The sequence below is a fragment of the Callospermophilus lateralis genome, chromosome 11, assembly GCF_048772815.1.
Source record: "Callospermophilus lateralis isolate mCalLat2 chromosome 11, mCalLat2.hap1, whole genome shotgun sequence".
Lineage (NCBI taxonomy): Eukaryota > Metazoa > Chordata > Mammalia > Rodentia > Sciuridae > Callospermophilus > Callospermophilus lateralis.
The window spans coordinates 26,110,491-26,242,519 of NC_135315.1; the positions used below are offsets into that span (position 1 = coordinate 26,110,491).

Genomic DNA, 132,029 nt, shown 5'->3' on the forward strand with positions numbered 1-132,029 from the left:
AGGTGCTGGCTGGCCTAAACCAACAGAAAAGCAGATTCATTCAGCATCATTCTCAGCTAAAGATCTAAAGGTGTAAGGCTTTATTTCCTCTCCTGTCCTGAGAGTTTGCATCTGAGCTCACTGAGGCCCTGACAGGTGTTGACAGCCCAAAGGAGAGGCTCAGTTGTGTCAAGTAAATAGGATAATCAAAAAATGTGGTTAATAGAGGATGACCTCTATCTAGCTGGCTCAGCTCCTCCAGGGAAGTGAAGCCAGCTGCTGTGAACTGGGAGGAAAGACGCCACACAAAATATCTGCGTGCAGGTGCCACTGATGGCATGATGCTACAAGACGGGAGGCTCAGGTGGGGAGTGAGCCCTTCTATTTTTCCTCCAGAGTGCCAGGACACAGGGACTGTCCAGAAATTTGAACTCCTGTGATTAGAAATACAGTGCTACTTAGGAGGCCAAAATGAAAGAAAATAGGTATGGTCAGTTAATATTTAATTTTAATAATACCTGTTATGTTTGAAGAGTAGCAATGCACAAAGAAAAGAATCCTCTGTGAATGTTTACACACAGTGTGAACACATGCTTTAAATACGCAGTGGGGGAGGAGAGAATTCACAGTTAACAAAGCTAAAAAAAAACTCTTGTTATAAATTACACAAAGCATATAAAAATATTTCTCTGAATGCATAGATTAAGACTTTAAACTCACCTACCAGCAACTGTGCAGTCTAATCCCACTGCCAGAGTCACTGACCACAGAGGATTCTATGGAGAGAGAGATCAGGGTAGGGCAGAGCCGCAAGGGATCTACCTTTTGCCTGGGACACCAAGACCCTTGCTCCCTCTGCTTCTGAGCCTGGAGAACAACTCTGTAGGCCACCTCCTAGCCAAGGGCCTCCACTGCTTCTGAGAATCTCTAATTAATCTAGGTGGCTAAAAGAGTTTTAACCCCAGTAATTTAGACATGAATTAATACTGAACCATTTCTTGAAGGATAGAACCATAGTTAATTGTATCAGTAAGTTGTAACTTTTCAAAGTGAAGGAAGAGGTTAGTACATCTAGATAATGTAGTTTCTGATTGGTTGAAACACAAGGGAGGTTTCTTTAAAGCACTTGAGAGAAAGTAGGTAATAAGCAACCTTCACTCTGCTATGCACTCTCCACAAGGGTAAGTCACCAGCAGTAAGGGGGGAGGGGATACGAGGAAGTCATTAAACAGAGTGACTCCATGAAGTCGGCCTTGAAGAATATCTCAGCCTCATTTCAGTACTTAAGCAGCAGCAGGAGGCCATTATCTTAGTACAACATTCTCTTCCATTGACATCTTCTGCACCTTCTTACTCAATTATAGTGTTCTAATAAAATTAAGTTAACACAGTCAGGAAGTTAAGTTTCTTTGGAAACTATAGGCACTATGGGGAGAAAGCTTCTTAAGACAGCGGGGATGCTCTCCAACAGCTGGCTTCAACCCCTGCTCTCCTGTCTACCTGGGCAGCTCTGATTTCTAAAGCTAAGCTGTTTGTTTCAACGAGACAGTAGCTTTTCTTTCACCTTAATGATGCTGAAGAAAATGAAAAGAATCCTCAAATACATTCTTGAACAAAATTCTTATGCCATGCTCAAGAGTTTAATCAGGTAAGTTTTGTTTTTGTTTTTAAGTCTGGTAGACTCACAACTGATTTTGTTGAGTGGATTGGTGGTGGCAGTAGGGGGATCCCTAAGATCAAACGATTTGTTTAAAAAAGCAACAGATTTCAGAGTTGTGTAAAAATCCTAATAATTTCAAAATAACCTTTATCTTTGTTACAAAAATAAAGATGCTAACTCCTTTAGTTCAATTTCCCACAATAACCTGTAAAATAGCAACAGATTCAGGCTCAAAAACTGCTTTTCATTTCTAGTGGAAAATGAGAAGGTAGAACACGGACTGGCAATGCTTGTGCTCTTCTCAAACAGTGCAATTAAATACATTGATGACAGGAATCGCCTCAGTAAAAATGCAGTGGCTCTTTTAGAAAGCCTCAGAGAGCCCTCTAGTGACCGTGAAGGGGAGGTAAAGCAGAGATGATAGTGGAGACAGAAGCAGTAGTGAGTGTTCGCAAAGGAAAAGTGGGGGAGGGGAAGCTTTTGGTTAACAGCCTATTTACAATTAGGTAACTGTATACTTAAATACTTTTCACCTGAGTAACATTTATAAATATATTCTAAGAAACCTCACAGCCACAAGTCACACCAAAATTCCTTTGTCCAGTACCTGTGCTTTCCCCAGTCTTCCTCTCTAGTCAGTTTGCAATTTCAGGAGAGTCATGAGCATGCAACACCAAGAAAAGCGCGCCCGGCCCTTCAGGTGCACTGTCAACAGGAGTGGCCAGAAATAGGTTCTGCGCTCTCTCAGCTTCTGCTTAGACAACTCTCTTACATTCTGCACATAAAACACACTGGATATAGAACCTCCGGCTTCTGCCTCTCCAGAGCACTTCTCAGCTGTTCAGAGCTTCAAGCAATAGGTTTATTGTGCACCAAGAGGCTTGGAAGAGTGGCACCGCTGCTGGGGGACAGGGGCTTCCTGCCTTGGCAGAACAACGATGTTAGTGTACACTACACAGTGGCACCAGGGGACCTCGTGGGCATCTGAGGCTTTTGGATTAATGGCTTGTCCTTGGCCCAGAGGTGACATACATTGTCACAATACTCAGCGATAAAAGTCCCTGCTGCATTAGTACGTCAGTTTTGAAGCTCTCCTGTTGTAGCAAGGCCTTTCAGTCAGTGTGGACGCAGCATTTCTGAACAGAAAATTGTTTTCACTTATCATCAGAACCAGTTCCAGCTCCTGGAAATCTTGGAGTCGAGCCACATCTTTGTCCTAAAACAAAACAGGTTAACAGATTAAGAGGAACCACCATATGTTTGGTGGGCTGAACTGACACCAGTATCTTGGTTCACTTCAAAATCTGGAAGGAAAATAAAATCCATGGCAGAAAAGTCTGTGATTAAATCCCAGGGCATAAGTTGGATTGGAATCATGGAAGAAGCCCTTAGTAGCCATTACTACAGGGTGGGCACATAGCCTGCAGGGTCAGGCAATGCATGGGCCGGTTTTCCTTCTGAGAAAACTCAGAAGCCTGATGTTCAAGAACCCAGTGTGGGGCTGTGGCTGTGGCTCAGTGTTAGAGTGCTCTCATAGCATGTGTGAGGCCCTGGGTTTGATCCTCAGCACCACATAAAAATAAATGAAAAATAAAGGCATTGTGTCCAACTACAAAAAAAAAAAAAAAAAAAACAGTGGGTTTGCCCTATAATTTAACATGGGTCTTTCTTGTAAAACACAAAGCATATCTAATGATGCACTAAGGTGATCCTTACAGGTCACTGCAGAAACAACTGGAAATAGGTACGTGTGACCGGCACCTCCAAACATTCTCTCTAATATCTTAAAACTTTTGAAAATGCTAGCGTCTCTAAAGACACAGCATAGGGAAAGAAAGCTTATTGATTACATTTGGAAAACTACTCTCCACTCCTTTTGCATTCTCTTTTCATTTCTTTAACTATGACTCACATAATCAAAGAGGAAGTTGGTTATTTTCCAAGTGCAAAAAGCTACCATTTGTGCTTGGCAGACTTTTCTTACCTTTCTTAGCAGTGTATTTGGTAACTTTCTGATCTTCTCCACTTGATCTGGATTAACACCCAGTTCACAGCAACTCACTCTGAGCAGTTCTTGGTATGTAAGCTCTTGTCGGTCCAGTTCAATTTCAATGAAATCATTTTCTCTAAGAGATGGGTTCTGAATCCTTACTTTGAGTACAAGCTCTAGAAAAAGAGGGGAAAATGGTAATGAATAGATGGTTGTGGCACAGATCATTAACTTAAAATCTTAAAAATGGTTACATTTAGTCTGTGCCGCCCAATGGGAAAATCATGGTTGGCCATCAGGTTTTGCTCTGACCTAATCCTGGCTCATTGGGGCAGTTTCCTGCATGATCTTCCCTACGTCTAAGACTGTTTCACCAAGTAAAAGGGGGCAGGAACAAGCAACCCAACTATGTAGAAGGATCACTTTCTTCCACCATTAGAGCTAAGGAAGTAAAGACTTCAGATGGATTTGAGTACCAAAATACACAAGAGAAGGGATGTAGCTCAGTTGTGGAGCACTTGCCTCGCATGTGTAAGGCACTGGGTTTGATCCTCAGCACCCCATAAAAATAAATAAATAAACAAAGGTATTGTGTCCATCTACAACTAAAAATATTTTTTAAAAAATACACATGAGGGGCTGGGGTTGTAGCTCAGCGGTAGAGCACTCGCCTGGCTGGTGTGAGGCCCTGGGTTTGATCTTCAGCACCATATGAAAATAAATAAATAAAAACAAAGGTATTGTGTACAACTAAAAGAAAGAAATAAAAAAAAATACATATGAGCAGGGAAAGGAAAAAAAAGGTTGGAAAGAAGGCAAAAGCAAGACATGATACATGAGATACTTTCAAAAAATTTACAATGCCAGGTGTAATGGCACACGCCTATAATCCCGGTGATTAGGAAGGCTGAGGCAGGAGAATCGTGAGTTAAAACCAGCCTCAGCAACTTAGTGAGACCCTGTCTCAAAATAAAATAAAAAAGGGAGGGGCTTACAAGCTTAGTGGAAGAGTGCTCCTGGGCTCAATTCCGCACTACAAAAAAAACAAAATAAAATCACAACAACCAAAACCCTGTCTCAATAAAAATAAAAAAGGTTGGGGATGTGACTCAGTATTAAGAGTACCCCTGGGCTGGGCACAGTGACACACATCTGTAATCCCAGCAGCACAGGAGGCTGAGGCAAGAGGAACGCCATTTCAAAGCCAGCCTCAGCAAAAGTGAGGTGCTAAGTAACTCAGTGAGACCCTGTCTAAATAAAATGCAAAATAGGGCTGGGGATGTGGCTCAGTGGTTGAGTGCCCCTGAGTTCAATCCCTGGTACCCCCATCCACAAAAAAGAGTGCCCCTGGGTTCAATCTCTAGTACCATTCAAAACAAAACACACAGATCTAACAATTATGGATCTAAAGGTATTCATGAAATATGAAATTCCTTGCAATAAAAACTGGAGAGCAAAAAAATACTCACTAAACAAAGTTAAAGTATACATTTGACTTAAAAAAAAAAAAATGGCATAACTTGATAAGGGTGCGTTCCTGGCTTTAGGAGTAACGACTGTTATTCATGGGTCAGCAAGCAAAGCAATCTGACTCCACATTCTGTGCCTGGCTGCCAAAATGGCTCCAGCCAAGCACTTATGTACATTTGGCAGTTCTGCTTTTCTCCTTATATATGGATCCCTGGCAGCATCCCGGGGCAACTGTTATCTGCACCAGGTCCTCAAAATTGGGAAGTAGGAGAGTTACTTATAGGGAAAAAGGAAAGGTAAGACTAGACTATACCCTAGTAAGTGTGGCTAGAAGCGGAGCTATAAAGATGAACTTGAATTTCTAATGTTCTTAAGAAGATGTAAACAGATACAGAAACATAGATGTACATGCATATATAAATAAATGTGTTTGCTTGCTTTTTTCTCTCTTTCCTAGCTTCTAAATTCTATTCTCTACCAAAAAGAACGAGGGCTCCTTGGAGAAGGGCTGATTCTGGGGTTAGGGCAGGGAAGTTACACTATAAACCTGGAACATCTTGCTACATTAGAAAGAAAGGAAGTTTTCCAAGAATGATGGAGACATATCTAATGGGTACGATAAGTAGCTTGAAGGTCCCATTGGTCAAATCAGAAAAAATCTGAATATCAAAATAATGACAGTAATAGATTATAACTGATTGAACACAATAAGAATCCACGAGTCCATACTGATATAAATGAGGGAGAAGAGAAAGCCCTTCTTTATAGTGGAATAACAACAAATAAATAATGATAGAAAATCATATTCTGTAAAATAATTGACCTGGTCCCTTCAAAGTTATCAATTTCAAAAAGCCAGGTGCAGGCACATGCCTGAAATTCTAGTGACTCAGGAGGCTGAGGCAGGAGGATCCCAAAGTTGAGGCCAGCCTGGGCAACTTGGTGAGACTCTGTCTCAAAAAAAAGAGCCAAGGATGTAGTTCAGTGCACCCCTGGGTTCCATCCACAGTACAGCAAAAGTAAAAGAAACAAACAACAAAAAAAAAAACCTACAAGGGCTGTATAACTAAATGTAATGGGTAGTCCTGGGCAGAGGGGAGGGAGCAAGAATAGGGGAGAAAAGATATCTACTAAGGGCATTATTGACAGAACTGACAAAACTTAAATATGGACTACCAATTACAGAGCAATGTTATATCAAATTTACATTTCTGAAATTTGATAATTGTACTGAAGTTATATAAAAGAATATCCTGGGGCTGGGGATATGGCTCAAGTGGTAACGCGCTCGCCTGGCATGCATTCGGCCCAGGTTCAATTCTCAGCACCACATACAAACAAAGATGTTGTGTCTGCCAATAACTAAAAAAGTAAATAAATAAATAAATATTAAAAAAAAAAGAATATCCTATTCTTAGAAAAGATACAATGAGAACAATACTTAAGAATTTTAGGGTAAAAGGGCAGAAGGTAAATAATTTGTGAATCTGAGTAAAGGGAATTCCTTATACAGGTCTTGAAACTTTTCTCTAAGTTTGTAATTATATCCCAAATATATTAAATAAATCTCACTTCCCCACAACTCCCCAGTTACAGAGGCTGTTTGTTGTAAGTGCTTACCTTGCATATTAAACGGAAATGTTCCAGTGAAAAAAAATGGCTGGAATGCTGGCGCCGGTCCTGTATAAGTCCCATTTTGAGGCTCCAGAGTCACTGGTGGCTTGGATGGGACAGAAGAGAAAAGGGAGCGGGTCTGACTCACTGGTGGCTGACAAACAGGACCCGGTTTTGTGCTTTCTGGTGTTCTGAGTATGGCAGGGGGGGCAGTCACATCACCGTTCTGAACCAGTGCCAAAGAGGGGTGGTCCCGGGGAAAGGCTCCTAGCAGGGTGGGTTCCCCAGGGGGCAGCAATGGAGGTGAGCCATCTGTAGGGGGTGATGCTGGGGGTGTGGAAGAGCCCCCATTCTGCAGCTGGGCTGAATCCTCTGCTCTGGGAGTATAGATAAAAGGGAAGGCTGGGTTGGCCAAATAGTTGGGAACAAAGGGCAGTTCTGACTCCTTCTTCAGCTGGGGAAGGGTGTCGTCATCATTATCATCTTCTTCCACTTAAAAAGAAGAAAACACAGAACATTTACACAGTCCTTTAAAAATTATCAAGAAGCCACACGCAGTGGTGCACATCTCTAATCCCAACAACTAGGGAAGCTGAGGCAGGAGGATCATTAAGTTTAAGGCTAGTCTCAACAACTTAATGAGACTCTGCCTCAAAATAAAACTTAAAAAGCACTAGGGGGGGCCAGAGCTGGGGCTTAGTAGTAGAGCACTTTCCTAACTAATTAATTAAATGTTACATTTAAAAAAAAAGCAAAGCACTGGGGATATGGCTCAGTAATAAAGTACCCCTGCATTTGAGCCCTACTACTACAAAAAAATAAAAATAAAAATAAAAAAAATCTAAGAAAAAAAACATCTTTGAGAAGCATTAGTATCCTTTGGTAGTGACAAATATTTTGTTCAATGATTATAACTACCTGTTTAGTTCAGAAAGGACTATTAGGTTTATGATTACTTATGATCACTATTTTTAACAATGACTAAATTTTACAAAAAAAAAAAAAGAATCTTGTAATGCTGACCTCCCCAGAAACATAGAATTACTTCAGTAATTAGCTTTGAGAAATAAACAATTTATTGAGTTATTTGGCATTAAGAATGTGACAAATAGAAGCTGGGGTTGTAACTCAGTGATAGAGCACTTGCTTGCCTAGAAAGTGTGAGGCACTGGGTTTGATCCTCAGTACTACATAAAAATAAATAAAGATATTATATGGCCATCTACAACTAAAAAAATAAAAGAATGTGACAAATAATAATCCCAAGTTTTAAATTAGTTGTACAAAGTCAAAATGTTCCCCTCAAACACAGACTCACCTCCCATGATCTTCCTGATTTCTCTCCTTGATGTTAACTGCACTGGCATCTCCCCTTTTGTGGTAAGAATCTCTTTGTCAGCACCTGACTGTAACAGGTATGAGACCACCTGACCATGGTTGCGTTTACATGCCCAGTGTAAACAAGTCCTGTCCCAAAGGAGGGGAAAAAAAGAATAATTTAAAAAAGGAAAGAGATTTGGAATTTCAACTTTAAATAATGAGTAAATAAATATACATAAGCCTGTTAAGAGTTCAGCTAGGGGGACTGGGGATATAGCTCAGTTGGTAGAGTGTTTGCCTCATATGCACAAAGTCCTGGGTTCAAGCCCCAGCAACACACAAACAAACACACACACACACACACACACACACACACACACAAAAAAAAAAAGTTCAGCTAAAGCCCAGATACTAGACTGCTACTTGTAAAGCTAAGGCAGGAAAATCAATTTCAAGGACAGCCTGGGCAACTTAGCAAGATTCAGTATCAAAAAGAAAAGAAGGGGACTAGGAGTATAACTCAGTGGTTGAGCACCCCTGGCTTCAATCCCCAGTACCACAAGAAAAAAAAAAAAAAAGAGGGCTAGAGATGTAGGCCAGAGGAGAGTACTACAAGGCCCTGGGTTCAATCCCCAGCACTTTGGGAAAAAAAAACACAACAAAAACAAAATAAAAAATCAGACTGATAACCTCCACTTTTTCCTTTCACAAAGCAGATGATTAATCCCTAGCCCCTAAAATTTATTTTTAAATTATAAGGTTGGGCTTGGGGGTAGAGCTCAATGGTAGAATGTTTACCTAGCATCTATGATCAAACTCTGGGTTTGCTTCCCCAGCACTAAAAGGAAGAAAAAAAAAATCATTCCTTGCCCCTGGGAAAAATGTATTTATCATAGAGTTTTCGTTTCAGTGGCTTCCAGAAGGCAGGTTGGTTGGCTGGCCAGCTGGTTAACTCCATTGATACTTAAGGGTGATTTTCTATCATTATTGTTATAATCATGTGATCCTCTTAGTCTCTTTAAAACATTTTTCTATATTGCCTCATTCCTTTTCAGGGAGATTCACTTCATATGCATCAAATGTTACCTGAAGATTAACTATTATCAGGCTCATAACCAACTCCTACCTGCAGCTTGCTCTGTCACTTCAATTATTACTACAGTAGACAGGCCTGTCTCAATCTCAGTTACTTACTCCCTTCTCTTTACTTATATTTTCTTCATACCTTCACTAAAAGGATTTCCAAATTTACATTTTTAAAAAGTGGCCATGGCACATGCCTATAATCCTAGAGGGTCAGGAGATTGAGGCAGGAGGATCACCAAGTTCAAAGCCAGCCTCAGCAACTTAGCAAAACCCTAAGTGACTTAACAAGATGCTGTCTCAAAATAAACAATAAAATGGGCTGGGGATATGGTTCAGTGCTTAAGCACCTCTGGGTTCAATTCCTGTTACCAAAAAAAAAAAAAAAAAGTTCGCTTCTCCGATCTTTACAGAAAGTTACAAACATACCCTCATCTGCTTAAATGAAAGGAACTACACACAAACTTTAACTCCCAAGGCATTTAAAACATGTACATCAATGACCAAAATTTTTCAAGAACAGATTCTTCTAACATAGCAGATTAATTTACTTATTTAATATTGGGCACATAGAAGGTGATTCTGCATACTCTAATAAAGGGCTATTATTTTAATACTGTACAGTAATTTAATTAACACATTGGCAAAAACTCCATGTTAACAGAAGTTTAAAGAATTTGGAGTTACTAAATTCATCCCGAGTGCCAAAGCTGAATGCATTTTGCAGAAAGAAAATATTTTTTCCCTTCTGTTTTGAAATGGCTTCATTCACCAACTGCATAATGAATTAAGATAAATATCTTCAGAGCTTATAGCCAAAAACAGTTAAGATGAAGAACAGAACATATGTTCAATAGTGAGGATTAGGTCGCTATCCTGGGAAGCATAATTATCTGGAAAGTTTATTTGGTTCCAGGAAAAAGCTGATTTGCCATGGGTACCTTAACAACTTACAGAAAGCTAGTTTGGCTAGGTGGGAGCAAATCAATTAATGCTTCAGGGTGACATTGTATACTATTATTCATTAGAATTAGATTATCCAGTCTCACATTCGAGGTCAGTTACACCAACTTAGCAAGATCCTAAGCAACTTAGTGAGACCCTGTCTTAAAATAAAAATTAAAAAGGTTTGGGTTTGGGAATGTAGTTTAGTGGTAAAGCACCCCTGGGTTCAAGCTCAAGTCCCAGTACCCGACCCCCCCACATAAAAAAAGAAAAAACTAGATTATCCAGGTGCCTATATGGTGTTCTCGATGACAAAATGACTGTAAATCTGGGGTAAATAAAAGACCTTTTTTTTTTTTTTTCTTCTTTTTGCAGTACTGGGGACTAAACCCAGAGCTAGGCAAGCCTTCTACCACTGAATTACGTTTCCAGGGGAACAGTCTTGATCTAGACTTCTAAATCATAAGTAAACTCCATGAAGATAACAAAGTATCTGGTGGGCATATACTGGGCTTAATTCTTATTAAGTAAACCAAGGATATGGTGGACACTGCTTAGAGTAGGCTAACTGCAGATCCTAGGCAAAATGCAGCCTGAGTTTGTGTTTGTGTGTGGATGTCTGTGGCACAGGGCTTGAAAAGTGAATTATAATAAGTGAGCATTCAAAAATGAATAGAGCATGATTAGAAAAAATGTGCTCCCTTCTGGAAATAAAGTGTTTGCTTGCTAATAGTAAATCACTTGTTCGTGGCAAGCTGGTGTGTGAAGGAGGTAATTTACTGAGAGTGGGTCTGAGAAACTCAAAGATACCAATTAGCTAGAGTATCACTATATAAAGTGGGGTTAAGTCAACACAGTATGTCCCCCAGGGCCCTGCACCCTTAGTGACCATCATTTTTAGTGATCATCATTTATGAGTCCAGAGCTGTGTGGCTCTGGACAGTCATAACTCACAACCACTACAGCCAGGCAATATTTTCAACCTCCTCATGAACCTGTATATTTCTTCCTCAAAGTCTAAGAGTATGCATGACACTTGAATTACATTTGATGTGGAAACTCTATCTTTGAACTTCAACTCTTTAAACTTTACATTTGTAGTCAGAAATCCTATTAGTGATGGGAAGTATTTCAGACTAGTGGCACTGGGCATCATTCAACAACTGGGCATTATTCATCCCTGCTGAAATTATAGTTACTGAGCAACCAAGAACTCAAAGCAGTCATAATTCTGCTTTTCCATGCTAAGAGTAAGTTTGGTTCTTTTGTTTGTTTTTTTTGTGGTACTGGTGATCAAACTCAGGGGTGCTTTATCACTGAGCTATATTATCCCTAACCCTTTTTATTTTTTGAGACAGGGTCTAAGTTGCTGAGGCTGGCCCCAAACTTGTAATCCTCCTGCCTCAGCCTCCTGAGTTGCTGGGATTGCCAGGCATAGCTAGTAGTAAGTCTTTTAAGGATAATTTTATGTTATTATCCACCATCTTGCTTACTAATAAAATAATAACAATAGTTAACACAGATATAATGCTTTACTTGCTGGACATTGTTCTAAAAGCTCCACGGGCATTGTGGCACACACCTATAATCCCAGGGGCTCAAGAGGCTTAGGCAGGAGGATCATGAGTTTAAAGCCAGCCTCAGCAAAAGTGAGGTGCTAAGCAACTCAGTGAGACCCTGTTCTAAATAAAATCAAAATAGGGCTGGGGATGTAGCTCAGTGGTTGAGTGCACCCGAGTTCAATTCCCAGTACCCCACCCCAAAATAAAATTAAAATTAAATGCTCTATATATGTTAATTCATTTAATCTTCAAAGTATTCCATGAGGACCTAGGTACATGGCATGGCAACATGCCTATAGTTCCAGGTACTTGGGAAGCTGAGGTGGGAGGATCACTTGAGGAGTTTGAGGCCAACCTAGATAACATAACAAGACCCTCTCTCAAAAAAAAAAAAAAAAAAGAGAGAGAGAGAAAGAAAAAGAAAAGTTGGGCCAGTGGCACTTATAGTCCTTCCAGTGACTCGGAGGCAGAGGCAGGAAGATTGCAAGTTCAAGGACAGCTTTCATCAACTTAGCAAAGCCCTGTCCCTAATAAAATATAAAAAAGTAACGGGGATATGGCTCACAGGTAAAGTACCTCTGAATTCAACCCTCAGTACAAAATTAATAATAAATTTAAAAATATCTAAAATCCCATAAGGTGCCAGGTGCAGTGGCTCACGCCTGCAATCCCAGCAACTCCTGAGGATCACATGTTGGAAGTCAGCCTCAGCAACTTAATGAGGTCCTAAGCAACTTAGTGAAATCCCATCTCTAAAAGAATAATACTAAAAAGAGCTGGGGAAACTACGTAATGTTTTGAACAACCAACAATAAAAATTAATTAAAAAAAAAAAAAAAGAGCTGGGGATGTAGTTCAGAGGTGAAACACCCCTAGGTACAATCCCTGGTCCAAAAAAAAAAAAAAAAAAAAATTCCACAAGGTAAATACTATTATTAACATTCCCCCAATTTTACAGGAAATTGAGGCAGTCAGCAAATAAATAAGCAAAGCATGAAGCACACTAGGTGGTGATCAAGTGTTATAGGGACAATAAAGCAGGGTAAGGGATTAGGGAATGACAGGTTAGAGAGGGACTTTGTGCAATTTTAAGTTGAGGGCCAAAAAGAGGCCTCACCATGAAGGCAACATCCAAGCTGACATCTAAGCTAAGATTTTTTTAAATTCATTTTTTAATTATAGGTGGACACAATATCTTTATTTAATTTTTATGTGGTGCTGAGGATCGAACCCAGTGCCTCATGCATGGTAGATGAGTGCTATTCCTCAGAGCCACAATCCCAGCCCTAAGCTTTGAAGAACAAAAAAGCAAAATTCAAGGACAGCTTTCATCAACTTAGCAAAGGTGCTATCTGTAGGAGAATTATTTTAGGAAGAAGGAAGACAAAATGCAGTTTTTTTTTTTTCTTTTTGCTACCTGGGATTGAACATGGAGCACTTAACCACACTGATTCATATCCCCAGGACTTTTTATTTTGAGATAGGGTCTCGCTAAGTTCCTTAGGGCTTCACTATATTGCTGAGGCTAGCCTCAAACTTGTGATTCTCCTACTTTAGTCTCCCGAAACACTGGGATTACAGGCAGTACCACCCCGTGCCCAGCCAAAACGCAAAGGTCTTTTGATTCAGGACTGTGTCTGATATTCTAGAAAAGCAAGGAGGCAAGGAGAACAGAAAAAAAAATGTGAGCAAGGAGACACGTCTCAAAAGATAAGGTAAGGCTGGGGATGTGGCTCAAGCGGTAGCGCGCTCGCCTGGCATGTGTGCGGCCGGGGTTCGATCCTCAACACCACATACAAACAAAGATGTTGTGTCCGCCGAGAACTGAAAAATAAATGTCAAAAAAAAAAAAATTCTCTCTCTCTCCCTCTCTCAATCTCTCTCTAAAAAAAAAAAAAAAAAAAAAAAAAATCTTTTTATTTCTAATAAATAGCCCAATTAAAAAAAAAAAAAAAAAGATAAGGTAAAAGGGGGACAAGGAATAAAAATTTTTAGGACCTATTGGCTTCTACTCAGAGTAAGAAGGGAACAATTGGAAGGTTTTGAGAAGAGTGAAATGAATGCTCTAACTAGTTTTAAATAAAGAACCCTGTGTTGAGAAGACTGCAGAAATAAGCAAGGAGCCTAGTTAGGAGGCTACTGCTATAATTCAGTGAGATAAATGATGGTGGCTTTGAACAGAGTTACAGTGGTAGAGCTAGTGAGAAGTGGTCAAATTCTGACTACCTCTGAAGGTGGAGCTGGCAGAACTGGCTATGTGTGGGACATGTGGGAAAGACAGGAGGCAAGGAGGGCATCAAGCATTCTGACCCAGACACCTGGGAGGCTGAATGAGGAAGCAGAGAGCAGCACAGGCCATGGGAGAACTAGGAATTCAGTCTTAGCCAAGAGAAGCCTCTTCAAGTTACTTCAGGTTCACCTTACATTTCCTGAACACCAATCATGTGGGCATCGTGCTGAGGAGGGGAAGGTCTGGAGTTAGAAGCCAGGTTCATTTTCCAGCTCTACTAGATACTCATTTTCTGCACCTCCCTCCTCAGGGGATATTTTGAACAATAACACAGCATTACTAAATTCTAAATTTAGGGGCATTTTGTAAATTGGGAAAATTATTTAGTCTTTCTGGGCCTCAGTTTCTTCATCTGTAAAATGGAGAAAATAATAACTATGTCCCCGGGTAGTTGTGAATAAGATGATATATGTAAAGTGCTCAGAACCACATCTGTGCCACAGAGCAAGTTCAATAAATGTTATTTATATTATGCTTCTCTCATAACACTCTTCTGAAATAATTGGAAAATGAAGTGACTTAGACAAGGTCACATACTTAGGTAGGAATGAAAAAGAACCTTCAGTGAAGACCAGGCTCATTCTTCCACATAACACTTCCTCCCAGTGCCATAAAGGCACAGCTTTGAATCACAGAGCAAAGCTCAGAAAAGCTACACAGACCACAGCAAATTTCTTTGCAAACAAACAAAACAAGAAGGCAGTATCCATGGTTTATTGGCTATCCTGTCAGCTATCCAAGCTGTTTTCTTTCAGAAAAGAAGGTACACAGATTTTTGAAAGAAGTGATGAAACTGCGGGGTGCAGTTTTATAATCTCAGCGACTCAGGAGGCTAATGCAGGAGGATAGGCAAGTTCCAGGCCAGCGTGGGCAATTTATGAAGATGTGTCTCAGTATTTAAAAAAAAAAAAAAAAAAAAAAGCTAGAGATGTAACTCAGTGGTAAAGTCCCCCTGGGTTAAACCCCCAAACCAAACCAAAACAAAAAGGAAGTGAGGAAACCTCAGTTGTGGTACTATCATTAACAGTTGTGTGACCTGGAGCAAGTTACTCTCTGGGGTTGAAACTGTTTCGATTGATTCCACTCTATCAAACAAAAACAAACATCTGCAAACTCACTTTAAACCAGCTAAATAGGCTGGTTAAACATTACATGAATCAAAAACAAAGAGGGCAGAAGTACCACATTCAGTACCTTGAACCTAAAGATTTGGCTATCAGAAACATCTTCAAATGAGACTCCTTTAGTTGGAAAGGACCCATTCTACAGGCATAAATCTAAAGCCTCACGTGCAGTTCTCTATGGGAAATTGTAATAAGAAAATAAAGCAAAACACTCTCTAGGATACACAAATGAGTCTTCTTCCCCGGGCGGGCAGCTGTAGGCAGCTGCAGATCACTATAAGAGTGAGACAACAGAGGCAGAATAGTGATGCAAGCGGTGGGTTTTTGTTTGTTTTTATCCTGGACTAAAGAAATCATGTTAGTAAGATTCGTATTTGTTCGGTTGTTTATGCTTTTAGCTCTGCACAGATGTTCTTCAGAGGCACCTCAGGCAAAATAATTCAATTGGGGTGAGTTCCAGCGCAGAATCGCTGAGAATCACTGCCTCCAGCAACATTCCGGGCAAATCAGCCCGCGAGCGCTGGGGCTCTCAGGGTGGACCACGTAGGCCGGCATTTGAGCACGTCGCACTCCGGCCTGCACGAAGTAGGGGGGACGAAGCTGGCCTCCAGAGGGCACAACCTGGGAAGCCCGAGGCACCAGGCCTCACCTTAGCCCGGTGTCGGGGACAGGGCTGGGCCCAGGTCGCCGACGACTGTCCCAAGCCCGAGGCCGGCTGCCCTGACCTTAGGCCGCCCCCGCTACTCACTTACCAGCCGTTGACCTCATTTTGGGAATTCACATCAACCCCGCTCTCCACCAGTTTCTGCACCTCCCGAATGTCCCCCAAGGCCGCGGCCTCCCGCAGCCTCTCCTGCTGCTCCTTCTGCTCTAGGAGGGCGCTCATCTTCCACTCGGCCGCAGGCCCCCGGCCGCCCCGCCCTGGCCTCTCAGCGCCGTCGCCGCCTACGCGGCCGGCTCCCGGCCATGGGGAGGGAGCGCTGGGCTCGGCCGCCCTGCTCGCGCCGCCGCCCGCGCCCGGCCCGGGCCCGTGCTCCCTCCCGCCCGCCGCCCGCGGTTCCCCAGGTGCTCCCGGCCAGCAGGCCCAGGCCTCCTCCCCCCGCCGCGCCTCCGAAGGCCGGCTCCGGGGGATCCTATTCAGTGTGACAACCCTGACCCAGATATTTTTCGTTCCGACCCAGGGCCCCGCCGCCCCGGCTGGCTGTTTATGTAACTGCTGCACAATATTATCCGCGGTGATTCACTGGCTATTTTTAGACCTTCTACCCCGCAGCTTCGAAGGAGGAGGACAGACACATGAAAGGAGAAAAAAGCATATTTCAGAGCCAGAAAAGCCTTATCCTCTGCTGCAAGCTGTTTACCAGGCATCAAAAATAATGGGTGGGTTGTTTTTCTTTTCCAGTTTGGTTAGCTATTTTTCCTTATCTGAGCCAATTCTTGCCCAGCAGGATGGGGAAATGGGCTGAAAATGATCCCACTAGAATATGCCCATTATTGCAGAGATAGATTACACTGTTATTTCTTATTTTTAACAGTGCTTGGGACCATGCAGTTAGAATATTTATTTGCATGTTGTTGTTGTTTTACCTGTCATTTTAGGTAGAATTTCTCCTAACTTGGCTCTGGGGGCGGTGGAGGGGATGTTAATATTGTACTTACAGTTTATAAGCTGTAATTTCTTATTGTTTATAAATAATTACTTTTCATGAAGGCCATTAAGGAAAAAAGAAGAAGAAAAAAATAAAAAACACTAAAGAGGTTTTGAAGTCATCCTGGTCCGGGTTACAGGCACTCGGGGTAGTCTATGCTGTGTTTATAAACAGCAATTTGCAGGACTCCTTATCTAATTTATCTAATGAGGCTCAGAGCCTCCCTCAGTTGGCACCGTTTTACTGCCCAGGCAGAGAAAAAGAAAATATTACTTTTGCTGAACCCAGGTGCCTTGGAGAGAACCTCCAATGTGGCACAGGATGGAATTTTGCAGATGGGGTAAAGGGATTAAGGAAATAACCCCCAGGAGGCAGAAAGGAAGACCTGAACAAAGGAGATGAAATAGGAAGGGACAAATTTAGGCATGGAGTCATCTCTTGGGGCAGCCAAAGTCTGCACAGCAAGCATTTTTCTTGCTACCACTTAGGAAGAACCAATGTCTGTTTATTATGATACAGTAATTCACACAGTACACACTGCACACCAGGTGGTGCTGAATATAAACTGACAAACACTTCAATTGACCCCCATGGCAAATTGGAACGCTGCTTGAGCTTACATTTTTATTGTTCCTCCAATTTAAATTTAATTCTCAGATTCAGCATGATACTCCATCTGAAGCTGACATGCATGGCTCTGAAATTAGATCCTTTATCCTTTAACACAATTTGAGTGACATGGGAAGAGGTAGTAGCCTCTAAAAAAAAAGTTTAAAAACTGGTAGTGTTGCCAGACAGGATGGCTCATGCCTGTAATACCAGTCACTCAGAAGACTGAGGCAGGAGGATCCCATATTCATGGCTATCCTGAACAATTTAGCAAGACACAAGAAGATCCTGTCTTGGAATAAAAAAAAAAAAAAAAAATTAAAGGGCTGGGGATAGAGCCCAATGTTAGCATTGCTGGAAAGCAGCAAGCAGCACTCGGGGAGGAGAGGAGAACTCCCAACTTTATTTTATGCCTGTGGGCCCAGAGTAAGCAAACTCCAAATTCTGAGCCCTGATCCACAGTTTCTCGAAACATTTATAGGTTATTTGGTGTTCTCTTAGAGCCATTTTATCATCGAGGCTTTTTTCCCTCTTTTTTTTTTTTTTTTTAATATTTATTTATTAGTTCTCAGCGGACACAACATCTTTGTTTGTATATGGTGCTGAGGATCGAACCTGGGCCGCACACATGCCAGGCGAGCACGCTACCACTTGAGCCACATCCCCAGCCCTTTTTTCCTCTTTTAAAAATATTCCTAATTCTACTTTGCTGAAGGCCTTGTGCAGGGTCCCTAACATAAAATTTACAGTAATAGATAAGAAGAAACGGCTCTTTTCATAGACTTAATATTCTAGCCTTGAACGCCAGGCACAGGCTGGGTGCGGTGGCCCATGCCTGTGATCCCAGAGGCTTGGGAGATTGAGACAGGAGAATCACAAGTTCAAAGCCAGCTTCAGCAAAGGCGAGGCGCTAAGCAACTCAGTGAGACCCTGTCTCTAAATAAAATACAAAATAGGAAAATAGGACTGGGGATGTGGCTCAGTGGTTGAGATCCCCAGTACAGGAAGGAAGGAAGGAAGGAAGGAAGGAAGGATTCCATCCTCAGCACCACATAAAAATAAACTATAACTAAAAAATAAATGTGTGTGTGTGAGAGAGAGAGAGAGAGAGAGAGAGAGAGAGAAGGGCTGGGGATATGGTTCAGTTGGTAGAGTGCTTCCCTTGAATACCCAAGGCCCTAGGTTCAATCCCCAGCAACACACACACACAAAAACAAAAAACAAAAAACAAAAAAAAAAAAAAAAGAGAGAGAGAGAGAGAAAGAAAGAAAAGAAAAGAAAGCCTGGTACAGGGGTGTTTACATTTCAAGAGGGAGTAGTCAGACTCCTAGGGCTGTTATTTACAATCCAAAAGGTAGAGACTCATGGTTATAATTAGGCTTCCTGAAGAAAGGCAGAGAAAGTGGAGGGAAATTGACCCTATTTTCTAGCATTGGGGTTTTGTTTTTGTTTTTTGTCTTCTTTCTTTCTTTCTTTTTGGTACTGGGGATTGAACTCTGGGACTCTCAACCACTGAGACACATCTCCAGCCCTATTTCGTATTTTATTTAGTGATAGGGTCTCACTGAGTTGCTTAGCACCTCACTGTTGCTGAGTCTGGCTTTGAACCCAAGAGCCTCCTAAACTGCTGGGATTATAGGTGTGCTCCACCGCGCCTGGCTCAGACATTGGATTCTTATAATTTCATTTTACAACCAGGTCTGGCTTTGCCATCACAGTAGAACATTACCTAGTATGTGTGAGGCTGAGTTCAATTCCCAGCACTGCAAGAAAATAAAATTAATAGTGTCTATACCCCAAAATCTCTGAGTGCTTTCTTTTTGAGAAGGGAGGCACTGGGGTTTGAGCCCAGGGACACTCTACCACTGAGCTACATCCTCAGTTCTTTGAGACAGGATCTCAGTACGTTGCTCACAGCCTCTGCTAAATTGCTGAGGTTGGCTTTGAACCTTTGATCATCCTGCTCAACCTCCCAAGCTGCTGGAATTACAGGTAGGCACGACCACAGCCAGCCTAACCCTTCTTACTTTGAAACAGGGTCTCCCTAAATTGCTGAGGCTAGCCTTGAATTTGTGATCTTCCTGCCCCAGCCTCTCCCATGTCTCTAGGCTTACAGGCATGGGCCATTATGCTGAGCCTATGAGGTCTTTGTTTTTTTAGTTGTAGATGGGCAACTTTATTTTATTTATTTATTTGTATGTGGTGCCTCACATGTGCCAGGCAAGCCTCTACACTGAGCCACAAACCCAGCCCGATAAGTTCTTTTAGAAGTTTTATATTCCCAAATCCCTAGTCCTTTTCATTTTTTATTTTGAAACAGGCTATTATTGCTAAATTGCTGAGGGTCTCTGTTGAATTGCTAAGGCTGAGCTGGGTATGGTGGCACACACCTGTAATCCCAGTGACTGGGGAGGTTGATGCAGGAGGATTGCAAGTTGGGGACCAGCCTCAACAACTTAGTGGAGATCTTGGCTCAAAATAAAAAATAAAAAAGGGACTGGGGATGTAGTTCACATGAAGCATGCTGGGTTAAATCCCCAGGACCAAAAAAAAAAGAAAAAAGAAAAAGAAAAAACAAGCAACTTTCAGTGCTGGGGATATAATTCAGTGGCAGCGTACTTGCCTAGATTGTGCTATGCCCTGGGCTTGATCCCAGTACCACAAAAAATTCCCAAAACAAAAACAAACCCATAATCATAGTTATAAGTGAATGTTACTGGTATCTATTAGTTCCATATATCTGTATTTTTGCTTTGTCTCCTGGTAATTACCTAACTCACTGGGTGTATCACCCTGCACTGTTCTAGTTACTGAAGATGCCACTGTGAACACATCAGAATTCCTGATTTCAAAGAACACATAGCCTAGTGGCTGGGGACAGGACAAGGGAAAACAAGAATGCAATAGCACTTACTATAGAAGTGGCATGGCCTAGGCAGAGGTCGTGTGTATGGACACTCACGTGTTTTGTGTGCTCATACTGCATTCAGAAAGGAGAGCTGCTTTGGTGATTTGAATTTGGCAGTTGTCAGCAAAAGGTGGCAGCAGAGGTCATGGGAACAGAAGAGACAGCTCCAAGAGAGTTGGTAAGTGCTGAGAGAAGGTAGTCAGACTGAACCCTGAAGAACACTCAACGTTTTAATGATGAACAGAAGGAAAATTCTCAAATGAGCCTAAAGAGGAATAACTTGAATCACAGGAGGAACATCAGAGGAACAGGAGGTATTGGCAATAATGAAGCAACTCACAGGGTCAAATGCTGCAGGAAAAACAAGAAAGAAAGGACTGAAGAATACACAATGGGTTTACTCATAAGGAGATCACTGGTGAACTCGAGGGGAAAGCTGCAGTAGAGCGTTAGGGGTGGCGGTCAGACTGCCTTAGTCCATTTAGACCCTATAGCAAAATGTCATAACCTGTGTGATTTATAAACAACTGAGCCAGGCATAGTCATGCATGCCTGCAATCCCAGTGGCATGGGAGACTGAAGCAGGAGGATCACAAGTTCAAGGCCAGCCTCAGCAACTAAATAAGATCCTCTCAAAATAAAATATTAAAAGGCTGGGTATGTTACTCAATGGTAGAGCACCTCTGGGCTCACTTCTTAGTACATTAAAGGACAGAAGGAAGGAAGGAAAGAAGGAAGGAAGGAAAGAAGGAAGGAAGGAGCGAGCAAGGATGTTTAAGATAAAATGGTGGCACAAAGAAGGATCTGATCTGTTCTCTGTGGCACATAGAGAATTCACGTCCAGATTGGCTTCCTGGAGCTGGTGGGGCTTGTGTGGTGAGCTGGAAGATAGGTAGAAGGTGTGTTATTGGGGTGGGGAAACAGCATTTGGAGACTGGCACCAATAAATGGTGTAACATGGAAACAAAGGTGTTTGGGGCTGGGGATGTGGCTCAAGTGATAGCCCGCTCGCCTGGCATGCGAGTGGCCCACGTTCGATTCTCAGCACCACCTATAAACAAAGATGTTGTGTACGCCGATAACTAAAAAATAAATATTAAAAAAATTCTCTCTCTCTCTGTGTCTCCTCTCTCACTCTCTCTTAAAAAAAAAAAAAAGAAAGAAAGAAACAAAGGTGTTTGGGGAACAGAGCAGATGAAGTTGGAGAAGCAGGTCAGATCCAGGCCATAGAGCTGATGGGGAACCACTGAAAGGTTCTGAGCAGGGAAAAGGCATGATCAGATTGATATGTAGAAAGATGGCTGAGGCAGCTCGACAGACGGACGATAGAGTCATGGGGCCATGCTAGAGGCTGGGAAGAAGCAGTCAGAAGACCTGTAGTACTAACTGTGTCTTCCTTTCAATAACAGTTCACTAGGGTTTGGGATGTGGCTCAGTGGCAAGAGTGCTTATGCACAAGGTCCTGGGTTTCGTCCCCAGCACTGCCAAAAAAAGAAAAAAGGGTCATTGGACCTTCCATAAGAAGATACCACAGGCTAGGTGATTTCAACAGAGAGATTTATTTTCTGAAGTTCTGGAGGCCACCTTCTTTGTCCTCACATGGCCTTCCCTCTGTGCGAACATATCCCTGGTGTGTCTTTGTGTGTCTAATTTTCCTCTTATAAGGATACCAGTCAGACACTCTAATGGTCTCATTTCAATGTGATCACCTCTTCAAAGGCCCTATCTCCAAGTATAGTTACATTCTGAAGTACTGAATGAGGTCTACGACATATGAACTCAGGGGTGTGGCACACAATTCAGCGTTTAATGTTTTCTTTTCTTTCTTTTTTGTGGCCCTAGAGATTGAATCCAGGACCACACTACCACTGAGCTACATCCCCAGTCCTTTTTGGTTTGAGACAGGGTCTCACTAGGTTGCTTAGGCTCTTGCTGATTTGCTGAGGCTGGCTTTGAACTCATAATCCTCCTGCCTCAGCCTCCCCAGTTGCTTGGATTACAGCTATGTGCCACCTCACCTGGGCTTTTATTTATTCTCATGAGATAGGTTCTCCTAAATTACCCAGACTGGCTTGAACTTGGAATCCTCCCACCTCAGCCTCCCTAGTCACTAGGATTACAAGTGTGTACCACTGGGTGGATGTGATGGCACACACCTGTGATCACAGTCGTTTGGGAGGCTGAGGCAGGAAGATCATGATTTCAAAGTCAGCCTCTGCAATTTAATGAGGCCCTAAGCAACTGAGACCCTGTTTCTAAATAAAATATAAAACAGGGCTGGGGTTGTGGCTCAGCAGTACAGCACTCTCACCTAGTACATTTGAGGCCTGGGGTTCAATCCTTAGCACCACCTAAAAATAAAGGTATTGTGTCCAACTACAAATAAAAAATAAATATTTTTTTAAAAAAGGGCTGGAGATGCAGCTCAGTGGGGGATGCGGCTCAGTGGTAAACTCTCCCTGGGGTTCAATCCCTGGTACTAAAAAAAAAAAAGGAAAAAAAAAAAAAACCAACCAAGTGTGTGCCATCACACCCAGCAACATTTTTTGTTAATAACAATGGCAAATATGGAATGGGATCTGGAGACCACTGGTTAATACGATTAAGTTGCCTATTCCATTATTAGGAAACAATTAACTCATATAACCTATAAAAATTGTCTATAGTCTGGGTATTGTGATCTATTATTAATAATGATTACATTTACTTTGGATCCTTGAGGCCCAGCAGAGATTCGGACACAAGTGATGCTGGAGCTGGGTGAATTAATAAAGGATTGAAGAAGGAATTTGCTCTCTACAGTGGTAATACACACTGGAGTGTGCTGCTTAGAATCTAGCAAAAAGAGAGTTGTAGAATAAGATTTGTCTAGTGTGACTGGGTCAGGAGGTCTTGCCTTTATGATCCAAATGTATTTGGTATTCTTATTTCAAGGCTGAATTGTCATTATTGTTACAATTTTGTCTCCTACAGGTCAGGAACTCCCTGAGAACCAGGTCTTACTATTTTCCAGGTGGGGAGGGTACTAGGGATTGAATCCAGAGGTGCTAAACCTCTGAGCCACATCTCCAGCCTCTTTTAATATTTTATTTAGAGCCAACGTCTCGCTAAATTGCTTAGAGCCTTGCTAAACTGCTGAGGCTGGCTTTAAACTCATGATCTTCCTGCCTCTGCTTCCCTAGTCACTGGGATTAAAGATGAGTTCCACCATGCCCAGTGAGAACCAGGTTTTATACATCTGTTTGTAATCCCAACTAGTACCCTAGTTCCCAGCACAGAACACATGTACCAATTAACTTTGTGTTCTAAATGAGAACATTAGATTAAAATTTTTTAGCTGGGTATGGTGGTACCTACCTGTAATCCCAGCTACTCAGGAGGTTGAGACAGAATTGAAAGATCTACAGATTAGCCTTGGCAATTTAGTGATACTATTCCAAAATAAAAAATAAAAAGGGTTGAACGCAAATAAATATATACAAATAAAAATCAAGTGAAAATAAAAGCAGTTCAACCACAGATAAAACATTTAAAGATGTTAATAAATGGGGGAAACTGGATGTGGGGCATATGGCAACCCTCCCTCCCTCCCTTCCTTCCTTCCTTCCTTCCTTCCTTCCTTCCTTCCTTCCTTCCATCAAACTCAGGGTCTTGGGCATGCAAGGCAAACACTCTACCAACTGAGCTATATCCCCAGCCCCTGTCTTCACTTTTTTTCTGTAAATCTTAAACTATTGTAAAAAAAATAAAATCTCTTTAAAGAAGAAAAATGAAAGGGGCTGGGGATGTGGCTCAAGTGGTAGTGTGTTCGCCTGGCATGCGTGTGGCCTGGGTTCAGTCCTCAGCATCACATATAAACAAAGATGTTGTGTCCGCCAATAACTAAAAAAAATAAATATTAAAATTCTCTCTCTCTCTCAAAAAAAAAAAAAAAGAAAAAGAAGAAAAATGAAAGACTAGACTATAATGCACAGCCTACATTAACTATAGTACAGTGACCTTAATGAACATCAAAGGGGTGGGGCAAAGGCACTGTGCTTGAAGCCAAACTCAGAACCATTCAGACCCAATCCCTGCTTCAGCGGACATTGTGCATTAGTGAGGGAGAGAATCCCTAAAAGAATACACACAAAGATACCAATATAATTGGGATAATAGGGGGGTGGGGTGAATCACATAACTGTAATCCCAGCAACTCAGGAGTCTTAGGCAGAAGGACGGCAAATTCTAGGCCAGCCTCAGCAACTCAGTAAGACCCTGTCTCAATAAATAAATAGGACTGGGAATGTAGTTCAATGGTAAAGCACCCCAGGTTTAACCCCCATAGCCCCAAAAAAGAAAAAAAAAAAAAAAAACTCCCCAGGATCAACCCCCATAACACCCTTCCAAAAACAAACAAACAAACAAACAACAACAAAAAAAACTCTGAAAGGTGATAAAGAGCCAAGCAAAGTGGGCAGAAAAGAACTCAGAGAGAGAGATTAGAATATACTAAAACCATCTCATTTTATGAAACAATATTCATCATTATTGAAAACATAGCTAAACCTGATGTCCTGATTATGAGGACTCATTCAGTGGCCTGAGAGTGCCAAACATTTGAGAGGTGCAGAAGGTAGAGAAGGAACTTGCAAAGGATCCTATGATGAAGCTACAGAGATAAAAGGAAAATCTGGAGTTTACTAGACAAGGAAGCAGAAAAGGAAGTGTTTCAAGAAGATAAAAGTGATTAACATTGTAGAAAACTACTTGCAGGTCTGTAGGAGAAGCCTAAGGAGTGTCTATTGAACACTGTGGTTGGGAGCCAGTGGAATATGTTGAAATAGAGGGGAAATGAAAAAGTAAAATGGTATTGGAAATTCTAAGAAGGAAAACAGGATGGGAAGTAATGGCACACACCTGTAATCCCAGCTACTTAGGAGGCTGAGGCAGGAGGATGTCAAGTTCAAGGCCAGCCTGAGAATTTAACAAAACTTTTTATTTTGGTGTCAAAAAATTAAAAGTGGGAGGATGTAAGACTGTGATTCAGTTCCAGTACCCGCCCCCTCCAAAAAAAAAGTAAAACGGTATCATTTCCTGAGACTCAAAGGCTTTTTTTTTTTCCTTTCCCTCACAGAACTGGGGATTGAACCCCATGACACTCTACCACTAAACTACATTACTGGTCCTTTTTTATTTCTTATTTTGAGACAGGTCTCATTAAATTGCCCAGGCTTTCCTCAAACTGTGATCCTCCTTCCTTAACCTCCTGAGTAGCAAATAGCTGGGATTAGAGGTGCGTGCCACCATGCTCCCCACTCCCCTTTTTTGTACGAGGAATTGAACCTAGGGGCATTTAACCACTGAGCTTTATCCTCAGCCCTTTTTGGTATTTTGTTTAGAGACATGGTCTCTCCAACTTCTTGAGGGCCTCACTAAATTGCTGAGGCTGGCTTTGGAATTGTGATCCTCCTGCCTCAGCCTATGGAGCTGCTGGAATTACAGGCAAGCGAAACAGTGCCCAGCTCACCATATCCACCTAAAAAGGCTTTTTAGATGCAGAATTAGACTTTTAATGTTTGGAATAAGCCAATGAAAAGGAGGAAGAGTCTGGTGTCATGGCCTGCCGCAGTCTGGCTGGGCACAAATAACCGAGCTGCCACAAAGCACTTGTATGTTCAAACAGGAAACTTTATTGCCCGAACTCCACCAGCACTCCACGCACACTTTCCGGGAACTCTCTCAGCTCTCCACTGGGCTCCCTGCCAACTCTCTTGGAACCCCACAAGAGGACTCCACGGGAACTCCAAAGTAGCAGGTGCCGGAGGCAGCAAGAGCCGCCCTATGGCCGGAGAGCAAAGGTCTATATACAACTGAATACACAGCTTAACTTAACCATTATCATCTCAATGGCTGCTGGCATCACCTCTCAACCACTCCCTTCTGGCAAAATGCCATGTGTCATCCCAACTCCGCTATGGCCCTCAACAATGGCCCATGCCTGTAATCCCTGTGATTTGGGAGGCTGAGGCAGAAGATTGCAAGTTTGAGGCCAGCCTCAGCAATTTAGTAAGACCTTTAGCAATTTAGCAAGACCCTGTCTCAAAAATTAAGAAGGGTTGGGGATGTAGATCAGTGGTTGAGTACCCAGGTTCAATCCTCAATACCAAAAAAAAAAAAAAAAAAAAGAAAGAAAAAAGAAAATCCATATCCTTAACTGTGCTGGAGTACTGACCCAATTTTTTTCTTCTTCTTGTAGTGCTAGGATCAAACATAGGACCTTGTGAATGCTAGGCAAGTGCTCTACTACTGAGCTACACCACCGCCGCCTATTATCCCAATATATTGGTAGCTTTGTGTCCATTCTTTCAGGAATTCTCTCCCTCAGTATTGCACAATGTCCGCTGAAGCAGGGATTGTGTCTGAAAGGTTTTGAGTTTAGCTTCAAGTACAGTGCCTGGTCCATGCTAAATACTCATCTGTTGAACAAATGAGTCAAAATAATTTTTGTTTTGGGCAATCCCAGAGTTTGAACCCAGGGCCTCCCACATGCTAGGCTAAGCACCACACTGAGCCTATTGTCAAAATTCTGAGACAGAGTTAGGTTTCCTAAAGAAGCCTCGAAATTGAAGCTGGCCTTGAGCTTGCGATCCTCTGGCTCCAGCCCCGGGAAGGGCTGGGGGTTTACAGGCCTGCGCCACCGGCCACCCGGCTGAGTCCACATTAAAAAAATTCCAGACAGGTGTCACGACTGAACGTCATACTCTACACGTCTTTGTCCCTTGATTTCCCACTTTATGAATCAGGAGAAATCGGGACAAGCCAGGCAGAGGAAGCAGGGAGCACTAGGACTAGGAGAATGGAACAAGAAATCGGAGGGCTTCCCTCGCTGAAAGATGGCACCATGGGCACCACGTGGACAAAGGAAAACACTCCTTCTTCTCCATTTCGGGGCGGTGTCCACGCTTCCAGAAGCAGGCCAGAGTTCCTCACTGTGAAAAAGCCCGGGAAGGCCCAGCGCGCGGGCAGTCGGCGGCTAGGCGCAGCCCGAAGGCAGGGGCGGAGTCCGGACTGAGCTCGCGGGGCTGGCCCCCGCACCGCGGAAGTCGCGCCTCCCTGGCCGCCGGGCCTGGGCGTGTCCCGCGGGCGCACGGCACGCTGGGAAGGCGCCCGCGCGGCGGCCATTTTGTGTGATCGGCTCCTCTGTGGAGGAGGCTGTTCGGCCTGAGAGCGGGCCGAAGGGGCTGGCGACCGTGTCGCCGGTGTTTTCCTTGGTGGGTGCCCGGGCTGGTGGGAGCAGCCGCCCGAAGGAAGCACCATGATTTCGGCCGCGCAATTGTTGGATGAGTTAATGGGCCGGGACCGAAACCTCGCCCCGGACGAGAAGCGCAGCAACGTGCGGTGGGACCACGAGAGCGTAAGTCCCGCGGGTCTTGGGCCTGTGCCCGGGCCGTGGGGGAGGGGAGCGGCGCGGGCCTGGGCAGGGGCTGCGGCGCGATTTGGGACCTGGGCCGCAAGTCGGGTAGCGCGTCTGACTCGGTGGCCCTGGGCGCCGAGAGGGTGGTTCGGGAGGGAAGGTTGCGCCCGGCGCCCGGCCCCCGGCAAGGGGGTGATTTGTTGTTGTTTTACTCTCGAGGAAGTCCGGGACAGCCATTGGCAAGGTTGAACAGCACCTTGATGAGGCGGGGAAACGCGGGAAAGGAAGGGCGCATTTTATTACGTCCAGAGGGTTCGAGCGTTCACCTCATGAAATCGGGAGAAGAGCAGATTCTTCCGTTATGTGGGTTCAGCGTCGTATTTGGCTGAGATTTCAGACCAAGAATAGTAGCAAAAAAAAAAAAAATTCTGGCAGTGTCTTGTTTATGAATGGTTCAATTTCGAAGCTTCTTTGGGAAAGTAGAAAGTAGAATTTCAAAGGCGGTAATAACTTGGTAGGGTTTGCCTTGATGATTTACAAATATTGTTGGGTAGCAGTTCCTGTGAAATCTCTCCGGTACGCGGTTGTCAGGGCTTTTTCTTTATCCTACCACTCATTCGATCCTCTTATCCCTGTGAGTGAGGGTAGACGGGATAACCCCAGGTTCACGGGTGAGGCTTGAGTCTTATCCAGGGTCTCTTGTCAAATATGATCTTTGTCGTTGTTTCCACTTTCCACTGGCTCCCTGCGAGTGCTGTCATGTGCTTTGATCTAGTTTTGAACATGCAATGTAACTTTTATTTTAGATATGTGAAGAATACAGGTAGAACTTAATTTTACTTCGTGATGATAACCAACCCTAGTAACTTTAAAGCAGTTTGTTATCTAGCCCGGCGCGGTGGCGCACGCCCATAATCCCAGAGGCTGAGGAGACTGAGGCAGGAGGATCAGCCTCAGCAGTTTAGCGAGACTCTGTCTCAAAAATTAAAAGGTTTGGGCATTTGACTCAGTGGTTCCCCGAGCCCCGTCCCCTCCCCCCGCCCCCGCAGTTGCTGTCAAGATATAAGGAAACAGTTAAACAAATGGACTTTTTATTGTTTTTATTATTATTATTTTTTAATTAGAATTTTATAGTTACCCATAGTAGTTCGGTTCATCCCTGCAAACTCATACATGCATGCATGGAAATCGATTTCAGTTCATGATCCACACTCCTGCTCCTCTCTCTAACAGACTTTTAAAGAAAATTAGTTTCTTTTTTAAAAAACATATATTTATTTGTTTTTTGTAGTTAGATGGACAGCACGACTTTATTTTATTTATTTTTTATGTGGTGCTAAAGATTGAACCCAGTGCCTCACATGCTAGGCAAGCACTCTGCCACTGAGCTACAGCCCCAGCCGCTTGCTTTTTTTTAAATAAAATTTCCCTTTTGCGGCGCAAGAAAACAAGTTGGTGTTGGATGAGTCCTTATAACTTTTTAAAAAGGTGTATTTGTCTGAAATTGTTCTTAATAGAACTCATCCTGTAAGATTTGGGATTCCTGCATTTGTCATTGATTTCTATGGGACTGAATCCTGCAGATTTTTTTTTTTTTAAACATATGGTCTCCTCCCCTCTTGTCCCATAGGTGTATAAGAGTAACTTTTTGTTATTTGAGTCTATTTACTCCTCTTTGTCACAGTGAAGTAACTTTCACTTAAAAATAAATAACTACCTGATCCCTCCCCCAATGAATTCAGGGCCTTGAGTATGGGAGGCAAGAACTCTACTATGGAGCTGCATCCCCAGCCCCTTAAATTTTTCTTTATTTATTTTTACATTTTTGGTACCTGGGATTGATTTGGTACTGAGGGACACTTAACCACTGAGCCAATCCCTAGCTTTTTTTTATATCGAGACAGGGTATTGCTAAGTTGCTTAGGGCTTGCTAAGTTACCTAGACTGGTCTTGAATTTAGCAATCCTGCCTACAACCTCCCAAGTCATTGGGATTACAGGTGTGGGCACTACACCTTGCTCAAAAAAAATTTTAACCACCTAACTGAACCTTTTTATTTGCTGTGCCAAGTATTGAACCCAGGGCCTCCTGCCTTCAAGGCAGGCCCTCTACCACATCCCCAGCCCTAACTCAGCTTTTCAGTCTAAATTTTACAAAGGGTAGAAAAAAAGAATATTAATGATTCAGCTGGGATACAAAAAGGGCATTTACATATTTAAATAGGAAAAAGGTGTTTTTGATTACATTACTCATGAACTGGACCAACATTATCTTTCTATTTTCAGTTTTGAATGCATGTTGTGAAGAAATTTTCAAGTGGTAGTTTATGACTTTGCAATGGTGAGACTTAAGAACAGCGATTTAGGTTTTATGTCATCTCAGCAATAATCTGCTTCTCAGTTTTAGTGTCTTTCATTGATTTTAACTTCACGCCTTTAATGACAGGTTGCAATTTATTCTAGATTTAAGAATTCAAGTCAGTCACTTGCATTTCAGATTCGTGTCTGTAGGGAAAAGGGTGGTGGTGACAACCAAGCACAAAAGCACATGGCCTTTTCTAAATAGTGGAATTATTGTAGTGTATAATCAACCAAGGGAAGTGCTTAATTTCACTTCAGGGTCATTTACATATTCTTATGCTGCTGGCTGTTAATGTTAGTTTTGGAACCATGGACAAACCATGTGCCATAAAGGATTCACCATCACTGTAGCTTCATGTTTTAGAATATTTTTGCATTTCTATTCTATCTGAGAAATTTTCTTTGCCACACTTGCACTAGATGGGAAAAGATACTTCAGTTGGGTGGGATCCTAGAGTTAAATAAATGCCAAAAGAAGGAAGCAACAGTATATTAAAAGTTCATTTGCTGTGACGCTTAACAGTCAACATGGAAACTTTACTTTTAAAAGTAATCCCTATAAGGGCCAGGGATGTGTGTCAGTAGTAGAGAGATTGCCTAGCATTCCCAGGGCACTGGGTTCCATCCTCAGCACTGCACAAAGAAAAAAAAAACTAGTAGTCCCTAGAACCCTGACAGCTCAGGAGGTTGAAGCAGGCAGGAGAATTTCAAGTTCCAGGCCTGCCTCAGTGACTGAGACCCTGTCTCCAAAAAATAGGAGCGGAGGTAACTGAGGATATAGCTCAATGGTAGAGCACCACTGGGTTCGATCCCCAGTACAACAAAATTAATATATAATCTAGTTCATAGACTGTTGTATTTGACTGGCCTGTGTAATTCATTTTAAATGCAGATTTCTGTCCCTCAGCTCCCAGAGAGTTGATTGTGTAGGACTGAGGGGAAGATGTGTACAATTAGATTTTATTCTATTTTATTTATTTGGTACTTGGGATGAACACAGGGACCCAAACTCTGAGATAACATCCCCAGCCCTTTTTATTTTTTATTTTGAGATAGGTACTCCCTAAGTTGTTCAAAGCCTTGCTGAGTTTCTGAGGCTGGCTTTGAACTTGTGATCTTCATGCCTCAGCCTCCTGAGGCCCTGCAAATTACAAGCATGCGTCATTGCACCCAGCATTTTACTTGTTATTTTGAGATGGGGGACAAGGTCTTTCTGAGTTGCTGAGGATGGTCTCCAACTTTCCATTTTCCTGCCTCAGCTGGGATCCCTCACTGGGATTACAAGTGTGCATCACTGTGCCCAACTTCTTATTGGTATTTTTGCATTAAGCAATTTGTCTCTGCTATGGTTAGTATTCCCAAATGACCACAGTAATGAAGAAAACATGATTTTGACTGTCTAGAATGAGCAACTTTCACTTAGGTTCCACGTGGAAAGAATTTCAGTATTTGTCAAAGAAAGCATTTAAAGTCTGGTGTGGAAACCAGGTGCATTGGTGCACACCTGTAATCCTGATGACTAGGAGGCTAAGGCAGGAGGATAGAAAGTTTGAAACTAACTTGGGCAATTTAGTGAGACTGTCTCAAAAGAAAAAAAAAGGCATGGGGATCTAGCTCATTGGTACAGTGCCCTGGGTTCAATCCCCAGAACAGGGGAAAGGGACAGTCTTGTTGGTAGCTTTTAGTAGTTTGTATGTAATATACTAACAGAGATTTTATAGGGATTGAGGTTTTTACATTCTAAATCTTAACCTGAAAGTGAAATTACTTTACTGACTTATCTCTGATTCTAATCATACCTGAAATGAGATTTTCTTTGTCACTTATCAATTTCAAGCATAATCTATCTTCAGTGAAGGTTTAGTAATATATGAAGGTAATTGAACTAAAAATGTTTTTTTCCTAAGATCTCTGACTGGGTGCAGTAGTATGTGCCGGAATCCTGGCTACTCAGGAGGCTGAAGCAGAAAGATTGCAAGTTCTGGCCAGCCTGGGCAATTTATTTAGTAAGATGCTGACTCAAAATTAAAAATGAAATTAAGGGGACTGGGGATATAGCTCAGTTGGCAAACTGTTTGCCTCACATGCACAAGGCCTTGGGTTCAATCCCCAGCACCACTTAAAAAAAAAAGATAGATAGATAGAAAGAAAGAAAGAAATTAAAAGGGCAGAGGATGTATGTAGCTCAATGATAGAGGTGGTAGAGCTTCCCTGGGTTCAACCCCCAGTTACTTGCTATCCCAAAAAATCTTGAAATGTTATCAGATACTGTTAACACTGAAAAGCTTAGAAAACTTCTCATTTTCACTTGTGACCCTTTTTTTCCTAGTTCATCTTAAAAAGGGGTTCAGAATTTGGGAGGGATACTTGGAAGTACAAAATAAGTAATTACAGTGTATGACATCTACTATAAGCATTTTACTAGATAATTTTGATTCAGAGAATCATCAGAATGTTCTGTTAGAAATGTAGGTAATGCCTTATTCTATAGTACATGGTAGGTACTTCTGAGCTTGCTAGTAGTTCATGTGTTACATAACTGTTGATTACTTTTCACCCCTAAGAAATGGAGAATCAGAGAGAATATTGTAATGAATTCTCCATGTACTTTGAACCAGTTTAACAATATCAATCAATACATGGCTAAATTATTTCCTCTATATATTTGATGCCCTCCATTATTTTGAAGCAATTCTGTCACTTCAACCTATGTCTATTTCTAAAACATAAGGACTTTTAAAAATATTAAGATCTTTGGCTGGGTGTGGTGGCGCATGCCTGGGAGGCACGAGGCAGGACAATCAAAAGTTTAAAGCCAGCCTCAGCAATGGCCAGGCACTAAGCAACTCAGTGAGACCCTGTCTCAAAAAAAAAAAAAAAGGCAAGGGATGTGGCTCAGTGATTGAGTGCCTCTGAGTTCAATTCCTGGTACCAAAAAAAAAAAAGTATATGTGTGAGAAAAAACCACAATACTAGTATTGAAAGGAAAGTATTAAAATATTTCCATAGTATTTGTTTTGTGGCTTTAGGAAAAATGTTTTTTTTTTCTATGTAGCTCATCACTAGTCTTGATTTCCACACAAATACTGAAAGCAACTTGAATTGTGGAAATTTCTATATTTGTTCATTCAACAAAAAAATGTATTACTCTTAGGGTAGATAATAGACTAGTATAAATACAGCACTTCACCCTAGAAAGCCATTAGTGTGGCCATAGATATGAAGGAGTAAATATGCATTCATATCAGTATCCCAGTGTGTGGCTGGGGGTGTAGCTAATTGGTAGAGCATTTTAGTGAGGCTTTGGTTTTGATTCCCTACATGGCAAAATAATGATAGTAGTAAGTACCAGAATAGGGAAAAGAAAGCCCGCAGGAAACACAGACTCTGGTGAATACTCAGGAGGGGCCTCTCTACATTTAGTGAATCTTGTACACCAGGACCAGAAGGATTAGTGGGAATTAGCCTGATCGAGTGAGAAAGAAGGCAGATGTTAATAGCCTCAAGAAAGGGATGAGGAAGGTCAGTGAATTTGGGTAATTATGGATAATGCAGATAACTGGAGCCTCTATTTTAGTTGGCTGGGTAAGTATGGATTCAGACAGGAATCTATGAATGGTGGGTTTTAGTTTTTTTTTTGGTGCTGGGGATTGAACTGAGGGAGGTGTGCATGCAAGGCAAGCACTCTATATCCCCAGCCTTTGTTTTGTTTTTGTACCAGGAATTGAACCCCAGAGTTGCTTAACCATTGACCCTATCCAGCCCTTTTTGTTTATTTTGTGACAGGGTCTCACTAACTTGCTTAGGGCCTTACTAAGTTGCTGAGGCTAATCTTCAACTTGTGATCCTCCTGTCTCGGCCTCTGGAGTTGCTAGTATTACAGGCTTTCGCTGCTATTCACAGCACAAATCTGGTTTTCAATGATTTTTTATATAAGCCTTGTTAAAAGTTTGAACTTTTACTTTGGGAAGCAATGCTTCTAAGCAACAAGAGATGTTTACTGTCTAGCTGCTGTAGAAAATTGAAATTTTAACCAAAATTTCTCAGGCAATAAGGAGAGAGTGAACCATGACTACAAAGTAATATGTAAAAAAACCTGAAAATAAATAGCTACAAAGCATGATCATGGTATAGCAGAAACAAAACTACATGCCATTGGGAACTTGTCACAGATTCATTTATTAAAACCTTCTCTTTGGTGTTTCTTTTTGAAGGGGGGCAGGTAACTGGGGATTAAACTCAGGGGCAGTCACCCACTGAGCCACATCCCAGCCCTATTTTGTATTTAGAGACAGGGTCTCACTGAATGCTAAGTGCCTCACCAATGCTGAGGCTGGTTTTGAACTCACGATTCTCCTGTCTCAACCTCCCCAGCCACTGGAATTAGAGACATGCACCACCGCCCCCAGCTGGTGCTTCTTTTGTGGGGGGGGACCTTCAACTCCTTTAGCTATAAAGAAAATACCTGCTTCTAAAGAGTTGTTGTCAGAATTAAATCATTCATTAATGGTAAATGAAAGGCTACAGGTAAAAGGTGTTCATTTTTATTTTACCAGTAAAATTTCTGTTTATTTTAAATTAAACATAACAGTTGAGGATTACAATAATGCTTTGTAACTGTCCTAAAATATATAGTAATTAAGGTTGGCTACTTAGAATTTGTTTCTTTATTTGGGGTACTAGGGATTGAACCCAGGGGCATATTACCACTAAGCTACAGCCCCAACCCTTATTTTTTTTTTATTTTGAGACAAGGTCTCTCGGTTGCTGAAGCTGGCCTTGAACTTGAGATACTCTTGCCTCAATCTCATGTCTCCGGGATTATGAGTACCATCAAGCACAGTCGCTTAAAATTTTTTAAATTAAGGTCCCTGTTACAAATATCAGATTTGATTGTTGCCAACATGAATTATTTTCCCAGTATTTAGATGTTGAATAAATTCATCATCTTTATTATTTTAAAAATTAAACTTGAGGAAGGGTAGAGCCCATGGGGAGGTTGGAACTTGATATTTGATGGATTCATACCTATCTAAAGTCACTAGTACTTAAAATACCGAAAGAAGTTCTTTGAGGCTTCCCACAGAATTTGAAAGACCTAAATTTGAAGATGTCTGTAAGGACATTTACATATGATTTAATTGTTTGAAGCATTTATTGGTATGTAACATAGATGACCTGGTTATTAGGGTTTGAAACAGCACTGATGTCAAGCAATTTTGGCTGGAGGTGCTGGGGTTTGAATGAAGAGACACTTTACCACTTAACCATATATCCCCAGGTCATTTTTTTTTTTTAAATAGTTTTTAGTTGTTTATAGACCTTTATTTTATTTGCTTATTTATATGAATTTATATGTGATTCTAGGAATCGAACCCAAGTGCCTCACACGTATGAGGCAAGCTCTCTACCGCTGAGGTACAACTCCAGTCAGGTCATTTTATTTTTTATTTTGGACAAGATCTTGCTAAGTTAAGCCCAGGCTGGCCTCAAACTTTTGATTCTCCTGCCTGAACTTCTCAGGTTACTGAGAGATTAGAGGTGTCCAAACCCAGCAACTGATGTTTTTTTCCAATTGATTTTGGGAAAGCAGTTTAACAAGAATAATGCCAATAGCGTTAAATATTTGATTAGCTCAAGGGAGAATATATGTTGCTTACTGTTGAATTCAAGTAGGTACTGAAAGACAACAATCATTAAGATGTTCTTAGTATACTTTGGTGATTAGAAGAAAGTGATGTGGGATTAATTAATGAAACCTTAGTTTGAAGTAAATACTGAGGGGGAGATTGAGAAAAGGACTCTTTTGTTTAGGTATAAGTCTTAGCCAGTATTTTCCCAGTTAATATTTATACTTAAACCTCCCAAAACATTCTTATGTTAAATGATGTTCTTTCATTTAAATATTGATTCCATGGCCAGTTGCACAGGTCTATGATCCCATCTGCTCAGAAGGCTGAGGTAGGAGGATTGCAGGTTCAAGTCCAGCCTGGGCAACTCAAAGACCCTGTCTCAAAAATAAAATAAAAAAGGTGGTGATGTAGCTCGGTTATTAGAGTGCCCCTGGGTTCAATTTCCAGTACTGGGGGTGGTGTTGGGAGACTGATTTATTAGGTTGATTCTATGAATGTATTAAGGAATCATTTTCACCTTTTTTTTTGGTATTATAAATGAACCAAGGGGCGTTCTACCACTAAGCTACACCCCTAGCTCTTATTATTTTTTGGAAACCTGGTCTGGCTAAGCTGCCTAGACTGGTCTGGAACTTGGGGTTCTTTTGCCTCACCCTCTAGAGTTGCTAAGTGTGTGCTGTACCCAGCACCCAGCTTACTTAATTATTTTTATGTTTTCCTTATGAGTTTTTACAAAAATATATGTGCTTACTGTATTCAAACATAACAAAGAAGATAGTAAATAGTGCTCAGCACAGTGACACATTCCTAATAATCCTAGCTGCTACAGAGGTTGGCTTAGGAGGATTGCAAATTAGAGGAACAGCCAGACCCTGTTTCAAAATCAAAAAATAAAAGGGCTGGGGATGGGGGGGATGTAGCTCAATGCTAGAGTGCCCTTGGGTTTGATACCCATTACACCCCCCCCAACAAAAAAAAAGGAAACAGTGAAGTATATTTTTATCCTCTCCCCGTTGCCAATTTTTCACCCATAATAGCTTAAAAAATATTATGTATACTTCCAGGCTTTCCCTAATAATTTGGACAGTGTTGTTGGCACATAGGAATCTAACTTGAACTATTTGTTTCCTGTTGGGTAGATAATGTCTAATATTTTGGCATTACCAATCAAGCTGCAGTGAACATTCTACTATGTTTTACTATGTATGCATGTATATGAGCTACTGTAGGATAAGTTTCTAGAAAGATAATGACTAAGTTAGAAATGCACATTTTATATTTTGGTGGATGCTGTCCCCACAGCTCTCTGATATTGTTTGAAACTCTTTTTATTTTAGTTGTAGATGAACACAATACCTTTATTTATCTTTATGTGGTGCTGAGGATCGAACCCAGGGTCTCATACATGCTAGGCAAGTGCTCTACCACTGAGCTACAACCCCAGCCCTAGACTCTTTTTTCAATTTTTATTTTGGACAGGGTCTCTCCAAGTTTCCTTGGGCCTCACTAAGTTGCCAAGACTGGCAGTCTTCTTGCCTCAGCCTTCTTAGTTGCTGGGACAGCTCTGCTTCCTTACCTGACTGGACTATCATTTTCTTATCTTTGTAATGCCAGATACTCTGTCATTTTGCATTACTAGAGATTGAACTCAGAAGTGCTGTATCACTGAGCTACATCTCCAGATCATTGTATATTTTATTTAGAGACAGGGTCTAACTAAGGCACTTAAGGTGCTGAAGCTGGCCTTTAATTTGCAATCTTTCTATTTCAAGTTCCCAAGAACCTGAGATTACAGGTTGTAGGCTTCTGCAACCTTTTCAGATACTGTTTTAATTTTTTAAAAAACACTTTTACTTTGTTTAAATGACAAAATGTTGCCATTAAAATTTTCTAGTCAGTTTCCAAGATTGGTTGTATTTCTGCCTTCTCTTAACTATTAGTTAAAACTGTGTTGATGAGATGGAACTTTTCAGGTCACTGGTGTTGCCTTACATTTATGAAGAGGATCAATCAGAATTTGTGTTAAGATCCAGGCATCTGGTGTTGTACACGCCTGTAATTTTGTAGGCTGAGACCAGAGGATCGCAGCAAGTTCAAGACCTTAGCTTTAGAGAGGCCTTAAGCAAGTTAGTGAGACTAATATAAGAAAAAAGGGCCGTCGATAATGGCTCAGTGGTTAAGTGTCCCTGGGTTCAATCCCTGGTACCAAAAAAATTTGTGTGTTATTTGTGTCCCATCTATGGTCTGTCCTTATGCCTCCTACCTTCGGTTATCAGGTTGCTGGGTCCATGATAGACATTAATAAAGACTTGCTGGATAAAAAACTAAGCGAATTAGTTTGTACTTAAAGAGCTTGCAGGAGTATTAATTGTAAAATATTTTTAGTTAAAATATCTCCAATTCCTGGGGAGATTTTATTGGATAGAGTAATGAATAATATTGATGTACCATTGAATGGTAAAGCAATATCTTAAGGAGAGTTGAAGAATGGAAAGAGCATGTGGAACCAGACTGGGACAACGGGAGTCTAGTCAGGATTTCTAAGTAGCTGATGCCTTCAGGGCAGGTCCTGTGGTTGATCTCTGCTTCTTACTTCCAAATGGAATAATTGGATTCAACTAGGTAGTTACTGGTTGGCTGACAGTCCTGTCTTATTTGGTCTACATAGCAATTAAAGACACTTTGAAAATTAACCAGTAAAGCAGGCGAATATTCCCCTTCATCTTAGTGTAACAAACATATACTATTTAATTTTTAAAAATTTTTCTACTTAGTTTTCTATTCATTTATTATAATACTGGGGTTTGAACCCAAGGGACCTTGCACCTGTGAGGCAGGAACTCCACCTATGTTTTTTTTTGTTTTGTTTTGTTTTTTGTATGTGTGTGTGTTTGGTTTTTTAGGATTGGAGATTGAACCCAGGAAATGTGCTACCTCACCAGCTTGCCCCAGGCTGGTCTTGAATTTAAGATTTTCCTGCCTGAGGCTCCCAAGTAGCTGAGATTGCATGTTGCTACCACCCCTGGTATTAATAGTTGTACACAGATGTTAAGACGTGAGGCTTGGGCTGGGTATGTGGCTCAGTGCCGATATGCTTGCCTAACATGCGTGAGGCAATGGGTTCAGTCCTTAGAAATACATACATACATACATACACCCCCCCACACACAATACCAGTATAATATCGGTATAAAAGTATATCCATTGTTTAAACATGACATATCAATCTTTTGATGTGTTTATGGATTTAATTCTTCTGAACATAGATTATGGAACCACACTGCTGTGAATGAATGTAAAAAAAAAAAAAATCTGTTTCAGATTTAGCACTCAGTCCTCAGTGTTCACAGATAACTCACTCCAGTTTGTTTTTGTGGCACCAGGAAGGAATTAAACCCAGGGCCTTATGCATGCTAGACTAGTGCCTCATCACTGAATATCGCTGAACTATGTCCCACTCTCAGTTAAGCAGTCAAGTTTAATTTTTTTCCTCGAACACCCCTCCTCTTCCCTCCAGCCAAGGACTAAACTCAGGGCTTTATGCATGCTAGGCAAGCATTCTGCTCCTGAGCTAAGTTCCCAGCCCTTCAAGCTTAAATTTAACACCACCTTTTCTTTCACATGTCATAGTTCATTGATAACCCACCTAGTAACAAGTTTTATGTGAAGGAAAGGTGATATTCTGGAATTTTGATTAAGTGGTTTGTGTGCAATGTTACAAAATTATGAAAGTTAGAAATACCAATGAGAGAATTTAAAGTTGGTTTCATGTTAATAGTTTTCCCCATAATATAAGAACCCACCAAGAATAATTTAGTGGGGGTTGATATGTGTAAAAATGTCTAATACATTTTTGTTGTTGTTGTTACTAGGGATTAAACCCAGGTGTGCTTTACCACTGAGCCACATCCCCAGCCTTTTTTTATTATTTTGAGACAGGGTCTCACTAATTGCTTAGGGCCTTACTAAGTTGCTGAGGCTGCCCTAATACTTGGTGATCCTCCTGCCTCAACCTCCAAAGTCACTGGGATTATAGACGTGTGCCACCATGCCTGGCCTCTAATGTATTTTATAGAAAATTAGAGGATCTTCTAAGCAAAAAGATGGAGCCAAATTGCTTTTTAAAATTTTTTTTTAAAAGTTGTTGATAGATCTTTATTTTTTATTCATTTATATAGGGTGCTGAAAATCAAACCCAATGCCTCTTAAGTGCTAGGCAAGCGCTCTACCACTGAGCCACAACCCTAGCCCCCATATTGCTTTAAATGAGAGTTCTCTCTCATTTAGACATAATTCCCAAATCCTAATCTGATTTAGGTAGCCAGGCATGAAGGTGTATACCTGTAATTTCAGTGAGTTGGGAGGCTGAGGCAAGAAGATTGCAAGTTCCAGACCACCCTCAGCAATTTTATTTATTTATTTATTTATTTATTTTTATTATTTACACATGACAGCACAATGATCTTGACATTTCATACATTTGAATCAAATGGGGTATCATTTCTCACTTTTCTGATTGTACAGGTTGCAGAATCGCATTGGTCATACAGTCACATATATACATACAGCAATAATGATGTCTATTTTATTCTGTTGCCCTTCCTGTCCCCCCTTCCCCTCCCCTCCCCTCCCTTCCCATCACTCCTCTGTACCCAATCTAATGTGACACACTGCTTTTTTTCCCTTTTCTCCTCACAACATACATGTATTCTGTATAACGATGAGGGTCTCCTTCCATCTTCCGTGCAATTCCCTCCTTTTCCCTCCCACCTCTCTTCCCTATTTAGTGGTAATCTTCTTCTCATGCTCTTCCTCCCTTTCCCATTTTGAGTTACCCCCCTTATATCAGAGAAGACATTTGTTTTTTAGGGATTGGCTAACTTCACTTAGCATAATCTGCTCTAATGCCCACCCTCAGCAATTTAGAAAGATCCCTGTCTTAAAATTTAAAAGTCTGGGAATGTCACTTAAAGCATCCTGGGTTCCATCTCCCATACAAAAAAGAAAGGTAGAGTGAGATTTTTACATGTTATATGTGTATTGAAATGTCACACTGTACTACCCAATAAGTATGTACAATTACCAAAAAGTTAGAATGATTAAAAACAGTAAGGTTTTATTGAAATTTTTTTTCTTTATTCTAGCTTGTCTTTCATGTACTTGTTTTTGGGGGCCCTGGAGTCAATGATTCAAAGTGGAAAATACTGATAATTCTGTCATTCCTGAACATTTTTTCTTTCATTGAAATTTAGAAGTATGGGCTGGGGATGTGTCTCAAGTGTAGCGTGCTCGCCTGGCATGGGTGCGGCCCGGGTTCGATCCTCAGCACCACATACAAACAAAGATGTTGTGTCCGCCAAATACTAAAAATAAATATTAAAATTCTCTCTCTCTCTTCCTCTCTCTCACTCTTTCTTTAAAAAAAAAAAAGAAATTTAGAAGTATGAAAATAACTATTTAAACTAATAGTTTAACAAATTAAATTAGTCTTAAAAGATGAATGACATATGAAGAAATGAGAAAATATTGTTTGGTACCCATCTGTAATATAATTTTAAAACTAAGCAATTTTAAATAGTTAAGTGCCTTTGGTTTTTTCCCCATTAGGTTTGTAAATACTATCTCTGTGGTTTTTGTCCTGCGGAGTTATTCACAAATACCCGTTCTGATCTTGGTAAGTTAATTTTCAGTGTAACTTTTATCAAATGTATGATTTTATAAATACTTTCTTTGTAATTCTTGAAAATTACTGATAAGTAATTGCTTACTTGGCTAAATTTTTGAATATGTTCATAAACGCCTATGTGATTATATATGACTTAGCTGGATAGAGTGGCACAAGCCTTTAAATCCTAGCTACCAAGGAGGCCAAGGCAGGAGGACATAAATTTTGAGGCTAATCCAGGCAATTAGTGAGACCCTGTCTCAAAATTTTAAAAATGGGCTGGGTGTGTGTCTCCATTATAGAGTGCCACATCCCTACTACAGGGTGTGGCAGGGAGATGGCTTACTTAAACATAATGTCTATTTCTGTTCCCTTCTAAAATTCTACTAAAATGAAAATTAAAAAAAAAACAATGACAGTGAAAAGAGATAACATTAGAGATGTCAGCACATTTATAGAAGATAGCAAATATTAACAGAGCAGAGAAACTTCTATCCCTAAAAGCCTATAGAAGAGAGTACTAAGTGGAAGTGCGTGAGTACAGCCTACCCCTAGGCAGGTTCAGGGTATGGTTACCACAGAAGGGAGGACTGAGTCATGGGGCTAAAATTGAGCGATAAGTGTAAGTTAAGGGTTTTTCATCTGTGACATTATAAAATTTTTGAGCCAGTTTTTGGGAGCTGTCCCATGCATTGTAGGATATTTAGCAACATACCTGTCCTATACCCTTTATATGTCAGTAGCACTCTCCAGCTGTGACAGCCAGAATTGTTTTTATACATTGCCAAATGTTTCCTGAGAGGACAAATTGCTCTTGGTGGAGAGCCATTAGTTTAGGTGGTCATGTGCATCTGTTGACTTTACCTCTCTCACCCCAGTGCCCCAGGAGGATAAAGGGTTACATTCTGCATTGGACTAGAGAGATTAGTTCATCTGAACTACAAAATGCAAAAATTTTTGTTAGTTGACAAAAGTCAATTATTTCAAGTATGGTACATAATTAATATTCTAGATCCTTAAAAGAAAAGTTAATTAATCAACATCTTTGCTTTTGTGTGTTAGGAACATATTGGGGCTGGAAGAATCTAGATCTTGAAATTCTAGATAGAACAGGACAGTGATGAGTGATAAATGAGACTACAGTAGATATTAAATGAGACTGTATTCTTTTTTAGTACTGAGGTTTGAACTTGGGTGCTTATCACTGAACCACATCTCAAACCATTTTATTTTATTTTATTTTTTTGTACTGGCGATTAAACCATTGAGCCGCATCCCCAGCCCTTTTTATTTTTCATTTGGAGACAGAGTCTCATTAAGTTGCTGAGGCTGGCCTCAAACTTGTGATTTTCCTACCTTAGCCTCCTGAGTCTGTATTCTTAATAGTGGGGTCTTATTCTTCTCTCTTTGCAGAAGAATAAAGCTAGATTTTTTTTTTTTTTTTTTTTTTTTTACTGAACAGAAGAGAATTCTTCTCCAGAGACAGTGCAGTTTCAGAGATGTGATGTCTTTGAATACTGACCCTTGGGGGATCTCCTAAAAGAAAATCTCATTACCTGATTTTTCTTTGGTAAAAAGCCCTTAGTGACAAATTGCCTATCCATTACCAGCTTCTAGACAGATTTTGGAAAAACCTTTTAAAAATCAGTTGTTGCCAAGGAACACCAGCCAGGTACTTGAAGAAAGTCTTCAACATGAGAGACTGACAGAACCAATAGCAGGGTGGGATTCTTAGTGGAATTAGGTAATGGGGAAACTGTTTGAAATTAGAAAAATACTGTTTCAAAAGATTGATTGATTGACTATAATGAGGAATTGAACCCAGGGTCTCATTGCATATTAGGCAAACAGCACTCTACCACTGAGCTATATCTCCCAACACTTTTTTTTTTTTTTTTTTTTTTTGAGACAGGGTCTTGTTATGTTGCTCAGGCTGGTTTTGAACTTGGGATCCTCCTGCTTCAGCCTCCTGATTAGTTGGGATCACAGGTGTGTGCCATCATGCTCAGCAAAGTCTTTAGTATTACACACTTATCAGAAAGAACAGAACAGTATACACAGGAACCTTTGAAAAATTAGAGCTGTTAGAAATTAGAACTGAGGAAATCTGAAGTAAAAATCACTAGAAAGATTTAAAAATAAAATTAAGAAAATCGGCTGAAATGTTGGGCAATAGATCAGTAAAAGATTAACGTTTTTAAGATAAATTAGATTGGTCCAGTAACACTAATACTGGATTAGTAGTTCCATACAGAGAATACAGACATGGGAGGAAATTATCAGATATGTAAGAAAAAAAATTTGCAGTACGTAGTGATATCAGTCTTTAGATTGCATAGTTATTCAACCTGACTTCGCAATGAATGGAAAGATTTCTGTTGAGTTATATCATATTTTAGAACATCAAGGATGGATGTGTGTGTAGGTCATAGAATTATGAATCAGAATGGCCTAAGACTTGTCAGTAGCAACACAGGAATCTTGAACACTGTAACAGAAACACCCTTAGGGTTCTGAGTGAATATACATTTTTATTAAGGTTTGCAATATAGCTGAACATCAAAGTAGGAAGGTGAGAGACATATTTAGACATGCAAGTTTTTTTGGGGGAGGGGTATTGGGAATTGAACCCAGAGGGACTTTACCACCAAGCTATATCCCTAAACCTTTTTGAGATGGGGTTAAGTTGCTGAGGCTGGTCTTGAACTTGTAATCCTCCGGTGGTCTCAGCCTCCCCAGTTGCTAGGATTATAAATGTGCCTTTGTGCCGGACCAGACATCCAAGGTTTTAACATAAATCTCTTTTTGACTTTTCCGAGAGCAGAAAGGGAATTCCTCAGGGTGACAGCTCAATAATAAGCTTAGAAAATAAGCATCCCAGATTGAAGCAAGACAGAAGGCTCATGGAATAAAGCCCAGCTGTTTATCTGATGTATTTTGAGCCCTAAAGGAAATTAGTGTTAGTAAACTATCTAGTTTCTATAGCTGAGTTCACATGTTTGAGAAGGATCTAGAAATTGGCATGTAGAAAACAAATGAAAAAAATTCCAAGAGAAATACATCAGAGAGTTCATCATGATGTTCCTTTTATTTAGCTCAGAAGGGAATATTGGTCAAAATATAAACATCAAATCTTTTTTTTCCTAAAATTTTGGTGTTTAAGATCAGTACACCAAGAAAAAGCAAAATAAGAATAACATTTAGAAATATGGAGGTAAATTCCAGAAGAGATAACTTTAAATGTTGAAATTGGTTGGTTTTTTTGGAGACTAGAGTGCTTGTTTGGTGCTATTTGCAGGTAACGTGAAAATCGTAAATGTCAGTGGTGGTTCAGATCAGTGCTAAGTTTAAGTTTCCTTTGGTGGTAATAAGGAACAATTTCCTTTCCCTTCCATCCCTCCTGTCTTTTCTTCCCATATAGTTGCTTTTCATTATGTTCTCCTTGAAGAATGAAGACTAATTTGCATATGCTGTTGGGCATAATGCTTCATGGTTTGTCAGGATCAGTTTGGGTGCCTACAGACTACTAAGTGATTAAATGGATTTATTGGTTATTTTATTTTTTAATATATATTTTTTTACTACAGTACCAGGATTTAAACACAGAGCTTCACGCTTGTTAATAATCAAGTGCTCCACCACTGAACTACATTCTCAGCTCTTTTATTTTGTGATAATATTTAACTTAGTTGCCCAGGCTGATCTCCCAACATTTTTTTTTTAATTATTCTTTTTAGATATACATGACAGTAGAATGTATTTTGACATATTATACAAACATGGAGTATGGATATACATGATATGAAGTTAATCTGGCCATGTATTTATGTATGAATGTAGGAAAGTTATGTCTGATTTATTCAGCTGTCTTTCCTAGCCCCATCCGCTGTCCCTTCTCTTCATTCCCCTTTGTCTAATCCAGTGAACTTCTATTCCCCCCACTCTTACTATGTGTTAGTATCCGCATATCAGAGAACATTCAGCTTTTGGTTTTGGGGGATTGACTTACTTCACTTAGCATGATAGTCTATTTACTCACAAATGCCGTAATTTCTTCTTCCTTTTTAAAAATATTTTTATTAGTTATTGATGGACCCTTATTTATTTATTTGCTTATATGTGGTGCTGAGAAGCAAACCCAGCGCTTCACACATGCTAGGCAAGCCACAACCCCAGCCCCACGATGTCTTCTTTATGGCTGAGTAATGTTCCATTGTGGTCTTCCAACTTTTGGTCTTCCTGCCTCAGTTTTCTGAGTAGCTTGGATTATAGGTATAGGTATGGTTCACAACACCCAGCTTTTTTTTCTCTTTTAAAAAAGGAAAAAATGGGCTGGGGATGTGGCTCAAGCGGTAGCGCGCTTGCCTGGCATGCGTGCGGCCCGGGTTCGATCCTCAGCATCACATACAAAGAAAGATGTCGTGTCTGCCGAAAACAAGAAAATAAATATTAAAGAATTCTCTCTCTCTCTCTCTCTAAATAAATGAATGAATGAATGAATAAATAAATAAATAAATAAATAAATAAGGAAAAAATAACTTTTGGTAAGAGGAAAGGTTAACTGTTACAAAATAATTTACACATTCCTATTATTCCTTTTTTTCCCCCAGGTCCATGTGAAAAAATTCATGATGAAAATCTACGAAAACAGTAAGTTGGACTTTTGTTCTTTTTCTCCTAGTCATTATTTGATTTAAAGGGACAAATATTATAGAAGTAATTGGAATTGCTATAAAATAATTAACTACTAGAGATTCATTCACTGTCTTGGTGTGATAAGAAAGTTATATAACTTTAATAATGGTATTGTTAGCTGCCAGGAGTTATGTGTTCTATGCCAAACTTTTGTATATCACAGTTACTTCTGAACAGCCCCAGTTTTTGTTTGTTTTGTTTTGTACTAGTGGGGATGAATCTAGGGGTGCTTTACCACTGAGCTATATCCTCAGGCTTTAATTTTTTTTTTTTTTTTTTTTTTTGAAATTTTGAGACATGGTTTCTCTAAGTTCAACTTGCAGTCCTCCTGCCTCAGCCTCCCAAGTCACTGGGGTTATAACATGTGCCACCATACCCTGCAAGTCCCAGTTTTATAGATGAGACCTAATCTAGGTCCAGGGTCACTGACACATCTGGTATAGTGGTAGAGCTGGGGAGTCAAATTCCTTTGTTAAACCTGTTGCAGCATATTGTCTTCTCTTCAGGATGAGAGACACAAGAAATTCACTTCATATACATTACTTACAGTTCAGCTTAAGTGCTGTAGTCCTTGAGACTAGTTAATATAGAATGTATGAATTGAAATGGATAAAGGTGTGTTCATTTTCATTTTACCAGGTATGAGAAGAGTTCTCGTTTTATGAAAGTTGGCTATGAGAGAGATTTTTTACGATACTTACAGAGCTTACTTGCAGAAGTAGAACGTAGAATCAGACGAGGCCATGCTCGACTGGCATTATCTCAAAACCAACAGTCATCTGGGGTAAGTGTAAAGTGGATTTACAGCCTATTTCTTATTCTTCTTCTTTTTTTTTCTTCTTTTTTTCTTTCTTTTTTTTCTTCCTGTGGTTCCAGTCATCAAACCCAGGGCCATCCTAGGCAAGTGCTCTTCCACTGAATTGCATCCCTAGCCAAATTACAGTCTGAATAAAAGTTCTTTGTTCTCTGGAGACTCCTACCTAACATTTTGTCTTCTATTCCCTACTTTGTACTTTTAGAATGATATGAAACTTGAAAGGCATTTTTTCAGTCTTAACATTGTTTTGTTAATCGTAACATTTTTCTGAGTGTCACTAACTGACAAGATTGTGATTTAGTTAGTTAAATTACTATTCTTGTGATTAAACATTTTAATTATTAAATAAAAATAATATGTGAAAGTTTGAATGTTTGCTTTTTACTTGTTGATGACACATGTTGTTTTTAACAGGCAGCTGGCCCAACAGGTAAAAATGAAGAAAAAATTCAGGTTCTAACAGACAAAATTGATGTGCTCCTACAGCAGGTGAGAATTATATTCAGTAATGTCAGTTAATATTTAAGTCAAACACTTAACTAATGTGAGAATGACACATATGAAAAGATATTAAACATTATTAGTCCTTTAGGAAAATACACATTACAACCACAATGAGATTACTTTTGTTTTAAATGGCCCAACCGGGCGCTGTGGTGCAGGCTCGTAATCCCAGCATCTTAGGAGGCTTAGGCAGGAGACTTCAAAGCCAGCCTCAGCAAAAGTGAGGTGCTAAGCAACTCGGTGAGACCCTGTCTCTAAATAAAATACAAAATAAGGCTGGGGATGTGGCTCAGTGCTCCAGTGCCCCTGAGTTCAATCTCCAGTATCAAACCAACAAATAAATAAGGTCCATACCAAGTGTCAGTGAGAATTTGGGCTAATTGGAAAAATAAACCTTGATGATAAATGTAAAATGTATAGCCACCTTGGAATAGAGTTTATGTGTTTCTTAAAAAAGTAAAAAATAAAACGAGCTATCCTCTTCTAAGAAGTATTTACCCTAGATAATTGAAAACATGTCTACCCAATGACTTGTACAACAGTAATCTTAAGAGATTTGTTCGTAATGGACAGAAAATAAAAACCCTAAGCTAGCAATAATTCAAATGTCCACCAACAGGTAAGTGGATAATTAATTGTGATATAACCATACAGTGGAAATTGAATATTGGATAATAGAAAGAAATTAACTACATGTAAAGTATAATGAATCTTAATTAGAGCGAAAGAACCCAGTCCATTAAAGGAATACAAACTGTATTCAATTTGTGTAAAGTTTAGAAAATGCAAAATAATCTTAGTGACAGCAAAATCATTGTTTGCCTGGGCATATGAGTGAAGTGAGATTGAGGTTGGAAGAACACTAAAAAGAGGGAGAAACCTTACAGGGTGGTGGGATATATTCATTATCTAGATGCTGGTGATGATTTTCATGGGTTTGTGCCTATGCCCATACATCAAATTCTGTAACTTAAAAATATTCATTTTATTTAATGTCATTAAGGTTGTTAAAAAAAATCAAAAGGGTAAATTAAACCCAAAGAGATTTCAGTAAACAAACAAAATTAAAAACCCCACAATACTACTAGATACTAATGAAGCATGGGAGGAATACAAAAATATTTAGTTTGATTAGAAAGGATTTTGATTTTGGTTTTTATCCCTATCCTTTTTAGATTGAAGAATTAGGATCTGAAGGAAAGGTAGAAGAAGCCCAGGGAATGATGAAATTAGTTGAACAGCTAAAAGAAGAGAGAGAGTTGCTTAGATCTACAACTTCGGTGAGTAAACCTACTTTCTTTTAAATTACCTAGCCTGTTAAAATTTCTATAAATTTCTTGGGATGAGTTCCTAATTGAGAACCTTTGAAGATATTTTCCCTAATACCCTAAATAATGAGTCATCAAACATTTTCTTCAATATATGATATAAGTTTGCACGTCACAGCTTCTAAGCTCTGCTTCATATTGTGAAAGTAGCCTTAGACAACCTGAAAATACAGGAAAAAGAAAAGAAAATTAAAAACCTCAAAACTCATTTTCTTCTATAATATACTGACAACTCAGATAATTTTTTGTTTGTTTATAGTTTAGCACTGGGGATTAAGTCAAGGATATCAGGCAAACGATCTGTCACTTAGCTACACCTCTAGCCCAGATTATTATTGTGATCCCTAGATGTGCGGGGTTTTCATCCCACCAGCAAGTGATCAGTTCTGCAGCAGCAGGCACCAACTGGAAGTCTTATAATTTAATTCAGTTCTGACACTGTCTATCTAGCCAGGAGATAGTGTTAGATCTCATAGGTCTCATAGATTAAGGACTCAGTTTCTAAGACTGCTCCCACATGGACACACCATTTGCCAGTCACATGCCCCAGGTTTGGTTTTATCTTTAACCTGTGCTTCTGATCTACTGGCCATAAATACATTGTTCCCACAAACCTTTACCTCAGGTTCAGTTAATTTGCTTGGGTTCCATCCCCAGCTCCACAGGAAATAAAAGTAAAATGGGGGGAAAAAAAGGATATTACAAAGGATGCAAATGAAGTATTGCATAGGTGAGGTATGGGAGAAGGAGTACAGAACATCCATGCCCTCTTTGTGTGCACCATCTTTCATGAATTTCAAGGTGTTCAGTATCTGGAAGCTCTCTAGACCTTGTTCTTTTGGAGGTTTATGAAGACTTCATTGCATGAGCATGATGGAAATGTGGACAATCATAGAGAAATGTGATTAAAAAATATGATGTAATGCAATAAACTAAGTAGGGAATCCTAGTACTGGCTTTGTAGCATTCTTCCTGGGTATTGGGTAGAATCCCTTCTGAATTAGGGGTCCTGTGACCTATTGTTAGATAAGGTAGGTCAGAGAATTTCTTTATGGCTAACTCCAAAATAGAAAGATGGGAAAAGGTTTGTTTCTATAACCTACACAGGTGAAGAGAGTATTTAATTTGTATGCCCTGCCGCAGGGAAGGAGTTAAGAGCCAGGAACCATGGGTGAAAACAAAACAAAAAAATACATGTGTTTCTCACTGTAGAAATGTATAAACAATTGGATATGATATGGTTATGTTCTATCAATAAAACATTATTTTCAATAGTAGTTCTTGGGCTGCCGGCTTGCTGACTTCTGCCTTAAATCATAAATATGCATTTACATCTGGGTTTTATTTTCATTTTTGTTGCAGTATGTTACACAGTACATGTTTATCTTAATTAAAAATTAGCAGACTCTTAAAATACCTCCTACTTTGTTAACTTTTTTGGTACTGGAAATTGAATCCAGGGGCACTTTACCACTGAGTCACATACTCAGCCTTTTATCTTTTTTTTTTAATTTTAAGACAGGGTCTCACTAAGTTGCTCAGGCTCACTTCAAACTTGTGATTTTCCACCTTCAACCTCCTGAGTCACTGGGATTATAGGCATGTTGCCACCACCCTTTTTTATTTCAAGACAGAATCTTACTAAGTTTTTCAGTGTAGTGTTGAACATGTAATCCTCGAGCCTCAGCCTCCTGTGTATCTGGGATTACAGGTGTGTGCCACGACACCCATCTTCTTAATGCTTTTTGAATATGCACAGATGCCTATTGAACCTACAGAAGAAATGTGAATTCAGACTAAAATAGATAATTTCCTGAAAGGTAGTTTAAATTTCTCAAGGCGATGTGGATATTAAACATTTAAAAGTTGAGCTGTCATCTCAGCACCTTTCTTAGATGATAGACAAGTTGATTGCTTTTGCCATGTGACCAGCCACTCTTAAAAAGTAGACCAATTGTTGTTCAAATGGAAAAATAGTAATTCATATATATTAGAAATGTGTTTTAAATGGTAAGTTCTTTTTGAGATTTTTTTATTGGTTTCTCAGCTATTCTTTATTTTTATGTGGTGCTGAGGATGGAACCCAGTGCCTCACACATTCAAGGCAAGCGCTCTACCACTGAACTACAACTCCAGCCCCCAGCCCTTTTATGCTTTGAGACAGGGTCTCATTAAGTTTCTTGGGACCTCACTAAATTGCTGAGGCTGGCTTTGAACTTTCAATCCTCCTGCCTCAGCTTTCCCAGTTACTAGGATTACAGATATGTGCCGCAGTCTCTGGCTGGGCACAAATCACGAGTCTCCACACAGCTTGTAGATTCAAACAGCAATTCTTTATTCCCGAACTCACACCGGCCGTCTACAAACACGCTCTGGGGGAATCCACGTTCTCTGCCCAAATCCACTCCGCATGGGCTTCTGTCTCCCAAAATATACTGTCTGACCCTAAGCACTCAAGAGGAACTCAGCAGCAGGATACGCCCTATCCTAAAGGGGGAACACCCTAATCTCCTATTGTGCTAAACTGCCCTATTCTAAAGGGGGAACACCCTAATCTCCTATTATGCTAAACTGCCCTATTCTAAAGGGGGAACACCCTAAACACGATCCTGCCCTGGTCCTTGAGCAAGGTCACCTTTCAGAAGTCCTTCCACTAGACAGCATGGGAGTAAGCTGGCAAGGAATTTGTCATACCTACTTGGCTGATGGCTCCCAGCAGATATGCACCACTATGCCTGGCCCTCAGTCTGCAGTTTTTTTTTTTGTTGTTGTTGCTGTTTTATTTTTTTATTTTTGTAGTTGTAAACAGGCAGTATGCCTTTATTTCTGTATGTGGTGCTAAGGATTGAACCCAGTGCCTCACACATGGTAGGAAAGTGCTCTGCCACCTTGGAGCCACAGCCCCTCTTTTTGGGTCTCGATGAGTTGGTGAGGCTGACCTTGAATATGGGTTTCTCCTGCCTCAGCCTCCTGAGTTGTGGGGATTACAGGGCCTGCAACACTGTGCCCGACTTAGATGTTCACTGTAATAACTGATATTTATCATTTCAGACGATTGAAAGTTTTGCTGCCCAGGAAAAACAAATGGAAGTTTGTGAAGTATGTGGAGCCTTTTTGATAGTAGGAGATGCCCAGTCCCGGGTAGATGATCATTTGATGGGAAAACAACATATGGGGTATGCCAAAATTAAAGCTACAGTAGAAGAATTAAAAGTAAGTTTCTTTTTTTTTTTTTAAATTAATTTTTATTGTAGGTTGTTCAAAACATTACATAGTTCTTGATATATCATATTTCACACTTTGATTCAAGTGGGCTATGAGCTCCCATTTTTACCCCATATACAGATTGCAGAATCACATCAGTTGCAGAACCATTGATTTACATATTGCCATTCTGGTGTCTGTTGTATTCTGCTGCCTTTCCTATCCTCTACTATCCCCCCTCCCCCCTCCCCTCCCCTCTTCTCTCTCTACCCCCTCTACTGTAGTTCATTTCTCCCCCTTATATTTTTCCTCCTTTCCCCTCACTTCCTCTAAAAGTAAGTTTCTTGTAAGCATGTATATTTAACTTTAGTTAACATTGAATTATAACTTTTGGCTATAACTAGCTGTCACTAAAAATAACTATTTTAACATAGCTAAAAATGGTCACGTGGAGATATAAACCACTCATTAATATTTTATTGATGTTTGTATTTGTTTAAAGACATGATAATCCCTGTGAAGTTTTGGTATTCATCAAACTAATGTACTGTTGTCACTTTAAAGTATTAAAAATTTGGGGAGAATTACCTGAAGAATTGGTAAAGTAATGATATCTTGTGTACATATGTATGCATATTGGAATAGATACATTTCCCCTGAGGGCATTGAATTCTGTAAATTGGCCTACAGATTGCTTTGCATTATGTATTATATTTTTACTGTTTTTAAGATTTTAGTTGTGTAAAAATGCAATCTGAGGGATTGGGGACCCAGCTCAATGGTAGAGTGTTTGTGTAACATTTGTGAGCCCCACAAAACAAAAATCAGAAATTCAACTTGATTTTCCTAGGAAAAATTAAGAAAAAGAACTGAAGAACCTGATCGGGATGAGCGTCTTAAAAAAGAGAAACAGGAAAGAGAAGAAAGAGAAAAAGAGCGGGAGAGAGAAAGGGAAGAAAGGGAAAGGAAAAGACGTAGAGAAGAGGAAGAAAGAGAAAAAGAAAGAGCTCGAGATAGAGAAAGAAGAAAGAGAAGCCGTTCACGAAGTAGACATTCAAGCCGAACTTCTGACCGAAGATGCAGCAGGTCTCGGGACCATAAAAGATCACGAAGTAGGGAAAGAAGGCGAAGCAGGTATACAAAACTGTACAGCAAGGTCTCACTCATAATGACCCCATAATAAGCGTAGTAATTACCGATATTATTTATTAGGATGATGCTTGAAAATGTGGATGCTCCTCAGCTTAACAGTTGAATTATCAGTTAAGCCTATTGTAAGTTGAAAATATTGTAAGTGAAAATGCATTTTATACATCTGTAGAACATCAGAGTTATTTACCCTTACGATTGTGTGACTGATTAAGAGCTATAGCCAGTGTCCAGTATCAAAAGAGATACATCAAGATATTGTATCACATATTACGGGGGTATAACAAAATTCTAAATTTGAAGTGCTGGATTTTGCTCTTAACATTACTTTTGCACTGTCGTTAAGTTGAAAAAATAAAAGTTGAGGACTGGTTGTATTCTTAAGTACCGTGATAGAAAATGAATTTTCAATCAGTGAATGGTCCCATCTTTCTTTATTTATTTTTGGTACTGGGGAATGAACTCAGGGGCTCTTAGCCACTGAGCCACATCCCCAGCTCTATTTTATATTTAATTTAGGGAAAGGTCTCACTGAGTTGCTTAGTGCCTCGCTTTGGCTGAGGCTGGCTTTGAACTGGCAATCCTCTTTTCTCAACTTCCCAAGCCACTGAGATTACCGGTGTGCACCACCATGCCCGGCTAAAATGGTTCCATCTTTAGGGCAACTTCTTCACTATTTCCCATCTGTCTAGTAGATTTGTTAAAAATCTGTTTAGAAAGTTACTATACAGATGGTTTGTCTCTTACATGCCTTCTCTTTTCACTAATTCTAGGAAGAAACAAAATATGAAATCACCTTTGCTGTTTTAATTAGAATTATAGTTGGAAATAAGTCTTAAAAGAGCAGTGATTACTGTCTTGATTCATAACTGTGATAAATTGAGTTTAGAACGATTTTTTTTTTTTGTCATTTTTAATTAAGATTTCCAGAGTGAAATGTTTTAGTAGTAAGCTCTGTTTGCTCTTTAAGGGAAAGTTTTATCTTGTTAATTATTCAACAGTTTGTATTTCATGGCCCTTTTTTATTGTAATACTAGTTAAAGTTGGCTTTCTTTTCTGTTTTAAATTATTAAGAAGTAGAGAGCGACGAAGAAGCAGAAGCCATGACAGATCAGAAAGAAAACACAGGTCTCGCAGTCGAGATCGAAGAAGGTCAAAAAGCCGAGATCGAAAGTCATATAAGCACAGGAGCAAAAGTCGGGACAGAGAACAAGACAGAAAATCCAAGGAGAAAGGTTAGTCTATATGAGAATTCAGTTCATTGAGTGGCTTACCATAACTTAGTATCTTTTTTTTTTTTTTAATCTAACAGGTAGATTCATTTTCAAGGTGTATTTATTCATTTTAGGAACACTATTTAGTAGAAGACAGGTGTTCTTCCCCCACTTTCCTGCTCAGACTTGAGAGTGACAGTTGACCTGAATTTTCTTATACCATATTAAACTACACCCTTCAGTTGGTAACCTGAGTTTTTTCATCTAGAAACTTACAGGGTTATTCAGAGTTATTAGGCTGTAGAATTTGTTATGTAATTCACTTTAAGATAGTATTCCATAATGTCTTGGAACATAAATGTATATTGTCACATAACATTCATAATTCAGTTAATTTGGTAATTTATAAGTTCTCAGAAGGCGGATACCTTATGTGTTAATCATGTTTTATATTGAATTACCATGCTCTTTCCCTTCCATGTTCTGTAACTTCCCCATATCTGAAACACTATGCTATTAGCACTATTATTGGGCTTTTAAATTTTGTTATGGCTGTAGTGGTACACGCGTGTGATCCCAGCTACCTGGGAGGCTGAGGCAGGAGGATCCCAAGTTTGAGGCAGACTGGGTAACTTTTTGAGACCCTTTCTTAAGAAAAAAGAGCTGGGGTTGTAGCTCAGTGGCAGAGTGTCACGCGATCCCCAACACCCAAATTGTCTTTGGCGTGTTTTCACAAAAATAGTCTCTTTCCTGACATGTTAGTGCATGAGTAATCCTGTGACTTTGGAGGCCTAGGAAGGAGGATCAAAGTTCAAGGATAGCCTTACAATTTAGCTTGACTCTTTCAATATAAAAAATAAAATGGGTTGGGGATGTGGCTTAGTGTTGTTAGGTGGGTTTAATCCTCAGTAATCCAAAAAAAAAAAAAAAGTCTCATTTTTTTAACTTAGTCTTTATAAAAAGATAATTCTCTTAATCATTAAGGGCTCCTTTCTACATTTTATTTTCACATTCTTTCAGCATCTTCTAAGTTTATTATGCTCATCTTTATGTGGTACTCATGTAGAACCTGTCTTCTTTTGTCAGACTTAAATTTTTTGCTAAATTGAGTTAGAAAGGTATCAACACAAACAGTGGGCTTTTGGGAGGGGACTCCTAATTTTGTTTCTAATAAGTGTGCCCTATGTATCTTACATATGTTAGCCTTTTCTGTAAAGATGAATAGATACTGAAAAGTAAGAACAAGGATGGGTTTTTCAACTTTATACTGTAAAGAGCTTTAATATTTGCCAGTTAAGTTCAGAATTACCTTTATCCTTAAAGGCAGTTGCTGTAAAGGGTTACTGATTTCTATTAGTTTTGAGAAAATTTCACCCAACCTTTTTGAAAAACACTCAATGTAATTTTGGGGTGAGGTGTTCACTGTTAAGAGCCCCGTGTAGATGTCAGAGATCAAATTAATCACCACAACAACCCCTGCTTTTAGCAGTTTTTTAATTCTGTATACCTGTTACTTGAGTTGCTCTATTCCATTTGTGCTACTTAAAATAAATTGGGTCAGTTTGTATGAACAAAAAGCTAGCATTTATAAGAATTGAACTGTAAGTGGCACTGGTCTGACTAAATGAAAATAGGCAGGCATGTTTGTATCATTTCTGGATGGAGCAAAAAGATGTCCTAAATTGCCTATCTATAATCCCAGTTGTAATGATGGCATGGAATTTAGTGAAATTCTTATATAAACAAAATAAGCCAAGTTGTTTAGATCATGAACAGACAAGGATATTCCTAGTGACACTAGGAGAAAGGATGAAAGACTGGATACTAGGGGTGGGGAGGTGGAATATGTATGTATGTCAGGCTGTTTGAATTAGCTGGGCATGCCAGTATAGATATAAATTTTCATATCCCTTTTAGAAATGATGAGTTCTTTGGCTTTCAAAAATGTCATGTAGCTGTTTAGGTACTCCTAAATATATAAATGACTAAAGGTATGGACTTTGGGGACAGGTTGAGCAGTAGCAAGCATTTGATAATGACAGATGAGTTTAGGTAAGTTTGCTAGTCCAGATGCTATAATGGAGGCAGTTTAACCCCTCAGATGAGAAGTGATTTCTCACACAAAGCTATTTTATGGTCAGTTAGTTTAGGGTGCTCTCTTTGTTAAGAGCTTCCTTTTAATTCATAGCCCTAAAATCCACACACTTTGTGGATGTCCTTGGGACTATTAAGATCTACCATATTTACATAGGGCAGAAGATAAGATTATTGGACTGACTACTAGTCCTCTTCGGGGCAACAAGACGACTCTTCCTCATTGAAGCTACCTGTGCACCGGAGACGCCCCTAAGGCACAAAGGGAGGACTTTCCCACCAGGTCAGTTAGAGCACAGTTCCCACAAGTGGACAGACAGACATGAAGCAAGTCTTGCAGTTAACAAGATGGACATTGCTTTGTGTATTTTGCAAGTGTTGGACTGAATGTGCTCCTTTAAATAGGTGTCCTTTCCATACCACATTTTTATTTCCATCCCTCTCACCCAGTTACATGGTGTTATGTTTAATAATTGTTCAGAATTGGTATAGAGTTCTGCTTCTCTTCCAACATCTTTCTTGTGATCTGTGCTAGATCACCTTTTAGTTTTAAGGGGAAAAACAATTTTTCTAGAAAGTTTATAGTTTGCTCTAGCATTTTCTGTAGAAATCTTTTGGGAGGTGGTATTTAGAACTGAAAAAACTAGAATGTACTTGTTCTGTGTACCACTTTTGCCTGTAACCTGAAGTTTCACCCTTCCAAAGAAAATAGAGGAAAAAGCTGAAATTTAATTATTTTCACTCTTTTTTTGTGGCTGGAAAAAAGTTTTAATTTCTCCTTTTGTTAAAGCAACTCTCAATGGCATATATTTCCTTATTAGCAAAGCACAGAAGTTGAGTTGACTTGGATTGGGATTTGATATCAGTTTTCTTACCTTAGGCTTGTTCCTCTTGAATATTTATGTGTGATCTTTTGCATTTATAAATACTTGATGGGTGAACATGCCAATTAAACATGGAATTTGTGCCTTTTGTGATTAATATTTTTACCCTTTTAATGTAATAATTTAACTTCATTATGAACACAGTTTTGAATGCTTTTATACCCTTGCTTTCTGATATTTCTTATTCAAAATTTGCAATATCTTGATTTCCCCTTCTTACTCCCTCCTCCATAAATACAAATTGTATCCCTTTGGTTAATTCTGTTACTTGCAGTGTGTGGGAAATGATTGTCTTTCATATCTCTGTTGTTTCACTTTTAAAGAGTAATGTATTTACTGCACTTTAAAATCTATGGTTAATGTCTTCTTTTATGGCAGAAAAGAGGGGATCTGATGATAAAAAAAGTAGCGTGAAGTCCAGTAGTCGAGAAAAACAGAGTGAAGATCCAAACACTGAATCGAAGGAAAGTGATACTAAGAATGAGGTCAATGGGACCAGTGAAGACATTAAATCTGAAGGTGACACTCAGTCCAATTAAAACTGATCTGATAAGACCTCAGATCAGACAGAGGTAAGTGTATTGTTTCTCACTTTGATTAGGGCTTTTTGTTACTGTTTGACAGTGCAGCGTAAGTATGCACAGATGAAGATGGAACTAAGCCGAGTAAGAAGACATACAAAAGCATCTTCTGAAGGAAAAGACAGTGTAGTCCTGCAAAACATTTTGAGGTACATTGTTTTGTCTCAGCTATTTTGTAGCAGACTCGTGTCCCCATTAGTGTGCCTCTTTGGAAATTATTGCCCACCTTTGTAATGTAGTCGCCATTAAAAAGTTAATTATCCTTTTTTTTAGGGATTTTGCTGTCATTTCTTTTTTTTTTTTTTTAAATAAAAAGGTTGAACTGTTTTTTTATTATTATTATTATTTTTTGGTATTAAGTCCATCTTGTGTTGGTACATTGGCAGAAACATATGCTTTAAAAACTTAAATATTTCTGAGGCACATGTTGGACTACTTTGTTTTAATTAAACTGCTAGTATTTCTTTGTCAAGGATGTTTCTAGTTTTTTTGCTTTATTGCCTTGCATTCTAATGCAGTTTGTTCTGTAACTCGAGAGCCAGTAGCATTGGATTGATGGAAGTGTAGGGTTTATGAATTATTGCAGCTGACTACCATACCTCACACAGCGTTGGTGTTGTGAGCGGCCCATGAAAAGCCAAATTAAAAATCAAGGATTCAGTCAAACTAAGCAGGTACTCATGCCAGGTACTCCTTTCTCTACCCACATCCATGTTTGAATGCTATTGCCTGTGATCTTTACGCTTAACTGTTGTGTATCTTTTTTGTTCTTTATAAGAAGCACAGAGGGGTTTTTGTGTAACGCGTGAAAAGTTATAAATCAAATGTTAACAGAATGGAATTTTTTTTCAACTGTGTGTAGGGATGCAGTGGTGCCCAGAATTAGATATCTTTAAAGAAATTTAAATACAATAAACACTTCATATTATTCGCCTTGTTACATTCAATGCAATTCTCAAGTCTTTAAGAGGTATGTGCTTAATATTTCCTACTTTGTAGGAGCATTTGCAGTCAGCCATAGGTGAATAGGAATAGTTACTGGCTGATATGTTAAACAGCAGCAGTGAATAGGGAGGACAGACAACTTCAATCTGTGACATGCGAAGAATTGTTGAACTGTATAGAATGAATTTGGGTTTTTAAAGAACTATTAAGTTAGGTTTTGTAAGTGTTCTTAAAACCTCTGTAAACTATTCATTCTTTGGGCTAGTGGTGTGGGATGAAATATTCCTAATAAAAGGAAGTACCAATTAGTGATTTGTTGATGGCATTCCTTTTCTAGGAAAGCAGTTTAGAGTTTCTGTGTGAGCTATTCACACATAGGCACGCATACACAGGCACATGGCTTTAAGAACCACACTGATGCCTTAACTGTTAAAAAGATACAAACATTTCATATACACGTTTATTATAATTAGCAGTTAGTGACTGGGCCAACACTTAGACATAAAAATTTGCCTTTTATATGCTGTCTAATTATCATTTTTCCCCAAATTTTGCATTGTAGGACTACTGTTCGAAGATTTTTTGAAGAATACTGAAAACGGCATAAAGTGAAGATCGTCATTAAAATGAGGTGAAAGAAAGCTATAGTGGCATAGAAAAAGTATAAAAAGCTCAGTTAGTGTTTTTTTTTATTTTATTTTAATTAAAAATTAATTCAGGACTGATGTGACCTTCCAGATTTCAGAACATGTGTTAATAGTATATATGCCACTGAAAATTTAGGTCCTGTATCATAATTTTTCTTTAAGACTTTTTAAGATATTACCTAAACATGTGGCTTGCTCAGTGTTTAATTGCAAGTTTTCATTCTTGGACTTTGAAAACAGGATTAAACGTTAGTATTCGTGTGAATCAGACTAAGTGGGATTCCATTTTTACAACTCTGCTATACTTAGCCTTTGGATATAGAAGTAAAAATAAAGTATCTCTGACTTTCTGTTACAAAGTTGACTGTCTGTGTCATTGAAGTTTTAGTATTAATCCTTTTCTAATAAAGTTATTTACTCTGAACTAGTCCCTTGTTTTAAATATGAGGTATACTATTACTAAAGGTATTGGTGTACAGTTTTATCTCTTGTTCTGTTTAAGACTTAACTTTCATAGAATTTCCAGTTTGTTTTAAATAATGGTGCTCCAATTTTTTGGGTGGTTATTAATGAATTTGAACTTTGCTTTTAATAGCGAAGATGTATAGTAAACTAGAATATATTTTTACATCCCTGAGAGACTTCTTTTAGAAGACAATTCCAGATATACTGACAGACATTATCTTCCTCTCTCTAGCTGTGATATGTTATAGAAGAGCATTTGAGAACTTTTAACTAATTTTTGGTCTTATTTTAAATCCTGTACCAAGAGTTCTTTTAACTTGGTCCTATCAATTTCTGTGTATGGGGTGTATATTATAAGAATAATAAGAATTCTTTAAAAACAACAGGTGATTTTATGTCACAAACAGGAGAATTGGCATGTTTTTATCTTTATCTAGCTTTATCAACTGTATAAAAATATTTCTAGCTACATACATATATTACATATATGATAGCAATTCTGTGGCTTAATGTTTTTAAATATTTCCATCATTTTATAGGATAAAGAAACTGAGTGGGTTAGACAACTTATCCAAGAGCTTCATGTTGATGAAATGTTAGGATGTGGAGTCTAGGCCTCCACATCTTGGTTCAGTATTCACAACTTTTGTGCAGTCGTGTTTGTTCTGATGGACATAATGAATCATTATTGAATTTACTAAAGAAGATACTTCCCATCAGCCTTTTCTCCCTTTTTCTTTTTCCCCATTCCCTCTGTTTTGTGTGGTACTGGGGATTAAACCCAGAGCCACTCTACCACTGAGCTGTAGCCCCAGCCCTTTTTATTTTGTATTTTGCGACAGGATCTTGCTAAGTTTCCTAGGCTGACCTGGAACTTGCCATCCTCCTGCTTCGGCCTCCTGAGTCTCTGGGATTACAGGCGTGTATTACCACACCTGGCTCCAAACTTAAAAATAATGACATATCATTTTTAGAGGCTTTGTATGAAAAAATCCTATGGGACAAAGTCCTATGGGGACAAAGCCCTTTGGGCAACTCCAGCTGATCTGGAGATGCAATGATACATGAATTTATCTTTGAATTTTTAAGAGATTCTTCATATGAGGATTAAGATAAGGTGTGAAATAAAGTGTAAGAAAATGAGTCAGTCCTCTCCTAAGCTGTTTTGTGTTTGACAAGATTATAGCATTAAGAGGTAATGTAATTAGTATACTAAAGTATTCAAATGCCAGATTTTTCTTCCTCATCTAGAATCCACAGCTAACTTAAAAGAAGTGAAATAAGTGGTCCCGTGAAAAGCTTACTCTGGGGACACTTTTGAAGCTACCCTAGGATTTTAGGGAGAGACCTAGCCACTTAAGGTGTTCGTGACTTATGGAGATAGAAAAGCTGGCTTTTATACTTTATACCCCAGGTTGATCTGACTATAGAGGGACTGATTTTTGCTAGCCAAAATCACATCTAGTGTAGATGCCAAGGACTAATTTTCTATACACATTTTTGCTGTGCTGACCAAAAAGTTACCAGCTGGCTAATGGTTCTGTGTCTGTTCTCTTTGGAGAACTGATTTTAATCAAGAAGATGACTTAATAAGAACTGAAATTAGAACAGTGGTTGATATTTTCAAAATCTTTTTATTTTGGAAATTTTAAGACACAGAAGTTGAACAGTATAATTAAGATGAACAGTATAATTAGCAGTATAATTAATCACTGTCAACTGATGACTATTAAGACTCATTGGCCAGTGTTTTTGTGTATGTATCCTGTCCTCATTTAAAAAAAAAAAAATCTCTTATTCCATTTAATCTGTAAATAATTCAGCATGTATGTATAAAAGAAACTCTTAAACATATAGTTCATTAATATCAAATTGAATAAGCTTTTATTAGCTTAAGGTATCAATGGTTCAGTAATTTGTTTTGCTCCCCTCCAGAGGGCCAGGTAATGGAGTCTGCTGGTCAAGCCTTCCTTCTCTGTAATACAGAGACAGAATCCATGAAGACAATTTTGTTAAAATGGTTTTTTATTTTGTTTTTTAATAAGATAAAGGTCCATTTATGTTTGGTCTGAAAACACCTTTCTTGCATTTTTTATTTAAGTTGTTAATAACCTAGTCATGTTATTCAGTTTACATAAATATTTATCTCCTAGCCTTCGAGTAGGCATTCTGGTTCCTTAAATAGGTTCAGTGTCACAGAAGACAACCAACCGTATCTCTCCAGGGTCTAAGAACACTGAATCACATATGTTTTGAGCTCTGCACTCTGATTAAAGATTTTAGAAATATAAAAACTAAAAAATTCATGTGGAAGTTGGGTTTGTTTTTGTTTTTTCCCTTTCTTTTGGTACCAGGGATTGAACCCAGGGGCTCTTAACCACTGAGTCATATACAATTTTTATTTTTTATTTTGAGACAAGGTCTCCTGAAGCTGCTGCAGCTGGCATTGAACTTGTGATCCTCCTGCCTCAACCCCCTAGTCACTGGGATTATGGGCAAGCTCCACCACACCTAGTGGAAGTATTTAGAGCTCAGGTTCATTCTATTTTTTAAAATGGATTGTAGATGAGCTATGTATGATCAATGTTATTTTATTTTTTGGTGTTAGGGATTGAACTCATGGCCTCATGCATATTAGAAAAACACTACCACTGACTGAGCTATGTCCCCAGCCCCACTGCTATGTATATGTTTTCTGTTATATGCATGAAACAAAACATTTGAAGTTCTATATGCATTCTATGGGATGGGACTTCATTCAGGGTTTATTTTCAAAGTTTGAATTCCTGATTAATTTTTAGTTGTTAGTGAAAGGACCCCAAATGACAACTGTTTTCTTTTTTTTTTAATTTTGTATTACAGTTGAAATGCTTGCAGGTGATTTAAAAACAACAGAATTGTTTGGTGATGTATGATTTCCTTCTGTCCCTCTGTTCTTGTAGGAACACTTGTTACCACCATACTTTTTTTCCCCTTTAGAATAGGAGGTGAGGGGTTTGAGCAAAATACGTTTAGATGTCTTTTTATATATGTTTACCCATATGTTCTGAATCTATCTTCACTAGCCTAATTAGAAACATTTATTTTGAGACATAGAAGACAGCACTTTTAAGTTGAACATTTGGCTTTTAAAAATATATTTCAAGGAAGCCAAAGCAGAGAAGTAAATGTATTTTTCATTGTTGTATCAGAATTTTTAATTTTCTGTTTTAAAAATGCACTTTGAGAGTTTCATAGATGTGTTTCTTAACCTCAGCCATCCCATGTAGACCAGTTGTCAATAGCTGTAAGAACATTTAGGAACAACAACTTCAGAAATGGTGTGTCATAACTGGGTGTGCCATAACTCATCCATAGGTACATACCCTTGAGAAACTCTTACACATGTGTCAGGAGATGGATATAAAATTGTCATAATGGCAGCATTTGTAACAGGAAGAAAAGGAAAAAAAATGCTGGGAAGACCCCAAGTCAACACCTTTGTTGGATATATAGTGTGATGTATTCCTACCATGGAATTCCATAGAAGTGAAACTGAACTACAGCTCCACGTGTGAACTTGGATGACTCAACAGTATAATAATGGTCAAAAGAGCAAGTTACAGAAGGATTTATCCACTATGGTTCCATTACTGTGCTGGTTAAAAACAGGCTGTTATGTACATGGTAAATGAAAGAAAAATAAGGAAACGATTGACACAATTCAATGTCAGCTGGTGCTTTGGAAGTTTGGAAGGAAATGTGATCATGGAAGGCAAAGGGGTCTTCAGAGCAATTGGTGACACTCTTTGAAGCTGGATGGGCATTTTCTTTTTAAAATTATGTTTATGTGCTTTGATTTTGTATGTATGATATTTCTTAATAAAAATTAAATTTAAAAAGTGTGGGAAAGGTCTTGGTGTAGGTAGTGACTGATAACATGTAAACATAATGTACTTCATAGAATTAATCCTCCTTAAATGCCTGGCAGATTGAAAAGGTACTGTTTCTGGACTGCCAAATTCAGAGGCATAGTCAATAGTTACTAAAAGCCAGAAACAAGACCTAGTTATGTTTCTTTGTGGTATCTTCTTACCCCCTTTTAATCTTTAAAACAATTTTAGTTTTGGTGCTCCCCTTTTAATCTTTAAAACAATTTTAGTTTTGGTGCTAACCCGGGAGTGGATCTTTTCTTTTTATGCTAGTTGGAAGGGAAGCTTTTTTCTCGGACATAAGCCAGTCCAGAGGGGGAATCTGCTGAGCCATGCCCTACTCCTTCCCCTTTTACCAGAGTTAATCTCTTTGGTTCTTGCTCTGATTTTAGTAGGGGTATAAGAAATAGTTAATACAGCTGTTTCTCTTTAAAAAGGAAGAAAGTGATTGAAACTTGAAAAGCACCTGCAGATGCATTAGGTTCATATAGCTAAGGCCTCTATCAGTTACTAGTTGCCTTCTTCCCCCCAGTCCTGCTCTCCAGATGAGACCTTTTTTGGGGGGGGGTATGGGGATTGAACCCAGAGGTACTTAACCACTGAGTTAATGTCCCCCACCCATTTTTACATTTTATTTAGAGTTGCTTAGGGCTTCACTAAGTTACTGAGGCTGTTTTTTTTTTTTTAAATTTTTCAAAACATTACAAAGCTCTTGACATATATTTCATAACATTTGATTCAAGTGGGTTATGAACTCCCATTTTTACCCCGTATACAGATTGCAGAATCACATCGGTTACACATCCACGTTTGAGGCTGCTTTTGAACTCAAGATCTCTGGCCTTGGCTTCCTGAGTCACTAGAATTGCAAGCATGCCTCACCGTGTGTAGCCACAGAGGAAACATGGAGTGAGGTCTCAACATCCTTCCAAGTGCCATATATTGTAAAACAGATGTAGCTCCCTACCCTAGTAAAACAATTTAAAAGTCATAAAGTGAAATTGTACCTTGTATACAATTTTACAATCTGACTTAGGTTAAAAAACTGTCAACTTATACTTGAAACTATTTTGCTGTGTGATTCTTTCCCTCCCTTTTGGGGTGTAGACTGTTTATTAATTTGGGTTTTGAGTTTGCTCAGGACCTTGTGATTAAATGGATTCTCTCGTGGATCATAGGAGGCACCTGTGTAAGTTCTGCATATTAGAGTAGTAGAAGCTTTCATCCTGACAGTGATTTTGTTTCAAGTAATAGGCTTATCAGATGCATTTAAAAACAACCTAAAAATCTTGTTTTTCCACAAATGATGAATTCAGGCTGTTTATCAACCCTTGGGCCCCTGCCTAAATTTGAGGAATAATAAATTGAAAATACTTCAGGAAGGTGTCACTTGGGTATTGTCCTGTCACCACCACAATCTCTTGACATTGGAACACTGGGCATTCAAGTTGGTTTGTATTATAGGTCATGCTTTTTTGGTACCAGGGATTGGACCAACGAGAAACATTTTCTGCCCTTTTTTCGTTTTATTTCGAGACAGGGTCCTGCTAAGCCTTTAGGTGTTCCTGAGGCTTGTCTCAAACTAGCAATCCTCCTTCCTCTGGAGCATCTAGGATTATAGGTGTGCCACAACACCCAACGTAGGTCATTACTATGTTTTTTTTTTTTTTTCATTACTATGCTTTTTAAAACATGCATAAGATGGACATGGTGGTGCACACCTATAATCCCAGTGACCCAGGAGTGGGAGGCAAATTTGAGACCAGCTTGAGAAATTTAGCAAGATCCTATCAAAAATAAAATAAAGAATATGTGGCATAGGTGCTTAGTTACATTCATTGATGTAGCCATGGATGCCAGTTGAATTGTATTAATGTGTTACAGTCCATGAATGAAATGGTGGGATGGAATTCCCAGGCCTATACCATTAACCATTTCCTCTTGAACAGTTGGGTAGAAGTGTTTGCATAATGCTTATGGGTCTTTTCCTCACTCTTGATCAGCACTGAGCTTTTTTTTTTTTTTTTTTTTTTTAAGAGAGAGGTGAGAGAGAGAGACTGACAGAACTGACAGAATTTTTAATATTTATTTTCCAGTTTTTGGCGGACACAACATCTTTGTACGTGGTGCTGAGGATCGAACCCGGGCCGCACGCATGCCAGGCGAGCGTGCTACCTCTTGAGCCACATCCCCAGCCCAAGCACTGAGCTTTTGAGAAGTAAAAAAGAAACAGTGACCTGTTTCACATGCTGAAGATACAATTAAAGCATTGAATTTGCCCACAGGGAGCTTTGGTATTTATGTATACCTCTTCTATAATGATCAGAGATGACATCATAGTCTGTAGAAGTTATGGATACGTAAAGAAGTGGTAGTGTAGTGTGTGAGAGTAAAAGTGGGTAAGCGAGCAGCTAATGAGTGCTTAACAAAATACAAGTAGTTGTACTAGAAGTCAACTGGAAGAGTTGACTCAGATTCTAGGCAGTGTAGGGAGGAACTTAGCATATATTTGATGACAACTGACCTTGGAAATAGATGTTAGTGAGGTTAACAGCTGTGCTATCTCCTTCTCACTTGACTGAATTCAGTGGTTTGGGCTATGCTTGACTGTTGTGTAAGTTTTCTTTTAAAAAGTCTTAAAGGTAGTTACTTGGGTTATATAAATCATGCCATTTTATGGGTAAGTTTAAAAGTATGCAGATAGGACTGGGAATGTAGCTCATTGTAATTGCCTAGCATACACAAGGCTCTGCATTGGATCCCTAGTATCACCCAAAAAGAAAGTCGAGTGTTTTAAAAAATAGGGATTGTTGCTCTGCCCTTAATGGGGTTCACATGAAGGATACCCCTGTCATTTGCTCTGGCTGAATCTCATCAAAGCATACTGATTCCTAATCAGGATTGGGGTGCAACACTAGAAAATAATTTGCTTTGGTATGGATGTGATAGCTGTGTTTGTCAAAGGGCCACATCCCCAGTCCTCTTTATTTTGAGACAGGATGTATTTAAGTTGCCCAGGTTGGCCTCCAACTTATTCTTCTTGCCTTACTTTAGCCTCCCAAGAAACTGAGATTACAGTCAAAGCCCTTTTGAATTTACTCTTCTCCCAGCTCAGAATTTGGAGATAAGGAAATATATTTTCCTAAGTTCAAACATGAAGTCAAACTTCATGTGCATCCAGCATTATCATTATAAAATAATGATTCCTGTTTAATTTGGGGGGTTAATAAGTCATTTTTGCGGCATTACTATTGTAGCAGGACTTTTCTGTTAGAGATGGTGTGTATTGTATCCATTCAGAGCTTCCATTTTTCATTAAAAGGAGTTCTATTTCCTCAAAGTCCTGTAGTCTTCGAATGTCTTTGTCCTAAATGTGGAAAAGAAATTATGTAATGGTTTATAAATACTCGATGAAGTCATGTCATCATGGGTTCTTGCCTACACTCCTATTTCTCATTGTTTTGTCTTTATCCACTGTAAACCATTAGCACTTGAGAGTTGTGGTGTTTGTTGTTGTTGGTGGTGGTGATGGTGGTGTTTTCCTTCTGCACTGGGGGTTGAACCCAGAGGTGTTCATCTATATTCCTCATCCCCAGCCCTTTATTTTCTATTTTTTGAGACAAAGTCTTGCTAAATTGCTCAGACTGGCCTGCAACTTGGAATCCTTCTGCCTCAGCCTCCTGAGTATTTGTGGTTGGATTGCAGGTGTGCAGCACTGCACCGGCTCCTATTGGAGGTTTCTAAGGGGATGATAGTCCCACTTGATGCTGCTGAAGACAATGGGTAGGGCAAACATGTTTTAAAGCTAACTGCCAAGGGCTGGGGATGTGGCTCAAGCGGTAGTGCACTCGCCTGGCATGCGTGCGGCCCGGGTTCGATCCTCAGCACCACATACAAACAAAGATGTTGTGTCTGCCAAATACTAAAAAATAAATATTAAAATTCTCTCTCTCTCTCTCTCAAAAAAAAAGAAAAAAAAAAAAAAAGCTAACTGCCAAGAATATGCCATAGCTGAGACACCAATAAAAATTGCCAAGGCACTTTGAAAAAAAAATACTATGTGAAGAAATGAAATTTTCTGACCTGGGGATATAACAACACTTGCCTAGCATGTGTGAGGCACTGGATTTTATCCCCAACACTGCCAAAAAAGAATAGTTATTCCTTCTGAAATTAAAATTTGAGATCTGTGTTTCTTATTTTTTCATAAAATTTTTGGATCTTTATTTCTATGCAGTGCTGAGAAGCTAACTCAGTGCCTCACATGTGCTAGGTAAGTGCTCTACCACTGAGTTACAACCCTAGCCCAGAGGTCTGCATTTTCAATCTGGAAAATAAATGAATTGGTTTTCTGCAATTACAGAGGCAGACCTTTGCTAAACAAACAGAGTGGGCATGTGTTTTCTGTCCTGAGGACTATGCCACCTTTTGTCAGCCAGGCAGGTTTGCAGAGATTGCAGTGCCAAAAATACTGAACTGCAACTCCTAAGTTGGGAAATCACTTGTCATTCAGAGGTTTTTTAAGAGGTCATGGATTAGTAGTTATTCAACGTTATCTGCTACCTTGCTTGATCATTCTATAGGCTGAATTTCTAATATCTTTAATTTCATTTTCATATTAGAAACGCAACAGTTGACTCACAGAACATTCCCACCTCATTTAGAAACTTGTAAACCTTACCTTTCTGAGCAGAGTGTTAGGTAGCTTTCTGATCTTCTCCACTTGCTCTGGGTTAATTCCCAGTTCACAGCAACTCACTTTTAGTAGGTTTTGATAACTCAGCTCTTGTCTGTGCAGTTCAATTTCAATGAAGTCATTTTCTTTGGGGCTCTGAATTCTTACTTTAAGCACCAACTCTAGATCGCCCATAAATTAAAATTTCAGTTAAAAAATATGTATTTTAGAGACTTTGGACATTATCATTTATTACAGCATAGATGATCCTAAGTATTGAATACTAAGTAGACATGGAGCTTCCATAGACTAAACGTTTTTCATTCATAAGCTGAATTTTTTTTTCTTTTTTCTAGCATGCTGAGCAAACTTCAGGATGTATTCCAAACAGAAAGCGTACAGTTTGAAAGCAGCCAACAATTTAGATATCAATTTTGTTTCAGGGCTGGGGATCAAACCCAGGGCCTCACACATGTGGGCACTGTCCATTGAGCTACACCTCCAGCTCACAGCCAAGGACTTAAAATATGCAGTGGGTATTTATATGCCTCACCCCTGGGCAATGCATAGCAGTTGTTTTTACCCTGGTTATTTGGAAAACTTCAGGGACATGTCTCACTGAGCAGAGTGCAAACTTTGTGATTCCTACTACACCCCCTGAGAGGAGGAGTCTGCCCTCTTTTGGAATAGTGGTACTAAGTGTATGTCTTCAATCTACTGTCCTGAGGAGGATTACATGGCCTAATGGTGCACTGTAAGCCACCTGGTGAATCTGGCTTTGCAACATGGTGGAGGGCTTGAGTCCTCACCTAGGCAGGTGTTGTCAGGTTTGGCATTAACACTTGGGGCAGTTGTCGAGTGTGGACTGGTGCCTTCTTGCTTATGTTCACCTGGAAGAGAATTGAAAGAAGGAAAAGTTGAGAAACAGCAGCACCTCAGCATGTGGCTAGTGGCTAGATCTGCAGGTCAGATGAGGGACAATGACACTCTCCAGTCCTGCCCTGCAGCCTATCCTCCCCTTCTTAGGCGGAAAGCCAGGTCAGGAAAAGGGCAGTAATTACTTTCAATCTTGAACAGTAATTTTCCTTAATCACCACCCAGATCATGAAAGGGAGCTGAGATGGTATTTTTAATGGTGTATAATGTGGGAAAGAAATATTTATAATGTGTGTGCTTAGGATTCCACTTAAATATTTTCAACCCTGAGTGTTTTATGTTTAGATCGCTAGCAGAGTTACACAGCTAAAAAAGGTCGCTTTATAAGGAGAAACGTTTTCACCCAGAGGGAAGAGAAAGAAGTATTTGCATAGTGTTTTGCATGAGTCAGTCCTTTCACATACTTCTTTCTTTCTCCCCTATCCACCTGACACCGAAAGCCTGACCTATACCAGACACCAGGCCAAGCCCTTGGGGAAATGATTAAGAAACAACTCCAAGAGATCTCTTCTAGAGTTTATAGGCCGGCAGCAGAAACACATCAGTAAAGGGGAAATCATGAGGGCGCCTGGTGTGGTGTGCTGAAGGCAGCCCCGCAGTACTGTGGAAGTATATAAGGGGTCAAGAAAGGTTTCCCTGAAGGTGGGGCCTCCGACCTCCATCTAAAGGATGAAGAGTTCTAACCAGTTCCAAAGGGCAGAGGGTGGGAGGAGCTTCCGGGCCCTGTGGGAGAGGAAAACAGCCCAAATGTGGCTGCAGGGCAGAGAGGCGGTAGCAGCTTGATTATGGGATTAGCCTTGTGCTGTCCAGTTTAAGTAGCCACTTGTCACATGAAATTAGATACACACTGGATTTTGAAGACAGTGTGGAAAAAAAATTTTCGTTCATTTTTGCTACTGATTACATATTGAAATGATGACGGTTTGGATATATTGTATGAAATAAAGCATTAAAATTTTTTTTTTTTAGGGCTGGGGATGTGGCTCAAGCAGTAGCACACTCGCCTGGCATGCGTGCACCCGAGTTCGATCCTCAGCACCACATACAAACAAAGATGTTGTGTCCGCCAATAAATAAATATTTTTAAAAAATTTTTTTTAGTTGGACACAATATCTTTAGTTTTGTTTATTTTAATGTGATGCTGAGGATCGAACCCAGGGCCTTGCATGAACTGAGCGCTCTACCGCTGAGCCACAACCCCAGCCCCCCTGAAATAAAGCATATTATCAAAATTACTTCCACCTGGGGCTGGGGATGTGGCTCAAGCGGTGGCGCGCTCTCCTGGCATGCATGCGGCCTGGGTTCGATCCTCAGCACCACAGTCAAAAATGTTGTGTCTGCCAAATACTGAAAAATAAATATTAAAAATTCTCTCTCTCCCTCTTTCTCACTCTCTCTCACTCTTTCTTTAAAAAAAAAAAAATACTTCCACTTGTTTCTACTTTATAAAATGTGGCTACTAGAGAACTTTAAATACAAACGTGGCTTGAATTGTATGTATGTTGCCCAGCACTGGTCTAGTGAAAGGTTTTGGTCTCTTCTCAGTTTTCAGCAGGAATTGTCATAATCAGACTTGCATTTAGGTTGTGGCAGAGAGGAAGGGGACGCTCACTGCTCTCAAAAGAATCCTGTGAAGAGTAGACATAATTTCCATTTCAGACTAAAACATTGGAGCAAAACGGTGAAGATCTTGCTCCAAGTTAGTAAATGGCAAGACCTGTGTGCAGCTGGGCCTGGCTACATTATCTGTGAAGCAAGTTACAAAAGAAAAGTGAGGAAGGCCCCTTTCCACAGATGGATGACCTTTGAGGGACTGTAGCCTCACCCCCTAGACATCCTGGCTGCCTGGTGGGGGAGCTGAGAGGCCAGCTCTTCCTGCGGCCACCCTTGCAGCATACCATGGAGCTGCCTGCCCCTTCCTTGACTCCTGATCCTTCTTATGTCTGAGCCCCATCAAGGATGCAGATGACAGCAGAATGAGGGACTCTGGCAGATGGTTACAGCTGGGGCTGGCCCAGGTGTGAAGGCCACAACGCCCCCATGCTCCATTGTTCTATCTGATTCCACTTTTTAAAATACAAATTCAAAGCTAAAATTAGAAAAAAATTCAAGTCAATGACCAGAACATGACATTCCAAGACTGTGGCCTTTCTGAATGCAACCGTTGTGCCACAGGGGCCAAAGCCCCTCCAGCAAAGAGGCATCTTGCCTGGCTTATTAGTCTTTCTTTGCACAGCAATAAAGTCCCTCTCCCAATACATGGGGCTCTGCACAGTCTCGTCCTTGCCCTTCCACCCTGAGCCATGGAGGTGGCTCGGCACACAGTGAGACCCCTCTCCCAGGCAGTGACTCAGGCACCAGTCCAAGACAGGAAAGATACCTTCCTGTCACTTCAACTTACCCGACACATGATGCAAGAACTTTCCACCCGAGTCCACCATGCTTAAAAATGTCTTATTGTCTGCTGGGCGCACTGGGGTAAGCCTGTCATCCCAGCGGCTTGAGAGGCTGAGGCAGGATGATCACAAGTTTGAGGCCAGTCTCAGCAATTTAGCGAGGACCTAAGCAACTTAATGAGACACTGTCTCAAAAAATAAAAATGGGGGCTGGAGATGTAGCTCAATGGTAAAGTACCCTGTGTTCAGTCTCCAGGACCCAAAATAAAAGTGTTTTGGGGGTCCAATTAGCACATCAGATCATCTGTGGATAAGTAGGCTCTCACAGAGATCCGAGAGCACTTTTTGAAGTCAGAGAGATTTGGGTCTGTTCTTCCTCAGCTACTTAGTAGCAGTGACAGCGTAGACAAGTTTATATAACCTCTTTAAGCCTCAGTTTTTTTTAAAGAGAGAGATGAGATGAGAAAGAGAGAATTTTAATATTTTTTAGTTTTTGGCGGACACAACATCTTTGTATGTGGTGCTGAGGATCGAACTCGGGCCACATGCATGCCAGGCGAACGTGCTACCACTTGAGCCACATTCCCAGCCTGAGCCTCAGTTTTCTGATCTGAAAATGAGGTTCATCATGTCTGGCTCACAGTAAGAAGGCAAGGAGGAAGTCCACAGAAGGTGGGCACTCCTGGCACAAGTGAGCACCAGGAATTGCTGGCTGCTACCAGTATTTGTCATAGCTGTTGCTACCTGCGTCCCCCAGAAGGGACACTTGGTCCAATTGTTCTATTCTGACAGACTGTCAGAGTGCGAGAGGTCATGGGCGCTGCTGGGCACAGGATCACCCTGGACCAGACTTCCCCACTCCCCTCCACATGTTCATTGAGGGCTGGGATGGAGGCAGAACTCCAGACTCACCTGCTGACTTCTCTCCGATATCCAGTTCCGCCTCAGCCATGGGTCACCTCTGTGGTCCACAGACCAGCAGCCCCTCTTACCTTTATGCACAAACTTTCAACCAAATAAAAAAGTGCTTTCTTGGGCTGTAGATGTGGCTCAAGTGGTAGCACGCTCGCCTGGCATGCGTGCAGCCCGGGTTCGATCCTCAGCACCACATACAAAACAAAGATGTTGTGTCCGCCAAATACTAAAAAATAAATATTAAAAAAAAATTTAAAAAAAATTTAAAAAAAGTGCTTTCTAAAGCCTCGGCACATCTGCCTGCAATAAAAACAGTATGTTCATGTCATCAGCCCCATAAGATGGGGCAAGGTCATTTTTATTTTACGGCTCAGCAAACTGAGACATGGGTGTGTTGTATGATTTGCACTGGGTGACGCAAATGAAGAAAGAGACTGAAGTTCAAGGCTCCCCACTCCTTCCCCAGACTGTCCACTGGGAATGGTACAGACCAGGCCAACAGTACTTATGTAAAGGAATGGCACCCTTCAGGGGGGAGACCTGAGGGGCACAGCCAGGAACCCAGCCAGACCCTAGCCTGGAGTCTAGCCCACCTTGGGAAAAAGTTAGAAGCTACTACATTAAGGGTAAAAAATAAATCCAATACTTAGTTTCTGGATTGAACAGACTCTGCCTCCTCCCCTGTTGTCTCTTCCTTTTCTCTCAGCCCCTTCCTCAGCAGCTGTGCGTGACAAAAAAGAAGTAGGAAGCTCCCAATTCATACCTGGGCAGACAGCCTTGTGGATGATCCTGGATCCCTTGATTCTAAGCATTGAAGTGGAAAAGGCAGGCTGGAGCAGGAGGTTCCGTGATGGGTGGGTGGGGCAGCACAAAGTCCTGTCTCAAAGGCCAGATGAAGACCGGAGGCATTGTAGCAATGGGAACCTTGTGTCTGGGTGACCCACTGAGACAGAGGATGGTCGAATCGATGAGACAGCCATTGGGCTTCAGCATCGAAAAGCTGGAGGGGGGTCCAGGTTGTGGCTCAGTGATAGAGCGCTTGCCTAGCACGTGTGAGGCACCACTGAGTTTGATCTCAGGCACCACATAAACAAACAAACAAACAAACAAATAAAATAAAGGTATTGTGTTCATCTACAACTAAAAAAGAAAAAAGAAAAAGAGCTGGGGCTGGGGTTGTGGCTCAGTGGTAGCACTCGCCTGGCACGTGCAAGGCCCTGGGTTCGACCCTCAGCACCACATAAAAATAAACAAAATAAAGATATTGTGTCCAACTACAACTAAATTTTTTTTTCTTTTAAAGAAAAAGCTGGAGGGAGGCAGGCCTGGAGGTGCATGACTCTAATCCCAGGGACTTGGGAGGCTGAGGAAGGAGGATCTCAATTTCTAGCCCAGCTTGGGAAATGTAGCAAGATCCTGTCTCAAAATTTTTATCTCAAAAATAAAAATGGCCCCAGAGATATAGCTTAGTGGTAGAGCACCCCTGGGTTAAATCCCCAGCACCACAAACAAAACAAAAGGAAAGGAAAAAACAAAGAATAACTATTAGTGGCTTGAGAGGCTGAGGCAGGAGGATCACAAGTTCAAAGTTAGCCTCAGCAACTTACCCTTAACCAGTTTACCTGTCTCCAAAAGAAAAAAAAATGAAGGATTAATCTTCATCTGGGGCTGGGCTCAGTGGTTAAGCATCCTGGGTTTAATCTCCAGTACAAAAATACAACAAAAATTAAAATACCCCAGCTGTGACTGCCCACTTTGCCACTCTACAGGGAGTTTGAGTTAGTTGGTCTGGGTTGCCTTGTGGGTCCTGGAATTTTTAAAGCTCCCCAGCTGATGGTAAGGTGCAGCTAAGGCTTGATTTGGCCAACCTGCTTAAGAAGCAACTGGGGAAACTGAGGCCTTGCGAAGTGAAATGCTGAGAGTCACGTGGCCAGCCACGCACAAGCTGACCTCCCCAGCCGGGCGCTGGTTTCTTCCTGCCAGGAATGGAGGAAGGTGGGGGCTGTGGGAGGAGGAAGTAGAAGGGATCTGAGAATGGGGAAGAAAATGTACTTTGGCTAACCCGGCTGCCAGGGTGTGGGGAGCCATAAAAAGGGCACCTGAGTGGGCAGGGCCCAGAGGTGCAAAGGAACTGCAGATGAAGGCCTGGCTGGATGGGGGGCCTGCTCATTCCCTCGCTCACCTCGTGTGTGTTCATCCCCCACTCCCCATTCAGGCATTCCTCCACAACACTCACTTTTTTTTTTTTTTTTTCTTATTCAGGGGGCACTCTTTTTAAATTTTTTATTTTTTAAATGAGAGTGTTGCATGTTCCAGTTTTAAAAAGTCTAACAATGCTAAAAATCAGAGCCCAGTAGCAAGGAAGGAGAGAGTGTTTGCTGGGAAGGTGACCAACTGCCACATGGGCCTCTGTGGGTTTTTTCCTTCATTTACCTGGATACTTAGTGGTACCTTTGATCTGTATATTAGCTACTGTCTGTGTACCTGTGGGAGGTGGCATTTTATTTTGATATACAATGTTTCAAACTTACAGAAAAGTTGCAAGAACATAAACCTTTCACTGACTATTATCATTATGCTGTCTTTGCTTTAATGGTCCCTCTAGTTTGGTGTATGCCTGGAATCCCAGCAACTTGGGAGACTGAGCAGGAGGATGGAAAGTTCAGGGCCAGCTTCAGCAATTTAACAAGACCCTGTCTCACAATAAAAAAATAAAAAGAGCTAGGGATGTAGCTTAGTGGCAAAGTACCCCTGGGTTCAATCCCTAGTACAGAAAAACAAACAAATCTTTCTATGTATATTGGATATATTTATATGTATAACATACACCCTTACTCTACCATACGGCCAGCGCAATGGTTTCATTAATGAGGTTCTTGGCATAAAAGTTAGCTAGCGAGATCGAAATAAACACACAGACTCAGTTACCTTTTTCTATGACCAGGTCCGAGACGGCTCCCCTCTCTGGTTCCCTCCTCTAACCACCCGGCAGGGCAGCAAGGATTACTCAGGGCTAGCAGGAGAGAGAGAGAGAGAGCATGCCGGGGAGTAGCCTTTTATTGGGGAACAAGAAATTCAGGGGAGAATTCCATCCAATGAAGGTTGAAGGGGGGCCGCACTCCAAGGTCAGGGTCAGTGATTGGGCCTCCGGGGTCAGTGGTCAGTTACACCCCCACACGGACAGGTTCTCTCAACAGGAGAGGGCCGGGAAAGCTCCGACACAGCCAGAGCGCCTCAGACCCTAACCGGGAGTCACCCAGTCACGTGTGAGAATGGCCCCCGACACCTTACCCACACATTTAACTCCTAAACCATTTAACTAAATTGTACATATCATACTCCTTTACCCTCAAAGATTGCAGACTATAGGGTTAGGGTTGTAGCTCAGTGGTAGAGTGCTTACCCAGCACATGTGAGCCCTGGGTTCGATACTCAGCACCACATAAAGATAAATAAATAAAATAAAGGTATTGTATCCATCTACAACTACAAAAATATATATATAAAAGATTGCAGAATATATATATATATATATATATATATATATATATTTTTTTTTTTTTTTGGGGGGGGTAGGTACTGGGGACTGAACTCAGGGTCTCACTGAGTTGCTTAGCACCTCGCCATTGCTGAGGCTGGCTTTGAACTTGAGATCCTCCTGCCTCAGCCTACTAAACCTCTGAGATTATAGGTGTGCATCACCACGCCCAGCCAGACTATATTTTTAATATCAATGTGTTTTTTTTAAGATTTCTAAGACATAATGATCCAAATCAGAAAAGCTGACACTGATTAATACTATGAGATCAATCACAGTCCCTGATCAAATTTTATCACTTAACTTACCCCATATCATTTTCAGCTTTTCTTTTTTTTCTGCCTGATCCAATCCAGGATCATGCCTTGCATTTTATTTTCATTTCTCTTAAATTTCTTTAATCTGGAACACTTCTTCAGCCTCCCCCCTCCCCCCCATGACCTTGACATCCTTGGGTTTGTCAGCTGTTGCCTCGTGTTTAGGTGGATTGTGTGTCTGGGCAGTAACACCCCAGCAGTGATCTCCTCTCCTTCTTGATGCCTCCAATCAGGATACTCACACAGGTGTGTCCGTTTAGGACAGTAACTTTAGTCTCTTATGGAAGGAGGTGTCTGCCAAGCTTTCTCACTGTGAAGCGAAGCTTCATATAAAAAAGCTTTAACTATAATTAATGCAGAGTGGGCTGGGGATGTGGCTCAAGCAGTAGCGCGCTCGCCTGGCATGTGTGCGGCCCGGGTTCGATCCTCAGCACCACATACAGACAAAGATGTTGTGTCCGCCAAATACTAAAAAATAAATATTAAAATTCTCTCTCCCTCTCCCTCTTTCTCACTCTCTCTCACTCTTTCTTTAAAAAAAAAAAAAAAAAAAAAAAAGATGTTGTGTCCGCCGAGAACTAAAAAATAAATATTTAAAAAAAAAAATTAATGCAGAGATACTGTGAGACCAAAGTAGATAGCCTGTTCTTCAAAACCTTACCCTTTAGTTTTTAGCAACAGTTGTTTTTGAACCGAATCAGTTGTTACTAAGATGATTGGAGGAATAAATTCTCTAACTGCATTTTTCTTTCTACATTAATTATCTGAGATTCTACTGTTAAGAAAGCCTTTTTCTTCTCATTTATTCATTCGTTATCAGTATGGAGGGCTGGGGGTAGAGCTCAGTGGTAGAGTGCTTGCCTAGCATGCACAAGACCCTGGGCTTGATCCCCAGCACCAGGAAAAAGGGTGTGTGTGTGTGGGTGGAGTTTGCATCAGTTAGCTCTGGGAATTTCACAAAAAACAATTAATCTCACTGTCAGTATGGACTCATGGATTATTATTCTATTCCATGGGTCATAATCCATCAATGTCTCATTTAGTTTTGTTGTAGGGACAAATGAGGCAAGGCACCGAAGATAGCAGGAAACAGTTTTATTTGGCTGCAGCCAGGTTCAGAGGGCACAGCTTTTGCTGTAATCAATTAGTCCCCTGAACCCCGAGTTCAGGTAGTTTCAGAGTTTAATATCCAGCATGTAAGGGGAGAGGCTCAGAAGTTCACAGTCTGCAGAACTTCACATAAAAACAGCTTTTTCTCTCACTGTTCTGGGTAAGTTAACTCTTCAAGGACAACACCTGAGAAGGGGAGAGCCTCTTCTCCCCTTTCTTTCCTCCCTCTGCCAGCTGTTACCATGGAGCCCAATTGGTAACTTATCTTAAAAATGTAGACATCTCTGTGAAGCCCCGCTCAAGGCCAGAGGCCTTGTTTGCACATTTCTACAAAATACTATACTGGATACGTTTACAAAAGACTAGTAAGGGGGTGTCCAGCACCTGGAGTGCTGTATCTTCCTGGCCAGTGGCCAAGTAAACAGGGTGACGTGAAAATAGGAAGTTTATCAATATTGGACTCTTTTGCAGAGACCCTTTTGCTGCCAGTCCTAAAAACAGCCTGGATGAAGATTTCGAGGGAAGCCCAGTTAAGACTTTTCTGTGGAGAAAGGGGGTGCCACTTCAGTTTGATGCATAAACTATGCCAACTTTATGTAGTAGGGTTCCCTTACAGCTGCTCCCTATAATCTTTGACAAATCCCTACCATTTTATTAGGACTTTTCTTAGATTCTAGCATATCGAGATGAAAGGAGACAGAGAGGCATGAGCTGTGGGAATGTGGAGTTCAGGGGATAAATCTATAAAATGGACCCACTGTGCTGACCCCCACATGCTTTCACTCTTAAAAAGCAACTTAACTGGAGCTGGGGCTGTGGCTCAGTGGTAGAGCACTTGCCTAGCATGCATGAGGCACTGGGTTCAAACCCCAGCACCACATAAAAAAACAAAACAAAATAAAGGTAGTTGTGTCCATCTACAACTAACTATATATATTATATGTATTTTTTTTAAAGCAATTTACCTGCGTTCCTGCCTGGCTTAAGTTCACAGGACATGTCATTCCTTAGCAAACTACCTATTATCTGCAGGGGAATCACAGGCCTGAATCGTTGATAAGAACACAAGTTACCCTGAGGAAGGGAATTTGTGTGACTCTTATGCTGATCATATCTCAGGATTCAGGGAGATAAGGATAATTCCCCCTAACCATAAAATTTGTAAGAATAGGTTCCAATTAGAACGGCTCAGTATGGGCCAAAGTGAGCTAGAGTTGTCATGGTAGTGGGGACTTGGAAGTCTGATGTCAGTCAAAAGTCAGGAGGTAGATCTGGATGGGACTTCCTGGAAACTTCCTTGGGACCCCTAATAAAACCAAAGAGCAGGAGAGGTACTCTGTCCCTCTCCTCTCTGAGAGGGCTCACTCTCTCCCTTGAGAGTTTTCCTTTTCTCCCTTTTCTATCCCTTCTAATAAACTCATGCCTATAACTCTGAATGACTTGTCTGAATTCTTGTGACTTAATCCCCAAAACCAGGATGTGAAGGGGAGTCTCTGAGCTGCCTTCATTTCCCAGAACGTCCCAGCTCTGAAACAAAGATGTTCTGGGTTCCACTGGGTCTTTCCCTACCCCAGTGGTGGAATCAGATTCCCAAGGAGCCAGGTTCTTTTTAGTGAGGAATAGGTGGTCATTCCTATGGAAGTGTCATTTCTTCTAGGCTTCTTCAGTGTTCAGATCTGGGAGCACACATATAGACATGCACATATACACACGTATCTATAGCTCATCTGTACAATCTACCACTTTACCACGGAGCCACATCCCAGACCCTTTTTATTTTTTATCTTGAGACAGGGTCTCACTAAGTTGCTTAGGGCCTCCATAAATTGCTGAGGCTGGCCTTGAACTTGCAATCCTCCTGTCTCAGCCTCCTGAGTTATATTTATAATATAAAATAAAATATTATTTTTTGCATGTGTGTATGTGTGAATTTGTGCTTCTGATTCCATCCCAACACTGCAGGGCTCTTTCTCACCTGCCTGCTTTCCTCACCACTTCCTCATCTTCCCTCCCTCCCTCCCTTTCTTCTTCTTTTTTAATTTATTTTTTAGTTTTAGGTGGACACAATATCTTTATTTATTTTTATTTTTATGTGGTGCTGAGGATTGAACCCAGTGCCTCATGCATGTTAGATGAGCGCTCTACCAATGAGCCACAACTCCAGCCCCCTTTCTTCTTCCTTAATAGAAACTTATTCTCTCAGTTCTAGAAGTCAGAATCCAAGCCCACGGTGTCAGGGGCCTTGGTTCCTCCGAGCAGTTCCTGAGAGAGAATGCCCCCTGCCTCCCTATTTGATGGTTGCCAAAATCCTGGGTTTTTCTTGTCCTAGCTTTCTTCAATTTCATATTGAAACTCTCTTCTTCAACAGTGGAAAATCTGGCTTCTGACATCTTTACTATATTCCCTCTTTTGCTCAATCCTCTACACATAGAGAGCAGTTTCAGAATTGCTCCTGCGAAATGCAGTTAGGAGGGCCCCCGGATGCTTCTTGGTGGTAGAGCAATTGCCTTGTACGTGCAGCGCCCTCTGGCCTCAATCCCGTGTTGCCAAAATAAAGAAGAAACGAAACAAAACAAAACAAAAAAAGAAAAGAAAAGAAAAGAAAAAGAAAAAAGAAATGAAATACAATTAGATTCATTGTTTGCATTTTAGGATTTTTTTCAATCCTTGTTGATTTGTTATTTTTTGAGCATTTAAAATATTAACATGCCAGGTACTGTGTGGTGTATGCCTGTAATCCCAGCCCTCAGGAGGCTGAGGCAGGAGGATTGCAAGTTCAAGGCCAGCCTGGGCAATTTAGCCAGACCTTGACTCAATATTAAAAAGAAAAATAAAAAAAAAAGGATTGGGGATGTAGCTCAGTGATAAAACATCTGCAAATAAATAAATGAACAGACTTTAAAAATACTAAAATATTAACATGGTTCCAAGAGTCAAAACTACCCCAAAATTTAAGGAAATGCCAACCCTTCCATTCTTCCATTTCATTCCCATCCACCCCCTGTAGAAAACCAATCTTCATTTCAGATTTATACTTCTTTTTGCAAAATTTAACAGGTGCATATATTTTTATTATTCATTTCTTATGCAAAAGATAGTACACATATTCTTTTTTTAGAAAACATTTTTTAGATATTGATGGACCTTTATTTTATTCATTTATTTATATGTGGTGCTAAGAATCAAACCCAGTGTCTCACACATGCAAGTGCTCTACCACTGAGCCAGAACACCATCTCCCATATATTCTTTTCTTTCTTTCCTTTTTGTTTTCCTGGTACTGGGGATTGAACCCAGGGGGGCTTAAACACTGAGCCACATCCCCAGCCCTTTTATTCTTTATTTCTAGACAGAATCTCACTTAGTTGCTTAGAGCCTCACTAAGTTGCTGAGGCTGGAGATCCTCCTGCCTCAGCCTCCCAGTCCACTGAGATTTCAGGTATGCCCCACTGCACCCAGTTCTTTTCTACTTTTCTTTTTTCTTTTTCACTAAACAATATATCCCAGGAGACATTTCATATCAGCTCATAGAGATCTTTCTCACTCTCTTCCTCCAAAAGCAACAGTAAACTTGATAGTTAACAAATAGCCTATGTACAGGCATTTTATGTGTTTCCAGTATTTTTCAATCACAAACTATGTTGCAATTAATAATCTAGTGCCTACACATTTTTGTTTTGTTCAGCAGCATCTTTTTTGGGTAACATCCTAAAAGGGGAATGGTGAGTCAAAAGAGAAATACACTTAGTTTTATTAGATCTTACCAAATTTCCCTTCATTAATCTTTTCCATTTTGCATTCCCATGTGTGAGAGTGTCTGTTTCCTGTTAGTCACACCAATAGTATGTTGTCAATCTGTATATTTATTGCCATTCAGATGATATGAGATGCGATGTCAAATGGAGGCTTTATTTTTATTCAAGTGTGGTGAGACCAACAGACCACTAGACCGACATTGAAGAGTTTGTGACTCACAGTTCCTGGAGGAGGAGGCATACCATGTGAAGCAGGGCCACTTGGGGAGGCACCAGTGTTGCTGAAAAGGCAGAGGGAGAGGAGGGAAAAATGGGCAAGAATCGATGTGGCCGGGTAACCAGGCTGAACAGGTTAAGTCAAAATATCAGAATAACAAGAGAAGCATTAATACAAACAATCTCTCAGTTCAGTTTGTTATTTCTTTGTGGGGATGGGTACTGGATATTGAACCCAGGGCGCTTTACCACTGAGCTACATCCCCAGCTCTTTTTATTTTGAGACAGATTCTCTCTACATTACTTAGGGCCTTGCTAAATGGCAGAGGTTGGTCTTGAACTTGTGACCCACTTGCTTCTGCCTCCTGAATTGGGTCACCATGCCCAACTTTTGCCCATTTTTTAAAAAATAGGATTTTCATTTCTTCCTTCAGTTTTTGAGATATAGCTATAGACAAATATAGAATGCATTACAATTATGTCCTCACAAACAATATGTTCTCCTAGTTTGTCATTTGTATTTTGATTTTGTTTATGGTGTTTTGTTTGTTATTTTTGTTTTGGTACTAGAGATAGAGCCAGAGATTCTAATACTGAGCTACAATCCAATTTTTTTTTATGTTTTATTTTGAGACAGAGTCTTGCTAAGTTGCCAGGTTGGCCTTGAACTTTTGATCCTCCTGCCTGCTGAATCCCTGGGATTAAAAGTGTGCACCAATGTGCCCGAAAGCCTACTGATTTTGATTTGCAGGCTTTATAACCTGCCTTATGTGAATTCTCGTCTTGTCTGAGTTAGGCTTATGATTTAGTAGGGCTTTTTAGTTGTTGGGAGACAATTCTTTATGGGTCTTTGGGTGCAATTCATTGCAGCAGAGATACTAACTACATTTTTCCTCGACTATTTTTTTTTTCGAGGCTGTTTGTACTGAACAATCTTTAAAGTTAGAAATAATGTTTCCTTCCAGAGAAAATGGTAGGTTTACCTATTTTCCAGTGTAATAAAGATAATGCCTTATTCTAGGACAAAGGTCAGGTGGGCCTATTGCCCATTTATAAAACATCCTGGTAACCTACGAACACTCTGGTTTCCTCCTCTGTAAACTTTTTTTTTTTTTTTTTCTGGGTACCAGGGATTGAACTCAGGGGCACTCAACCACTGAGCCACATCCCCAGCCCTATTTTGTATTTTATTTAGAGACGGGGTCTCACTGAGTTGCTTAGTGCCTTGCTTTTTGCTGAGGCTGGCCATGAACTAGCGATCCTCCTGCCTCAGCCTCACGAACAGCTAGGATTACAGACACGCACCACACCACTGGTGGAAAGATTTATTTTTAACTCATGGCTTCAGAGGTTTCAGTCCATGGTCAGCTGGCTTTATTCTCTGGACCTGAAGTCAGGCAGAACATCATGGCTGAAGGACATTTTGAAGAAAGCTGTTCAGCTCAGAAGTAACATCTCGTTTTGGTTTTGATCTGCATTTCTCTAACACAATGTTAAATAAGATTAAATGTCAGTAAACACATCTTTTCTTGTGTTCATTGACTGCTTGCATATCTTCCTTGAAGAAATATCTATTCAAATACTTTGCCCCCCCCCCTTTTTTTTTGTGGTGCTGGGGATTGAACCCAGGGCCTTGTGCATGCAAAGCAAGCACTCTACCAACTGAGCTATATCCCCAGCCCTCCTTTGCCCATTTTTATTTTATTTTTGCCATGGAGTCTTGCTATTTTGCACAGACTGGCCTCAAACTCCTGGTCTTAAGTGATCTTCCTGCCCCGGCCTTCTGGGTAGCTGGAATTACTGGCACATACTACTATGTCTGGCCTTCTTCACCCATTTTAAAATTGTATTGATTTTTTATTGAGTTCTAAGAGCTACTTCTTTTCTTTCTTTTTTATTTTAGTGCTGGGGACTGAATAATTCAACCCAGGAATGCTTTACCACTGAGCTGTATCTCAGCCTCAGCCCCTTTTATTTGGAGACAGTTTAAGATTGCCCATGCTGATCTTAAACTTATGCTACTCCTCCTCAGCCTCCCTACTCACTGGATTACAGGTATGCACCACCGTACTCCACTTGTAAGAGTGTTTTGGTTTTGTACTGAGGATGGAACCCAGGGGCATTCTACCACTGAGCTATGTCTCAAGTTCCTTTTATGTTGTGTTTTTTTTTTTCCCCTGAGGTAGGATCTCACTTAGTTGCTGAGTGTCTCATCAAGTTGCTGAGGCTGGCCTTGAACTTGCAACCCTTCTGCCTCAGCCTCCTGAGTTGCTGGGAGCTGGTTTATAAAAGTTGTTGTTGTTTTTTAACATATTCTAAATATGTCCCTTATAAGATATATGCTTTGCAAATATTTTCTCACATTCTGTGTGTTGTCTTTTCATTTTCTTGATGTACATGTGCTTTTATGTTATGTTACTAGATGTGGTTTATCTTCTGGGATCTTGGTCCCCCTGGGTATTATTTTAAAAATCCACTTTGTCCCATGTAATTTTTTATGAGTCAAACTCAAGTTTGATCTTCATGTCATAACCTTAATTTTCTGTTGGTTTGTAAGTACGGCGATATCTTTGTTCATTTTTAATGTTCATACTGCTTTTTTCCATGTGTCTCTTTTAAGCCTATAGTCAATACTTCTTGAAAACCCATCTCCTGCCTCCTCTGTCCTCCTAGAACGCCCCTCTCCAGACTGGGACCCCAGTCGAGTACTGATGGCTGTCACAGGGTTGAGCTCCTGAGTTTCAGCTCCACAAAACACCAGTGACTCTCTCAACACTGGGTCCCTTCCTGGCCTCTTGGCACCCTCCTGCCTCCCAGCAAGGCCATTGACAGGGCAGGTCCGTGCCACTGAGCCGTCATTCTCCTCATATCCACCAGGGGGCGCCCCTCTCCCACTCCTGTCAGAGTTCCTGGGTCCTCCCATCTTTCCCAGCATCACCTTCAGGTTAAAGCTCCAGAGCAGTATTCTCAGAATTACCAAAGAAAGGAGCCCATCTTTGTAGCAGACATGAAACAAACTGTCCTGTGAGAAATCAGCCCCTGCATCCTGGCTCCCTCATTCAATATCTGTTTCCTGCAGTTTCCTTATCTACAAGATGGGAACAATAACTTTCCCCATGCTGAACTCTATGCAGGGCCTAAAATACTGTAGGTACCTAATGAAAGCAAATCACTTGACCAAGTCTTCAGATCTCGCCACAACTCTCCCTAATGCTCATGCGTCCACCTGATTTTTTTTTTTTTTTTTTTTTTTTGTGTGTGTGTGTGTGTGTGTGTATCATCCTCTTCTGGCCTCAGAACCCTCTCTTTGAACATTCTATGGGAAACTTTGGTGAGCCGGCTGCCTAGGTCTCTCTCTGCCAGGACAAGCCATACTACCACATCTGCTTTATGTGTAAGGTTCTGAGAGGTTGGCACCTCCATCCCTTCACCTAGGAAGGGCCTCTCTACCCCTGAGCTCTGTGGTATTTCAGAGAGTGGGCCTAGGGTGGAGGCGGGAGAATGCCTTTGCACGGTGAGTATTTTTATCAAGGCAATGACCTCAACTTTGACGTTCAAAATTCAAGACCTAACTTCTTTTGCTTCTCTCTTCATTTCTTCTGGAACATTCTTGCCCCGAGGACACCCTTGCTGCCGTCTGTGATGGGGCAGAGTGGTATGACACACTAAGGAAAGAAGCCCAGTTAATATTTCCAAAGATCAGCGTGCCACACCTTTTGCTCTGTTTTCTGGGTACTCTGAGTGCAGACTGACTCACACCCCATAGCACCCCAGGGACATTTTGTGCTCCTGGTAAAGGATAGGGTGGAACCTCTGGTGATGGAAGGGATTTTCTGAGGTTTGGTGGTCAGCCCTTCTGGGAGGGTAGTCAGTCAGAACTCCCTGGTTGCATGCAACAGAGAGCAACCCTGGCTAACTACCACTTGAGAATTTTCTGGAAGGATGATGGACAGTCCATAGACTCACAGAGTGAACTGGAGAACCAGCCTTATAAATCAGGCAGGAAGCCAGAAAACTGAGAGGCAGGCCACAGGGAGGGACTAGCAAGCATATTCCTGCTGCTCTCAGGGTCAGTGCTGCCCCCTGATGCCTCTGCAGGGCTCCCGACAACACAGGAATGAGATCTCAGAGGTCCCCGTTTTTCTGTGACTCTTGATCAGAGTCAAAGTCCTAGGTGGGATGAGCTCAGGTTGAGTGCCCACATGTTCTCTTCAAGGATCTGGGGCGGGATGGAGGGGCTTCAGCAGCCCTGAACTTTTGTAGGGGGAATCCTGCCTCCAGGGCCTCTTGGGATTCACCTCTCCGCCAACATACGTGTTCGGCTGCTATGTCAACCAAAGCAACCAATGCCACAGTGTCTCTAATTTCCCCTCAATTTGCAGTTGCCAAGAGGCAATTTCAAACCTGTCTCATGTAGGCAGCCCATACCCAGAGTGCTGCCTGTTGATGCCGCTCAGGGAGCTCGCCAAGCACAGTGAAGTCATCCTAACAGACCAAGTGCTTCTAGATAATTCCTACCACAGTCTTCTTCCCACGGCTAGCATCAGGGCTAACATTTATGAAACAGCATGCCAGGCACTGGGCTGTTTCACACGGATGATCACATGGGGTCCTTCACCCAGGTGGCCAGGGGGAAATCTGTGGCCAGGGGTTTTTGTAGCTTTCCCGAGTTCACACGGGTCTAAATGAGAAGAACGTGGGCTATGAACTGTGACTCCTGTCAGGCCCTGCTCTCCTGTGATCCAGCTGAGACAGACATTAAGTCAATGAAGAGAATTACGCGCAGGGCATGACGGTGCATGCCTGTGATCCTGGGGATTTGGGAGGGTGAGGCAGGAGGATCACATGTTCAAGGCCAGCCTTGGCAACTTACAAAGACCCTGCCTCAAAGTAAAATAAATAAATAAATTTAAGCTGGGCACGGTGGCACACACCATTAATTCCAGCAGCTCGGGAGGCTGAGATAGGAAGATTGTGAGTTCAAAGCCAGCCTCCGAAAAAGCGAGACACTGAGTAACTCAGTGAGACTCTGAATCTAAATAAAATACAAAATAGGGCTGGCGGTGTGGCTCAGTGGTTGAGTGCCCCAAGTTCAGTCCCTGGTACCAAAAAAAAAAAAAAGAAAGAAAGAAAGAAAGAAAGAAGAAAAATTTAAAAGGGCTGAGTGTGTGCATCAGGTTCAATTCTTCAGTGCTCCCCCCCCCAAAGAATCCTATCTGGTCCCTCCCCCGCACTGGCCTCCCTGCTTCTACCTGGCCCTGTATGATACTCCACCAACACTGAAGCCTCTTATCCTGTAAATCAGACCTTGAAACCCCTCAGCTTCTCCTTGGGTTTCCGGTGAAAGCCGAAGTCTCACTCACGTGGTCTCCAAACCCTCCAGGTCCGGGCCCCTGGAACCTCCCCAGTTGTGGCTCCTACAACTTTTCCCTCTCACTTGGCTTCAGTCACACAGACCTTTAGGGCCTTTGCTTTGACTGTCCCCTTGCCAGAATGTTCTTGCCCCTCATTTCCACAGTCCTCTACTCTCCTGCAGTCTTGCTTGGGCACACTCTCATGGTGGAGCCGAGGGCCAGGGCAGACCAGAAGGCAAAAGCCCTCTGCTGTATCCCATGCCTGAACATCCTACATGCTAAAGCAAGTACATGGTGGGACCTGAGTCCGAGTGGGGGGACAGCAGGTGGCAGAGGGCACATGAGGAAGATGCACTGCCACTCTTAGGAAGCCCACAGCCCCTTTACCTGGGCTCCAAATCCCACCCTCCCTCCTGCTCCGGGGTCCACCTCCAGGCGTCCCTCTCCTCGGTCACCATTTCATTCTCATTGGCTCTGTATTTGTGGAGCATTCGCAGAGGCTCTGGTCGAGACCCCTGTTTTAGCACTTAGGTGCCATGTGATAAAAAGAAAACCAACACTGGAATGTGCTCTGAAGGAAAAAGAGGTGGGCGAGCTGATCCTGGGAGGAGTGGAAGACCTTGATCATGAGAATAAGCCTAAGGGATCTATGGGGGGAAGAAAGTGCCAAGTCAGGGCAACAGCAAATACAGAGTCCCTGGGACTGGAATGTGCTTGGTATGCTTGAGGGACAGCAGGAAGCCCAGGTGGCTGGGACTGATGATTGAAGCACAGAGGAAGGAAATGAGCTTATGGAGGTGCCCAGGTCAGCTGTGTAGGATCCTGTGGGTCCAGAGAGGACTTTGGACTCTTCCAGGTGCGAGGGGAGCTCTTGGAGGGTGGTCAGTGGGGTGGAGAGAGGTAATTGGAGTTATATTTTCAAAAGGCTACCCCCATTGACTGGGCGTGGTGGTGTGTGTCTGTGATACCGGCTGCTTGGGAGGCTGAGGTGGGGGATCGCAGGTTTGAAGCCAGCCTCAGCAACTTAGAGAGGCCCTGTGCAACTTAGAAAGACCCTGTCTCAAAATAAAAAGGACTGGGGATGTGGCTCGGTGGTAGAGCACCTCTGGGTTCAATCCCCAGTACCAATAAATAAATAAATAAATAAATAAATAAATAAATAAACAGTGAATTAATTAATATCTACATCATCTGCAGAGGAAGAATAAATTACAATATAATAGAAGAGGGGGAAGGGGAAGGAAGGATCCCCGGTTTGGAAGTTGTCCTTAAAGTTGGTGGGAATGATAGTTGCCAAGTGAGGTAGTTAGATTCAGGAAATTCCTGGAAGCTGTACTGGCAGGATTTGCCCATGCATTGGAGAGAAGGCAGGAGTCAAGGGTGACTGACATTTTGGACATGAACAAGTGGGCAAATGAATTGCTGTTTATGGAGATGGGGGCGGGCAGCGGAGGCTCTGTTTTAGACATGCATGTTTCTCTGGGAGAAAAGGGTCTTTGGAACCTGGACAGGAGGGATTGGTATGTGGGGGAAGGTGGGAGCTTGGGGAACCTCACTTTTTGCAGTGTGGGGGAAATAAGAGGTCACCAGAGTGTCACTAGGTGCTTCGTTCATTCATTCACTCTTTAATTCAGCAAAAATTTAGTGAGTGTCAAAGATAAACCAGACACTTTTCCAGGTCCTGGGAAAGCAGCTGGGAACAAGAGAGACAGTGTTGCCACTCTGATATGTTACCTAGCTTTCTAGTGAGGGAGACAGGGAGCGAACAAGAAAATATCAGTAAAAAAGATTTTTTTTTCAGTGCTGGGAATTGAGCCCAGTGGCACTCACCACTGAGCTACATCCTCAGACCTTTCTGTTTCTTGTTTTGAGACAGGGTCTGGCTAAGTTGCCCAGGCTGGCCTCAAACTTGTGATCCTCCCGTCTCAGTCTCCTGAGTTCCTGTCTCTACAGGCATGCACCTCCTCACCCAGCCAAGAGAGATTATTCTACAAAAGAGACTTTATTATACAAAAGGATGAGTATTATAAGGGACAACAGAGAGTGGCAGCAAGTGACGGGGGGCATCAGGATAGAGCAGGAGGTGTCAAGTGTGGGAGCACACCCACCCTGTAATCCCAGCAACTTGGGAGGCTGAGGCAGGAGAATTGCAAGTTCAAGGTCAGCCTGGGCAACTTAGTCAGACCCTGTCTCATCAAGGTGAGAAATATAAAGGTCTGGGGATGTAGTTTAGTGGTAAAGCCCACCTGGGTTCAATCTTCAGTACAAAAAAAGAAAAGATTGGGCAGGAGGGTTTCCCAGGCATTCCAAGTACCAATCCCAGACTCCCCAGGACCATATGTCTTCTTTTTGTCCCATAAAGTGGTTTCTTTAGAAGGAGGAGAGAGACATGGAACTATAGTGACCCTCAGGGGTCTTTGGGAAGGCTTGGCCCCTGGGGAAGCCTCTCTTGCGGCAGAGCTGCTTCTGTCAACATGCCCTGCCTGCCAAGCTCTGGGGATTAGGAATCTCGGACCCTGGAACGGGGTGCACCTAGAGAGGTCAGGGCACAGAGAACCTAGGAGAAGGGCACGCTGCAGCCCTGCAGAGCACAGCTGCTGCCTACTGCACAGTTCCCAGTGTACACAGGGCGCTGCTCACTCTGTACTGTCTGAGGGTTTCTGCTATGCGAAGAATTTTCTTTGTGCTTCTTAGTGCTTTATCCTGCAAGGAATGGGCCAGTGGAGCAAGGGTCTCTGAAGGCTCATAAGCCCAAATCCCTTTCTCATTTCTACCATGGCTTAGATAGATGACCTCAGGCGATGTGTTGTGTCCTTGGGGACAGCCAAGTTTATACAGGGCAGCAACTTAGAACAGGCTTTAAAGATGGCGGCTCAGACAATTGTGGGCCAGCTTCTGGGGTCTCTGGGAAAACCTGGGAGGCTAATACAGAGGCTTAGCTGGACTGAGGGGACACACAGAGGAAGAGGGACATTTGGAAGACATATGTTCAAGTGCACTTGGAGAGTGAGCATGGAGGGACGAGGAAGGCCAGGGCATTCCTGGAATTTCTAGCTTGGGCACTTGGCGGGGAAAGATGGACTGGTCACTGTGTTATGAACCCCAGAAGAAGCAGGTTTGAAGGGAAAGGGATCAAGTTCTGTTTGAGGACATTAAGTGCAAGATGTCTGACACGCTGCTAGAAATATGGATCTGCCATTTAGGGAAAACAGAAGTCATCAAGGCCCGAGTGGTGTTTATGGCAAAGAATGACCAGATGGTGACTCTGCCTGTCTCCCTTTCCTTCTGGCCTCCCTCATAGTTGGGGATACTGGTCAATGGAAAGTGAGTCATGTGAGAATCCCACTTCCAGGACTGGCCCCTGAAATCGGCCCTCAGCCCACAACCCCCACCCCCTCCAGAGTCAGCTGACTTTTCTGCAAAGAACCAGAGAGTGACCATCTCGGGCTCTGCGATCCAGGCAAACTCTATTGCAATTTCTCAGCTCTGCCCTGGTAGCGTGGGAATGGCCATAAGCCATGTGTCAATGAATGGGTCTGACTGTGTTCCAGTCAAACTTTATCTACAAAAAGAGGCCAGTCCTGCTCTCCTCTACTCCTATCAGTCGTGTGGGTTCTGATGTCCAGCTTTCCCTAAGAAGTCCACAGCTCTATCTGTCTGGGTCATTGAATAGCTGTAAGGAACAGTGGTTTCAACACTTCACCTCTGCATCCTCCTTTTATAGAGTGAGAACAAACTCATATTGTGTCTGATAATTGAAATAGGGGGTTTATCTGTTGTGCAAATTTGTTATTTTAACTCATAAACTGGTACTAGTATGACATTGCTGTATAGTTGGGTCTGGCGGTAAAGAATCCATGATCAGGGTCTGAAAAGATGGACACTCAGCTATGCCTGGGTAAAAAGTTTGGTAAAATTATCACTTGAGAACTGGGGATGGAGGTGAGTGGGAGAGTGCTTTCCTAGCACGCGAGAGATATTGGGTTCAATCCCCAGGACTGCAACAACAACAACAACAAAATATTGCTTGAGGGCTGGGGATAGAGCTCAATTGGTAGAGCTCTTGCCTCCTTTGCACAAGGCCGGGATCAATCCCTAGCACACACACACACACACACACACACAAAACAAACAAACAAACAAACAAAACAACTATTGCTTGAGATAAGCAGGCCAACCATCCTCTGAGCCTGTAGCTCTCCGGGAAGGGGTTGTGATGCAGAAGGCCATACCCACCTTGGTTGTCACTGGCTCCCTTTGACAAGGTCTAAGAAGTTTGAAATGGGACTAGGCAAGAAACGGCTGATTTGTAAGTGAAACTAAAATGAAATAAAGATTGTGGAAATTTGGGGGCTTGGTTGGAAAAATTGACTATTTCTAGATGCTAAATAGAAGGAAATCGGATTTTAAGAGTCTTAAATCCAGGGGGGCTAGGAGTGTAGCTCAGTGGTCGCCCCCTGTGTACTTAGCATGTATAGGGGTCCTAGGTTGGATCCCCAGCACTGAAAAATAAAAATAAGTAAATAAAAAGTCTTAAGCGACAAAGGGCCATTAGGCCTCAGTCTTGTGCAAGATCAGAGTTAGGGGTGCCCTTTCCTAAGCCTGGGAACGTCAGTTTTACCACCTTGACATTGAGAGGGAATGGCCTGAGGGTAGGAAGTAGGAAGTCAGGCTGGAGAACAGTGTCTAAAAATGAATTTTGTGTGTGGTTGCTGGCATCTGGACCTCGTGAAGCAAATAGATGAGGATAACTTTTCAGGTTTTTGAGCAACTGCATCATCAAATTAGCCATAAGCTGGAACTAAAAAAAGAAAAATCTATTTGACCCATTGGGCCCCCAAACCACCTTCAGGCCTCAAAACTTCTAACAGCAGGAGCTGTGGGCTGCAAAGGACGAGTGGCGGCCCAGGAGGGTGCACTTTCCCCAGAGGACCGGAGTCCCTGCGCTGGCCTTTCCCAGGGGCGAGGATGGTGCCTCGCTGTGGTCAGAGCCTGTTTTTATCTTTCCTGTTTTCAGCCTCTTTTCTGGGTTGCTGTTGGGCTGTGGTTTCCTGTCTGAGCCCTACCAATAGGTGCTGGAGTGAGTGCATGTGTTGGAAGGGGAAGGATGGACACAGGTAGCTATTCTTTAGACTCCTGGTTTCTAGGCCTCAAGGAGCCTTGGGAGCCAGGAGGAGAGAACCCTGCCTCTCTGGACGTTTGTGTTGACGTCCCAGGAGACGTGAAGGGGATGGGACTCCGCTGTCTCTTTGGGGAGCACTAAGTTGTGTGAGAGGCTATTTGGTGACCATGGTCAGCCTGTGCCGGGGACTGGCAAGCTGCTCATCAAAGCTAATTCCTCTGCCTTCCTTGAGGAGCCCAGTTAGACCACATTCTTCATTTTCTTTATCTTTTTTCTTTCTTTTTTTTTTTTTTTTTTTTTAAGTGGTGCTGGGGATTGAACCCAGGAACACTCTACTACTGAGCTATATCCCCAGGTATTTTTATGTTATTCTGCTTCAGGGTCTTACTGATTTGCCCAGGTTGGCCTCAAACTTGGGTGTTTTTGTTTTGTACTGGAGATTCAACCCAGGAGTGCTTAACCACTAAGCCAGATCCCCACCCCCACTTCCTTATGAAAAAAAAATATTTTTAAATTTTGACATGATCTTGCTAAGTTGCTTAGTGCCTTACTAAGTTGCTGGGGCTGACTTTGAACCCATGATACTCCTGCCTCAGCCTCCTGAGTCCCTGGGATTATAAGTCTGTGCTATCACACACCTGGTAAACTATCTATCTTCTTTTATTTGGTACCAGAGATTGAACCCAAGGGTGCTCTACTGAGCCACATCCCTAGCTCTTTTTATTTATTTATTTATTTATTAGTTGTAGGTGGACAACATATTTTATTTTTATGTGGTACAGAGGCTCACATGTGCTAGGCGAGCACTCTACCACTTAGCTGCAACCCCAGCCCATCCCCAGCCCTTTTTATTTTTTTTTAATTTTGAGACAGGGTCTACACTGAATTGCTCAAGGCATGGCTAAATTACTCAGGGCTCTCTAAGTTGCTGAGGCTGGCTTTGAATTTGTGATTCTCTTGCCTCAACCTCTGAGCCACTGGGATTATAGGTATGTGCCACCACACCTGGCTTAAACTATCTTCTTTATGGTGGATGTGGCCATGGGTGGAGTTCCAGCCAGTGGAACCTGTGTGGAAAGGACATACATGTCTATCATAAAACCCATAAAACCTTCCACACTATTCTTCCTCCTACCCCACCCCCTTCTAGTCTTGTTCTCTCCTGGCTGCTGACTGGATATAATAATGTTCAAGGTCAATGTGGAAGCTACTTATAAATGATGGTCCTTTTGTGACTTTGTGGAACACAGATCAATTGGGTTGTATAGAAAAAAATACACTTTTATTACACTAAGCCACTGAAACTGGGGTTTGCTTGTTGTAGCAGCTAGCGTTACCTTAATTGACTGTTCTCCATGGGAGGAGAACAGTCCGTGCAGGGAGGGGCAGGGAGAGAACAGGGTGAGACCTTGTGGAGCACCAACATGTTTAAAGGGTGGGTGGAAAGGAGGCAGAGGAAAAGGAGGAGACTGAGAAGGAGGGTGGGATGGGCCTCCAGGAGAAAAGTAATGTGGTGGGTACACACGCACACACACATACACACACACACACACACACACACACACGCACGCACGCATCTCCGCCTCCCCCACTCTGAAAAAGCTTTGTTTATCAAGAGGGAAAAGATGCAAACAATTTAAAAATCAAAAGCTTATTTAATGAACTTTCCTGTCTTTACTTGTCCAATGGGCAAAGCGGGCATTGGGTACATTTTCTAAGCATCTTGATCTGCTTGTGAAATCCTTGTATGGGGGAGTTGTGGGGCAGATTCCTTAAGCAACCCTTTGGAAGGATTTTTATTAAGGGGAGCAATCGCGTGGTCCCCCTTACTTCTTTCTCTTCTGTCTTATGCTTACTGCAAAATAGTCGAGGGTGCAATTAGCCAGCAGCAGCTCGGGAAGCCAGCCTTGCCATCTTGGTGCTGGTCCAGGTGCTTCATTATTTTGTCACAGCCAGAGGAGCTTTTTGATGTTTCTAAAATCCAGCAAGTTCTTTTCCCTCCTTCGCTAATTAGCCTTTATCCCTGACAAATCTGTGAGATGTAAACATGGTGGTTTCCATGGTGTGCTGGGGTTGCTGGTGGGCTCTGTCGCAACCTTGGCTGGAAGGTGCAGCGAGGACGCTTGGCAAGCAGGGCTGGGGTAGTCGAGAGGGAACACTATGAAGACTCTATGATGTGGGGCTGGGGTTGTGGCTCAGCGGTAGCATCCTCGCCTAGTGTGAGTGAGGCAAATAAAAATAAAATTAAGGTTTTGTGTCCACCTACAACTAAAAAATAAATATTAAAAAAAAAAGAATCTATTCTGCAAACAAACTCTGGGTCAGGTACAGGGCACAAAGGTGGACCTGTGAGAGTCCCTTTCTACCTGAGACTTGTATGGAGGACAGGTCACCATGGCCTGTGGTAGATGAGATGCACAGCAAGATGTATGGTGTGCAGGGGCTAAAGGGTGCACCCAAGGGGTTTGGGGCAGATTTACATGGGGGTCTGCATGGGGTCCTGGACCCCTCTGAGATCCAGAGATAAGGACCCTATCCTCAGAGCGGTGTATGCAAACACGATCTTGTCCTGTCAGGCTCAGCACTTTCTAGAATTTCCAAGGCTGGCCCATGGGTCCCAGGGAAAGAGCCTCTGCTTTGCAGGGTTTGCTTGCAACCTTGACTAAATATGTGAGTCAACTTCATCCTGCCCTGCCAAGGATCACTGCCTTTGCCTAGGAGGGAACAGAGGCAGGGTGGAACTCGCTCAGAGCCACACGGCTGCAAGTGTGATACCTGGGTTTCAAAGCAGGTGTGTCTTTCCCTTCACAGGACACCATGCTTCTCTTCAGCTGTCTGGACTCACTGCCAACTCAGAAGGACCTGGGGAGGGGCTGGGGAGGAAAACGCCACCTTGGGGAGCTGGAGGGAGATGGGCAGGGCCTCACTAAGCAGGTGAGCTCGGGCCCATCTGAAGCCAAAGCCCACACTGTGGGCACCTGTGGGCGGCCAGTAGGTCACTGGCGTAGGGAGGCTTCCTGGCCTTTTCCAGCTTCTAGTGGCCAAAGATCTCTGCCCCCTCCAGTTTCCACCAGGTGCTCCCTCTGCATTTGTATCTGTGCCTCCTCCTATGGGGACACCAGTCGTGATGGATGAAGCACCTTCTCCACCGCAGCCTGACCACTCCTCGGCCAACCACATCTGAAGGACCCTATTTCCAAATAAAATCACGTTCTGAGGTGCTGGGTGTTGGGACTTCCATGTATTATTTTGGGGCAAACAGTTCAACCCATAACACCCTGCAGGGCAATCTAGCCTGCTGCCACCCTCAACAGCCTCTGCACTTCAGTGCCTCCCTGCCCCGGCCCTCGGCACGGGAAGACCTGGCTGAGCTGGGAACTGCGGGGCTCTCACAGCCCCTGCCAGGAGGCCAGGAGACTAAATCTGGCTCCTGCCATCCGAACCTCCCTCCTTGGGCATTCCTGCGAGTGACAACATGCTGCTAAGGCGCGCAGGCAGCTTAGGGCAGCTGGGTGGTGCTGCCAGCTCCTGGTAATCTCCCACTCAGCAGGAATGTGGTGAGGGCAGGTGGGCGGGGGCTGCTGGACCCCATGAGTGTCGTCTGGGGAAGGCGCGAAGGAGCCTGGCGCCAGTGCTTTTCCCTGCTGGAGGAGAATTCCCCCCTTGACTGGGCTCCAGGGGGTTAGCAGGGGAGGAGGGGGCCAGGCTCTGGCCTGTACTTCCTGACCCACAGTCCCTGGCTAGCTGCAGGAGCTGGAGTGACAGAGGGCGCAAAGCCCTTTCAGCTCCAGGCCAGTTCTGACAGGAAAGGGGCCTAAGTGAACTCAGGGCTGGCTCAGAGGGTCCTCGAATCCCTTCCTTGCCCCACCGAGAAGCTCGCTCAGTACTTTTGGGTGCGAGCTGCTGTGTTGAGGGGGGGCAAAAGGAAAAGAGCAGGACGGGTGTTTCAGGGAGATGCATTCAGAGGAGGGAGAGTGCGGGATGGGCCCCCTCCAGGGTGCAGAGGCAGGGAGCTGTCACACGAGAACTTGGCCCCAAGAGTTGGGTTGTCACTATGGAAGGCAGTATGACGATTCCTCAGAAAGCTGGGAATGGAACCACCATTGGACCCAACTGTCCCACTCCTCGGCCTATGCCCAAAGGACTTAAAATCAGCATACTACAGTGATACAGCCATGTCAGTGTTTATAGCAGCTCAATTCACAATAACTAGACTATGGAATCAACCTAGGTGTCCTTCAATAGATGGATGGATAAAGAAAATGTGAGATTATATATATATATATATATATTCCTCCCAATGAAATATTACTCAGCTTTAAAGAAGAATGAAATTATTGTATTTGCCAGTAAATGAATGAAGTTGGAGAATATCATGCTAAGCAAAATAAGCCAATCCCAAAAAACTAAAGGCTGAATGTTATCTCTAAAATGCAGACGCTAATTCACAATAAGGGGGGTGGGACACTAGAGAGGAATAGAGTTACCTTAGATTAGGTAGAGGGAAGTGAAGGGAGGGGAGGGGATATGGGGATAGGAAGGATAGTAGAATGAAACAGACATTATTACTTCATGTATATATGTAACTGCATCACCAATGTGATTCTACAACATGTACACTCAGAAAAATGAGAAGTTATATCCCATCTACATATATCAAAGTGCATAAATGCATTCTACTGTCATGTATAACTAATTAAAAAAATTAAAAAAGAGTTAGGTTGTCACCCCCAAGTTCTAAGGTGCCACACTTGCAGCAACAAAGGACACCTGATTGGGCCAGCCATGATGGCACACCCTAGTAATCCCAAAGGCTCAGGAGGCTGAGGCAGGAGGATCAGGAGTTCAAAGCCAGCTTCAGCAATTTAGCAAGGCCCTAAACAACTTAATGGGACCCTGTCTCTAAATAAAATATAAAAAAGGCTGGGAATATGGCTCAGGGGTTCCTCAGTATCCAAAAAAAAAAAAAAAAAAAAAAAAAAAAAAAAAAAAAGAAAAAAAGAAAAGAAAAAACTCAATTATAGTAGTAGAGAGCATGGCAGGTGACTACAGAACACCCAACCCCGCCTGGGGATTTGTGTCACCAAATCCTGCACAAAGGTATTATCACCCACTGTGCTGAGGGACAGAGAAGTGATTAGAAATTGCTAGATGGTGGTGGAGGAGAGATTGGGAGTTGGAACAACCTGTCCCAAAGAAAGTTCTTTTGGCTTTATTCTGGGTCCCTCCCAGATGAGGTAGTTGACAAGTTCTTTGGTTATTGGTTGTTGGCTGGTGAAGGACATGGTTGACAGGTGACAATGCTTACCCAACCTGGAATAGGAGCTGGACTTCAGGTGGCAGCATCTTTCATGGACAGAGTGCTTCCACCACGCAGGTATCAGTGGCTTGGGTGAGTGGTACCATACTCATGAGGGGTCCTCTGCTCTTAGGGTGGCAGTATAGACATGGAGGCAGTGGGGTACAGGGTGGATGAAGTCCTTAGCCACAGTACCCTAGAGGGGCTCCCAGTCTTGGGTCAGGGTCAAGGGTCACAAGTGCTAGCCTGGATCCCCTGTGAAGATGAGAGCCTCCATAGTCCTGGACAGTTCAGGATGCACTGTGAGGAGGGAAGCATGGAGTGGTGACCATCCCCAGGGAGAAGTGGACTATAACTAGGGGTATTCATGTCTAGGCTCCCTAGGAGTCACTCCTTGGAGGGTGGCAGGAGGTGCTGGAACTTGGGAGCGTGGACACTGCTCACAAGAGACCCTCATATCTGTGGCCCACGATTGATGATGTGGCGGGGATGGCTAGCTGCTCTCCAAACTGGTCTCTTCTTCCTCTTGTGCAGCCAAACTCTATTCCCAGCTTCCTAGCAGTGACATGTGGCCACGTGACTGAGTTCAGCCCAGGAAATGTGACTATTTCCCTAGGCCCTTCCCAAAGTATAAAAACCATCCCACAGAAATGGTCCTTCACGCTCTTTCTTTTTGATTGCTGGTTGTCAACATCTAAGACGGTCTCAGAAGCAAGGCACTGAAGACAACAGAGCCTGGGCATTCGAAGAACCGTGTGGCACAGAGCTAAACTCATACTGGTAGAGTCAGTTTCCTTGCCTTTGCATCATGGTAACTTTTGCAGGCAAGGGCAGGGCCAAGGAGGAGGGCCAAGGACATAGGACAAGTTGTTTCTTTTGCATTGCAACAGGCACCTCTCTTTTGAGACTCAGTCTTTTTTTTCCTGCATCCCCAAATTCACATCTCAGTCTCAACTGGGACCAGCCTTCTGGTCCCACAGAACTGGTATAGAAGCAGAGGGAGCCTGAAGTCCTGACCAAAGCACAGAAGGTGTCACCCTAGGGGAAGTGGCTCAGAGAACAAGGCAGGAAGCAGAAACAGGTTTCTTAGTTCCTGGCAGCCTATGGCGGCCACTAGACCTTTCTCCTTCTCAAGGGGGCTGGCTGTGCGAGTAACGGAGAGCACGATGGTGATGGGCTTTCTCTTGACTCCAGTGAACCCTTTGGACAGAAAGTCAAATTGATCTACTTGAAACAAAGCAGGCCTCCCCCCACCCACTGCCACCTCTGCCCCACCCTGGAAGGACAGTAAGGAAAGCCCCAGAGAATGGCAGCAACCAGGGTGTCCCTGAAGACCCCAGAAGCCAGAGCCAGGGACCCAACCCCATGTGGCCTTGCAAGATGTCGGCAGCTCCATATCCTCCCAGTGCCACCGCCTGAGGAAGGGTCTGAGGAAGGGTCCGAAGGATCTGGCCGGGTAATGGCCCTAGACAGGAGAGGAAGGGGTTCAGTCCAAGTCGAAGCCTTACACACACCAGGGGCAGGGTCTGAGTGGAAGAAATAGCTTTGCTTTCTTCAAAATTCAGGAGCAGCCAGGGGTAACTTCATTTTAAGACCAGCATCCACAGAAAAGAACAGCAGGCAGAAGTGTTTTTCTCCAGCTCTCTCTGAGCATGTGAAACAAAGGAACCGGATTTAGATGGTACAAAAACAAAGAAGGGAAAGAATCCAGTGAGTTCCACAAGCTTATTTAAGGCCTAAGAGATAGACCAGGGTGCGATAGACTATATTTCTGCATTCTGTCTTTGCTGTGTTTTGTGATTTCATTCAGTTATCTAACTTGTGCTTTTCAACCTGGAGAGTTATAACGATGATGATGGTGATGATACTGACTAATATGGTTTATTGCTTCTAAGTTTCAGGCCCCATTCTCTTTCTTTAAAAACTTAAGAGATGGGATCTTGCTATGTTGCCCAGGCTAGTCTCCAACTTCTGGACTCAAAAGATCCTCCTGGCCAGGTGTGGTGGCGCACCCCTGTCATCCCAGGGACTTGGGAGTCTGAGGCAGGGGGATCGCAAGTTCAAAGCCAGCCTCAGCAAGACCCTGTCTAAAAATAAAAATAAAAAGGGCTGGGGATGTGGCTAAGTGGTTAACATAGGGGTTAAGTACCCCTGGGTTCAATCCCCAGTGCCCAGGGGGGGTGGGGAGGGGAGATCTTCCTGACTCAGCCTCCCAAGTGCTGAGAATAACTATGGTCAAATCCACACAGCTGGCTCCCAGGCACAGTTCCCCCCTCAAACCTATTCTCAATTCTATATTGGTGCTCTACTACTGAGCTACATCCCTGTAACAAGGACTTAGACTCTTCCCTTTTGGCTGCAAATGTCTGACAGGTGGCTGAAAGCAGGATTAAAGACTTGGCATCTCTGCCTCCATTTCGCATTCATCTTCCTGCTCCCAGGCACCTTGGAGTCCCTGAACAAGGACTGATCTGATCAACATCTTGTGATGAGTCAAAGCTACACCCCAGGCAAGAGCAACTTTCTTATTTGGAATAGGGCCCCACCCAGCCAATCCTGAGATGATGGACAGACCATGTCTGATCAAGATCACCTGCTGTGGCATCTGTGAAAAGCCCTCATCCTTGCCCTCATTCCCCTCTCTGTGAGACTTCAAAGTCACTGTCAGCCCCTCAAAGACAGCGAGGAACCTGGGTCCTCTTGTCTTCCTGGTGCAGCTACGTTGACTATAGCACTTCTAGTGCTTTTCAGCATTACCCTTTCTGTTTGGTTTTGGGGTGAGTGTTCCACCTGATTTGATGGATCCCCAGAGTCAGGTCTCTAACCTGGGAATCTGATAACATCCCCAGCCCTTGAACTTGCCATCCTCCGGCTTCCTGCTTCACTCTGCTGTGTTGCTGGATTATACAGGCATGTGCTACCACACCCCAGCTGCAGGCAGAATCTTTTTATTTTCGGTATTGAAACCCAGGAGCTCTTAAGCACTGAGCCACATCCCCAGCCCTTTTTATTTTTTATTTTGAGACAGTGTCTGGCAAAGTTGCTGAGGCTGTCCTTGAACTTGCCATCCTCCTGCCAAGCACAATTCTTAAGTAATGTGCTTCTTTTCTTTTTCTTTCTTTCTTTTTCTTTTTTTTTTTTTTTTTGTGGTGCTGGCGATTTTGAACCCAGGGCCTTGTGCATACGAGGCAAGCACTCTATCAACTGAGCTATACCCCCAGCCCTGGTAATGTGTGTTTCTTAAGTCTTCAAAATATTTATATTGAGTAAGTGTGATAAATAAAAAGTGCAGTGGCCCATTTTCAAAATACAGTATTTAGCTTTAAATATAAAATTGCTGTGGATATAAAAAGAAAACAGCCAAAGAGGAAAGGGGACGATGGTTAGGAGCAGCTCACACCTGAATGTAACAGTCTCAGCCCTTCCCAAACAGGAGGTGAGGGGAAGGAGGCTGATCTGACCAGCAAAGATAAACCACATACGTGCACTTACCCCAAGAGATCACAGAGAAGTGGAGACCCCATAGGAGAGAGTCAAACCTAGGCGACATCCAGAAAGACTGTACACCAGCAGTCCTCAACCAGGGAGAACGGAGGAGGCTCCCTGCACATAAGGGAATAAAATGCTGCTTGTAACTGCTCTGGGGGTTACCGGAAGCTCTGTCCCAATGCCAATCTAATAACCAGGACACGGTTTTGAGAAAAAATAAATAAATGATTTATTGCTTTGCTAGCAAAGGAGAAACACAGGGGACTTCTGTCCCAAAGGCTGTGATTTTGCCTATCAGCAGGAACAGGGGGCTTTTAAAGAGGTGACTCAGAGAAAATGAGATTAGTGAGGAGAGATCAGGAAGGAGAAGATCAAGGAAAAGAAGATTAGGAAGGAGGTTAGAGAAAAGAAGATCAAGGAGGAGAAGGTTGGGGGAGAAACATAAGTTTCAAAGCAACAAGGGATATAGTCAAAGCATCAAGTGAAGCCCTGTTACATTTCCCCACTGTCAATTTCTAACTTCCATTTCTATGGACAGTGGGCGATGACCTGTCCAAGCTACTTCCTGCTGAAAGGGGATGAAGTTGGGGGAAGTAACCCAAAGTCCTTGTTCTCCATCAGGTGGGGTGTGGACAGTTAAGGGCATTTAGCATCAGAGCAGTCCAGAGGTGTATAGTGGCAGATGACAGGTGACTGGACAAGGGCCTGTGTAGTTCAGGAATCATGCTAATACAACAATAAAGATCAAAGTATTAATTTTTTGTAAATCATTAGAAAAAAAAAACTAGTATTTCAGCCAGTTTCTGAAAACCATGAGGACAGTAACTCATAATCCTATCAGTGAAAATCAGCTCAAGTTCATCAATGTAGGAGGTTAGGAAGATTTGTAGGTCTATGAAATCAGACTCAAATTAACTCAGGACAAATTTGGGACTCTTGTGATCATTACTATTATTCACTCTCACACAAGAACCCGTCCTTTATAGCCTCCAGCTTTACTTACTTTTGGTAGGGCTGACACAAGTATTCATCTTAAGTTACATTTTTAAAAACCCATTGTTTTTCCTTTTAAATGTCCAGGTAGGACTGTGCTTTTAGGCTATACTCTTCTGCCAGGTATTTAAGACCAAGTTGGTCAAAACTGAACTTGTTCCTATCTATTCTTAAGAGTCAGCTGATATTCCTTAGAGGTCACTCTTGGGGACACATGTGAAGCCTCCTGACTCCTTTAGCTTTCCTCTACCAGTAATGCCACTTGCAAGGATGGGTTGGAGTCTGGCTGACCAAATGTGGCTTCTCTTGGAAGCATCAGGGACATTTTCATCTCCAATGATCCTCCTCTTTGCAGAATGTGCACTGGTTGGCTTCCTATTTTCTTGGGTCCTCTTGATCTCCCTGATCAGCAGATTGGGTGACTCACCAGAGTTGCAGGGCCCAGAAAGGGCTCCTGTCATTCTCCATGTCCTGGCTGACCTTAGAGGGCAAGGGCCAAAATGTTGGCTGCTTTTTCCTTGGCTCTTTTACTTCCTTGACTTTGGTCTCCAAGTTTTTGGTTTTAAACACCCAGCAGGCCAGTTTAATCAGGCTTAAAGAGGGAGTAACACATTATAACTTCAATATCTATAATTTTACAGTTACCCCTTTCATTTAATTGGGGTCTGAATTAGTACTGGGAGCCAACATTATATAGTATCTGTCCTGTAGGTGATAGCTTATTATCTCAAATTAACCCAGGTTGGTTTTGTTTTGTTTTTAGAAGCAGTACCTCTGCAAAATACTAACAGGCAACAGTTATATAGTTACAAGGAAAATACAAAATGAAATTACATTCAGCTTGTGTAATAGCTATGAACAAAGAAAAATCTTGAAACTGTACTTAATTATACATTATTTCTCCCATTTGAGATCACAGTAATCTTTACAATAAAAATCAATCTTTTGAACACAACTTTGAATAGGCTCCAGCCTGTTTCAGAGCCATTTTACCATGGGGTGATTTGGGAGGCAGAGCCTTATCTCAGGGAAGGTGGGGCTCTTCATATCAACACAATACAACATTATACTTGAAACTTGAATCAAAGACAGGCTAAAAGAGATTTTAACTTTCTTTTTGTGGAAACAATGGCAAAATGCTTCCATGTTTAATAGTGCCACCTTTAAACAGATCAGGATCTCCTTATGATCTTCCAAAAATGCATTTAATTCCAATTCCAGTGCGAAGAGAAACATAAAATTGTATATATAACTTATTGACAACAGGTTACTTTATCCAGCTATAAAACATCAAATACACCAACTATATTTTCATTTTTATACAAATCCAAGATACTTGCTGCACATAATTTTAGTTTGGATAACACCAACTTGGCAAAATGCTCTCCTCAGTTTTACATTTAACTAAGCTGAATTTTTAAAGTACAATTTAGAACCTAAATACAATTTAGAGTGTACAGTAATAATGGGTTAACAAAAATCAAAGGAGAGCCTTAAATCTCTTATACATTTAAGAAACAGTGTTAATCATCAAAAATTGACTTAGTCACAACAATCAGATAAAAGACAGGTCTTTAAATGACAGTGTGGCCCTTCTATATCAGATATACTGTGTAAAAGAGTATATATTGGTTATCTTACCAGTAAACTTACATAAACTTTCATTTTATAAACTTTTACATAATATTTAGGCAAGGCTTAGACAGATAGTTCTCAGATGCATACATATACCTACTTAGACACATTTTGGATTTCAACTATATTGTTGAAAACCTAAATTACTGTGGTTCAATCAATTACAAAGTAATCACATGACTTTAAAACAGGTATAAATCAATTCCTTTTTCTCTTTTATAGTTGTAGATGAACACAATATATTTATTTATTTGATTCTGAGGATCGAACCCACCACCTCACAGATGCTAGGCAAGTGCTCTACCACTGAGCCACAACCCAGCCCCAAACAATTCCTTTAAGACAGTTTCCCCCAAGTAATAAAGACTGATAAATACAAAAAAAATTATCCATAGATAAGAGCAGATCAATGTTTCAGACTTTGCTTCCTATCAGTATATTAAAGTTCAAATAACTTTGACTGTTCTAATTATGGCCAATTTAATCAAACACAAACTTTTTGAGATTTACCTTCCACAAACCTTCTGCAACTTGCTTAAACATTCACAACTTCTTCACATCCTTAATTATGTCTTCTTTCATCTTGGATTTTAGCACAAGAATATTACTTTACCAGACAAAATACTTTCTCATCCAGAAACATTTCTTTTACCTTCTAATTTTCTGTACTAAAACATATTTCCTTATGAATGGAAATGCACTCCACTATTGTCATCTATGTAAAATATAAATTTTTAAAAAGAAAGAAAAAAATATATTTCCATACCTATAACTTTCTTTTATCTTTTCTAGTTTCAGAACCTTTCTTAAATTCACATTCTGAAACAGACCTTAGGAATGTTATCTCTGTGTTTAATTTACACAACAAATTTCATCCCAGGAGAGGGTTGGACAATCTAGTATATACAAAACAAACAAACAAAAAAAGTGTGCCTTAATCTTTTTTCTCCCAGGTTGCATTCACGTGATTGGCACACAGGATTTTTTTTTTTTTTTTTTTTTGAGTCTGACCTGTCTCCATTTTCATTATCACAATGCCATCAATTTAAGTGCATTCCCCACTGTCAATTGAACCCAGAGGCTCCTTTGGGGCCTTTTCTTATACTAGGCACATTGATGTGTAATGGAGGAGGCTCTTTCCACCCTTTTCTTTAGGCTTCCTTGAAGAGCCCTTTGTAGAGGCTGCCTACAAAACACAGGTTGGCCCTAGTTTCTGTCTCTTTCTTCTCTGGGTGCAGTTATTTATTCAGCCAGTCTCCCCAGGCATTTAGTTTGATGGGATACTATTATAGCAAAATTGCTTTGCACCTGTGATGATTATCCCCTGGTCAAATGGGGTCTCCTGTCAGATCTTAAAAGGGGAGACTATTCCTGTCCCCAGGTCATAAACGGACAGTGCTGGATCCTACTGCCACATCCTTTGTAGCCAGCAGGCTCCATCCCCCAGAGGTCAAAGGGGCTGGAAGACAGGGCAGAGACCAGGCTCTCTTTAGCCACTTTTCTACATCCCAGGAAGCTTTTCTTGGATTTTTTTTCTCCCTAGTTTAGGGCTGGTGTCCTGGACCACAGTGAGATGATCTGTGGCTGCCTGGGGCCAAGCTGAGAAATGGTGCTGGGAGCACCAGCACTGGGTTGAAGAGATTTAAATCTTTGGACCCCTTTCTTCTGGTGTCCTGCTATCCTTGCACACCACAGGCAGTGCCTTTGGGCACCTTCAACTTAGCTCCTGAGATCAGACCCCTTATCACGCAACTGCATAAATGCCTGTACATAGAGACTCTCTTCTATATACTTGACCCCTGACACACCAACTTCAATCTCAAGATTGTGCATTGTGATCCAGAAAAACCATTTAAAGGCTAGGTTATGTTACAGCAACCCTCTTTCTCTTAGGCTTATACCTATAGGTGACCCACAGCCAAGATCTCTCTACTCAGGAGACTCCTGGGAAGATCAATGCAGCCTGGCTCTTTTCTTATAGGGCCAGTAACAGACAAGAGTGGATCATTGAAACCAGAACTGACAGACGCCAATCTCTAAAAGGGACAGACCTGCATGTACGAATTTCTTCCGCTTACTTTACCTTTGACAGACCAATTCCAACTGCAAGATTAAACAAAAAGAAACACAGAGAGACCACCAGAGGGTAGCCCCAAACCCATGGCCAACAGACAGGAACCTTTAAAATTAGCCAGCCAAGATCTTTCCCAAGAGACTACCCATAGAATCAACGCAGCACTGGCCATGTCTTAAAAGGGGCAGTAGCAGATACAATGTAGCAGACAACCTGAGGGGATTCCCAAACCATGGCCAACAGAGGGGAACTTTAAAATTAGAGACAGACTAGATAGGGGAAAACCCCAAGCTGCCAACTCCTGCTTAACTGTGACTTTTACACCAGCAGCACCACAGATGTCCCCAAGAAGAGGGACCAGATGTTCCCACAAAGGGGAACCAGATGTGTATGCCGGGGGAGCTTACCCAATGGCCAAAGCTGTCACAACTTTCCTGAGTTCAGTTGCCTTTTTCTCAAAACGGAGAAATTGAGAGCAACGTGTCAGTTCAGGGAGAGAAGGTGGGAGTTCCCAAAGCAAAAAGAGCTTCCTCAGCTGCTGGGATGGTCCCTCAGTCCCTCCCTTTACTCACAGGAACAGCTCCTCTGGTTCATCCTGGGCAAGCTCACAGTTTCTCCAGCGGTTGGCTCCCCACAGACTCAGCTGCCACCTTGAATCCTCAGCATAGAAGTGGGGGCCGGTTGGAAAGCCAGACCTGCCCGGGAAAGCTGGAGCAGGGACTGCTCTTGGGTCTCACCTGAGGTGCCAAATTTGTTGCCAAAAGCTCTGTCCTTGTCCCTGATGCCAACTCAATAAGAGGACATGGTTTTGAGAAAAAGGACAAAGAAGGTTTATTGCTTTGCTAGCAAAGGAGAAACACAGGGGACTCCTGTCCCGAAGGCTGTGATCCTGTCCATCACAGGAACAGGGGTTTTTTTGAGAAGCGATTCAGAGAAAATGAGATTAGTGAGGAGAGATCAGGAAGGAGAAGATCAGGGAATAGAAGATTAGGAAGAAGGTTCGGGAAAAGAAGATCAGGAAGGAGAAGTGTGGGGAAAAGAAAAAAAACCATAAAGTTTCAAAGCAACAAAGGATATAGTCAGAGTATCAAGTGAACCCTGTTACAATTGTTCCTTTTTTTTTTTTTGTACCAAGGATTGAACCCAGGAGTGCTTAACCCTAGAGCCACATCCCCAGCCCTTTTTATTTTTTTTTATTCTGAGCTATGGCCTTGCTAAATTGCTGGGGCTACCTTTGAACTTGTGATCCTCCTGTTTCAACCTCCCAAACCACTAGGATTAGAGGCCTGCACCACCTGTGGGTAGCACTGTTTTCTTTTTTAAAGAGAGTTAAGTCTACAGCCGGACGTGTTGGTGAACACCTGTAACCCCAGCAGCTTGGGGGGCTGAGGCAGGAGGATCACGAGTCTGAGGTCAGCTTCAGCAACTTAGCAACATCCTATCTCAAAATTTAAAAAAAATATAAAAAGGGCTGAGGATGTAGCTTAATGGTAAAGTGCCCTTGGGTTCAATCACCAGTGCCATAGATAAACGAGTGAATGGAATTAAGTCTACAGATTACCAGAGTGTGTGGGTTTGCAGGAGTGTCCTTTGGCAGAGCCCTCAGATTTACAAGAGGATGGGCAGAAAGAAAGTGCCCTAATTCCTCGGACCTGTAAATGTTACCTTAGATGGCAAAAGACATGATCAAGTGAAGAGTTTTCAGAAGAGAAGACTGTCCTGCATTACCTGGTGGACCCTGAATGCCACCATAAATCTTCTTCTAAGAAGGAGGCCTCTGGAGTGTCATCATGGAAGAGGTGAAGGTGATGTAGCCACTTGGGCAGAGACTGGACTGATGCTGCTGAGGAGCCAGGAGCCAACAGAAGCTGAAAGAGGCGAGCAACGGATTCCCCTAGGAGCCCCAGCTGAGTAAAAATGGCTTTCACACTTCTGGCCTCCAGAACTGTGAGAGAATAAATTTCTGTGGCTTTGAGCCACTCAGTTATGGTAATTTGTTGTAGCATCCAAAGAAAACTAATACACAGTGACACACAGTTACCATTAAGCCATAATTACTATAATATTCTGACTTATTGCAAATGCAAAGTTAATAACCTTTTGGCATTCTGCATCACTCAAAACTACATCAATGATTATACTTTTCTGGGCAGAGGATTAAAATATTTCACTTTGTGCATATGCATCAAATTACTAATTTATCACTGAGCTTTATCATTGTGCTACATTCCCAGCCCTTTTAATTTTTGGTGCCAAGGATTGACCCCAGGGATGCCTAACCACTGAGCCACATCCCCAGCCCTTGTTATTTTTATTTTTTTTAATTTTTTATTATTATTTTTTAAATTTAGATACTGGAATTGAACTCTGGGCACTTGACCACTGAGCCACATCCCCAGCCCTATTTTGTATTTTATTTATTTATTATTATTATTTTTTTTTCAAATTTTTAATATTTATTTTTTAGTTTTTGGCGGACACAACATCTTTGTTTGTATGTGGTGCTGAGGATCGAACCCGGGCCGCACGCATGACAGGCGAGTGCGCTACCGCTTGAGCCACATCCCCAGCCCTTTGTATTTTATTTAGAGACAGGGGTCTCACTGAGTTGTTTAGTGCCTCACTTTTTGCTGAGTCTGACTTTGAACTCACCATTCTCCTGTCTCAACCTCCCCAGCCACTGGGATTACAGGTGTGCATCACCATGCCCAGCCCTTATTTTTTTTTTTTTATTTTGAGACAGGGTCTCTCTAAATTGCTGAGGTTGGCCGGGAACTTGACAGCCTCTTGCCTCAGCCTCCTGAGTTGTTGGCATTACAGGTTGCATGGCCAAACCCAACCCAGATTTCATTGATTGATTGATTGGTATTTCTTGGCTTTAATAAAGTACCCTGGAGGACTGGGGATATAGGTCAGTGGTAGAGTGTCTCGCATGCACGAGGCCATGGGTTTGATCTCCAGCATCACAAAAAGAAAGAAAGTAAAAAGCATCGTGGGAGCCTCAGACAGGGGTTCAGTCTGGGCTTTTTTTGGTTCCTGAGAGGTCCCTGTGTGGACCTTGGAAAGATCCCTTTGGCACTCTGGCCCAACCACCATTCTGTGCACGGGAAGGGTCACCCCGTCCCACAGGGGCTGGTGAGGTCTCCTCCAGCCACATCTGAGCAGCCAGTCGGTTGGTAACCTGAAGGGCCCCCCTGGGCTCTCTCCAGCTCCATGGGGTCAATCCCATCGCCTTCCCATTCTTGTTCCCTGGCATCCAGTGCACAGCTGGTTCTGAAGTCTAGAGGATGTGCTGGTTGCTGGGCAGAGCTAGGGACCCGTGAAGGTCCTGGGGACTCTGCCTCTGAAGCATGGGACCTCCTGCCTTAGGTGCTGGGGGGGGGCAGGGACCTTGCCTTTGTGGGATCCACTGGATTCTCATGTCCAGGGAGGCTGGGGGGCGGGATGATGCCTGCGTTGTGTGGGTTCTGGGAGACGTTCCCACCCGGGGCTACCTACACTGCGTTGGCATGGGGTGAGACTCGGCACTGCTCTTCCGGTTCACTGGGTCCCCTTTTATCAGTCAAGTGACACTGGTAGGTTCCCCAAGAAGCCAAAACCCTGATGGGGGTAGAGGTACGTGCAGCTGGGGCCTCTCCGGTGGCCTTTGGAGCCAGAGCTACAGTCTGCATTGTGGGGAAGAGAAAGGAGCTGCCAGAGGTGCCGTGCTGTCAGGTTCCAGCAGGACAAGGCCACCGATGGCAGGACAAATAGGCATTTGGAAGCCAGGGAGGCGAGTCACCGCTGGTGGCTTGGAATGGAAAGTGGAAATGGCAGCCTGTCCAGAGCCCAGTTTACTGGTGGGGCTTGCAGTGTGGGGCAGGAGCAGCTCTAGGGCTTTGAAATGAAAGGTTTTGCTCTGGTTTGATGGCGACGTCCCTCTCAAAACTCATGTGCAAGCCGTAAGAGGCATGTCCTGGGGGGCGGGGTAGGCCATCAGGGTTCCACACTCAGGGATCAGGTTAGCACCCTGGGAAAAGCTGAAGGGAGCACTCCTTGCCCTCAGTCCCTCTTCCAAGTGAGACCACGCTCCTCCCTTCCAGAGGACGCAGAACCAAGGTGCCATCTTGAGAGCTGAGAGCAGCTCTTGCCAGATACCACCCCTGCAGGTGATGTGAACAGTGAGAAATAAATTCGCTCTTTCTCTCCCCTTCTCTCTCTCTCTCCCTCTTTTATTCCCCGCCCCTAGTATGGGGGATTAAACCCAGGGGTGCTTTATCACTGAGCTCCATCCCCTTCCCTATTTATTTATTTTGAGACAGGGCTTCATTAAATTGCTGAGCCCGGCTTCCAACTTGCAATCCTCCTGGCTCAGCCTCCCGAGTCGCTGGGATTACAGGTGTATGCCACTATGCTCAGTTAAATTTCTCTTTATCAATTGTCCATTCTGGTTGTTTTTTTTTTTTTGTTGTTGTTTGTTTGTTTGTTTTGTTTTATTTTTATGATAGCAGCAGGAACACACTAAGATTTAGATTTCCCCTTCAGCTTCTCAGTCCTCCAGGCCAGTGGGGCTGAAATCAAAGAAGCTGCATTTCTAACCAGTATCTCAGGGGATTACAGCGTGTGCCTTGAGGTGCGTTTGCATGTGTGTATATATGCATATGTGTGTGCATATATCTCGATATATCTAGATATCTATATGCATATTTGCATGCAAATACCTTCATGTGCTTTTGCACAAGTGTATTTTTTAAGTGTGCACTTGTGTTTATGTATAATTGCATATACACATGGGTCTTTGTTACATGTACCTATGTGCATACTATGTGCACATATGAGTGTGTTTATGTTTAAATGAGTGCACATGCATTTGTGTATATTTGCATTTTGTGTGTGTGTGTGTGTGTGTGTGTGTGTGTGTGTTTTTCACAGGTAGGAATTGGTGACTGGATGGAGGATGAGAGAGGAAAAGAGGGTGGCCAAAAGATAACTGATGAGTCTTGCTTGGGGGACCTGGTGACTTTAAGATCCTGAACAAAGACTGTAATAGAGTATAATTGCTAGTAACCAGGAAGGCAATTGGGTCTCAATTGCAAACCTGTCCTCAGAAACAACCAACCCTGATTCACCATGGGAGCCTGGCCTTTGGGGTCCCTTTGTCCTTGGTTACCCTGGCTTTGTTATCCCTAGACCTTCTCCTCTGACCCCAGCTGGTCTACACTGAGCAATAAGAGCACAGCAGACGGGCCTCTGCCTCCCAGCTTCAATGCCTTGCAATGCAGGCTTTGCCGGGAGGCAGAGCCTTAGACACTCAGGGGGCGCTGCTCCTCCTAACCCACCTGGGTCACTGTGCTGAAATGTCTTCTCTTGCCAGCCTGCTTTTCTCTCAGCTTTGTTTCCACTCCCAGCCACAGAAGAGGCTGGGTAGACGGCCCTGACGTAGAGCAGGAAGAGAACAACTTGCCAGTTGATTGACAATGAAAAGTTCTCTGGGCTGTGCAGGGAGCCACCAGCTCCGCATTCATCCTCTTTCCTCACCACCCTGCGCAAACCCGGTTTAACCACTTCCCACCCATAACTCAGAACAGGTGGTTCTGTTCTGTGGAGCTTCACGGAGGCTTCCTTCCTGTCAGGTTGAAAACAGAATGTTCTTGTGAAGCCTGCACCCGCAAGGGCGGGGACAGGGTGACTTCGGAGAGCGTGTGGAACAGTAGCTGTGCAAAGATGCTCAGAGTCCACAGAGGGTCCTGAGGGCCACAGGTGGGGAGTAGCAGAGCAAAAGAGAGCACCTGAAGAAAGGCACACCTTTTTTTGGGGGGGGGAGGGAGGGTACCATGCATTGAACCCAGGGGTGCTTAACCACCGAGCCACATCCCCAGCCCTTTTTATATTTTTTATTTTGAGATGAGGTCTCAGTGAGTTGCTTAGGGCCTCACAAAATTGCTGAGGCTGGCTTTGAACTTGCAAATTCTCCTGACTCAGCCTCCCAAGCATGCCCAGCAGAAAGGCACATGTTTGAGGGGTCTGCCATCAAAATGGTGAAAACCTTGCTCAAATGGGGGCACTCATGGAGAAGCCTGAAGGGAGGATGCTGGTGCTCCCTTGTCCCCTCTGCCTGCTGCCTGGCTCTCACTGGCTCCTGTGGGCTCAGAGGCAGGTTCTGTTGTTGCAGAGGTCAGGACCAGAGGTAATGGTACATCTTCCTTACCTTTCCTCTCCCTTTAAAGATGAACACAACCCCCCACCCACACACACATTTCACTGGCTGGAATTGCTTCCCCTGCCCTTCCCTAGCCAATCATTTGGGAAGAGACAGGAGCTGCCTCGGTTGTTTTGGACAAATTGAAATTCACTCCCCAGGAGGCATGGCAGGCCTTCCCTGGAGATCGTGGGTGAAGTTCAGGTCTAGCTGGTCAGAAGAAGTGGGCTCGAGGTTTCAGAGGTTTTCGTCTATCATGATTGCTGGCTCCAAGGCAGAAGGCCATGAGAGAGCAAAGCTGCTCAGCTCACATCAGCTGGGGAGGAGAGAGAGGGGACAGAGAACAGAGAGGAAAGAACGAGGAGATAGGAGAGAGACTGGGGCAAGACATAGTCCCGCGGTGTGTGCTTGTAGTGACGTACTTCCTCCAACCATGCCCATCTGTTTCCACCACCTTCCAGTGGTCCATTCAAATGAGGAATCCAGGCAGATTTGGAGGACCCTTGGATCCTAATGGTGAACCCTAGAGATCAGCTCCAGGAAGCCCCTCCTACCCTGTTCCTGAGTGTTGTAGGTAGAACAATGTGACCCCCCAGTCCCCATGTCCATATCCACATCCCTGGAGTCCAAGAATATGTCCATACATTAAGTGGACTATATACATATAAGAAGGACTTTGCAGATGGGGTTAAGTTAAGAAATTTGAGATGGGAGGATTAGCCTCAATTATCCAGGGGGGAGGCAGAATGTCAGAGAGAAAAGATGTTTCACTGCCAGCTTTGAAGATGCAGGGAAGAGTCATACAGCAAGAAATGCAGGTGCTATTTCTGTAGAAGCTGGAGAAGGCAAAGAAACTGATTCTCACTTTGTTGCTCCTGCCCACCTCTTATTTTGGTACCAGGGACTAACTCAGGGACACTTTAACCGCTGAGCCACCTTTTTTATTTTTTATTTTGAGAGAGGGTCTTGCTAGATTGCTCAGGGCCTCACTAAATTGCTGAGACTGACCTTGAATTTGCAATCCTCCTGTTTCAGCCTCCCGAGTTGCTGGGCTTGTGGGTGTGTGCCACCATGCCCTGCTTCACACTGTTCCTTTTGTTGGCTGCTGTAACAAATGACCTCAAACTTGGTGGTTTCAAACAACAGAAATTTGTTCTCTCACAAGTTTGGAGATCAGAACTCTGACATTAAGTCGTCAGCAGCGTCACTCCCTCTGAAGGCTCCAGGGGAGATTCTGATCACTGCCTCCTCCAGCGTCCAGTGGCCCTCAACATTCTTTTTTTTTTTTTAAAGGAGAGAGAGAGAGAGAATTTTAATATTTATTTATTTTTTTTTAGTTATCGGCGGACACAACATCTTTGTTTGTATGTGGTGCTGAGAATCGAACCCGGGCCGCACGCATGCCAGGCAAGCGCGCTACCGCTTGAGCCACATCCCCAGCCCCCTCAACATTCTTTGACCAATGGCCACATTGTTCCCGTATCTGATTCCATGGTCAATTGCATGTCCATTTCTTTGTCTTCTTAGTGTGTCTGTTTTTTTTTTTTGTGTGTGGGGGGGTGGGGAGGCATATACCGGGGATTGAACTCAGGGGTGCTTAATCACTGAGAAGTATCCCCAGCAATTTTTTATTTTTTATTTTGAGACAGGATCTTGCTAAGTTCCTGAGGCTGGCCTCGAACTTGTGATTCTCCTACCTCAGCCTCCTGGGTTGCAGGGATCATGTAACATGTGTCTGACTTGTGAGGATACATGTGACTGCATTTAGGACCCACTCTCACCCACTCTCAAGGTGCTCAACTTCATCATCATCATCCACTGCTCCGTGTAACCCATTCTTTTCATTTATTTTCTTTTTCTTTTTTTTTCTTTTTCTCTTTTTTTTTTTGAGCAAAATACCATCCAGGGGTTCCAGGAATCAGGCTATGCACATGCCTTCTCTCCTAGAGCCTCTGGAAGCCACAGCCCTGCTGATACCCTGGCTTTGTCCCTGGGAGGCTCATTTTGGACTTCCAGCCCCCAGCATGGCAACAGAATAAATATGTTTACTTTAAACTACAAAACTTGCAGTAATTTGTTACAGTAGCCACAAGAAATAAACACGTTGTATTGTCACCATGAAAAGACACTTTGTGAGTGAATGAAGCAGGGCAGACACTAAATAATACTATGATAGATCACACTGAATCCTGCTGTGCCTCCTGCCTAGGTACCTGCCTGCTCTCCCTGGGGACAGTGCAATGGGTGGCCCCATCTAGGAGCAATGACAGGAGGAAGGCTCCCACAGGCCCAGAGCTGTGGGTGGGTGGGCTGGCTTGTCATCTCTACTTGCAGCCCTGTTGCCATTCCCACCCTCTTCTGAAAGGAGCTAAGGACGGGGCCACCCTCCCCACAGCCTCTGTCCCTCTATTTACTTCCCTCATCGCAAGTCCCTTAGGTTCACTGAAAGCCAGGCCACAGGGGCAAGGTAAAAAGGGAGGGAGGGGAACAGGGGCGCCCAGAAGGGTGTGCCCGGGTCTGGGGTGTAGCCCAGGACACAGCCTTGCCCAGCCACTATGGGGAAATGGCTCCTGGGGGGCAGCGCTCTCTGCTGCATATCCATTTGACTTTCAGCACTGCTTCCCGGCCCAGAGCGCCCCTTCTTTTGCTGAACTCCACAGTTTGCTTGGGGGTTTGGGAGCCAGGCTCACTCCATCCTGGGGGACGGTGCCCTGGTGCTCTGTCCTTACCTGTAGTTCTGGATCTCCGTCAAGTGATGACCGAAGCCCTCTTTGTCCCCCATCCCTTGCCCGCCCCCTCCTATCTGCATCCTCCTGCCTCGGCCCACCAGTCCCCTGGAGAGTCACAACCTTCCCTGGGAGGTATTCAAGGCTCAGTTCTCCAAGAAAACCAGACCAGACTGCTGGCCGGCAGAGGCTTTGAGCGACTCTGAAAAAAATCATCCCCACCCCCAACCAGGTGCTGTCCCACTGAGCCAATCCCCAGCCTTTTAAATTTTTCTTTTAATATTGAGACAGAGTCTTGCTAAATTGCCCAGCCTGGCTTCAAACTTGAGATCCTCCTGTCTTAGCCTCTTGAATACCCAAGATTTCAGGTGTGCACCACCAGGATTGAAGACCTTGGGGTTCTTGTGTTTTTCTTTCTTTCTCTTTTTCCTTTCTTTTCTTTCTTTCTTTTCTTTTTTTTTTTTTTTTTTGGTGCCAGGGATGGAACCCAGGGATGCTTAACCATTGAATCACAACCCCAGTCCTTTTCACTTTATTTTTTTTTAAATTTGAGACAGGTTCTTACAAAGTCGCTTAGGGCCTTACTAAGCTGTTGAGGCTGGCTTTGAACTTGTGATCCTCTTGCCTCAGCCTCTGAGTCTCTAGGATTTCAGGTGTGCACCAGCACACCTGGCCAGGCCTTGAATTTTTAGAGATGAATCCTCCTCCTAGACAGGAAGGTCCAGGGGCCTCAACCCAGAGGCAAGCGCTATTGGCAGCAGAAAGGAGGGCCCCATCACAGACGCACACAGGGTGCCTTAGAGTAAATCTCCTTCCCGAAATAAATTACTTGGTTGTCCAGTTAAAACACAGACAGCTTCTATTTATTTAAAAATTATTTCATAGCAGATTGGAGGTTGCCAGGGCCTGAGGAGAGGAGGATGGGAGTCAGAGCTCAGTGGAAACAAGGTTTCCTTTTGGGGTGATGGAACTACACAGAGGTCATTGCAAAACTTTAAGACTAAATGCCAAGGAATTTTTCACTTTAACATGGTTAATTTCAGAGTGGGACACTGTGGCTCAGTGAGTAAGCACCCCTGGGTTCAATCCTTGGTCCAAAAAAAAAAAAAAAAAAAAAAAAAAAAAAGTGGGGGAGGGAGCTTTAATTTTTGGAGTAGGGACTGTGCCTTAGGTACTGTTGTTAACTGTCACAAAGGTTTTTTGTTTTCCTTTTAGTACTGAGGATTAAACCCTGGGGCACTCTATCACTGAACTATATCCAAAGTTTTTTAAAGTTTATTTTGAGACAGGGTCTCACTAAGATGCCCAAGCTTCAACTTCTTGGGATCCTCCTGCTTCAGCCCCCTGAGTCACTAGATTACGAGCATGTTTACCACAACCCTTGTCAAGAGTTTTTTTTTTGTTGTTGTTGTTTTGTTTTGATTTTTGGCACAGGGGATTGAACCCAGGGGAGCTTAACCCATAAACTACATCTCCAGCCCTTTTTTATGTTTTAAATTTGGGGACAGGTTCTGGCTAAGTTTCCTTGGGTGGCCTCAAACTTTTGATCTTCCTGCCTCAGCCTCCCAACTTGCCGGGGTTATAGACCTGTGCCACCGTGCCTGGCTTTCATGAAGATTTTTTGATGAGGAAGACACATGATACCAGTCCCTATAGGGCTAATGATCTATTGGAAAATACAGACAGGGTAACCCAGGAGATCTCCTCGTCAGGTGACCACCAAATATTTGTTAGATAAAATAGAAATATATGTGGGTGCTCATGGGTGGTCTGTGGAATTCCAATGGAGGGCCACGGAAGACTTCCAGGAAATGGCATCTGAACCAAGACCCAGTAGACAAACAGGAACAAGCTGGTGGGAAAGTAAGGCACACAAACGCCAGGCACTCAGGAGGGTTGGCAGAGGCTCCCAGGGACTGAAAGCTGTCCAGAACGGCTTGGAATTGTGTTGCAGGGGTGGGAGGTGGGAAAGGGGAGTTAGGAATTAGCAGTAGCCAGCTCCAGAGGCCCTCAGAATTGTGCTAATGTCTGCAATCTAGGCCTCCTTTGGACAAGGGTGCCTCCATATTCCTTTGGGGAATAGATTCCTTTTCCATTCCCATTCCCATTCCCAATTAAACGAGTCTTGAACATTTATTACTCTTTTTTTTATAGCTTTATTTTGTTTATTAGCTTTTTCTTTTATGTGGTGCTGGGGATCAAACCCAGTGCCTCACGCATGAGAGGCAAGCATTCTACCACTGAGCCACAACCCCAGCCCCAACATTTATTACTCTTTTTGCAACTAAAATTCATTACAGGTGGATAGACGGAGGGGCGGGTAAATAGATGATAGCTGGGTAAAAACAGATTTCTAAACAATCACACCTCTGTAGAGGTGAGAAGACGCAGCTGGAACTTGAAATGCAGTCCTGTTTCTCACATCCTTCTGGGCTCCCTGAGTATTTTTCCCCAACCAACATCAAAGTTGTTTATTTCTCCATGTCGAGTGCCGTGAGACTCGGGGGTTTGTCGGGAGGTGGAGTGGCCGGTGCTGAAGGGCACTTGAGTCTTGGCTTTCAGGAGGACAAAGCCAGGAAGCACATGGCGGTTCCAGCTTTGCTTGCTTTCAGCAGAATGGCACTGAAAAGCGAGGCTTGACACAGCAAGTGCCTGGAAGTACTTTCTGGAAGAGGAAGGTGGGGCGTTCGGAATGGACGTGCCAGCCTGGCCATTGCTGGCTGGAGGACCAGGCTGGGGTCTGCACAGATGCCCAGGAGAGACGCTTGAGGGCCTTTGGAGGTGCTTATGACCACCAAGAAAAGTGTTCTTATGCAAGATCAGTTCATTGTGGAGAGGGAAAGTAGATTAGCACTGAGACCTGTTGTTGCCCTAGAGAAAGTCATCTCCACCTCCTTTTATTTTTTAATTTCTTTCTTTCTTTTTTAGTTGTAGATGGACAAAATGCCTTTATTTTATTTATGTGGTGCTGAGGATCGACCCCAGGGCCTCCTATGTGCAAGGCAAGGGCTCCGCCACTGAGCTACGGCCACAGCCCCATCCCCACCTTCTGGCTGGTATCAGTGGGTTCTGCTATCAGTGGCCCAGGGCTTCACCATCTCCTCCAGGCTGAGGGCAGGGAAGACTGGTGTCCTGCTCAGGAGGCAGTGGTGGCCTTAGGAACGGAACCTGAGGGGAGGCCTGCAGGGGGAGCCCCTGAGAAAGGCTTCCTCTTCTAGAAAGAGCTGCAGCAGCCAACACCCACGTCCCTTCTCCATTAATGGATCTCTGTTGGAGGTTGGAACTGCTAAGTTGTAACAATGAGGAGAGACAGGGCAATGACAGCGAGGGGTGACAGCTCTCACAGAAAGCCCTGGTCACCTCCATCATGCTGTAGCAGATCCCTGGGACAAGGAGGAAGGGGAAGAGGCTGGGGGGCCCTGGGGTTGGTCCAGAGGGGAAGGCTGGCTGCCGGAATGAGGGATGCTGGAGTCTGAAGCAGCTAGGTCAAGCAGAGGACTGATCACAAGGGGGTACAGCTATCACCACTCTTTAGTTCCAGAACATTCTTATCACCATTTCTAATTGGTTCCTTCAGGCCCCAACAACCACTCATTTGCTTTCTGTCTCTGGATTTACCTGTTCTGAACATTTCACATAAATGGAACCAAACGATATGTCTTTGCCACTGGCTTCTTTCACTTAGCATAATGTTTTTAAGGTCCACCTGTGTTCCAGCATGTGTCAGGACTTCATTCCTTTTTATGGCTCAATAGTATTCCACTGTATGGATGTGCCACATTTTCACCTCTGCTTTGGAAAGAACCAGAAGCTGTGAGCCTCCTTGGCAAGGCACAGGTACGTGGAAGGGGGAAGGGGCTGCAAAAATACAACCCAGAGTACAAGTAAGGCTGGCTGCTCAGGGGGAGATGCTGCAGCCCCGAAACACACATGGACTCCCACCTGCAGTTTGCCACAGTAATAGTGAGGGCTTGAGGTGAGAGAGACAGGAGAGATGGGGCAGGGCACCCAGTCATCATGGGTGAGATTACCCAGGGTCTGGGTCTTCTGCTCCACTCGGTGTCTTTTTGGAACCTCCAAGGGGAGGCAGGAGGCTCCTGGTCTGGTGCGGGAGCCTGGGGGTTGGCGCAGCCCTGGGTGCCATGCCTGGGTGCCCACTGAGTGCCCCCGCTGTCCAGCAGGGGGCGCGGGGGCAAGTCCGGTGCCTGGAAGTCGCTCCTGACTGGCTCCTTCCGGACTCCCACCTGGCTGCAGTTTTCTTCTTCAGTTCACTTCGAGAATCCGTATTTGAATGAGGAGCTCTTGTCTGGGGACTGGGGACTCTTTGCCAGTTGGTGCTGTGGCATTGTTAACAGGACTCATGGCTCAGCAAGGTGGTGCATGCCCGGAATCCCAGTGACTCTGGAGGCTGAGGCAAGAAGATTGCAAGTTCGAGGCCAGCCTCAGCAACTTAGGGAGACCCTGACTCAAATTAAAAACTGATATGAAATAAGGATGGGGATGTAGCTTACTGTCAGAGCACCCCTGGGCTCAATCCCCGGTGCATGTGGGGGCAAGGGGGGATAATGACTCAAGAGACAAACATTAGTAAACTTGTTTTAGAATACTATGAAAGTCTCAGAGAGAATTGCTTCCCTAATTGGTCCATAATGGAAATATGCAAATATATATTCCATATGCAAATATATGTAAATATAGAGATGAAGGAGGAGCCACGTGACTTCAGCTGGGCTCTGGACTGGCCCTTGGGAAGGCTCAGGGGAAGCCAGTGACTGGCTGCCTGTCTCTTGGGAGGGCGCCCTATCTTTGGACGGCTCAGGATCTGCACATAGGACTGAGGCAGTGGCTTGAAATCTGTCTGCCCACAACCATCTGGGGCTTTTATATCCACCACAGCCGGTCAACACCTCGGTGACCCTGATGTAGCTGGCCGGGCTGGGGCACTCCGATGGCAGGCACTTTCATCTCCAGATGACTCTCATGCTGGCGCTGGAGCCTCTGCCTGTGGGTGGAGGGCAGGTGGTACAGGAAGAGGAGGGGTCAAGTATGCAGCCTAGATGTCCCTCAGGCACAATATCTGGGTGCCAGGGGGAGCTTTTGGAAAGGAGCTACCTGGAGAGAGGGTGTCAGAGCACCTCTGGTGGCTTCACCCAGGCCCCAGGGAAAGCAGTCAAGGAGGACTAAGTGGTCAACAGAGACCAAGAGACCGCGCACTGGGCTGGGGATGTGGCTCAAGCGGTAGCGCGCTCGCCTGGCATCCGTGCGGCCCAGGTTCGATCCTCAGCACCACATACCAACAAAGATGTTGTGTCTGCTGAGAACTAAAAAATAAAAATTAAAAAAAATTCTCTGTCTCACTCTCTCTTTAAAAAATAAAAAATAAATTAAAAAAAAGAGAGACCGAGTACTGATGTGTCATTTGGGCCTGCAGCGGTCACCTGGTGGAGTTAGAGGTGGATGTGGGAGGCTGGGTCAGTGTGGCTCAGGGCTTAGAGGGTGAGATTGAGGAGACAGAGGCAGGCTGCCTCTGGGGGGAGGAGCAAGGCTGGGTTGTGGGCAGAGGGGACTGTGGGGTGGACGGACTGACCTAAGGATGTTTGGGGAAGACTTGAGTGTGTCCAGATGCCCTGGGGAAAGGTCCCGTTGGGAGGAGGTGGTGAGCGTTAGGGAGAGGGAAGGCAGAACTGGGAGAATCAAGTTGTAAGACCAAGGAGGGGAGGAGGGGTCTGGGACTGTCCGCAGCAATGACCTCTGGATGGCTGGAGCGCCTCCTGGGTTGTAGCAGGGTGGGAAGTGGAGAGAGTAAAGCAGGGTTCCAAGGTGGCTAGTGTGTGTGTTGGGTGGGTGCCAATTGGTCACTCATGGTTTACTATGGAGGGGGCTGTGTGCCTTCTGGGCACAAGGCCTGGACCGTGCCCTTTCTCCACTTCCTCTCTTCCTTTCTTTCTCTTCTTCCATGTGGCAACCAGGCAAGGAAGCCACCGTCCCAATGTTGGGTTAGCTGGTGAGGGCCTGGTCGCCCTCTCCTGGTCTGTCTTCTCCAGTGGTGGCAGGGTGTCAGGTCAGTTGGCCAGTGTCCACCCTGTGGTTCAGACCCTGAGGAAGGAAGCTGGGAGGTTGAAGCCTGGCCTGAGCCTCGTGGCCTGTGCTCCATGCCTAGGCAGGTTCCACCTTATTAGAGGATCTTTACATTGGGATCAGAGTAGGGACCTAGACACCAAGGTGCCTGCGGATTAAGGAATGTGGCACTGTGTGATGTCCACTTGGTCCTGACTTTATTTTTTGGGGTACAAGGGATTGAACTTAGGGGAACAGTACCACTGAGTTCCATTCCTGGACTTTCTATTTTTTTTTTTTTTGGTATTAGGGATTGAACTCAGAGACACTCAACCCCTGAGCCACATCCCCAGCCCTATTTGGTATTTTATTTAGAGACAGGGTCTCACTGAGTTGCTCAGTGCCTCGCTTTTGCTGAGGCTGGCTTTGAACTGGTGATCCTCCTGCCTCAGCCTCTCCAGCCACTGGGATCATGGGCATGTGTCACTACACATGATTTTATTTTATTTTTTTTTATTTTGACACAGAGTCTTGCCAAGTTGCAGAGCCTGGCTTCAGACTTGAGATCCTCCTGCCTCGGCCTTCTGAGTCACTGGGATTACAGGCATGTACCACTGTGCCCCAATGGCCTTTGACTTCTGAGTGTGTCCCGCCCCCTTGGGATGCCCCTGAGAGGAGGGGACCAGTCCCAGGACTTGGGCACTGACCTTCATCCTAACACTTAATACCTTCTACCCTCAGTGAGGGTGGGTGTCTTTGCTGATCCTCTTGTACCTGAAGCCACACCGGACTGGTCAGCCACTTCCCAGGACTGAGGCCTCTTGAGTCCTCAGGGAGTGCCTCTCCTTCTGTCCACCTGCTGCAGGCTCAGGGTTAGAGAAGCACCTGTCCTGGCCCCTCACTGGCAGGAAGTCCTCTGGTCCCTCGTGACATATGGGCCTGGCCCCTTTTCTGCCCATCGTCTGTGTCCGGCAGTATCTCCAAACATTCTACCATGAAATGGTCAGTAGCTTTCTGCACTCAAGAGCAGTTCCTGTGTACAGATGGCCCAGTACCGACGCGGTCGCTGGCTCTCAGGTCGCTGGCACTTTGCTTGTGGTAAGTTAGAGCAATGTGTCCCCTGGGTCTCTCTCTTCACCTACAGACACAGTGGGCCCTTCCCCCTCCTCGAATCTCCACCTCCCAACACCCACACGAAACAGAGATGGTAGTGCAAAGCAAAAAGTTCTGAAGTAGGAGGTGAAATCAGGGCCTCCCTCGTGGTGGTGGTGCAGGCCCAGGTTAGAGGCTCAGCCCCACGTGGACCCACATGGACTCTCTCCTCCCCGGCAGCCTGGCCGCCTTCCAGGCCTGTGAATGTCTGTTTCACCTCCAACCTCCCAGCCACGGCACACGCTGCTCCCTCTTTACTCGGCTGCGATTTGCTCTTCTGGTCTCAGCGTCAGGGTCACTTCCTCTGGAAGCCCTCCCCTGACCTCTTCTCTAAATTGGAAACAGCGCTCCTGCCCACCAACACTCTTCCCGGGAGTCCGAGCTGGCCAGGCGTTCAAAGTCAAGGGCAGCTCCTCTCCCTCCCTTCACAGTGGAGAAGAGACCCAGGGAGGGGAAGAGGGCTTGAACCCAGGGGCGCTTAACCACTGAGCCACACCCCAGCCCTTTTTATTTTTCATTTCGAGCCAGGACCTTGCTAAGTTGATAGGGCCTTGCTCAGTTGCTGAGGCTGGCTTTGAACTTGCCATCCTCCCGCCTCAGCCTTCTGAACTGCTGGGATTACAGGTGTGCACCACCGCACCCAGCAAGTACCCTCCTCTTACGACGTCCTTCATCATCTGTCATTTATATCCACGTGTGTATCTGTCTCATGTCTACAGCCCACACTAAAACTGCAAATGCATGAAGACGGACGCCATGACTGTCGGATTTCCCATCATCTCCCGTTTTCAGGGCAGGGCACACAATAGTGCTTCAGGAGTGTTTGCTGAGTAAATATGCAAACCCCGTCTGACTCGGGTGTGCTGTGCTAGAGCCTCCCTTCGGTGCTTTCCTCCCAGCCTCTCTGCAAACCCTCCAACCGTATCGTCAAAGGCATGGACTCTGGGAACAGCCCCAAGTATCCTCTTGTACCTAAAGGGAATTCTGGCCTCATTCCGGTGTCTGCCTCCTGGCAGCCTGAGCACTGACGCTGAGCGGCAGACCCGGCCTCCCCCACAGCTCCTTCGACCCCGTTCCACTGACAGATTCCAAAAAACTATCCCCAACGTTAGTGACATAGAACATGTTTTACTTGTTCGTGGTCCTGTGAGTCAGGAGTTTGGACAGAGTTCAGCCAGGCTGTTCTTCTGCTCTTTGTGACATTTTCTGGGACAGTGGCTCAACGGCATTCAGCTGGTGGCTGTGCTAGGCTGGAAGGTCCCAGAAAAAAGCATTCGACTCATCTGGTGCCTTGGCCCTGCTCCACAGAGCCTCTGTGTTCTCCTCCATGTGGCTTGTGGGGACTTCCTGTGGCGGGTCGGCTGGGGATTGTCAGACTTCTTTCCCTTCCATCACGCTGGCTTCCAAGAGGAGCCAACTGGAAAGCTGTCATCTTTGAGGCCTGACTTGGAAGTGGTACTTGTGTCACATTCTGTTGGTCAAAGTCAGTTACGGGACCAGCCAGGTTCAGGGGCAGGGGAAACACAGCCCACCTCTCTGTCTCAGGAGTGTCAAGGAAGACGCCCCCAGGAGGCCAAAGGTGGCAGTGCTGAGCCAGATGTGAGCCTCAGGCCCCGTTTCAGGGTTTTCCCACAAGAGCACACCCAGGGCTTGTCTTTAACTGTTCACTTTTGGGGCTAGAAATTCTAAATTGAGAGCCAGCCTTGTGGCTGGAGAGATTCCTGGGTGAAGCAATGGCTGCGGCTCCTATCCTCATCTCATACATCCTGTAACCCTGAACGTGATGTCTGTGTGGGGAGTGAAGGGTTTGGAGCCATCAGAAAATACCAGCATGGGATGTGGCTCAAGCGGTAGCGTGCTCGCCTGGCATGCGTGCGGCCCGGGTTCAATCCTCAGCACCACATACAAACAGAGATGTTGTGTCCGCTGAAAATAAATATTAAAATTTTCTCTCTCTCTCTAAAAAAAAAGAAAGAAAGAAAGAAAAAGACTATTGTAAATATCACATATCATAATAGATACAAAAATACTTTCAAAAAAAAAAAAGAAAAAGAAAATATCAGCATGGGAGGTCATGAAACCCTTAAACTCCTGGTAATGGCTTCCACCTACCAATATTGCTTCCATCCTCAGTCTGTGGTCTAGAACTAGTTGCATGGCTTCAACGTAAGGGCAAGGAAGGCTGGGACATGCAGGTATTTGGTATGCACTGGTGACATATTCTTTTCTTCCTTTAAATATTGTCATGTTGACCCTTGGGGTGATAGCAGCTGTTTTGTGACCATGAGGAAAAGGTCAAGAGAACCACAGAAATGCTGACCTGAATCCTTAGAATTGTTAAGCAGCAGAGCCAGCTCTAATACTGACTGTTCTTGGACCCCTTGCTATATGATATGTGCTTAGTTGGTTGTTTCATTACTACTTTAGCAGTCAAAAGAACCTCCACTGATACAGTGGTTAGTGCCAGAAAGAAAAGAGAGAAGGTGAAATATAACAGGATTTGGGAAAGGGTGGGAACAGTTGTGTGTTCCCAATTGTAAACACAACGTACAAGGAGAGGAAGGGAGTCTTTGAAACTGAACAGAGAAAAAAAAACATTATAGGAAGAGATCTCTGGGCAGAAAAAAACACATGTATAAAATCCCTGAGGTAAAAACATACCTGCCATTTGGGTGTGGTGACGCACGCCTGTAATCCTGGCTACTCAGGAAGCTGAGACAGGAGGATGGCAATTTCAAGGCCAGCCTGGGCACCTTAGTAGACCCTGTCTCAAAATTTAAAAAAATAGAAAATTAAAAAGGGCTGGGGACACAGCTCAGTAGCAGAGCACCCCTGGTCCAATCCCCAGTACCACAGTAAGTAAATAAATACAAATAAAGGTGCTGTGAATATTCATGTTCCAGTCTTGTACAGGTATGTCCTTCCGTTTCTCTTGGGTACATACATGGGAGTGGGATGACAGATGTATGTGTAACTCATACACCTTGAATCTAGAATGTTCCCCAAAGACCCCTGTGTTAAAAGCTTGGTTCCCACCTGGTGATACTATCGGGAGGTAGTGGGACATTTAGTAGGTGGGGATTAGTGGAAGGAAGTTGGGTCATTGGGGGGTGTAACCTTGAAGGAGACATTAATACCCTGGCTCTTCTTTGTTTCCTGGCAGCCACGAGGGGAGCACTTTTGATCCCCCATGCTCTGGGTCACAATGGGCTGCTTTGCCACAGGCCCCAAAGTAATGAATTCAACTGACCATGAACTAAGACCTCTGAAACTCTGAGTCACAATAAACCATTCATTGTTTATCTCAGGCATTTTGTTACAGTGACAGAAAGCTGACTATCATAATAACTTTTGAGATGCAAACTATATTACAAAGTGATTAAACCACTTTACACTGGTAACAGAAAATACTCATTTCCCCATGAGCAGTGTTTGAAAGTTCTAGTTCCTCTGCATCTTGCCAACATTTAGTATGGCTAGGCTTTTTAGTTTTAACTATTATAATTAGTGTGTAAGGAACTCTTGTCTTTTAAAATTGCATTTCCCTAATTATTAATGATCTTGAGCATTTTTTAATGTAATTACCATTCATACATTGTCTTTGGTGAAGTGTCTGTTCAAATCTTTTGCTGATTTTTCTTTGGGTTGATTTTTTTTTTCATAATATAATTTTGAGAGTTTTAAAAATATATTCTGGCTGGGCATGATTACAGAACACACCTGTAATCCCATTGGCTTGGGAGGCTGAGGCAGGAGGATTGAGAGTTCAAAGCCAGACTCAGCAACAGCGAGACGCTAAGCAATATAGATATGGGGAGGGGGATATAGATATAGACATATCATTATCTATTTATCTGTCATTCTGGTACAAGGTCTTTATCAGATATGTGATTTACAAAAACAATTGGCCCTCCATCTCTGTGGATTCTTCAACCACCAATCTAAAAAAGATATGCTGCATCTGACCTGAACAAATGCAGATATTTTTCTTTTTATTATTCACTGAACAATACAGTATAACAACTATTTACATAACATCTAAACTGTATTAGACATGATAATTAATCTAGAGATGATTTGAAGTCAACAGGATGATATGCATATGCAAATATTATGGAATTTAAATATGGGACTTGAGCATCCGTAGATCTGGTATCCACAGAGGATCCTGGGACCAGTCTCCAGGGGAGGCAAAGCATGACTGGATTTTCTTCAATTTGTAAGCGCCACCTCCCATACTCTTAACAATTTCTTTTTCATGGGAGAAGGAGCATCAGTTGATATTGATGAAAGAAGAAACACTTAGGTTGATTTTTTTTTTTTTCAGGGAAGATGGAACATCAATTTTTTTCATTCATGAATCATGTTTTGCATATTATACCTAAAAGCTCCTGGCCAAACTCAAGGTCCTTTAAATTTTCTCTTATTATTTTCCAGAAATGTAATAGTTTTTTTTTTTTAAGAGAGAGAGAGAGAGAGAATTTTAATATTTATTTTCTAGTTTTCAGCAGACACAACATCTTTGTTTGCATGTGGTGCTGAGGATCGAACCCGGGCTGCACGCATGCCAGGCAAGCACACTACCGCTTGAGCCACATCCCCAGTCCGAGAAATGTAATAGTTTTATGTTTTACATTAAGCTCTTTGATACATTTTAAGTTAATTTTTGAAAATGTGGAGCCTGTTATGTCTAGACTCTCTCTCTCTCGCCCCCCCCCCCACCTTTGCATGAGTAGGTCTCCTTGGTTCGTTGCCATATGTTGAGAAGACTGTTCTTTCTCATGGAGTTGATTTTGGTCCTTTGACAAACGTTATTTGATTGCATTTGGTTGAGTCTATTTTGGGCCTTGTATTCTGTTTCATCAACCTAAGTGTTTATTCTTTCACCAAGACCATGTTGTCTTGATCACTGTAACTTCATAGGAAGTTCTGAAATTTAGTAACATCAGTCGTCCTCCAAATTTATTCTTCAGTATTGTGTTAGCTTTTTTTTTTTTGCCTTTCCATATAAACTTTAGAACCATTTAGAATTTTAGAATCACAAAATAGTGTGCTAGGATTCTGTTTGGGATTTTGTTGAATCTATATATTAAGTTGGGAAAAATTGACATCATATCAACCCTATCATCCAATTTATAAACATAGAACATCTCTTCATGTTTTAGATTTTCTTTCATCAAAGTTCTGTACTTTTGTTTTGTATATATAGATCCTGGACATTGTTTTAAGCTTTATACCTAATGCATTAGCACATTTTTTGCTTGCTGTAATAAAATGCCTGAAACTGAATACTTTATAAAGAAAAAGAGCCAGGTGTGGTAGCTCAATTCTGTAATCTTAGCAATTTAGGAGGCTGAGACAGAAGGATTGCAGGTTCAAGGCCCCTCTCAGCAATTTAGAGAGGATATAAGCAGCTTAGCCAGACCTTGCCTCAAAACAAAAACAAAACAAAATAAAGGGCTGGGGAGGGAGCTTCGTGGTAGAGTGCCCCTGGGTTAAATCTCCAATATTAAAATAAATAAATAAATTTTAAAAACAAAGTAAAAGAGCTCATTTTTTCTTATAGTTTTGGAGGCTGAAAGTCTAAGATCAGGCAGCCCCATCTGTTTGGCCCCTTGGTGACATCACACCTTGCTGATGTGTGGAAGGAGCACCGCCAGACAGGAAGCCAGAGGGTCCTTCAGAGGCCAGGCCTGCTCTTTCATGACAACGAACTCTGGGAGAACTGGCTTCTCCATGAGACTAACACCAGTGCCTTCCGAGTGTGATGTCCCCAGTGACCTACCGCCTCTCCACTGGCCCCACCTCCTAGACTCACCCACCTCCCAACACTGCCACCCAGGGGCCCACGCTGCCCACTGGAACCCCTGGGAGTCAAACCACATCAAAACCAGAGCATCTAGGGGCTGGGGTCGAGGCTCAGAGGTAGAGCGCTGGCCTAGCGTGCGGGAGGCCCTGGGTTCGATCCTCAGCACCGCATAAGGCAAAATAAAGACATTGTGTCCATCTCTAAAAAATAAATATTAAAACAAAACCATAGCAGCTAAATACTTCATTTTAAAAATGTTGACGTAATTGGTTTTTGTCTGTTTCATTTCAAATTCCAATAGTTCATATATCAATCTTGAGGCTTCTGAAAAAGGCAACAGAAGTCCCAAAGCTCTGGTTGTTCCCAAGCTTCCCAAGTGACCTTCAGCTTTTGGAATGCTCAAGAAGCGTGACATGTAGAAGGGTAACCATCACTTTGTAAAACTTTTATTTCAGTTATTCTTGTGTCTTTGTACACAGAATCACAATGAAAAATACATTTCTTTCTTTTTTTTTTTTTTTTTTTTTTTTTTGGTGCCAGGGATTGAAACCAGGGGCACTGAACCACATCTCCAGCCCTTTTTCATTTTTTATTTTGAGACAGGGTCTCCTAGGTTGCTAAAAGCCTTACTAAGTTTGCTGAGGCTGACCTTGAACTTGCGATCCTCCTGCTTGGCCTCCCGAGTTGCTGGGATTACAGGCTGCACCTCCGCGCTCCACTGAAAAATACATTTCTTACCAACATGTTGCAGTCAGAACCTCTGAAAGCATCCGCTACAGAGGGGGTCTCTTCCCCAAGGGTCACAGATCAAAGGTCAGCCCAGTTTAGCTTGTCCTCTCTTCCCATGCTTACCTCCTAAAATTGTCCCATGACACCAGCAACTCTTGTCCTGTGGAGTAGAGCAAGGCTCCCAATAGCCGGGTTCAGTTCTCCACTGCTCTGGTCACCCAAGTCTTACCAGGTGTCTTTAAAACCATGTTGACCATCCGTTTCCGGTAAAGACAACAATCATAAACTGGGCATGGTGGTGCACCCCTGGAATCCCAGAGGCTTCAGAGGCTGAGGCGGGAGGATCTCGAGTTCAAAGCCAGCCTCAGCAAAAGCAAGGTGCTAGCAACTCAGTGAGACCCCGCCTCTAAATAAAATACAAAATAGGACTGGGGATGTAGCTCAGTGGTTGAATGCCCCTGAGTTCAATCCCTGGTACCCCCCTGCCAAAAAAAAATCATAGCTTTTATTTTTTTTTTAAAGAGTCCTTGACTTTCTTTCACCACGTTCATTGATTCCACATTCTATGCACAAAATGCTTGGAGAAGGCCCAGAAACCATCCCTGCTCCGGAGGAGTTGCTGTAGCCCCAGGCTTAGACAGAATCTGGAACAGAACCTGACAGTGATGAATTGGTACCGGAGTTCCAGAGAACGGATTCTACACTGGCACCCACGACAGGCCCAGCTGGCGGCAGCCACAGTCACTGAGGAACCAGTCAGTAAAATACAACAGAGTCAAGCAAAAAGTAGGCACCGAGGCCTGGGTCCAAACGGGGTCTTCGACACGCCACGGCAGTCACTAGAGCCACTAACCCCGAAATCCAAGAACTTCCCCTTTGTCCTCACGCAAGCAGATGTGTGCAAGAGCCCTGCCTCAGACACTGACAGAGCTGGGGGACATCAAGGCTGATGCTCAGCGAGCAGTTAGCAGCTCTGAGCAATCCAAGTTCAAGGTGAAGCTTCTCAGGAAACACACAGACCCCGACTGTTCAGGAGGAGAGCAAAGAGGGAGGGGTGGAGGAGGCAGATGTGGGCGGCAAGCACAAGGACTGGCCACGCCATGTGAAGAGCAAAGGCAGCCTGAGCCCTCAAGGGCAGCAGTGACGACGTAGGAGCTGGTGTGCGAGGAACAAAGAACCTAGTCCTCTGTGTGTGCATGTGTGTGTGCACGTGTGTGTGGTGCTTGTGAGCACGTGTGTGTGTGTTTCAAAAGAGCATTTGAAGCTTGGTTTGAACTTTATGTTGTTTCTATTATTAATAAAAAGTTATAAATTTTTGTTGGGTCACAAAAGAAAGTGCTGAGGTGATGAACTTGTCAGAAAAGAGAACCCGAGTAGACTGGGGAGGAGCTAAGAAGGGACAAGCCCTGCTGGCCGGGCTACTCAACCAGGACTGGGAAGGGCCACTGAGGAATTCTAGGTAGGTCTGTTCATTTGGGGGGTGACTGCGGCAACAAAGCAACACAAATTTGATGGCTAAAAACAACATAAATGTACTATCTCGCAGTTCCGAAGGCCAGAGATCCAAGATTAAAATGCTGGCAGGTCCTTGCTCCCTCTGAGGCTCGGGAGGACAATCTCTCTGCATCATCCTGCATTTGGTCCAGGCATTCCTGGGTGTGTGGCTGCATCACCTTGAGCTCTGCTTCCGTCTTCTTGGGGCTTCTGTGTGTCTCAGTGTTCTCTCTGCTTTCCTCTAGTGAGAGCCTTGGATTTAGGGCCCTCTGGGATAATGGAGAACGATCCCAGCGCGAGACCCTTACTGAATAACATCTGCACAGATTCTTTTCCCAAATATGGTCACACAGATTCTGGGGCTAGGATATGCACAAATCTTTTTTTTTTTTTTGAGCGGGGGTGTTGGTACCAGGAATTGAACTCAGGGCCACTTAACCACTGAGCCACATCCCCAGCTCTATTTTTATTTTATTTGAAGACAGGGTCTCACTGAGTTGCTTAGTGACTCACTTTTGCTGAGGCTGGCTTTGAACTCCTGATCCTCCTGCCTCAGCCTCCCAAGCTGCTAGGATTATAGATGCGTGCTACCGTGCTCAGCTGGACAAATGTTTTGAGAGGCCTCCATTCAACTCACTCCACTGAACACTGAAGTTAGCCACATGTTTTATAACCCCAGCATGGTGTTTTGTTTTATCATTTAAAAACTATACCAGGAAGTTGCCAGATAGGAAGTGGCTTTGGCCTTCAAGATATGGCTTCTGAGGTTGGGGTTGTGGCTCAGCGGTAGCGTGCTTGCCTAGCATTCGTGAGGCTGGGTTCGATTTTCAGCACCACATACAAATAAGTGAAAATAAAAGTCCATCAACAATTAAAAAAAATATTTTAAAAAAATATGGCTTCTGAGATGGGGCAAGATGCCATGGGGCAGAAGAAGCTGGAACTCTCCAGGAGGTGAGAAAGTCCATGGCAGAAGACAAGATCCGTGTGAGAGGCTACAGGGAAAGACCTGCAGGAGCAGCATGGCAGCTTCCAGAGTTTTGGGCAGTGCTGCAAATGATAAACCCAGAGAAGGTCCAGGTTGAGCGCTTTGGCTGTGGTTAAGCCAGAAGTTTTGGAATAATGGTCAGTCATGAAAAGGCCTGACCCCTGGACACACACACACACACACACACACACACACACATTTGGACTTCTAGAATGAGTATCAGGGGTGAGTCTGGGTGTACGGAATGGGAGCCCCTTTGCTTGGCAACATGGGGCAGCAGGGAGACCCAAGTCTGAGCTCATGTCTTTCTCATCCAAAGGAAGAAGGAAGCAAGAGGGAGAGCAGAGTTCAAGGGCAGTAGCTTTTAGGATGGGGAGCGCTGAGAGGGTGGGAGGCCGTGCCTACTTCTGTGTTCCTACTGATCCCCCAGGCCTGGGGAAAGTGGAGACCGGCCCTTGCCGTCCCCTGGCAGGGCCGAGTGGCGGGCCGGCCCCAGCCCTGTAGCCCTGGGCCTCCGGCTCCTGCTCTCCCATGTTTGTCTTGGCCGAGGTCTTGGCTGAGGTCTGTGCGCGGCTTTTTGAAGCTGATTTCATCAAGGCAAAGCTGGAAGAATCAGGGCATGAGATCACAGAGGAGAGAGCTGGAGGGGCCTCAGACGGGGAAAGAGACGGTCCCAGCTCGAGTTGGTGGCCCAAGCCCCACGGAGGGGTGAGACACAGGCCAAGGAGGACTCAGGCCAGGAGGACACGCGAGTGCTCAAAGGCCCTGGCACTGGGTTGTGCGGCCTCTGCTTGTCACACAACGCATACAGACGCCCTCACGCACCAGGGCCTCCCTCAGCCACACCAGCAGGTGCCCCTGGCCCAGACGGGGGTCTCCAAGGAGGTCCAGCTGGCCCCGGGCACTGGACTCTACCCACCCCTGGCAACCCCATAATTCCCAGATCTTGATTCAGTGCCCCCCACTCCCAGATCAGTGCAGACCCTCCCTCGTCCTGTTCCGCACAGATGCTGACGGGTCACGTGCCCCACAGCTGAAGGCCTCCCCATCCACCTCCACCATCTGCTGAGGCCCCGTAATTATCCCAAGACCCCGTGCAGCCTCACTTGGAGGGGAGAGTTCATGCAGCCCTGTAATGTAACCCAGGCCCGAGGCTGCTCGGGCAGGGGGTCCCCAGCTGGGTAATGAGCCTGGCGCTTTATTGAATTCCCTGGCGTGGGACTCACTAATCACTGCCTCGCTGAGGCAGCCTGCACTACCCCTCTGCTGAGCAATTCATCCAGGGTGTCCTCCTTCCCTGAACCCCAATTTCTGCTTCCCAAATCTTCTCCCCTCCCCAAATATAAATGTGTGGAAATGACCAAGATCAGGGCAGG

The 132,029-nt window shown here is 43.0% G+C and overlaps 3 protein-coding genes and 1 non-coding gene across 11 annotated transcripts; 2 read left to right on the forward strand and 2 right to left on the reverse strand.

The window, feature by feature from the left end:
* Window positions 1-469: 469 nt before the first annotated feature.
* Ankrd40 (ankyrin repeat domain 40) lies at window positions 470-16,164 on the reverse strand. The gene is made up of 5 exons (XM_076869424.2): window positions 15,790-16,164; window positions 8,032-8,180; window positions 6,720-7,205; window positions 3,624-3,805; window positions 470-2,855 (listed from the first exon to the last, which is right to left on the reverse strand). Exons 1-5 carry the CDS (start codon window positions 15,921-15,923, stop codon window positions 2,709-2,711), a joined length of 1,098 nt encoding a protein of 365 aa, XP_076725539.1. The 5' UTR covers window positions 15,924-16,164; the 3' UTR covers window positions 470-2,708.
* Window positions 16,165-27,352: 11,188 nt separating this feature from the next.
* Window positions 27,353-59,743, forward strand: Luc7l3 (LUC7 like 3 pre-mRNA splicing factor). Of its 7 annotated transcripts, XM_076869420.2 has the most exons (13): window positions 27,353-27,599; window positions 41,200-41,266; window positions 45,868-45,907; window positions 46,592-46,736; window positions 47,184-47,258; window positions 48,449-48,553; window positions 51,653-51,814; window positions 52,656-52,939; window positions 54,029-54,189; window positions 57,525-57,665; window positions 57,771-57,876; window positions 58,336-58,401; window positions 59,235-59,743. In XM_076869420.2, the coding sequence occupies exons 1-12, from the start codon at window positions 27,501-27,503 to the stop codon at window positions 58,358-58,360; spliced, it is 1,410 nt and encodes a 469-aa protein (XP_076725535.1). In that variant the 5' UTR covers window positions 27,353-27,500; the 3' UTR covers window positions 58,361-58,401; window positions 59,235-59,743. The 7 variants fall into 7 exon arrangements, with proteins under 7 accessions (XP_076725535.1, XP_076725534.1, XP_076725533.1 ...); XM_076869419.2 differs by having other exon boundaries at window positions 58,336-59,743; XM_076869418.2 differs by lacking the exon at window positions 58,336-58,401.
* A 7,175-nt stretch (window positions 59,744-66,918) lies between these two features.
* Ankrd40cl (ANKRD40 C-terminal like) lies at window positions 66,919-72,655 on the reverse strand. 2 transcript variants are annotated; one of them, XM_076870975.1, is made up of 4 exons: window positions 72,616-72,655; window positions 69,180-69,260; window positions 68,377-68,537; window positions 66,919-67,062 (listed from the first exon to the last, which is right to left on the reverse strand). In XM_076870975.1, the coding sequence occupies exons 1-4, from the start codon at window positions 72,653-72,655 to the stop codon at window positions 66,919-66,921; spliced, it is 426 nt and encodes a 141-aa protein (XP_076727090.1). The 2 variants fall into 2 exon arrangements, with proteins under 2 accessions (XP_076727090.1, XP_076727091.1); XM_076870976.1 differs by lacking the exon at window positions 69,180-69,260.
* A 5,736-nt stretch (window positions 72,656-78,391) lies between these two features.
* On the forward strand, window positions 78,392-78,464 carry Trnaa-agc (transfer RNA alanine (anticodon AGC)). Its single transcript has one exon. It is a non-coding gene; the product is annotated as a tRNA-Ala (tRNA).
* Window positions 78,465-132,029: the final 53,565 nt, after the last annotated feature.

Bases quoted from the DNA above. Each gene is read 5' to 3' on its own strand.
- Ankrd40cl (XM_076870975.1), bottom strand. From the start codon at position 72,655: ATGGCTGAGGCGGAACTGGATATCGGAGAGAAGTCAGCAG. The intron at 69,261-72,615 runs GTGAGTCTGGAG...ATTCTCTTCCAG, and splicing joins TATCGGAGAGAAGTCAGCAG to GTGAACATAAGCAAGAAGGC. The intron at 67,063-68,376 runs GTAAGGTTTACA...TTCCACATTTAG, and splicing joins CTAACACTCTGCTCAGAAAG to GACAAAGACATTCGAAGACT.
- Luc7l3 (XM_076869417.2), top strand. From the start codon at position 27,501: ATGATTTCGGCCGCGCAATTGTTGGATGAGTTAATGGGCCGGGACCGA. The intron at 48,554-51,652 runs GTGAGTAAACCT...TTATCATTTCAG, and splicing joins TGCTTAGATCTACAACTTCG to ACGATTGAAAGTTTTGCTGC. The intron at 52,940-54,028 runs GTATACAAAACT...TAAATTATTAAG, and splicing joins AGGGAAAGAAGGCGAAGCAG to AAGTAGAGAGCGACGAAGAA.
- Ankrd40 (XM_076869424.2), bottom strand. From the start codon at position 15,923: ATGAGCGCCCTCCTAGAGCAGAAGGAGCAGCAGGAGAGGCTGCGGGAG. The intron at 8,181-15,789 runs GTAAGTGAGTAG...CCTTTGGGACAG, and splicing joins CAAAATGAGGTCAACGGCTG to GACTTGTTTACACTGGGCAT. The intron at 3,806-6,719 runs GTAAGCACTTAC...CTCTTTTTCTAG, and splicing joins ATTTCCGTTTAATATGCAAG to AGCTTGTACTCAAAGTAAGG.